The sequence below is a fragment of the Barbus barbus genome, assembly GCF_936440315.1.
Source record: "Barbus barbus genome assembly, chromosome: 44".
NCBI classification, from domain to species: domain Eukaryota; kingdom Metazoa; phylum Chordata; class Actinopteri; order Cypriniformes; family Cyprinidae; genus Barbus; species Barbus barbus.
The window spans coordinates 14218669-14362847 of record NC_136722.1 but is presented as its reverse complement, the minus strand read 5'-3'; the positions used below and the strand labels follow the sequence as shown (position 1 = coordinate 14362847).

Below are 144179 nucleotides of genomic sequence, written 5' to 3'. Positions count from 1 at the left end.
CTCAGTGGGAGTCTACATTCTCAAAAAAGCACTTCACAATCTCTGTAGACGCCCATTCATTTACCAGTGAAAAGCAAAACGAGCTATTTTATATTCATGAAATATTGGAATATAAAAAGAAAGAATAAGAGAAAAAAACACCCCTCAGAAATTTTGCTGACATATCCACACTGTTCGAAACGAAGCTCAATTTTGAAAACAGAAGTGACATTTTTATTTTCTTTCAGCGTAATTTGCATATTTAATTTGAAATTAATTGAGGATGATTTTGCCAGAACAGTTAGAAGCGTATCGTGCTTTTGTGTTATCTGTGTGTAGCTCCTGTATCTTTGTGTGCTGTCGACTTCTACATTACGCCTGAGCAGCGAAGAGCCCAAAGCCATTAATGTTAATGTGTGAGTGCATCTTCCCTTAGTCCCACTGAGATTCTATATATAGAGCTGTAATGATAGCCAGCTTCAGGAGATAAGAACAGAGAATTAATAAGGTACGTTAGAGGATCCTCGCATCGCCTCGAGACAGTGGCAAATCTGCTGTGGAACATCCACAGAGCTGCAGACGTGTTGAGCTTTTGTTAACGGTGCTTTGCAGAAAGCGTTAAGTATGTGTTCCTCTCTGTGCAAAAAAAGTAGGTGAAAGTGAAGTGACATAGGGCAAAGTATGGTGACCCATACTCAGAATTCGTGCTCTGCATTTAACCCATCCAAAGTGCACGCACACAGTAGTGAATATACACCTGGAGCAGTCACACACGCTCTTACAAATAAACGGTCGAAAAAGTGTTTTACTGCCTGATGCTTTTAGAGTCTTTTTAGAAATCCTTTGAGATGCCTTTATGAGCATTTCCTGTAGTTCAGACCATTATTGTCCCTTTTACATGTCCTGTAGCTGTTGGACAAGCTTTTTTTTTTGACATGTCTATCATGCATATTTGGTCTGTTTTAGGCCTCAGAGTTCTCAGACTTTCAGGCTGCGTTCAAATTACTGTAATTTCAGTGTACACTACTGTTCAAAAGTTTGGGGTCGGAAAGATTTTTTAAAAATAAGTTTCTTATGCTCACCAAGGCTGCATTTATTTGATAAGAAATACAGTAAAAACCGTAATATTATTACATTTTAAAATGACTATTTTCTATTTGAATATATTTTAAAATGTTATTTATTCCTGTGATAGTAAAGCAAATTTTTCAGCATCATTGCTCCAGTCTTTAGTGTCACATGATCCTTCAGAAATCATTCTAATATGCTGATTTTGTGCCTAAGAAACATTTCTTTGTATTATCAATGTTGAAAACACTTGTTCTGCTCTCTCTCTCTCTCTCTCTCTCTCTCTCTCTCACTCTCTATATATATTTTTGGAAAATGATCTTTTTTTTTTTTGCATTACTTCTTGACCTATCATGAAGTACCTTCTATGTATGCAGGTGTGTAGCATGAATGCTTTCCCATGCCTACTGAATGACTGACATCTGACCTATGTTCTTTGACCTGTGACATCCTGGTTTTGCATTGTGATCCAAGGACAAACTAAATGCCACAAAACTTTTCAATTGTTTGTTTTTTCAGTTCTATGATTCTTCAGAAAATCATCCATGGTGTTTCAAAGAACCCAAGAGTTTTAATGGATGATACTTAGATACCAATACACTCGTCAAATAATGTAGATCAAGAACTTTGTCTTTAAACTGTCTCTAATGAACCATATAAGCAATCCAAGAACCCATGGGAATCAAAAAATGCTTCTCAGTATTATGGAATAATTAATGAATACTTTGGTCACACTTTATTTTAAGGTCCAATTCTCGCCATTAACATTACGACTTTTGTCATAATTCTCATCTCATTTAGCAGACGGTCTGGTCGTTGGAGTGTGTTTCTGCAGTTGTTTGCATGTAGTGGTGAAATATATTTGCGCTGTTTACAGTCAGCGTTGGATAAAATCTCCACAAAGGCTCAATCCTCAGATACACTGTTGCAGCAGAACTGCAGCCTTATGCTCGGGTAAAACTGGGACGCGGGCCACTAGTTAGACATATGGGGCCAAACTTAATGCCAGCTGCTTTGCTGTACATCGCTCCATACGAGTACAGAACAGCTTTCATGTGTGAAGTACACACAGGGTTATGACACTCCACTGCTGGCCTTGGGCAAGGTCTCAGTCTGGAGAACATGTCAGCAATCTACTAAACTCGCAGTCTGTTTATCAACTCACTTCTTTGAGCAATTAAGCAACTAACATCCAGTTATGGACTCTCATTCTGACGGCACCCATTCACTGCAGGATCCATTGGTTAGCAAGTGATATAATGCAAAATTTGTGCTTGGATGAGTACATTTTCAGCTAATTTTCATTCCTACAACTGTTCCTTAAATTAAATACAAAGTGGTAAGCTGCACCCTGGTGATGTTTCCCTCAAGGGCTTTGTTTTTATTGTCCCTGACTGTTTAAGAAGCACAGAAGACCAGGTCAAGAGGTTAAGAAGTGCAAGAATTTGACCAGATATTTCTTGCTAAAATGTGCTCCAGTAGCAAAAACCAGGAAGATAAGTCTGACTAATGGCACCTCAGACTGTGGTTCAGTGCTTTCTTTTGTCGCAAGGCCCCAAACTAGTTTGCCCTCTCTGCGAGGTCACAATCCCTTTTATATTCTCTTTAGTCACAGATCATGTGACAACATCCCCCTGGGGCTGGAGAGAAAAAGTAGCGCAGATTGTCCCAGCATCTGTTTACTGCTTTTACATCGAATGATTCCACAGAGTATCGTCAAATTCACTTAATGATCAGCTGATCAATACTAGTTGTTTGTTGCATTTACAGCAGGGAGAACTTGAATATCCCAATTCAGATACAATCCAGCGCTTTGTACCCTGATCGATCTACAAATCCTATCGATTTCAAATCCAGAAATGAGCAACGGCTGTTTTGAGGCATCAGGGATAAGTGAACTGCTGTGTTGTTTGGTTACAGAGGGAATGGAATGAGGCGGTTGAGTCTGAGAGTTGCTCTTGACTCTATAGCTGCTCAGGCTGAGAGGTCTCACCTGTTTCCAGCCTGTAGACCATCTGTTTGGAGTTATTTTGAACAATACAGGCCCGTGAGAGCAGAAAGTGAGGGTTGTTGTGAAGCTGATGCTGGCAGCCGCAAACTGACTCGAGCAGCTCTTGACTGGAGTGATTGAAGGCTGCTGGTCTCATTTCTAACGCAGTTTAATGTACAACAGCTTTATTTATACATGTTTGGATCATAAATCTTGTGTTGGTTTTTGTTAGGCTCTTCTTACAACATTGTCAAAAGCTTTTATGCATTGTTGTGTGTATGATACTGTACTTCGTTCAGATCATTCACAAATCTTAATGATTTATTTGTAAATTATATTAGCATTGCATCACTTGCTCACCAATGGATCCTCTGCAGTGAATGGGTGCCGTCAGAATGAGAGTCCAATCAGCTCATGAAAACATCGCAATAATCCACAACGGCAGTTTAAGGTACAACAGCTTTTTTTTCATACATGTTTGGATCATATATCTTGTGTTGGTTTATGTTAGGCTCTTCTAACAACCATGTCAAAGGTCATAATACATTATGCATTATAGTGTGTATGATACTGTACTTTTTTTTTTTTTTTTAGATCATTCTAAATTATTCTAATTAATCTTAAAGGTGCAAAAATTATACACTGCAAATTTAACAAATAAATAGTTAATATTTTCATTTATAATAATACATAATAGTATTAAAAATGATCAGAACATATGTTAGCATAAATGAGAGAAAAAATCAGCCTCACTTAAGAATAACACTTAAGAATAATATACACTACACTTTTATGTTATTTATTTTTTTCAAGAAATTAATACTTTTATACATCAAGGATGCATAAAATTGACAAATAGTGACAACAAAAAGATTGTTTAAGAAAAAACTATTTTTTTAAATAAATGCTGTTCTTTCGAACATTCTATTCATCAAAGAATCCTGAACTGTTTTCTACATTTATAAAAATGTTTCTTGAGCTTCTTCTATGGCATCGCTGTGAAGAACCTTTTAAGCACCTTTATTTTTAAGAGTGTTGGTGAGCACAGGAGACTCCTTTCAGTCCTGTATTTGTTTATTTATTTATTTTTGGTAGATTTTTTCTGCATTTTGGACGTTTTACATTTAAAATAACACAGCAAGAACAACAAAAATAAAAATAAAGCAACTCTGCATACAGTTGCCTGCATTTTATTCATCTAATAGTACAATACAATGTAACGGCCAAAACTCTACTATGTGAAGGCCAAAGACTGGACTCCCCATCAAAACAAAACACATGGTCTGGAGGCGGAGGATTATAGATACACTCCTGCAGCGTGCCTGTAGAATGAACAGTTATAAGTGAGATTTTCCCTTCTTCAGGAAAAAACTGAGCAGTCCGAGAACTACTACTCCTCTACGTGATCAGCAAAACATCTCTGCCCTCAGGAAATCCCCACACCATTTAGTTTTACTAACATCAGGAAACTCTCAACGTCTTCACCTCACAGCATCGCCAGCACAGGACACCTGCAGGAATTTATGAGACCGGCTCTTTACCACAATACAAGCCTCTTGAGGGCACATTAACCACATTCCATTGAGGTTTTCATTTTGCTTTTTCACATTGTTTGAACAATACACACACAACTTTGGGAAGTTTGATATGATAGCTTCTTTGCGTTACAGGATAAAAAAATAAAAACTAATAATTGGGACTTTTTATCTCACGTTTGTTTACTTTATATCTAAAAATTCAGACTTTTTTCAGAATTGAGCCTTCGCAAAGACCCCTTTGTTTCTGTTGCTACGTCCGACAAGCCACAAATCAGTTAAAAAATACATCACGGAGCAAAGAGGAAACTGATGATGCCCCAACAGACAAGACAGAGCAGGTTACTTCTGATATGAAACTAGGTCTCCAGTTTCAAATTTTAGCATTTTTTATGAAATTCAAACAATAAATACCGTTTTGTGGCTCTTTAATGTGTTGTGGCATATCACTGTAGCGCCTCAGTTCAAGCGGCATGTGAACCTATCATCTCTTCCTCTTTATTAGTTATAGCACAAAATAAACATGAATGAACATCAGAAGGTATCTTATTTCAACAACGGAATGATGTCCATTCACACTTTTTTTCAAGTTCACGTTCACCGGCGTTAATCTACTCTCCTGTCTGGTTTATTTGTTGGACAAAATGGCAGATTCGGTGTTATGATTGGTCAGATCGCCTGTCAATCAAACTCTGGCGAAGGGTCAATTGCCACATATAAACAGAATTGCAAGGTATAAACAGAATCACAAACACAGATATAAACTCGCAATTGCAAGAAAAAAAGTCAGGATTGTGAGATAAAAGTTGCAATTACCGTTTTTAAAAATTGTATTATTCCAAAGCAGAAAAAAGCTTTCTTAGTTGGATTTTTTTTTGTAAATCATTTCATTTAGATGGTTATGCACTTGACTTGCATAACACCTTTTTTCCATTTGAACAGTTCATGTTGAAGTGTTCGCTCAAATAAATCACAGATTCAGATTCAGTTTCTGCTGTTCATGACTGTTTTTGACTTGTTATAGAATTAAACTTGTGTTCTAGTATTATTACTTGAGTATTTTTATATATTTATATATATATATATATATATATATATATTTGTGTCACATTAACTGAGAATGGTAAATGTGTTGTTGTTCTAAACAGGAATGACTTTGGAACGATTAACATCCATCAGGCATTTTTTAAATGAAAGATTTGTCAATATTCAGGTCTGAAAGAACAATACCCTTGCAATATTGTGAAAATCCTGCTGATTTTGCAGAGAAATCCATGCTCTTTGTGACATGAGAGCCATCTTGGTAACCTAGATAGCTTGATTAAAGTGTGTGAAACAGCTGATAGGTTTGTGTGCGTCTGCAGTTGTGTTGGTGACGTCTGTTATGACATTCAGACATCATTCAGATCCTGTCTCTGAGGTCCCCTTACTCCTGCTCTCCAGCAGAGCGATGCCCGTTCCACCCTTCACTGCTTCAAAAGATGCTTAATCATTTTAATATGAAAGCTGTTAAGTGCCTCCAACAGTCACTTTGATGAAATGGAGAACATTTAAAGAGGCTTCCACCCAGCCAGCTTTTCATTCATTATTTTCATCATCCTTTCAGGATTTTTCATCTTTTGCTTGTCCCAGATCCCCTACACTGGTTCTCATTTGCTATCTATTATCTCTCCTCCGACCTCTGTTTTTTTATGTTTTATCGGCCCCTGACTGTCTCTTCATCTCTTGTTCAGATGGAATCCAGTTTTGGGTCTTAAGCACTGCAGCGTGTCAGCCCTTACCTAAATCAGCTTGCAATCTCTCAGAGATGTGTGTGCACAGGAGATTCGTTCAAGCTGTCTATCTCTGCATCTGAGCAGTTTAATGGATTATTAAATAGTCAACACCTCATTTGGTTCTAACGGAGCTTGCTAAATACAATGATCATCACAAAAACCATGCCACAACTGCTTTGCCTAATTGTGTATTCTGTTATTAAAGCCAGCATTATGGATTTAATATGCTTAATGTCCTTCAGTAACACATATATTAAATATATGTATATTCTTTCTAATAGATCCAAATGAAAACAAATGAATATTTATTGCTTTAAACTTCTTATTTATTATTATTATTATTATATTTTTCAAAAGTCATTCATATCCAAGCAACTAAAACGAGCTAAACTATAAATGAACTAAAACCAAGCTTTCTTTCTTTATTTCTTTCTTTCTTCCTTCCTTTCTTCCTTCCTTCCTTCTATCCATCCATCCATCCCACCTGACAAATGGTATTAGATGATAATTTTTTCATTTAAATAACAAATAACTACATTTTTAACATTTGTTTTTAACTAATTGATTTTTTTATTCTTTAAATGTTGTTACTAAAATATGTTTTTAATTTAATAGTATTTAAAAATAATAATAATATTAAATATTTTTCAAATACAAATGTAACGTAATAAAAAAAAAAGTAATATTAATATGTAATTTAAAGAAATATTTTAATTTAGCTCAAAGGGAATCATTTATGATTTTATAAGGAATTTGAACAGACTCACTGTTACGGCGATTCACTGAACGAGCCGTATAACAAACTCTGCACTGGATATTAAAATCCAAAATATAGTGAAAACACTATTTAATAGCACAGTAACAAGATCAGCAGTTTAAGACATTAACTTGTGGGCACAAAACACAAGATACTTCTCTTTTCAATATAAATAAGATTTTATTTATATAAACCTAAGACATAAACTAATCTAAGGCAGGAACACAAGCATTCACACATTCACACGTTGCAGAAAGAGAGAAAGTAAGGAAAGGATGAGTTTAAGAGAATGGAAATGTGAAATCCCAAGTTTACAGCTGTTCAATTGCATAGACCTGAACAACCATCAATCACTTATTTAACACATCTGGACATCTTGACCACTTAGATACTGTCCTTGCTTGGGGTGCCGCTCTGTTCCTCCACCCAACTAATAAATCAATATGTTATCTGTTCAGTCAGAGGTCCGAACTTTACAGGCTCTTGAAAAGTATACTTTTGAATATGATTTCTATAACAAGACTATGATGCATTTGACAAAGAATTGATTGGAAGAAAAATTTAAAGCATGATTTTTCAAACTCATACATACCAAACACGCATATGAATCCTTCAGCTATTCAGTAATGATTAAAAAGACATACATAATATTTGATTAAAACATGATAGTCTAATATGTGGGTTACAAACATAACATGGGGTTCTGCATAGAAATGTCTTTTTAGGATGATTTTATGTGCATATGAATAAGAAAGTCTTTGTATAGTTCTATGGAGAACGAAGGCATGCTCTTTAGACAAAGGAGTTTTGGTTTGGTCTGTCTTCTATGTGGGGAGAAGTCAGTCTAAGGAAGCTCATGAATTCAATCGTGGAACATGTGATGGCCATCTCTTTGACCATCAGTCTTGATTATTTGCCCCAAATTTGATGGTCTCCTTCCTGAATTGGAATTATCAATAAGTGTTTTTTTGTCTCAAGGTTGTAAGATGTTTTGTGAAAGAGGCTTGCCTGGTTAGTTTGCTTGCTTCAGACTAGTTGGAGCTAGGAATCTGATTTACGGCGTCCTGTTTCCTTGGGCCTCTTGGTGGTATTCCAGTCTCTCATGTTTCAATGTTCTGATCGCATCTTAAATTTGTCTGATTCAGTCTCTGATATTCTATACAAATTATTTAAATAATAAAAATAATAATGCATGATTTCAAAGAATGTGTTGATGTTTCATTTTAAATAAAAATAATTTTTACTTTTTAATTTTATGAATGTATACATACACAGATTGTAAAATAGATCTGTAAAATTATCCTTTTGGTATTAATTCCACAGAAGTAGAGCTCATCACTTTGATGCACTGCCAGCTATAACTGACCCTTGAACCTGAGCTTGTAGGTTATTCACCTGCAGCATCTCAACTGGAGCAGTAAAAAACAGGCATAACGCATGTTGATATCACATTATGCAACCTGTCTGCAAGTTCACAAGAGCGGGTCAAAGATTAAGGGATATATGACCTCAATGTTGGGTGGCAGGGTTGCATAAAAGAGCATCTTAGCGAGTGAATTCGGCGTGATGTGGAGTTCTTATCGGAGACCTATTTTCTCCCTCCGTCTGCTGTCAGTAGAGTTTAGTCGTGATGTATCACCCATAGGTGTGTGATGCAGTGCTGCTGAGAGTAGAGCACACATATCAGAACATGATGCATCTGCTAGGCTACTTCTAAAGGTCACTTTCTTATTTAATTTATTTATTTATGACTAGATCATCAAATATTCTAGAACAGGTGATATATCTACAAGTGTATGTATCTGTGTGTGTGTGAGTAATTTTAAATATATTTAATTTATCATTTAAAATGTATTTAAATTACACAATACCCCTAACAACATGCTTAATAAGTGACACTTTGAAGTAATGTGTTTATACATCATACATACATGTTATATGCATTCACATACACACACACACGCACACACACACACACACTTGGATTGATTGATTGATTGATTGATTGATTGATTCATTCATTCATTCGTAAACAAGCAAATAAAACATTTGTGGACTGGTTGGATAGATACAAAATAAACATATTTTTATTAATTAACTAAATTAATTTTTATTTATGCAACCACCTCAAAACGGGTTTACTTGTTTGGTTATAACTCTTAAACAAACAAACAAACAATAAATAAATATTTAACATTCATTTTAAGTAAATTTTTTTTATTGTTTTATTATTGTTTTTAATTAGTTTTTTTAAATATTTTATTTATGTATCATTTAAACTAATTTATATAATTATACATAATAATATAATACCCCTATAATATGCGTTATAAGTGGTACTTTGAAGTAATGTCTGCACACTATCACATTACACCTATATTCCAGCTCATTTGAAGCAACATTCAGACATGAGACTCGACCCCCTGCTTCGAGGAACTTCTGCCGCTGTGATTCTGACATGATAATTAAAATCCTCCATTTTTCGCTCTCTCTGTTTTCCCAGACAGAAAATATCTTTAAAAAAACATCTAGCCCAAACTGAGGTGTCGGTTAATGTTTTTTATTTTTACAAACATAGAAACAGCAGCAAGTGATAACGAGTTGCTGTTTACTTATTTATCTCTCTCTGCGCTGTTACCTTGGTATCTCTCAGCCCTTCGGCAGTAGCAGGGCTTCGTCGTTTATTTATACCGCGCCTCATTATTTATTAAAAACTCAGTTAGTGGGGCAGGCTTGAGCGCCGGGGAGCCGACAGGCTGCCGCGTTTCATCCTCCTGTGCCAAGTGGGGCTCCCTCTTGCCCTATGCTTTGCGCCAACGCCAGGGAGGAGCAGAAACAAAGACGAGACCATCGGGGATTGCCACGGAGCTCCAGGCTTCAAAGAGCTCTCCCCAAAAGACATTACATGCACACAGAGCGCCTCGCCAGACCTGCTGCATCTCTGATTCACTGGAAGTATTTTGTTCTCCTTTCAGGATGACTCAAAGACCAAAGAAATATAAAAATAGATAAATTAAATAGTAAAATATTTGCAGGGTGATTGGATAAAAAAAAAAAAAAAAAAAATATATATATATATATATATATATATATATATATATATAATTTATTTTAGTTTTTATTCATATTTACAGTATGTGTTTTTATTTCTGCAAACAGCTGTTCTTAGTTCTTTGGCTATAAATTACTTATTTGTTTAAATAAATAAATAAATAACTTTTTAATATTTAGTCATAACATTAACATTTTTAACATTCAGTATTTTTTATAGAATTTTTTTTTTCATTTACCTGTAATTTTTATAAGAAAATAATATTTAAATTTTTATATAAATGATTTAAATAATTAAAACTGTTCTAGAACAGGTAATATATCTGTATATGTACGTATATTTTAAAATGATTGTGTATAATTATATAAATTACAGAATACCTCTAATAATACGCTTAATAAGTACCACTGTGAAGTAATGTGTTTATACATACATACTGTACATATACATAAATATTTATGTTATATCCTCTCTCTCTCTCTCTCTCTCTCTCTTTCTCACACACACACACACACACACACACACACACACACACACACACACACACACACACAAACACACACACACACACACACACACATTGCATCCTGAAAATGTGTAATTTTGAAGCAGTGACCTTTGCTTCTGTATGCCTGGAGTTTTAAAGTTGATCATGGAAGAGTGAACAGCAGATATTTCTCTATAATGTGAATTGCCTGAGAGTGAGAAACTAAATAAAAAATACTTACATTAAACTTTTACAATGAAGTTTAACATTATTTAACGCATTAGGTGTCACGAGCAATATTTTGCAGCATTTTATAATATTGTTTCATGTTAATTTCAAGTTTTGTGAGTTGGCTGTTCACAAATTAAACCATATTGCAATGGGTTCAATGGGATACATTTTTTTTCTCATTTCTAATTTTACAAAGAAGACTAGTTTCTCAAAATTACAATATACACTACAATTCAAAAGTTTGTGCACATTTTCCATTGTTTTCATGTTCTCTTGCTCACTAAGGCTTTATTTATTTGATCAAAATGAATTAAAAACAGTAATACTGTGAAATATTATTGCATTTTAAAATAACTGTTGTCTGTAATATATTTTCAGCCTCATTACTCCAGTTTTCAGTGTCATATATGATACTTTAGAAATTATTCTAATGACGATTTGTTCAAAAAACATTTATTACTATTATCAGTTTTGAAAACGGTTGTGCTGCTTAATACTTTTTCTGGTAACAGTGATACATTTTTATCAAGATTGTAATGATGAATAAGGTTCAAAAGAATAACACGTGTGGAATTGAAATCTTTTGTAACTTTATACGTGTCTTCACTCTCACTTTTGAGCAGTTTAATGAGTCCTTGCTGAATAAAAGTGGTGGTGTAAATATTACACAGCAAACGCCTGTTCTTAAGTTCTTGCGTAATTTTCCAGTTAAAATGTCTAAAAGTCCAATTCAGTGTTCAAATTAGAAGAAAAGCAACGCAGGAGGAAGTGAGAAGAATGCCAGGCTCATATGAGATTTGTTAGAAATATAATGACTGGATTTGATCCTGTAGATATATATATAAAATCCTGTTTAGATATATATATAAAAAAAGTGATGATCCAGTTAATTTCCTCTAAGCAGGAGCTAATTGGCAGCGAAAGGCTTATTTTGAGACAAGCACATGCGAATAATAAAAGAGGCAGGGATGCTTTGTGTCGGATGAGATGGCAGTAATTTCCATCGAGAGGCATAAAGCAGGTGCCTGTACCCTCATCTACAGCAAGACGTTCTGCCAGTGCTATGTGTTCTTTGATCATACGACGAGAGTGGCTTCATAGGAGGCAGACAGCGTTTAAGGTTGCGAGATCTCCTGTGAAAGACAGGGTTTTGCATACATTAACTTAAAGCCACATTGTAGAGATAGTGAGCGTGAATTTTAACAGTTTTTATAGCGTAGTTCATTTTATCATTCACACACCTGATATTTGAATGCAGCAGTTTAAGACTGTATGCTAAGGTCAGGTTTTATTTGCATATGATCTTCATATCTGATTTCCACTATACTGACCTATAGCTTTGTGGTCACTACTTATGTATTTGAAGTAAGAGTACGTACAGATATGATGACTAACAAAACTAAAGTACAAAACTAAAGCTTAGTTCTGCTGACACAAACAGTAGAATAAATCCTCACGTAACTATGAAATAATAGAGGGAATTAGTCATTTCACTGTATGTACTTTGGACTGAAGCTCTTGGCAGACGGCAGTAAACCTTCCCCACTTCTCGCAGTTTGGATTCTGTGACACACAGCCATGAGAATCTGCCAGGAATTTTTTTAGGATCTCTTATTCCAGACATAAAACAGCGGGGTAGTGCTTTGCAAAAGGTGGCAGGTCACACCTCTTTTGAAGCTTTGATATTTGACATTGATCATCCTCTTTCAGTGGCTTTTGTGGCCGCTGTTGTTACTCAAGAGCCAGGTGTTAGATGAGACTTATTTGATTGCTTTTATTTCTTATATTTTAAATAGCTTCAGACTGTTGCATTGAAGAAGTTTCTGATGGCCAGGGTTGCCAGGTTTTCTTCATTGAAACAGATTTGGAGAAATCTAGCACTGCTTCACTTGCTCACCAATGGATCCTCTGAATGGGTGCCGTCAGAATGAGAGTCAAAACAGCTGATAAAAACATCACAATAAACCACAACATGACTCCAGTCCATCAATTAACGTCTTGTGAAGTAAGACGTTTGTAAAGAAAAACAAATCCAATCGAAGACGCTTTAAACTGTCTCTTCTGACCCAAATACCAGTCCATAATCCATAATAACGCTTCCTCCAGTGAAAAAGTCCATCTCCTGTTGTCCTCTCACATCAGCATCCACCAACGTACTTGTTTGAAACTGTTTTGGATTGTTTTACTTGTAAATGATGTTTGATCTGTGTATATTTCTCTCCTGATTCAGACAACTTTTTCTCTGGAGAAAGCAATATTATGGATAGTGGACAAGTATTTTAGCCAGAAACAACTGTCCTGATGGATTTTTTTTTCACAGGACTAATTAATGGACTGGAGTTGTGTGTTTTTTTCTCGATTTTTGTAATGTTTAACTGTTTGAACTTATTTTGACGGCACCCATTTACTGCAGAGGATCCATTGGTGAGCAAGTGATGTAATGCTTTATGTATGCAGGTAAAGTTGAACATATGTATCCAACTTTAAATAAACAGGCTTTATAAGAGCTGGGTTTCAAAATATTTAATTCATGATGTTTATTTGTTGGAAGGTTTTGTGGTAACAGTCAGTTATGTAACTGTTTTGTTGTCTGGTACAGGAACCAATATCATGTTGTTGGAGTAGGGGTGAGAGACATGACCTCACCGAATTCATGAAAAACCTGAGAATTTCTCCCTTTTGCGACAATTACTTAGCCTACAGGCATGTTGCCTAGTTGCAAGCGGGAAAGAAACAAAAAATTCTTCCCGTCTTCAGTCACAGAGTTCTTTGAAGTTTCCACACAGCAACAGTAAAACCATGTGAGCGATCCTGAGGCAACCCCACCCTCACTTCCACCCTTCTTCAGCCTGTAAGGTCCAACTCACATTTTCCAGTGACTCTCCAAGCACACTCCTGTCGGGGAACTTTCCACATGTAAAAATCAGGATTTTGTAATACTTGAATTTATTCCAGTTTTTCTATTTTTATTTGGATGGATCACATCTCATGCACCATAAATAACTCAATGTGGTCATCCTTTCAGGAACTGCAATAGGCTTAAACGTCACTCTGAGATAATTACACTGCAGATAAGACATTTCTCACCATCTCCCGTGAATTCCTGGAGGATATAGACTCATCTACTGCTGTGATACACCAGCAGCACTGAATACATCTAATAATAACCTAGATCTAGTACTAATAACTAGATGGATTTAACAGAAAATTGGCAAGAAACCTATTTTTGTGCTTCAAGGGCACAACCTTCAAGAGTTTCTCACATCTTATCACCTGGACATCTTTTAGGAGGCTTTTGTAGAGGAAATGATGAGGGCTGGGATGTGTCAGAGGTTGAGGCCGTGGTAAGGCCTGGTTCTCATGGTAAGATGATCCCTGTTGGGTGTACTGAGGGACTTTTGGAGGAAGGTTGGGAAATCTCTGTGCATTTGTGGCATTTTTTATGTAGGATGTAATGTTGAAAAAAAGGGGGATAGTCTTGTGTACAGGAAAGTCTGTTGTATTGACTGTACGACCTCTGTCAGTGCCTTATCCTTTATGCATATTCAAAGGAATCTCTAATTAGAAACTGACTGATTTTATTCGTACATACACTTACATGTACATTTGTGTATGTTTAGATATATATTAAATAGTACAAGTATTAAGTATGGCCTTAATGACAGCATCTAAAACCTATGTAGCCTACTATTATTTATGCACATCTTACAGCTCAGTACTTTAGCTGTACTTTTACTTTACTTTATGTAGTTAATTTGTACTATTATATAGATACAGTATTTAGCTCCTAACACCACCCTACCCTAAACAGCTTTAGTCACAGAACATAAGGATGATACGCTTAAAGGGATAGTGCAACCAAAAGTGAAAACTCTGTCATCTGTCATCATTTACTCACACTCAAGTTGTTCCAAATCTGTATGAATTTATTTCTTCTGCTGAACACAAAACTGTTGGAAAATAGTTTCATAGTATTTTTTTCCCATACTATAGAAGTCAATGGGGACCAACAACTGTTTGCTCACCAACATTCTTCAAAATATCTTCTTTTACCTTACTCAGTAGAAAGAAAATTATGCAAATTTTAGAACAGCTTGGGTGTCATCATTTTTGGATGAACTATCCCTTTAAACAAAGTGCAACATTACTCAAACAATGAGTTAAGATGTAAATGCATGTACTACCTCAGCAGATAAAGCAAAATCCTGTATAATGAAGTTTGGCAGCTTAATGAATACATATATTTAACACACTCTTTTCTTAATAATACAGATGACAGCAGCATCCCAGCCTGTGTTCTTTTAGTCAGGGAGATGATTGTAATCATACTTCACAGGTAATTAGTGTGATAATTAGGGAGCTCCGACAGGTTCTGGTGACAGATGTGGCTGGCTTTTTGGTAACGGAGGTGTGTACCAGTGTCACTCATGTTGGGACGCTTTAAAGGACCCCTACCATTACTGTCAGTGCACCCTATTGAGAAGCACAGCAGAGCCACACCTACACGCTACCTGGATCACATGTGTGCCCTTTTGCTCAGTTGCCATACTTTGCGATCTTTGAAGACACAGAGGTGGAGTGAGCAGGGAAAGTTTGGAATCGGTGTACATCAGCATAATGCAGCTTGATGCTTTTATATAAATGCATTTGGCAGACATCTAAAAGGGTCTAAAAGTGCATTCAAGGTATTCATTTTTATCAGTATGAGTATTAAGATTAAAAGCCATGACATTAATGTTGCTAGAGCAGTGCATTACAAATGATTACAGGAAGTTGTAGCTTAATTGGACACATGTAAGTAGGAAAAAGACTTTGCAACCCATTTTACTTGAATTATGTGATGCATGTTTGATTTGATTTCCAGGAAATGTATGAACTTAAACTGAATGCAATTCAAATCTTGAATTCAATACAAGATATAAAATCATTCTGCTTCACATAGTCAAAGAAAAGTATAAATATGTGTAATTTTAAAATAATTTAAGAACATAAAAATGAATAAGAAAACTGGAAAAGGGGGGGGCAGTGCGACTTTTTATCTCACAATTTGTACTTCATTTGGAGAAAGAAAGTCAGAATTGTGAGAGGCAAACTGTTTTTAATTGCAAGGAAAAAAGTCAATTCCAAGTTTACATCTTGTAGTTTTGACTCTTTTTTTTTCTTTCAGAATTGTGATCTTGCATTTCCAAAATTTTTTTAAAATAAATAATGTCAGCCTCAACCTGTGTTCAAATATTTTAAACAAAAGAGCACAGGATTATATTCAGAGAAAATATTCAACATTACTACCAATAAATGGGAATAACATGCACAACAAGATGCTCAGTTACAGAACATTCCCACTAATCACAATATGCAAAATACGTAACGCTAATCACCAGTTTGAGAAGAAAGATGTTTTTTTCCTTCCTTCTGAAATGACTGACGGCTCCTGTCATGTTCTCTCCTGCCTGAAGAATGTGTCTGCTTCTTGCCATTTATTATATCTCTGAAATTCATTTCATTAATCTCTCTGGCAGCGTGTGTGTGGAGGGTTGAATCCCTGAGCTTGTCATCCTCCCTCCCCCTATACGGAGAAAAGGACTTTAGGGTTGAGGCTTAACACTGACCCCATGCCGGGAGTGTGTTGAGTATTAATTGAATGTGTAGCTTGTTTATCCCTATGGAACATCCCTTAGAGTAGTAAAGCACATGATTAATCCTTTAAAGCTTTCATATTAAAACAAAGATAGCAGTATAGTTGCCTTTTTTCCTGCTACTGTAAGTCTGCATGTTGAATAGTTCTCAACACGTACCCTGGGAGCATTTTTTTCTTGAAGTCTCCCAGCTCTCGTATAATCAAATGCAGTGCAACATTCCTTTGTTCGAAAGCGTCTAATTCTGATTGGAGGTTTGCCGCCGCATCTCTCCATTGGTTGTGCCGAGGCCAATCGCGCACTGCAGCCGACCTCGGTTGCTACATCTCTTTGCACAGATTTTGAAAAGACTCGTTTGTTACTCCTCATGCCATTGTTTCAGGAGCACTGCTCTTCTCTTTCTAGAGATGAAGCTGAAGCTTGTAAATAAGTTTGAATGACTGGGAAGGTTGGACATGGGTGGTCTTGTCATTTGCATAAGCGACACACACAGAGCCGTTTATTCTCGACCGCCGCTCTATCAACCGTCATATGCGCCTGTTGCGCCGCGAAATAGCCTCTGAGCGTGATTTCTTGAATTACTCCAAAGGAATTCTCCTTACACATCATCTTTGAGCATCTTATCAGGACCAGAGCAGTGGTAATTGAGGTGCGACCCAAATAAGAGAATTTAATATGCTCTTGAGTGAGTCTGGAGCTTTGCTGACCTACATATTAAGGGAACATTGGCAAAGCAGCCCCACAATCAATATGCAGACTCCAGCATTGGTCCCTCTCTCTCTCTTTCTGTCTCTCTCTCTTTTTCCCTTCGGCTAGTGGGAAGGCTGAGAAATAAGGCACATGTTCTGTATTTTCAGTAAACCGGCAAGCCAAACATACCACGAAAAATGGCCTTGACCATAAGAGGTTCTGGAAAATGAGATATTTGAGTGCACTTGTTTGCTTACATTTCCAGCGCAGGTGCAGTTGTGTATGTAATGAAATGCTGTGAGGAACAAACGAGAGCCTGTGAAACACTATTGTTTCATTTTTGGATAGATATATGACTTATGACAGACACTGTTCCCTATAAGATTCCAAAAAATATGGGGAAAAAGTTAAAGATTTCTTGAGTCAGTGAATGAATGTATATAAGATGAAAATGAATATTCAAGATCGGGGACAACAAATTTAAAAGATAGTCAACCACAAAAATAAACCATTTTAAAAACCAATATCAACTGATTAGTAATCTGACTACTTGAGGGGACTTTAGTACACATATTATTTTTATTGTACAACAGTAAATCAAAATATACATATTCATTTTTATTCGATTTATATTTTCTACTTATATATTTTAAAGAACACAAAATAATAAAATAAATGTTATTTTTTAAAGAATTGTTATTATTATTTTCATGTCATTTAAGCTCATTTTAAACAATTCTTATTACTGTAAAAATATAGTTTTATTCTCATTGCTGTGATATAAAAAGCAATGATTTTAAAGCATTTATAAACCATGGTAGCTTTTGTTGAATCTAAGGTGCAAAAAGGTTCTAAATGACCCAAAATTGGGTTCAAATGCAGGACAAAAAAGTAAAATAATAATTATAATAATGTCCACACACTGAATAAAAAAAAAGATTCTTTTTTTTTTTTTTTTTTTTTTTTTTTGTAATATGAAAATAACAATACATTAATGAGATTTAGCATTAAAAAATAAGCTAATACCAGAAACCTGTTTGGTAAAATGTGCTCATCCTTGGTAAATAGGATTTCTAAAGGTTTGTCTTTTGGTTTTTAGGAGGAAATGTGACCTGGATATTTCGTGACCGGTTTCATAAGATTCACCCAAATATAAGACAGCCTGTGTTGGTAAGATCTCTTTTAGGCTTTTCTCTGTCTCTCTATCTCTCTGACCTGGTAATCTGCCGAGTCAACTGATGAACTGATTTGTCCCTGCAAGTGAAGATCGGTGAAGCAAAAAGCGTCCTCACTCAGGGGGAGCTCTGGGAGTTGAACTGAATAACTCTTCTCAGCCACTCTCTGCTTTAAAGCAGCACTTAAGTTGTTCAGGGACAGACAGATAACTGCTGTTTATGTGCTTGTTAGTTCATGTGAGGTAATTAGTAACACTCCAGCACCACCCTTATCACAGGTCCACTATAGTGACCAATGTAGGTAACAGTCAGTGGTTTGAATCTGATTGAATGGCTCTTTAATGCTGTCGCTGAGGTTTAAACATTGAGCCTTGATGATAAAGATGTAATTTTTTATTGGTGTCACATCAAATCATAGCATCTGAAACAGATGCAGATTTCAAAAAGCAAAGCTCACTGATATCATAATCAGGAATAGCATCAAGAAACCAAAAAACTGTCAGAAAATGGTTATTGGTAAAAGCAAAACTATAATTTGAATCAAGATTCTAGCAGCGGTAGTAAAAGTCATGATTGGCTTTTTTCTATTCTATTCTATTCTATTCTATTCTATTCTATTCTATTCTATTCTATTCTATTCTATTCTCTATCTATCCAGTGGCCAACCAAGATGCACAGAATAGATGCCACTTAACCACCAGGAAACATTCATAGCCTGGATCTAATTGATCATGACAGACTCACTTCCTCTTGCTGGCAGATCCAGTTCCTCTTCAAAAGAGCCTCTGAACTGGATTGATTTAGAGCTTCCTCCTCCCTGTTAATAACAATAAAAAAGCAGACAGACTCCAGCAAGGCCTTATCACTTACTCCATTACACGTCCTGTGAGCTGAGTGTCCTGTGGAGCCTCTGAAGTTTGGGATGGGTACTGGGTAATCAACCGGTCGTTGGGTCAGTAGGAGCTGGATAGAGAGCACTATCAACAGCTTTACAAGAGTCATTGAATGCTGTGGTTTGAGGAAGAAGCTGAAAATCTCAATATATAATCTCTCTCTCTCTCTCTCTCTCTCTCTCTCTCTATATATATATATATATACACTATATTGCCTAAAGTATTGGGTCACCCCCTTCTAATGAACAGGTTTGACTACTAGTAATTTCCATGAGTACAAATCTTAATGTTTAAGCATATAATGATATTCAAGGGAATTGCGTGCTTCTAATTTTATTGCAACATTTTAGACAGGGCCCTTTTCTATTCTTACATGACAGTGCCTCTGTGTATAAGGCAAGGTTCAAAAATAAATGATTGATTCAGTCAGTGTGGAAGAACTTGACTGGTCTGCATAAAGCAAAGTCCTAATCCCAGTTGAACACATCTGGTGTGACTTTAAATGCAGACCTTGAGCCGAAAACTAATCACCAAACACCAATCATTTGTACATACACTATATGGACAAAAGTATTGGGACGGCCCCTTCTTTAGAACAGAAGAAGGCACTTCCAAACTGTGGCAACAAAGATGGAAGTATAATTCAAGTATTTAAAAACTGTATTTCCATCTCTGTTGCAACAGTTTTGAAAGTGTCTAAAATGACTGTACCCATATACAAGTCATTGGTGTTTGGTGATGTATATTTCTGAAATGATTTCTGAAGAATCATTGGACACTGAATACTGGAGTAATTTATAATAATAATTTTAAACTGCAATAATATTTCACAATTTTGCTGCTTTTACTGTATTTTTAATCAAATAAAGCAGTCTTGGTTAGCAAATAAATGGCTGAATGGATGAATGAATGAATGAATAAATATACCAGTTCAATTCCAATTCTTCTGCTAGTACAGTAAGGAAAAGTTGTAACACATGACTCAGTTTTCTCACTCTGTTCTCGCCACAAGCACTATATATTAAGTATTCAAACATTTACCTAATAATTATGTAAATATTTAGCGAATGTAATGACATTTTTAAATTGCTTTCAATAATCCTCCAGGGATGCCACACAAGTAGTGCTGTTGGGGACACACCACAACTGTCTTAATGGAGCTGTTGAACACCAACAGACTGCATTTTGGCAGCATTTGGCAGCTCTGTGATCCCGTAAACCTGCAACAAACACTCTCTTTAATCTATCTTCCCAGTCACGTTTCGGGTTAGCATTTTAGAGCAACATAAGAGAATGGATGCTTTTGTTCTCGAGTCCCTTTTAACACCTGATAAGATCTGTGGTTTGAAAGCATTTGATGGAGTGCTTGAACCTCTTCTAAGTGCGCACTAGGAACGATGGCGATTCCACTCATTTGCACAACACTTACTTCATTGTCCTTGTTCACTAAGGTTCGTTATGTAGCCTTTTCTAAGACTGTTAAGCAGTTTTTTCTCTTAGATTGTTTGCTGTGAATCATCAACTCTTTTGATAGCGTTCAAGGAAAAGATGTCACCCTGGATGTTCACGTTACTGATAGTGTTTGCATTGTCTTTTCTGTTCAGATGAAGACAACACAGACAGTTAAATAAATTTGCTTTTGTGTCTAAACGAACTGTGTTGCACAATGTGAGAGTTTGTTTACTCTGGAGCCATGCAGGAAATAATTATTAGTGTTTTTCTGAATGTGAGGAAATGACCGAAACGCTTACCTGCCGGTTAGGATCAAAGACAGGAAGTGCAGAATAGTGGCATAAAGGGCTGGAAGACCAAAAGGAAAAATATTGAGTGACAGGAATAGGTTTATATGTTTAGGTATAGAGAAAGACAGAAGATAAAGAACATGAAGAAGAGCTCTCTGAATGACATGTGAAGCAACCAACCACAGTTCATTTTTTCATGAGTTTATATGGGATAGAATGACAAGAAAGAATAAATCATTTAAAGCTAACTAACTAAGAATTATCTCTGGTTTGTGTGCTTTAATGGGCTCTTCCTGCAAACCCGCTTTGTTGCGGCTCTTTGTTTAAGATGCTTAATTTCTCTGGCTAATCTGGAAACCCATAACCAAAGCTCAAGCTATTGCTTTGCTAGTAAGATAGAGACTTAAGTAGTCCAATTCCCTATGACATCTTGCAACCCCCCTGAGAGAGAAGCCATTTAGATATTGGCTGCAAACTTAACGACTGCAATGACTGTTTCTCATATGTTACAATCCAGGTTTATTCTGGATTAAATGCAGTTTAAATCCAAAAGGATTTAGACAGTATAGGTATCTCTCTCTTTTTTTAACTCTGAAGAAAAATGTTGGAAGTCTTCTTTGTGTTGTGCTGGTGAGGGACGATGGGGGCTGGGCAGAAGTGAAGGAGAGAGCTGTTTTTATCAGAGGAGGCAGACAGCCACACTTAATCAGAGAAGATTTAGCTCAGTGGAGTTTGCTAGTGATTTCCAAAATCTGTTTCAAAGGGATGCAACAGATCAGCAGTATGTATCCGACAGCTGCATCGCTGGCATGAACATCGGAATTTGTAATGGACAAAAGGAATTTTAGGGGGCAATTTATATCCAGTCACATGGTGTTGCGTTGCCCTGAAAGTAAAATATTGAAAATAATCTGTGCACTCTTTAGTGTAAAAAAAAAATGTAAATGCAATATAAATATATACAGTTAATATTTTGTTTAGTTACTGTTTTATTAATAATTAATGCAGTTAATTTATGTTATTATTCTAAATTATATTATTGTTAATATTATATTTTAATTATTCAAAATATTTTCTATTTTAATAGTATAAGGTAATATTATAACGGTACAATAGTATAATGTATTAAGAAATAATATATTCATATAATTAATAATTGTACTATTTATGCTACACTATGTGTGTGTGTATTATATATATGTATACTATGTGTGTATGTATATATATATAGATAAATAATTATATTGATGTTTATTATTTAATACATTGTTAATTAAATATGAAATGAATTATTAATAATTGTATTATTTATGGAAAAAACATGAAGATAGTATTTGAATCAAAGTTTAAATTGCTTTGATGGTAGAAAAATTTCAAAATTAATGTACAGGTCTGTGCTATGATTATTTATATGGCTAATATTTAAAATTATTATAAAACTATAAAACTTTTATTATCAAATTATTATAAAACTATAATTAAAAAATAAAACAGAATTATTCATTCAAATTTAATTACTTAAAACATATTTTTACATAATTTATTATAATTAGCCACATTAAATTAAGTAACATATAGTAACATTTTCTTCCAATTGTAAGAATTCTGTGTTGACTTTTCTCTCTGCAGCAATCATGTATGGATAATTGGATACTGTGCCAAGTGACACATGCGAGCTCGCTTTAGCTCCAGGATCAGTGCATTACAGAGAGATTGAAAACAAATCACCATCGCTCAGATCTAAAGACCCCACAGTGTAAGAGACCAAAGGCAAATCTGTGTGTCATGTTCTCAACTTTCTGTAGCAAGTCTTCCCATCTGCCCCGCTGCCTAATGTCCAAATGAACACCACACACTCAGACTCAAAGCTACTGATCAAAGCTGAGGGAAAAGATCAAAAAGGGACACATACCTTATCTGACAGGAGTACATAACAGGAGTCTTAAACAGCTCCGTGCTCCTCAACACCGATCTGAAGTCTGGGCTGAGGTTTTCTGGGCCTCAAATGGCCCCTTTCTGACCTGATTACAGCCCCTTTCCTGGCTCTTTGAACCTTTGAAAAACTGCTCTAAAATATGGCATCTATTTCAGGCGTGCAGTGGGGACAGACGTTTCACCTATGGCCATAGATGATGAAAAAGGAGCTCCTTTTTGCATTTTTAACACAGAGATAGTCTATGTGCTGCTTAGAAATCCTCCTACGTGATTCTATTTTTTGTTTGCATGTCAAAGGGAAGAAGACTAATGTGTTTTCTTTAATGGGCTTTATTTGGAATTTAGAGGACACATCAGATAATGGAATAATTATTCCATGGACTGGAATAATTAATATCATCTTGTTAGATTTGTCGCTCTGTAAACAGTGTTTTAGTTTTTAGTCAATAATCATTTTTTTTATTGAATAATCACTGGCATTGTAAATGAAGTGTTAATCGATATCAAAGGGATAATTGAAAACTGAATGAAAACTCATTATTTTGTCATTATTCATTTTAATTTTTCAAAATAAGAGTAGTCAACTGTCCAGTGTATTAGCTGTTAGCTTTAGGGTTTTTATTGTTCAAACAGCTAAAACTAGCTTTAGGGGAAGTCGTGGCCTAATGGTTAGAGAGTCGGACTCGTAATCGAAAGGTTGCGAGTTCGAGCCCCCGGCCGGCAGGAATTGTAGGTGGGGGGAGGGAATGTCCAGCGCTCTCTCCACCCTCAATACCACGACTGAGGTGCCCTTGAGCAAGGCACCGAACCCCCAATTGCTCCCCGGGCGCTGCAGCATGGCTGCCCACTGCTCCGGGTGTGTGTTCACGGTGTGTGTGTGTGTGTGTGTGTGTGTGTGTGTGGATTTGTTCACTACTCACTGCTGTGTGTGTGCACTTGGATGGGTTAAACGCAGAGCACCAATTTCGAGTATGGGTCACCATACTTGACAATACGTCACGACGACAAAAAAAAAAACTAACAGCTAAAACCCGCTAATTATGTACTGTTGGTTTCAAGCGTCTTCCGCCATGAGAAGTGCATTTTTAAGATGCCATGTGAAGTTTAAAATTTTTTTTTTAATTAAAAGTGAAATAAAAAATGAAATAAAACATTTTCACTAAGTGTGAATTATATGCTATTTATACTTAGAAAATTAGGGCAGATACTGTTTGCACCAATCCATGCGAAAACAAGACATTTTCAATTATAGGTCTATTAAATACCCTTTTTACCCTTTTAAATGTACTCCCACTATTAAATACCCTGTATGAAATTTATTTCAACTTTTTAAATATTTTCTTTATTTTCTATTTAAAATAAACATGTCTCCTGTCACGGTTTGGTTCCTGTTTGCCCATATTTGGTTTTGTTCCGGGTTTTCTCATTAGTTCATTATTAGTCTATCATCGTTAAGTATTCTCACCTGTGTTCATCTCGTTGGCTCATTAGTCTCTGTCTTTATAAGCCGTTAGTTTCTTGAGTTTCATCGTCCAGTCTTAAAGTGACTTATGTTCTGCTGTTGTAGAGCTTCCTTTTTGTTATTAAAAATATCTCTTTGGAATATGTCCTTCGTCCTGTGTTCCCTGGAGCAACATACCGTTACATCTCCAAGCTAATATGCGAGAAGAATGGGATCGGCAAAAGGCAGATTCAAACTTGGGTTGGTTGTGTCAAAAGTTAAATCCACTTTTCTTATTCTCCACACAACTGTCCCAGTTAACAGGCTTGTTTTTTTTTTTGTCTGCGTCAACCACAAAGCAAGGTGGGCAGATTAAAATGTAAATGGCCCCAGTATACTTCAAGTAAAATCAAAGAATGATCTGCTGTGATGTTATTTTGAACCAAATCAAGCCAAAACGAAGTTAGTTTGGAGTTTCCCAAAGTTAAATTTCTGAAAATGTTCACTCCAACTGATGAAAAAAAACCCTTCTTTGATGTGGAAATCTTTTTCGGTTCACATCTTCTGTTGAGTCCATTGAGGTCAGATGCGAGTGAAAACGTGAACACAGTGGAGAGCTGCTTTATAGCACAAATTGAAGTTTGCCATTTCAATTGAAAGCGAAGCTGACACCGATTTTTCATGTTTAGTATTATAAAGCTGCTGCTTTAATCTCTAGTCTAAATCTCTAGTCTAAAATCCCACTCCTCATAGTATGTTCCCATTGGATATGATTTGTCCCGTATTGCAGCATTTGCTTCTTTTCGAGTGGACATGCAAATTGCTCATCCACATTCCCATGATGCATTGTGCTGGCAAACTTCACTCTGGCGCTCAACTGTCCTTACATGACTGTTTACATATATTTCTCTTGGCTCACTGTTGAAGGAAAGTATTACTAATATTTATCTTGAGATCAAGGTATGTGAGACATATGGAGCGAAGTGAGCAAATTCCCCTTGAGGTAATAAACACCACTATTGGTTTGTGGTCGAAGCAAAATCAAGCAAAGTTTCTCCGGCACATGTAACCAGACCAGCTGCTGGAGAAATCATCAGGCTTGATGGCATCTGTATTGGTGTAAACGCAGCAGTGAAGGCATCCGATGCTTTGCATTAGGAAAGCTTTGGAGTGCTTGAGCGCTCTATGGATTCCTTATCCTCATCAATGTTGTGCAAAGAAAGGGAGTCTAATCCTATCAGGCCCTCAAATCCTCCACTGGGGCCTCTTCTCCCAGGAACACTGGGCCCTGCTTTGCCGTATCCTCCGCCCAAGTACGCACCTGGCAGCTGGCCAGTTCTGGTCTGGTTCCAGGTGAGGACGGCGGTTCACGGGAAACAAAGGCCACATTTGTCTTTGATGCTTAAACTACTTGTGACATCAACACGATCCATAATAATAAAGCTTTCCTTTGGGAGCCATTCGCAACAGATAAGAAATAAAACTAACATGACCGTGAACCAGACTGTAAATGTCAACAATACCATATGTTGCACGGTGAGGAAGTTGTGCATGTTAAAGCAACTTCAGAAGCCCATTTCCGTGGAATAAAAAAGGTAATTGCGACATTTTGTCTCCCAATTCTGACTTTATTTCTCAGTATCGAGGGATGTAAACTCAGAATTCAGAGAAAAAAAGTCGGTATTGCAAGATAAAAACACAATTGTGAAGTATAAACTCAGAATGCTGACTTTTTTCTCACAATTGTGACTTTTTATCTCACAATCCTGACTTTTTTCTCGCAATTGCAAATTTTTATCTCACAATTCAGACTTTTCTTCTCAGAATTGCAAGTTTATCTCACAATTGCAAGTTTATATCTCGCAGTGATTAACATCTCACAATTGTGGCGTTTTTCTCAGAACTGTGAGTTTATCTCTCCCAATTCTGAGTTCATATCTTGAAAATCCAAATTGTGAGGGGAAAAAGTTGGAATTGTGAGATATAAACTAAGATTTGTGAGGAAATATTTCAGAATTGGGACATAAAAAGTTGCAATTACCTACCTTTTGTATTACCTTATTTAACCTTTTTATTACCTTTTTTATATTTTTATACCGTGTCGGAAATAGGCTTGCAAACGATTGTCCTTGTTTAAACTCTTGCTGTTCAACTCACAAAACACTAATGATAAAATAACACTGAAGCCAAATAAATGTGGTGAAATAAAATGGAATGCAGCCCTTTTCCAAAGCGAAAACCGATGGGGCTGAATGGACCAGAGTGTTCATTGTGTGTTTTCGAGCTGGATCCTATCACGTACTAACACTGTCCTTAAATTACAGGCTGTGTGTGTTATTTTAAGTAATACTCTGTACTGTCTCAGTCAGACTGACTCTAAATAAGCAGAACTTGGACGGACAGTTTGGATCACAAATCATGTTCTAGGAATATTCATGGTGGCAATGAGTGAGTTATGTGGTTGTGTGCCGAGACTAATGATACAGCCTGCTTTATTTCTGGAATACTGAGTGTGGAGGAGTGTGAGTATGTGTGTGCAGTGCATTCTTGCCCTATACCGATGAATCCTCTGCCATCTTAATATTTAACTTGAGCAATTTCAGATGTCTACTGTATTGTCTGTGAAGAATCCCCTTTGGCTGCTGGTTAGGGGATAATGTTTCTATTGAACACACAGGTGAGATCAAGGATTCCTCAGGTTGAAATGGAAAACCTGGGTCAAGTACGACATGTTGGTGGAAAGTGAAGTTAATTTTAGCCAGCATATTTCATTCTGATTGTGACCCTGGACCGCAAAACCAGTCTTAAAGCATTAGTTCACTTTTAAAAAAAACTTTTGCTGATAATTTACTCACCCCCATGTCATCCAAGATGTCCATGTCTTTCTTTCTTCAGTCGAAAAGAAATTAAGGTTTTTGATGAAAACATTTCTCCATATAATGGACTTCATTGGGACCCAAACGGTTCAAGGTCCAAATGACAGTTTCACAGTTTCAGTGCAGCTTCAAAGGGCTTTAAACGATACCAGACGATGAATAAGGGTGTTATCTAGCGAAACGATTGGTCATTTCAACAATAAATAAAAAAGTTTAAGTTTTATAAGCACAAATGCTCGCCTTGCTCTGTTCTGTGATGCTTGTTCGTGACGTCACGTAATACGCAATGACGTGGAAAAGGTCACGGTTGAGGTAGGCGGAAGTACCGAGTCAGTAGGCTTATTCATTCGTCTGGTATCGTTTAAAGCACTTTGAAGCTGCACTGAAACTGTCATTTGGACCTTGAACTGTTTGGGTCCCAATGAAGTCCATTTTATGGAGAAATGTTTTCATCAAAAACCTTAATTTCTTTTCGACTGAAGAAAGAAAGACATGGACATCTTGGATGACATGGGGGTGAGTAAATTATCAGCAAAAGTTTTTTTAAAAGTGAACTAATCCTTTAAGTCGCTGGGGCATATTTGTAGCAAAAGCCAAAAATACATTGTATGGATCAAAATTATAAATTGTTCTTTTATGCCAAAAATCATTAGGATATTAAATAAAGATGTTCCATGAAGATATTTTGTAAATTTCTTACCATTTATTAGAATGATTTCTGAAGGATCATGTGACACTGAAGACTGGAGTAATGATGCTGAAAATTCAGCACTGCGTCACAGAAATAAATGACATTTTAAAGTATATTAAAATAGGAAACCAATATTAGAAATTGCAATAAGATTTCACTATATTACTGTTTTTTTCTGTATTTTTGATTGAATAAATACAGCCTTGATGAGCAGAAGAGACTCTCTTAAAAAACATAAAAAATCTTACTGATCCCAAACTTTTAAGCGGTAATACACCCCCCCCCACACACACACACACACAAACACACACACACACAAATTATTAAATACATATGTTTATATAATACATAAATTGTATTATATAAACATTTCTCTTTTTTATTATCTTCAAAAACTTCACTGAAAGTGTCATGTGCAGAAGAAAAACAGAAAGAACAGGAATTTTTGGGGGCATTTTTGTCAATTTCAGTGGCCCTGCTTGGTTTCTGTTTCTGCTCGTATCTTTGACTGACTTCTACCTTTCACCCAGAATTTGAGTTATAAGTCAGTCTGAATTCGTTATGATGAAACTGAAAATATTTCTTAAGGTGCTCAAATAAATCACAAAGGAAAAACAATCAGCCACTTACAACACGCTTGCTGACCTAATGCTCAAGTGAGCATTTATTAAGTAAATGCTTCAATATTTACAACAGTTAAACTCTATCCTGCTTGTTCACTGCTTCAGGGCATTCATATAGAAATCATTTCAATATGTTGCAAAATATTCCGTTCTTCATGCCCTTAGACACTGTTGACTACATCTTGTGGAGGTAGTTGAAAATATCCCAATGTGTCCCAGACCTCAAAGAAGACGTGCTTGTTTCCAGGTGTAAACAACAACGTGACATCTTGTGATCGAATCATACTTGGTGTAAACATGGCCTTCCAGATTCTAATCACATCTCTTTCAATTATTCCCATGTCAGTGTGTCCCTTTGCCCGTGGTATTCAAATGAATAATATGTTTGGGATGAGTGTAGCTGCTTGGCACAAACCACCCACACAGGCCTACAAAACCGGATCCATATTTATGATCTCGGTGTCTTTCTTTTTAATAGAGTTGAGGGCAAACATGCCACGAACCCTCCTCACTGGGAGCCATTACATTGCATTTCTATGAATTAGCATTTTTATTAATCCAGAATCACTCACTTGAATGGGAATTATCGCTCGCAGATTAGTGGCGTTTTCTCAGAGGCTTTTTTTATGGCAATCTATCTTTGCGCCACAGAACCCATAAATTCTCACTAAAGGGGGAACACAAACACATGAAGGAGGGGAATGTAGCAAGGGAGTCAGGCGTTTAATCCTCCGTCATTATCTAGCTGCCCTGCGAACAGCCATCTGCCTGAGCGTGTAGCTTCTACGCTGACGGTTACGAGGGGCGAGGAAGCACCCTGACCACATTGCCTAAATTAGCACATCTTGTATATGCAGTGGAAAACTGCCCGTTGTTCTAATTTACCACCCGTCTCTCATATCTCATCATCTTGCGGTCAGGAAAGAGAAAGAGCAGGAGAGAATGAGCGAGAGAGAGGTCAGCGGAAAAATAAAACTCCCCTCTGTACAGCTGTGAGGTGCCAGTAAAAACACAAAGTCAGGGTTGGGAAACGACGATTAAAATGATGAGTCATCTTTGATATCAAACATGTGCTTAAGGGAGACGGAAAATAGCAGGTTCCCGTCTCTCGTGGAATGCAGCCAATGTCGGGTTAATCAATGGGTCTAATTACTGAAATGAAAATACAGGATTGGCCTCCACAACAGAACAGCTGCGTCTGTGGAGAACGATACCTAAAGAAATCTATTGTCATGTGAAGTGGCTTCAGGGAGTTCTAGGAAGGGTGATAGTCTCAGTTCTGATCCAAAAAGAAGGGAATGCACATCTACTTTGTAAAAATAAAGGTTGTTTATTGGATGTTGTGGTTCCATAAAGAACCTTTAACATCCATGGAGCCTTTCCATTCCACAAAAGGTCTTTATAGTGGAATAAAGGTTGTGAAAACTATGGAAGCCCCCCCCAAAAAAAGTAAGTGCAACTTTTTATCTCGCAATTCAGATTTTTTTTTTTTTCTCACAATGAGAAAAAGATTTTAATTGTAAGATTTTGTTTTTCTTGCAATTCTTCTTATATCTCACAATTCTGACTTTATATCTCGTAGTTCTGACCTTTTTTCTCAGAATTCTAGAGAGTTAACGTCTGGCAATTCTGTCCTTGTTTAAAAAAAAAAAAACAGAATTGCGCAAAAGGTAATTGCGTCTTTTTATTTCTCAATTCGGACTTTTTTCTTGTAGTTTTGAATTTATATCTCACAATTTGGAGAGTTGCGAGTTTACATCTTGAGAACTGCAAAAAAATAAATAAACATAAATAAATAATCTGATTGTGAGATAAAAAGTTGTAGTTAAAGGGATAGTTCACCCAAAAATTAAAATTCTGTAATGAATTACTCAGCCTCAAGTCGTTCCAAATACGTAAAAAAAACCTTTGTTCATCTTCGGAACACAGATAAATATATTTTTTATGAAATCCAAGAGCTTTCTGACCGTGCATAGACAGCAACGCAACTGACACGTTCAAGGACCAGAAAGGTAGTAAGGACATTGTTAAAACAATCAATGGTTTAACAAAAAATAAATAAAAATAACAACTTTATTCAACAATTTCTCCTCTTGGTACTTTAGTGAACGCACGTCAAAGACTGACTCGGAAGAGAAGAAATGTTGAATAAAGTTATTTTCGTTTTCATCAGTGGATCAACACATTACGGTTGAACCACTGATGTCACATGAATTATTTTAACGATGTCCTTACTACCTTTCTGGGCCTTGAATGTGCAAGTTGCATTGCTGTGTGTATGCAGCTCTCGAATTTCATCAAAAATATCTTAATTTGTTCTCCAAAGATGAATGAAGTTCTTATGGGTTTGGAATGACATGAGGGTGAGTAATTAATGACAGAATTTTCATTTTTGTGTGAAAGTTTGTTTGACTTTTTTTTAATAACATGACTTCCACAAAAACCCCATTTGGAACCTCCGTTTTTAAGAGTGTAAGGAAACTTGTAAACATTGAGTTTTGTTCCTGTAGTTTATTACAGACGTCAGTCTGATAGACTTAGATGTAAATCAGCAAAACAGGGCCAGAAGAAAGGACTAATCGAGATAATCCGCGCCGCATCTGTTGGGGATAAATTAATAAGATGAAAAGGAAAGATGTTATTTGCTTACGGCTTACTTAAGAGACATTTGTCCGGATTTCTAAGGAGCACAAAGCTTTTTTTTTGCCGAATTCAGCTTACATTGCATGTGTAGACATGAAGGCAATCATTTACACAACATTTACATGCAAATTACTGTGTGAAATACATCAAGAGTGAGGTGGTTGTACTTTTCCATTAAGGAATGAGTGGCTTGTTGTTATAAGTGTAGGATTTACATCTCTTAGGTGTCAGATGTTTTTTTTTTAAAGCGTTACAATTCATCACTGATTGCTACTTTACTGGCAAAATGAATACACATTTATAACAGAAATGAATCTATTTAAATCAGTTTTATTATGAATGCTTCTATGAATACGAACTTCACAAAATTTACTGTCTTATCTTTAAACCAAGAAAAATGTTTTCCAATTGCTAATGTTTGCTAAATTTGTCAGAAATGTTTTAATGAAGTTAAAATATTTGGAAAACAGTGTTTGGCAGCATAAATAGTTTTTACACATTTATATAAAACTACTTTTGTGCAAAATGTATTACAAAGCAAACAAACATGCAAATAGCCAATCAAGTGTGTTTGATGATTTCTTATTGTAAAATGAAATACAAATCACTGTCTGCTGTCTGATCTCACTGCATGTGCATGAGCTGTTAAGGATGGATGCATGTGTCTGTAATCTGTGTATTGTTTCCATGATTAACAGCCTCTGATGGGTTGATTAATCACCGCCGATGGATGGGAAGCTTCCAGAGGCAGTGCTTCTTCAAGCTGACACAGCAATACATCCTCACACCCATTAGTGACCTGGCATAGACACTTAGAATACGCACACACACATGCACGCGCACACACACACACACACACACACACACACACACACACACACACACACACACACACACACACACATGTGCACACACACAACCCACAGGCCTGCTCACAATGTTACTGAGCCATTCATTCAGTCTCTGCCAATCAAAAGGCCCATTTGTCCTCGTTGAGTGTGCTTTGATCAGACTAAAATGATGGTCTGTCCACATATTTCAGAATGGCACTTTAAGAAACTGTATGTGAAATGGTGTTTTTCTAGCATTTAATGTTTTGAAAAGATCCTGTTCCTGTTCATAATGAGATTCCAGTGTTGGGAATGGGAATACGGATGGATTATAATCCCAGTTCACATAATCTGGGTTCAGTGATAAACATGTTTATCATGCACGGGAACAATAGAGAGACATCAGCCTCCTGTTTATGTCGCTGCATCTTGTTTATGTCGCTGATGGGTTTTGTTTGTTGTTTATCTAATGGATTTATCCCAATGTTATGATACTATCATCAAAATCTGCATAATTTCTCTTTTAATTGTTATTTATACCAAATGCTGTCACTGAAATGACTGTAACGATATTAAATGATTTATCACAGCAACTCTATAAATGCTTGATGTGATAACATTTTCTTCCTTAACACTATTTAATTCATGAATTACATATAAATTCATTCAAGATTATACATAAAGATATATTTGAAAGAACACTATTAATTAGATTATTACTGTTATTGTTATTATTAATAATAATAATAGTCATATTAATATATAAATAAACATGTATGCATTATATATATATATATATATATATATATATATATATATATATATATATGTGTGTGTGTGTATTGTATTGTATATATTATTAAGGAGCACATGTCCTTGATACAAATTCTAAAAGTGCTGTATGTTTAACTGTCAACTTGAGCTTTGAATCCGTGGTGGAAGAAAGTAGTTCTGCACAAAAGAGGTTTTTATAAGGCACTCCGCTGTTTCTTGTTTAATTGCACACACATTCCATCGAACTGTTGTATAAATGCAATATCACTCTCGTACTCGAGAGATACCGGCTCTATTTCAGCGGCTGTGATTGCCTCCGGCACTCGGCTTGCGGCCTCGTGCCTCTGGCCTAATCACAGCCATGCTGATATAGAGCCGGTATCGCTCGAGTACGAGAGTGATATTGCTCATATATATATAATATTTTATATGCTGAATAGAAAAGTATGTGTGCAGTATTTATATGCTGTATATGAAAATATAATATAATAACAAATATCATAATACAATAATACAAATCATAATCATAATAATACATAAATATGTATGTATGTGTAAATATAGGAGTGTGTGTATATATATATATATATATATATTGCTTATATTATTGACCATTGTTTAAATATTGAAAACTTATTTTTGTTGTATGTTTTTAGTAATGTTACAAGAAATAAGAAAATGTGACATTTCTGAATCACAACACATTTAAAAACGTAAGAATATTACCAGTATAAAAGAGGAACGTCATCATATGTTTGGCCGGAAGTATTAATTTCCATCCCTGGTTCCTGAGTGGCACACAGAAAGCTTGTGTGTGCAGAGTAATGAGTGCAGGAGGTGTGGCTGAAGGGGACCTGTATAGACACGTGACTCTCGACTCTAGAGACTCTGTCACCTTGATGCTTCACAAATATTGCTCATTAAGGAGGGTTTATGTGCTGAAGAAGCCATTGACCTGCTGCCCCATCCACCTTTCTCTTTCTCTGCTCTCCACTGCTCTATAAATTAGCATTAGAGAGCTGGAGGAGATTGACAGGAAGTTCAGGTGAAATGTATTTTAGTTCCCATCTGCATGGTTATGGAAATGACATATAATAATATAATATAATATAATATAATATAATATAATATAATATAATATAATATAATATAATATAATATAATATAATATAATATAATATAATATATGAACTAGTGAAGACAAAAAGGTGTTTTAAAATGAGACATTTTTGAAACGTGAACTTTTATACTTTCATATAAATTGTAACCTGTAAAATAATAGTGTTGTCTTGTAAACATGCTCCAATAATCTGTCTTGTTTATGCGAAACAATTCATGAGTTGTGAGTTATGTTGTTGTCTTAAAGGATATTGTAAGATTTCATGAGATATAATAGATATGTAGGAGTTATGTTTGTATGCTATAGGATGTATGCATGATTGGTGAGCATTCACTAACATTCAGAGCAGTGCTGAGAGTCTGTATCCAGCTTTAGCAGTTTAGGTAAACAATCCAAATCTGAATAAGCCAACAATTCCAGTGCTTTCATCAGGTTGGATTGCTAGCTATTTGACATTCTCCACCTCAGTGCAAGAGAATTAAAAGAATATTGCAGCTTTTCCAAATAGTGGTATTTACAGTACATTTGGCTTTTATGGCATTCATGAAATGCTTTTACATGCTGTTCACCCACATGACTTCAGTAAATAAATAATTGTGGGAATGAATGTGTATGTGTGTGTGCTTGTGTGTGTGAGAGAGGAGAGATTCAGAGACACTGGGGTCCAATTGGGAATGTGTGTGTGCATGAATGAGAGGTGGTACTGTCTATAAATACAACAAAGTTCCATGTTTTTTTTTTTTTTTTACAATGCATGTTCTTGTTGTGAGACCTATTAGATGTGTTACATAAAGTATTATCTAACATAAAACTAACTTAGCATGAAAAGTGACTAGTTTTAACCACAGGAAGTCTTTCCACTCATTCAAGTAGTGATTTTGGCCTGTTCCACCTCAGAAGTCTTGACCTTCTCAACTGCATTTCACAATTAAAATTACATAATGTCGCTGCATCTTGTTTATGTCGCTGATGGGTTTTGTTTGTTGTTTATCTAATGGATTTATCCCAATGTTATGATACTATCATCAAAATCTGCATAATTTCTCTTTTAATTGTTATTTATACCAAATGCTGTCACTGAAATGACTGTAACGATATTAAATGATTTATCACAGCAACTCTATAAATGCTTGATGTGATAACATTTTCTTCCTTAACACTATTTAATTCATGAATTACATATAAATTCATTCAAGATTATACATAAAGATATATTTGAAAGAACACTATTAATTAGATTATTACTGTTATTGTTATTATTAATAATAATAATAGTCATATTAATATATGATATATGAATATATGTATATGAAAATATAATATAATAACAAATATCATAATACAATAATACAAATCATAATCATAATAATACATAAATATGTATGTATGTGTAAATATAGGAGTGTGTGTATATATATATATATATATATATTGCTTATATTATTGACCATTGTTTAAATATTGAAAACTTATTTTTGTTGTATGTTTTTAGTAATGTTACAAGAAATAAGAAAATGTGACATTTCTGAATCACAACACATTTAAAAACGTAAGAATATTACCAGTATAAAAGAGGAACGTCATCATATGTTTGGCCGGAAGTATTAATTTCCATCCCTGGTTCCTGAGTGGCACACAGAAAGCTTGTGTGTGCAGAGTAATGAGTGCAGGAGGTGTGGCTGAAGGGGACCTGTATAGACACGTGACTCTCGACTCTAGAGACTCTGTCACCTTGATGCTTCACAAATATTGCTCATTAAGGAGGGTTTATGTGCTGAAGAAGCCATTGACCTGCTGCCCCATCCACCTTTCTCTTTCTCTGCTCTCCACTGCTCTATAAATTAGCATTAGAGAGCTGGAGGAGATTGACAGGAAGTTCAGGTGAAATGTATTTTAGTTCCCATCTGCATGGTTATGGAAATGACATATAATAATATAATATAATATAATATAATATAATATAATATAATATAATATAATATAATATAATATAATATAATATAATATAATATAATATAATATAATATAATATATGAACTAGTGAAGACAAAAAGGTGTTTTAAAATGAGACATTTTTGAAACGTGAACTTTTATACTTTCATATAAATTGTAACCTGTAAAATAATAGTGTTGTCTTGTAAACATGCTCCAATAATCTGTCTTGTTTATGCGAAACAATTCATGAGTTGTGAGTTATGTTGTTGTCTTAAAGGATATTGTAAGATTTCATGAGATATAATAGATATGTAGGAGTTATGTTTGTATGCTATAGGATGTATGCATGATTGGTGAGCATTCACTAACATTCAGAGCAGTGCTGAGAGTCTGTATCCAGCTTTAGCAGTTTAGGTAAACAATCCAAATCTGAATAAGCCAACAATTCCAGTGCTTTCATCAGGTTGGATTGCTAGCTATTTGACATTCTCCACCTCAGTGCAAGAGAATTAAAAGAATATTGCAGCTTTTCCAAATAGTGGTATTTACAGTACATTTGGCTTTTATGGCATTCATGAAATGCTTTTACATGCTGTTCACCCACATGACTTCAGTAAATAAATAATTGTGGGAATGAATGTGTATGTGTGTGTGCTTGTGTGTGTGAGAGAGGAGAGATTCAGAGACACTGGGGTCCAATTGGGAATGTGTGTGTGCATGAATGAGAGGTGGTACTGTCTATAAATACAACAAAGTTCCATGTTTTTTTTTTTTTTTTACAATGCATGTTCTTGTTGTGAGACCTATTAGATGTGTTACATAAAGTATTATCTAACATAAAACTAACTTAGCATGAAAAGTGACTAGTTTTAACCACAGGAAGTCTTTCCACTCATTCAAGTAGTGATTTTGGCCTGTTCCACCTCAGAAGTCTTGACCTTCTCAACTGCATTTCACAATTAAAATTACATAATGTTGATATAATATGTTGAGCTGACATTCAGTCCATTGCATTGCACTAAAAAAATATTTTAAATTAATTAATTATTATTAAATTATATAATAATATTAAATTCATTTTAAATTTAAAATTTCATTCTATTGGTGGTATTATAAAGTAATTTGTATTAATAAAATAACTGATTGTGTGTACTTTTATTAATAAAACAATACAAATAATAAATCAGTAATCTTGTTTAAGTGTGTTTTGCAATGGCAACCCAAAACAACATTATATTGTATATGGTCAAAATAACACATTTTTCAAAATATTTCCTGCAGAAGAAAGTAAGTCATACCAACGTTATCTCACGACCAATTCATATGTATTTTAAGAGCTGGCTAATTCATACGAATTCGTACGACCTCACTTGTATGATTTTGTGTGTTTTGTGACTGGTATATGTTTAGGGACGGGATTAGGGGTAGGTCATTCATTAAAATTCATAAAAATTTGCCACCTCATAAAATATGTACAAATTGAGATTGGGTTGGTCCCAAAAGTTTGGGTGAATAAATGATGACAGAATTTTCATTTTCTGTGGACTTTGCTTTGAAGAACATGCCCATTTGCTGAAGTAGAAACAAAAGTCACTTTTTAAGAGTTTGGAGACTTATTTTCTAGGCTATTTGTTGAAAGTGCAGTGTATTCTGCATGTCTGCATTTTAGAAGGGCTAAATGTGCGTGCACATGCCTCTTCTGTGTGTGGGGTCCTGGATTTAGGTGGTGCGTTGCATAAGGGCAGAGAAAGAGAATGAGCGAGAGCGAGAGAGACCTGCTCCAGTGATTAATGGGGGTCTTCTGTGAGACGCAGCCAGGCGCCGAACACAATCATGGCCCCAGACTGACGCTCCAACAGACTTGTCCTTCACATGGGAAAGAGAGGGGCCTCTCCTCCCTCCCGCTCACCACCCAGCCTGGCTACTTCCTCTCCTGCACCTCCCTTCATATTGTTCACCAGGAAGGGAGAGGGAGACAGAAAAAGTAAGTGTCAGCACAACAGCCAGTGTGTGTGTGTGTGTGTGTGTGTTGAGGCTGGCTGTAAAGCAGGCAGTGTGAGGCCTGCTGGTTCTGCTCTCAGTCAGGGTTGTGCCTCCTTTTCTGTGCTGTTCAACAGGGTTTTCAAACACACTTTAACCTGGGTGCACTTTCAATGGGGCCTTTGTGGAAGCGGATGTGTGGACACTAGCCCTCGGCAAACAGGACGACTCGGTTCCTTTCTCAAGCTCTGAGGGCAAAGCTGGTCTGAGTGTGTGTGAGCGTTTTGGCTGTGAGAATGGGATTAGTTGTTTAAGATTCTTCACTTGTGTACTTACATTTTTATGGGATCTTCCCTCTGGATATGTTTCATCTCGCTTTGGAGTTGAAAACTGTTAACCGCCAATGATAGATTTGCCCTGTTGGGGGATCCCTTATTTTGAAATCAGCCCCCCGAATTTAAGCACGTCCTTAACCGTGCGATATGAATGAGAGCAGGACACGGAGAAGGGGGTGGGCATTCAAATGCCTCCCAAGTCAGCCTTTTGTTAACTTTAAACGACTGTGGATCCATTTAGTTAACCCAGCGCAGCCTGGGGGCACATTTCATTATTGGGGCTCTCTCAGGGTCCCTAATTGGGAAACGCTGTTGTTGCGGCGGCACCTGCGGTTGGCCCGCACGTTGTTGTAGCCTTGGTAACAACACAGTTTTGAGGTCCTGCCAAACTTAGCCCTTCCTCTCTCTCTTACACACACACACACACACACACACACACACACATTCATACACATTCCCCAAAGTCCCTGTAAAGAGAGAATATAAGGCACTCTGAATGTGTGACTTCTATGAGCCCTTCCTTTTCAGTGAAACAGAAACATACAGTTTGACCAATGTTGCCTGATTCCCATATGAATGACTCTTATAAACCGAATTGTTTTAGTGAATCAAGCACAACCAGTTTTGTGTGATTCCTAAACAAATGAATCAAATCATCTGAATCAAACACATACAGTGCAATTTGTGTAGATTCATGAATGAATGACTCCAGTTAAGTTATGAACCAGTGAATCAAAACATAGAGTAGTAGTGAATCCTAAACTTCATGATCAGTTTTGTCCAATTCCCTAGCGAATGATTCTTATGAACCATTTTGCTTTAGTAAAACAAGCACATAAAGCACAACTGGTGTTGTCCGATTTCCATATGAATGAGTCTTATGAATCGAATTGTTTTAGTGAATTAAACACATACAGTGCAACCAGTGTTGTCTGATATCCAACCACATGACTCCTTGAACCAGATCATCTGAATCAAACACATACAGTGCAATTAGTGCCGATTCCTGAATGAATGACACTTATGAACCAATTCTAATGAATCAAAACATATAGTTCTAGTGAATCCTAAACATTCAGCATGACCAGTGTTGTCTGATTCCCAAACAATTGACCAGTTCTTGTGAACCGGTTCTAGTAAATCAAAAACATGCAGTTCTAGGGAATAAAAGAACATTTAGCAACTGATGTTGTCCAAATCCCAAACTGTAATGAACCAGTTTTAGTGAATCAAATCCATCAAGTGCATCCTGTGTTGTTCAATTCCCGAATGAATGACTCTTATGAACCAGTTCTAGTGAATCAAAAACATACAGCACAACCAGTGTAGCCTTATACCCAAACGAACTAATGTAATAAACTGGTTCTTTTTAGTAATTCAAACAAACACAGTTCATTGCTATTGTGACACATAACTGTGTAGTTACTGACAAGTTGTTTATATTACATTGTTTAACAAAAGATAAACATCACACTTTTTGTCAGTATATCATAAAAATAATAATTGAAAGCCCTCAGTTATGCCACTTGTTTAAATTGAATTATTATCGAAATTATCTCATTAATTTGGCAATTGAATTGGATTTCTTGCTTAAAAGTACTACAAGAAATTGTTCATGGAACTATGAAGAATACAGAATCAGATTTATTCATTTAAACCATTTCTATTTAAAATGTGTTCACAGTCAGTCGTTTTACATTTAGCACGTTTGATTGATTATCCTTGTCAGTACTTTACAGCTTAATCTGATCTACCGAGTATCTACTAAAATATTTTTCTCGCCTATCGAGATACAAAGATAGTAAGAGGTAATGGTCATCAAAATGTTACATAGTAATATAATCACACAAAAAAATTCCTGCCTTAGTTCATTTTTCTTCTGGTTGTGCTTCATGTCATTAGTGTTAGTCACACCAGTCGTGCTAAATATACCTCTCATTAAACGACAAAGCAAATCCAACTAATATTCCTGTTGAACAGCTTCTGTGTATGGATGGATTGGCAGCAGTGTTTCCCAGCTATTAACATACAAACATACATACAAACAAACAGCTTGTTATTTCAGAGTCTATTTAAAGAGAGAAACATACTTTGCAAGCGTGTCAGTTCAGTAATAAGGAAGTACCCTGCTTTAACGGGAAACTTTGCAGTGTGTTTGGTTTCCTTTTCTCAGAGGCAGAGTGTGTGACGTCTTAAAGGGGTTTCCGTCACTGTCTGTTATCTCCGCCTATTTAGGTGGAAACTGATATTTAGCCTTGGGAAAGTTATTTGTAAAAAACCTTATGTGTGAAGTGAGGAACACAATGACCTGTTTATGAGAAAGAAAAGCTAACTTGAAATCAAAATTACATCCACCTAACAGATTTCATATGGTGTATATGACTGATCAGATCAGCAGATCATAAAAAGTATTTAGTTTAAGAAGTAAAGTCACAAAATGCACAGACATGCACAGACACACTGGTGATATCTGAGTACATGCAAAACAATCTCTCATCAACAGTCTCCCCTTGTTATTTTGGGAGTTTTCATGCGCAAATATGCACGCAGAATGGGTAGTCGTACAGTTATCAGCCTTGTGAAAACTCGCTGTTCAACTCACAGCTGACTTCTTTGCATTGAAGCCACAGTAGCGCTCAAGGAAAGCACGTGTGCTGCATGTAAACACTTCAATAAGGAAGTGCTGCAGTGCTGCTGACATGACCTGATGTACACTCGACGCTGTATTGACTTCTGCTGGCTTATCTGTGTTGCCCTAAAAGATATGGCCATTGCACAGGAGCTTCAGCAAGGTGTTTTGGAAATGCTGTGAAAATAAGCATTACAGTCAAGATACTGTATAATCTGTTTTATGAAAATCATAACGTTCTCACATGAATCTTTGAAATAAATATAAATACTTAGACTAATCTTAAAACTTTGGGCTAAGATTTTCTGATGTTTTTGAAAGATGTCTCTTATGGCATGACTGCATGTATTTGATCAAATATGCAGTAATTAAAAAAATTATTAATTCATTAAAAATATTATTTTTAATATTTAGCGGCCATTACTCCAGTCTTTAGAGTCTTCAGAAATCATTTTAATACGCATACATTAATATATTAATATTCAAAACAGTTGTGCTGCTTAATTTCTTTTCCAGAATTCTTTGATTAATAGAAAATTCAAAATAACCGCATTATTTTGAATAACATAACATATTTGAATAAATAAACTTTTGTAACAATGTAAAATCTTAACTGTCACTTTTGATCAATTAAATGTGTCATTGCTGACTAAAAGTATTAATTTCTTTAGATAAAATCTTATTGACCCCAAACTTTTGAACAGTAGTGTACATTATTGAATATGAATTTACATTTTGCACCAAATATTGCTTGTCCAATGTAAACTAAAATGCATAAATATGTTTTATGTAATAGTAATAATACATTTATATAATTTTTTTTTTTTTACAAATATTAACATATTTACAAATAACACATTGAATGTAGCTTAAGATTTTGAAGTAGAAAGAAATCTGAAATAATATTATTTATTTCAAGCTTACTATAAATCTATGGAGGACCAGGAGTGCCACTTAAAAATAAAATGAAGAATCAATTTAATAATTCAAACATAAAAATGAATATAAATAAATATATTTTTTAATGGATAAATTAAGAGACATATTTAAAGTTGTTTATTTAATTTGTGTTTTTAAATAGTTAAATAAAACAATAAAACAATATTTTTTTATAAATAAATATAAAAATGTCAAACTGCTTATTTAATTCATGTTTAAAATGTAGATTAATAAAACAATAAAAAGTACATTAATAAATTATTTTAATTGCACATTTAAATCATTTTTTAAAAAGCATTTGATAAATGCTTTTCTCTCTCTATATGCCAATTTCTTTTCTTTGTCGTTTTGCCAAATGCTTTTCTTTATCCATTTGTCAATCGAGTTAAAAAATGCTATTCATCTGACAACTTCACAACTTTATTTACAATTTAAAAATATTTTTTTACAGTGTGCATTTGCATATTGCTTGAATCTCGCACATTGCATATGATTATATCAAAATAAACAAGGTTGCTAATATGAAAAATCTGATCAGATTTTAAAAGTTTAATTTTCATTCGAAAAGTGTGAGAGCAAGAATAAAAAATGCATGAAGGTTAATCTCGCAAACACTAATTATCTATAGAAGTCTGTCAGGGTGTTACAAGAACAGAGATCATCTGACCACACACTTGGATATCAGACTATAGGCCTCTGTTCTGTTGTTTCTACTGAGATGTTGAACATTGATGAATGATCAGCGAGGAGATCAGACTCGTCATGAAACTACAAAGATCTTTAACGCTGGTAGGGGGGTTGGTCAGAGTCAGCCACTGTCTGGGATCTACGGTCATTTTAATCCACTTGTCACTCATCATTAACCTTTGCAGCTTTAAATTCATGACCCTCTGTTCACTTTCTACCGTGTTCCTGTGCAGAGACGGGGGCTGCGGTGTGGAAGAGGTTTGTCTGAAGCATTAAGCGACGAGAAATTAACCTGTTTATTTGGTCCCTAATAATTAAAATTAACTTGCTCTCTTGTTATTTGTTTCCCCAGATCCACAGCTTGTTACATCAATTAGCCTGGATCAAATTTACACCAAAAAAGGTGGAAGAAATTTCAAATTCACTTGTAAATGTCACAAAATAATTACAAACAAACAGCAAGTAAAGCATTGAATTAAACAAGACTGAAATGACTGAAACAGTCTTTTCTTATAAAATATACTCCATCTTTGTTATTTACTTTGAAGAATCATTTTTTATGGAATTTTGTTTCTGCCACAGGATAAAAAAAAAGTTAATCGTGACTGTTTATCTCACAATTCAGATTTTTTTCTCAGAATAACGATTTTCTGTAAATCTATCAAAATATTTTTTGTTTTTATTTCTAGTTTATGTACTTACATTCGTAAGTCATTTTGCACTACGTTTAATACTTGTTTATATTATTATTATTACTATTATTATTATTCTTTTTCTTTCTGTTAATACATATGTGCACTATTTGTAAGCAGCCCAGCTGAAATTGCTTTGGCGAAACATATAGTTTTTGTCATGCCAATAAAGCACACTTGAATTGAATTGAATAAACTTGCAATCTCGAGTTTATATCTCGCAATTCTGTTATAACTTTATTGTAAGTCATGCATATAAGCAAGAGTTTACATATGTCATAATTATGAGACATTAACTCAGAATTGCAAGAAAAAAAATAGAACTATCAAATGAAATGGCCCAAAACACACACACTCTCTCTCTCTCTCTCTATAAGCTTCCTTATGTTTATAGTGTACTGTAGAAATAGTTTCTTAATATAACCTGACGTCTTTCAAGGTCTAATCAGCAAATCAGTATTGATATATACTTAGTCTATTACAAACTGTAAATCAATGTGAGCAATATTGAAGAAAATCCCTCCGGGACAGACTCGTGAAGGCATTAGTTTACAGCCTTGCAATGTTGCTAAGTAAACAAAACCAGTTGAGTCTTTTCTCTTTCTCTTTTTTCCCCCCTCCTCAGCTGCCAAAGACATGCACAGAGAGTCTGTGGAGGAGAAAAACACATACACATTGAGGGCAGCGTCAGTATAATGAGTGTTTGTCGGAACTGAAAGGAACTATTGGAAACAGTGAGTGTCTAGTCATGGTGCAGATGCGACCAAAAAAATACCAGCAGCACCAGAGCTGTTATCAACAAACACCTTAGAATTAGGCAGTATTCAATAGTTAAAAGCTTTACGATTATAAAATGATTTTAAAGTCAAAATAAAGCGTATACATTTTTCTTCAAAAAATAAGAACCCAATTATTTAACTCTTTCCATACCCGACTTTTAAAGAAAGTTCTAACGTGAGAGAAAAAAAACAAACAGTTCTTTGTCTTTGCACCCCGTGACAGAGTTCTAGAGGGAAAATAGGCTTCACGTTTCTGAGCTCGTCTTTAGAGAGGGAGAGAGAGCGAGAGAGCAAGAGAGGGGGGGAGAAAACAAGTAAACTCTCCTTTAATGGGCATCTGATGATGTCATATCACTGGTTGGATCCGTCTGTCTCTGAGCGAGGCAGAAGCTCTGTGTAGTAATTGGTTGGCGGTCAGTTGGGGGGAAGGGTGTCTCTGCTCTCCTCCGCCTGCAGATTAACCCGTGTCTAACTCAGCTTTGGATTCTCTGTCTTTTAATCTCCAATTTATATGCTTAATTATTCACAAGGGGCACAAGTTAGTGCTTCTGTACAGCTTATTTTATGTGTTTTGTGTTCTTAACTTTAATGTTTGTGCTACTGTTGTGACCCATCCAATAGTGTGCAACAGTGAGGTTCCAGAAGTAATAACTTCAATCATTTTCTCCATGGGGAGATTGATTTTTAACAATAACTTATAAATCTTTGAAGACAGAGCTGTTGTGAGCTCTGAGTTTGTTAATCAATTGAATATGGTGTTGTCGAAACTGTTGAAATTATTTTTGAAATAATTGTTTAACAGTGGAATGTGCTGTGAAAACTACATTACCCATGATGCTGTCTCCCAACGTTCTCTAAATACTTGACTATATATATATTTTCAATGAACCTAAAATGGATTGTTTATAGATATAGTCAACGATTTTAAATAAATAGTTAATTTTTTAATTCGAATATGTCATTTACTTGAATTGTAGTTTTGTACAATTGTCTTTTTGCCTGATTTTCAAATACTTGCTTCAAATAAAAGTTTGTAATGTTGTCATTCACCTTGTAGCTGGTTGGCTTGGTTTGAACGATTTAATAAACCCTTTAAGTTTTAGGTTTAATAAAACCTTTTAGGTTTCACAGAAAAAATTAATGGAAAAAATACTTGCGTAACATTGTTCTGCTGAAAAAGAGGGCGGGTAATAATGCATCATATTGCCGATCAGGGTTGGAATTTTCTGAAAATTCTGCAAAATGCACCTTAAGAATTCTATGTACAGTGCCCTCCATAAGTATTGGAACAGTAAAGACAAAATTGCTCTGTTGGCTGTGGAGTCAAGACATTTGCAAATATGATTAAAAGATGAATATGAGACAAAACTACAGAATGTCACATTTTATTATTAGCCGTTTCAACACATACATGTTTTACCAAATAAAAAGAACAGCACTTTTAGAGTTTATCCCACTCATTGATGTGAGCATAAGTATGGGGACAGTTGAACATAAGGCAGATATAAAAGATTAAAAGCTATTATTTAGTTGCAGATCCCTTGCACACAATCACAGCAGTGAGTCTGTGACCCATAGACATCACCAGACTCTTGGTCTCATCCTTTGAAATGCTTTTCCCAGCCTTTAATGCAGCCAATTCCAATTGTTGCTTGTTTTGGGGAGTTTCTGCCTTTACTCTCCTCTTCAGCTGGTGAAATTCATGTTCAATCGGATTTAAATCTGGAGATTGACTTGGGCAATCTAAGACTTTCCATTTCTTTGCCCTTATAAATTCCTTGACTGAACTGGCAGGGTGTTGGGGTCACTGTCCTGATGCAATATGAAGCACTTCCCAATGAATCTGGTGGTATTTTCTTGAAATATTGGTAGACAAGATGGTTTTGTACCCTTCCAAATTCATTCTGCTACTGTCATCATACATTAAGTCATCAGTAAAGTTGAGAGGGCCTGTTCCAGAGACAGCCATGAATGCCCATGCCACGACACCACCTGAGGCTGTATGCTTGGGATCATTTGCAATTCCCTTTTTTTTCTCCACATTTTTGCTTTCCCATCACTTAGATAAAGGTTCATCTTTGTCTCATCGGTCCATAAACACAGTTCCAAAACTCTTCTGGCTCACCTTTGTGCTTTTTGCAAACTCTAATGTTGCCTTTCTATTTCTGGTGCTGGTCAGAGGTTTGCATCATGCTGTGTAGCATCTGTAATTCTGTGTCAAAGTCTCCTGAGGACAGTAGATTGTCAGAGCATCACCCCAGCTTTCTGGAAGTTGTTGGTGATTTTACAGACACGTCTTTTAGGATTCATTTTCACAGCTTTTATGATTTGTCTGTCATCAACTACTGTTGTTTTCTCAGCCGATCAGGTCGTTGGTTGCTGGTGTCGCTGGTGGTTTCCAAACTCTTGATTTCTCCATGCCCTTTGTTTTTGCTAGAGCTCTAACTGACTTCCTCATTTCTTTTAGCATCTAAATTGCTTGCTTTTCTCTCAAAGTCAGCTCCCTCATCTTCATCCTGGTTTGTGTGTGTCATCATCGAATGCAAGATTCAAAATGCAGAAGTAATGGATATAACTGATACGACACATTCCCTGCTTTTAATATCTGAATAATTAATGCAACAGGACACAGCTGATCACTTAGAAAGGCCTGTGAGGCAACTGTTCCAATACTTATGCTCACATCAGATAGAGGGATGAAACTCTAAATGTGCTGAACTTCTTAGCTGGTAAAACATCTATGTGTTGAATCACCCAATAATAAAATGTGACAATCTGTAGTTTTGTCTCATATTCATCTTTTAATCATATTTGTAAATGTCTTGACTCCACAGCCAACAGAGCAATTTTGTCTTTACTGTTCCAATACTTTTGGAGGACACTGTATATTTGCTTATTTTTTATTCTGCTGTCAGCACACATCATTCTGTAATACTCAAAGTCGTTGCTGTAAGAATACAGGACGACTGTAAGGCAAATAATTGGGTTCCCAGTGAATAGTGGATCCAGAAGTGTCAGCACTTGTCTCAGCTACAGGTAACCAGCTGCCCAGCTTTGTCTGGCCTCACTCCTTAGGGACAGCTGGGGCCATCAATCTGTTCCCAAAAACCCTGCACTTCACCCTGACTCCTGTAAGCACCCCTCTCTTTCTCAATACGCACTGGAAGGCTTTGTTCGTGGGACCTATCATTGGTTTTCCCTAATTCATTTGCAAACTCTTGTGAGGGTGTTTATTTTTGCTTACTTCCAAAGGCATTTTCTGAGATTTTAAACAAACTAAAATGGATAGTTCACCCAGAAAATGTAAGTAAAATGTAAATCTGACTTTCTTGATTCTGTGAAACACAAAAGGGGAAGTTTTAAGAGTATCCTGGCCACTTTCATCAATAAAAACAAATGAAAACTGGGGTTGTCAAGTTTACAAATAAATAAATACATTTTATTTTATTTTTATATTTAGAATTCCCAGTATGTTATTCAATTTTTTTTAGCATATTAGAAATATTTTATTTTATTTTCGTTTCGTTTCCAGTATATTATTCAAATGTTAAACTTTTTATTTTATTTTCTTATTTCATTTTATTTGTTATTTTTCATTTTGGGGCTGGATATTTTTCATAAATTATGCTTGTGGGGTTTGGAATAACATGAGAATGACTATATATTAACAGAATTGTAATTTCTGGGTGAACTTTCCCTTTAAAACCTGAATGTGAAACTTAAGTGTGCACTTGTATTGTAATGAGGTATATGAGCCCAGCTCAGTAATGTGCGAGTCAGTTCATGTGAGGTGCTGCTAAGAACACGTGCAGCAATGGCTTTTTTTCTCCCTGCAGATGGTAAGCATTGAGGGCCATTATTGTTCTCGATGTGGGGCGTCCTCTGCAGTAAAGTCTCTGGCACACTTTTAAAGACATAGTGGGTAATATATGCAGGCCTGAGCCAGTGGCCCTGGCAAAACCATTCCCCTCCCCCTCCCCCTCCTGAGGCGTCTTTTCTTGGAAGAGCAGACAAACATTTGCGAGTATCAGTGTTCATCCCTTGAACTTTTTTTTCACTTTGGGAATTTGTGATGAGTTCTTTCATGTCCTGAACCATCTTTTATCAATATTATTGCATGTAACAGTAATGCCTTTCTTTGGAAACACACTGTGTTTCTGTTTCTCTCTTTTGCAGGGGTTTCAGCTGAAGACCACAGTGACACAGCAAGAGTCAACCAATCTCTTTAACACTAACAGACATTAGTGGTTTTGCTGGCAGGAGTAGAGAAGTGACAAAGTACCAAAAGGTTGACTATCTAGATACACTTGAACGGTGTCTAAAAGCATGTAGGCGACGGCCAAGTTAATCTCGAAGAGACAATCTACAGGACATTCCAGCTTTGTTGTCTCAACACGTGCACTAATAGGTAAAACAACAATGATGAATCATGCCAAAAATCATAAGTAAGCACCTATTAGCAACATGAACACAGAAGCAAACAGCAACATTAACTATAAATGTGCTCAAGATTTGAGCACAGCTTAGTCTAAGAGTTTGGTTTGTGTATTGCAACAACAGCATGCCATCAGACCTGCCTATTTGTTTTGGGCTGGAGAATGACAATGCTCTTTACGGGACCATAAGGACCAAAGCCCTCTAAAATGAGGTCTGTGATCCTGTGTTCGATTAATACATTCAGTACACAAACACTAGCTGTCTTTTGTTGGCCCCACCCAAATATTTTACACCTGTGTTGATACTGGCAGCACTCCCTTTTTCTCTAGAAATAGAAAGTTTGCTCCTCCTAATCACATCTGTGCTGTACACCATTCTGATAAATACTGCATTAGTGGAATTCTGTGTCATGCAGGCGTGCACAGTTAATGATGACACAGGTGTGGCACTTCACAGATGGTTTAGATAGGAGGGGACTTGATGTTCAGTCATATCTGAAATCACCGTGATTCACCCCGAACTTGCCTTCAGCTCCAGTCTAACTTTTTTCATTAATGTAAAAAATGTAATCAAATGACTTATTCATTATATGTCAGAGTTTGCATGTCAATACAGCACATCTGCAACAACCAGACCAATAAATTAGGCAATAGTTTTACAAGTTTTACTATACTGAATGATGCAAAAGTATAACACACACAGAATTTACCATAGTAAACATAGTAGGCTATTATGCAGCACTGTCAATGTGTTATTATGCACCACTGTCATATACTAAAATAGCAGAAAGATTCTGAAAGGTCTTATGATGTTTTTAGGAAATGTTATTCACAATGAGTAGCCTACTACAGTATTTATAGCAACTATGGTTACAGTAAAAAAAATTCAGAGTAATGAAACATTTACTATTTTCCATAACTCTCGGTTATTGTGTTCCGGTCATGTTACTATAGTGATTTTGTGTGAGGATGCGAGCGCGCCGGGAGGAGTGTCGGTCCGCGCGGAAGGAAGGAAGCGGCGCGTGGGCAGTGTCACCGCCTGCGTCACACGCCAGGAGGGAGTTTTCCACTGACGAAAAGACTGCGCTGCTCAGCCGTCTGCTTCAGACAAGAGGAACAGCTTCAGCTGCTGCTTCAGTACAATAGCCTCACGGACAGAACGGGATCTCTAAACGGATAAACGCGCTTTCGTATCACTTGGATTATTACCGCTTCTTCTTTTCCTCTATTGTGATATACACTAATGCTGATCGGACACGTTATTGGTGAGTAGCGGAGGTCCGCGCTGTTTAACGCTGCACATGTAATGTGTCTAATAGACAAACCTCGGTGCTGGAGTCCAGCCAGATACTTTCAATGTTCTTTTGTCGTCCAGTGTAAACAGATCAAATGTGTTGTGTAACTATTTCAAATAGCGAAGGTAGAGGACATTGTTGTAGTATGCTGCCGTGACATAGAAAAAAAAAAACTAACTAAAGTTTAGATTATTCATTGTATTGGGTTTTCTATGTAAATCGATGTATACGCTCACATTTTGTTTCACTAATAAATTATTAAACGATTTATTATTTTAACCCGCATGCTTAAGTGTAGTGTATTGTTCGGAGTAACGTTAAATAAGCGTTTTCTCTGTGAAACACTTTAAATGATTGCGGTCGCTGGGTTTGATTAAAAGGTCACTCTCTTAAGCAGCTGTTGGCGGTTCTGATCGGATCCATTGGCAGAATTCCAGCATAGTGGACCGTATGTGTGTGTGTGTATCCGATAAGCCGTAATTGCTGGGTTGGATGTGTGTTATGCGTTGAGTGCATTCCTCGTTCACGTTTACAGTGCTGGTGCGTCTTCTGAAGCGCGAGCGACTCCTTAAGGTGCCACGCCGCATCATTTCAATAGTCTGCCTGCAGATCTGCTCTCAGCCTCACATGCACTTCCAATCCTCCGTGACGTCACCGTGGGTGCATGCGAGGATGAATGCAGGTCTGAGGGAAACCTTACTTGATCCGAGCCCAGCTTCAGTTGGTTGAGTTTAATGATTGACAATATAAAGCCATACACTAATACGCGTATCTGTATTCATAAATGTAAAGGATTCATTTACAAACCAAGCATTTGCTATTCTTATGATATAAGAGTTTATATGATGATTGCTGTGATCGACATCAGTCAATCACGAGGAGGGTCATCATAAGAGATGATTCAACAATTACTGACATGTTGTGCGCGGCGTAACTGAAGTGCAAATGTAACCTAATGGTCTCATTTCACACTCGTTTGTTACATATTTACTGGATTCCTTTCTGAGGTAATTCACAGTCCCCGTCTGTAGCCTAAACAGATTGAATGTTTGTGAGTGGAAGTTTTTGCATTCACTTATGAGCTTGTATGCAAACTTTAGTGTATTGTCAAAATACCAGCACTTGTTATTGCGGTAATCTTTGCGTATTTGTGGATGTTTCGAAAGTTTGAGTGTGTTTATGTTGCGCGTGCTTCAATGTGAGCGAGCGCAGATTCGTGTCTCTCGCGCGACCTCACTTGGATTGTTTGTGGTAATAATTAACATTGCTAATCAAATTTTGTTTACATACCTCACCTACATGCTCATGTTTATTGCTAAACCAACCTAAGTAAGTCTTTTATTGTGTTTTGTCTTTCAAAATGTTTGTCACTCGAACCCTGAGTTTTGTTTCCTACAAAACGATGTTTATGATGTCGATGTTGTTTTGAGTTGCGGTACACGTTAAACTGATCAAATAGGACTCATAAAAGATAAAAAAAATACTTATGTACTTGTTTATGTACTTGGTTGATGAGGTGTGAACTGCACGTGTACCATGGTCACTGAAATCAGCCAACTGGTTTGAGTATTTCCTTTGCTCTTTTATTAAGTTTCCATGTGTCTCATTTAAAGCAGTCATGCATTTTAACTGAGATGATGTCAGCATTATTAGTGTACATCACATCATGTCATCTTTTTATTAAGCTCCCACCCACAGACTGGGTGTTCGTATTTGGGATGGTTCAGTGTGTGGCATTTAGCAGTTGTATTGGGGGAGGTGGAGGTCCTGATGTCTCTAAAACAGAGAAGCAGAGGGGTCCCATCTGTTTTGTCACTCTCTAGCATTCCTCCCAGCTTGTGAGGTAACAGTGAGTGCCCCAGACCTGAGCTGCTGACCCCTGAGCTCCCCCACTCTTGACGCACACAAATACTCTTCCTTGGGAGTCTTAAGAGACTGGTAAAAATGGCTAGTATTTGTTTTGCCACCATTAAGTTATTCAGAACAAACTCATGCTGATGACTTCTCGAGGAAGCTACACTTTGCGCACTCTGTTGGACGTTTGCATTTCGGATATTGATGCAAATTGTTCCATGTGTGATGGAACAATTTGCTTTCAGTTTAGGCAGTTTCCTGAGCGATCATGTTTTCCACTCGTTGACTTAAAATGTGAGGAATGATTCACTCAAAATTGCAAAATCATTTTCCGAGGGTGTTTTAGGATATGTATAATTTTTTTTAATGCCAATTAAAGCCCAAATAAAAGGTTTTAAATCTTTTAGATGTCACAGACCCCCAAGTATGATAGTACTGTTAGATGTGTTAAGTAACTTATTTTAATCAGTTTAAGTTTAATTTAATCTTATTTTTATTATTTTGTTTTTTTTTACTTTTATATGGACCCCCTAGTACTCTCTCTTTCCCAGGCTTCAGCTGAAAACCAGCTAAATCAGAATTATTGTCATTCTTAGATACTAAATTTCACTTTGGATATCAGTACAGTATACTGTTGCACTCCGTAGCCATACGTGTGGTGTTTAAAGATCTTTGTGTATTTTTCTAATTTGGAAATGCATAGTATGATGAAGAGAGTCCATACAGCTGTATGAGACAAATCTTCATCTCCACCCAAATAATGTAATCTTTGATGACTCGTGACACTTCATCAGGTGTTTTTATAGATGTTTCTGTCTGAGGTGGTTCCTCTTGGGCAATAGCGGTCTGGACTACACAGACACATCTGGGATAGATAGACTATTACAGAATGTGTCGCCGTTGCCAGGGGAGATTCCTGTGGGCTGGAGACATCACATTATTTATTTGTTTAAAGTTCTCACCAGCTACTCTCCTCCCACATCAATGCGCGCTCCTGTTTGGGATGAATGTGTACTCTGCATGGGTTGAGGTTCAGGAACAGAATGTCTCCAGTGTGGCAGAACTTCTAGAGTGATGATCGGCACAACACACGACTCCCTCCTCCCCCTGACTGCAGTTCTTAAGGGCTGACCAGCAGGGGGAGAGTGGAGTTGTGGAATCTGGATTTGATTCCACTTATCTCGCAAGGGTTTTTACACCATCCTGTTATCATAGTCGCACTTTTTAGATGAGGTATATGCTGCTGATTATCATCTGGATGGAAGCCGTGAGCTGGAGGGGCAAAGTCAACACTCTTGCATAAGATCAGGTCGGGATTCCACTATTTGCTGCTTTTTGGAAACAGCACAGAGAGAACGGGGGAGTTCGAGAAGTTTTAATGAAGCCTGTGTGTTTAACTTGTGCTACATTAAACTGCAATGAGCCTGCCGACAATGGATCCAGTTTCAGAAGTCTGCTGCTTTTGTGGCCATTCTCGCTTTGTGCATGAGATTTATTTCCGCCGTCTTTAGTGACAGCATTGAGAATACCTCATCAGTGCACTGCCTTTATTGGAATGGCAGCCCTGCATAATTTATGCTCCAGTGCAAATGTTTCACCTGCTCAGAGCTTCTGGGATACTTCGCCGGTGACAGCTTCTGCCTGGATGTGAAATCCAGACCTGCTCTGTAGCAGATTTATGTGTTTTGACTGCTCACTTTTTTTATTTGTGAGATTCTCGCTCGTATTTCTAGTCGAGTGTTGGAGTGCAACAGGACAAGCTCCAGATTGACCTCCAGCTGAGCCCCCCGCATCCCCCCTCTCTTGTTTCTGGGATTAGCTCGTCGTCATTGTTTCTGCCCGTTAAGCAAGATTAACAAATCAATGTGTCAGGTAGGCTGCAGTCAAGAGACAATGACCCACTTCTAACACCCAGGTTCTCCCCCCCCCCCCCCCCCCCCCCCTCTGTTTCTGTGCCATCCTCCCCCTCTCCTCACTGTCCAGACTCCTTAATTAAAACTCCTCAGCTTGCTAGGCATGCTTGCTGTCCTCAGAGATTCTTTCTTTGTTAAATGAAAGTAAACTCGAGTGAGAACGAGCACCGGATACCATGTGCAGGTAGTTTCTTGTACAAAGTGTGAGTGGATTGTGTCTAGAAACGTGACGGAGGGAAAAGGCGCAATGCAATTTACTAGTCAAATGAGCAGATAAGGATGAGTCTTCTCCTCTTGTGTGGCCAAAGTCAAGTGTCAAGTTCTCTCGTCACCCTGCCGTTTATATAAGATTTTCCTGTGGGCTTGTCTGTGCAGAATGCTGCTTGTATTCAATCAAGACATAGCATGTAAGGGTTCACGGTCCCCGTGCTGGCTCTGTTCACATGCAAATCAGGACAGATCTGGACACATACTGTTTGCAATAAAAATAGATCATGTCCTTCGCCTGTACTGCTGTTTTCAAGCAAGTCAGCTGTTTGCTGCGTCTTTTGTCCTGAGTATGGCACAAACTATTGTGTAACTTTCCAACTATATTTCCTCTTGTCAGGGTTGCTTTCGACTGGTGTTGCATGAGCAGATAAGTTTGACATGTGGAAGATATTGTCAGGTTCCGATGAAGATAAAGACTCGCCTTCTGCTTTTTGGCAGTGATATTTGGCAGCTGGGGAGACAGCTGAATGTGCAGACAGGACAGACGTGCCCTCGATGTCTGACACATTTGTGACTGCAGCACTAATGTGTGAAACACACATGCACAGGTATAGAGGTTCTGCTTGTAAACAAGGCAACCTGTGGGAAAAGGAAGCCTTCACATTCTTGTCTAAAGATCAGGGATGAACAAATATTAATTTCCTATTATGGGCAATAACAAGAAATCCCCAAAATTAAAATTCTATATTTTTTGTATAAATTAAAAAGTATGATTTAGTAAAAAAAAAAAGGCTATATATAAATTAAGGCATCTTAAATATATATTTTGTAATTCGGTAGGTAGCATTAGTTACACAAATGCTTTATTGACTAACACTGATGAAAGTCAATTAATTAGAGTGGCTCCAAGTTTTTAAATACAGTGGCACCAAAAACAATCAATAATCAAGTGCCAAGTTTGATTTATTAGACAACAGCTGACTACTGAGTCATATTGTGTTAATCACACTCTATATGGCAGGGATGATTCAGTGTCATTTTGGCTATTTGTTTTTTTGTCATAGACCAAAATCATGAGCTGTACAGTCTGCCAGTCACGACTGTCTGTCACTTTTTCTTCAAAGTGGCTTTCTTGCTGGGAACAAGCCTTGTTCTAAAACACTTATTTACTGCTCAATATCACCTAGTCTTCTGGGGGGAAAAAAAACTTTCTTAGTCCAGTTAGCATAGGATGGCTAGCTGTCACATCTTTAAGTAAAATTTTTGTCCGTTTACTCAAGCAGTAGTGAAAACTCTCATCTCTAAATCAAACCGTTTCTTCCTTTCCCATTTTCCTTCCTTCCTTTCATTTTGCCTGTTTCAGCAGCAACGTGTCTAAGCTGTAGAGTGCATCGAAAGGCCGAGCCTGAGGTGAACTAGCTGACTGGGGTTTAGAGAAACAAACGAGTCCACATCCACCAGTATCAAATGATGGTTTCGTGTAAATGCCGCTATGCTGCTCCGGCTCTGACCCTTAAAAGCTTGTGGGCACCAGCTAGACTCTTGTCCTGCCAATGGATTGATTGCTTTTATTGCCCAATAAGCAACCTCTCCTCAGGAGCAGGGACAAATGCAGTCTGGGCTTACATAAACATGTTTACTGTGCCAAGCTGTACACACATTTACTACAGAGTCTCATAAAATGTATTTAGCAGCTGTGTAAAGCGTAATTGCCGCTACCAGTATTGGGATGTGTGTGTTTTTTGAGTGGGGTAACCTAAATTTAATCAACCCCCATCCTAATCAATGTATTTGTCTAAGCGATTGGATTTAGAAGTGGGTGAAGGGTCTGGTAATTGTTGACTTGCACCAGAGGGACGTGATTGATTGCTTCCTGTTTTCCTCGCCGCTCAGAGGCAGTATAAAGCGCGGTCAGCAGCTTGTTTGGAGAGTAATGCTCATAGCCTGCATTTAAAAACCTCACTGAACGTTTAGCTTCTATTAGGACAATAACAGCACTACAGTGACCGATAACATAGGCGCTGCTTGCAATATCGATACCATTTCCATAGCAAAACAAATTAGCTGATGGACAAAGGCAGATTGCATGAAAGTACAACTTTCATTTTTGCCCTTTTAGCACTCTTGTAATGCTTTTCTGTCTTTGCTTGTTACCCACAGATCACCAAACGCTAGCGCCATGAGCGGGGTTCTCAAGAGGAAGTATGAGGAGGTGGAGGAGGACCCATGCTACTCTTCCTCCTCCCCTTCCTCTCTCTCCTCCTCTGCCTACTCAGAGTGGGACTCGGATGGGGAGAGCTGCTACTCCGACACCCTGGATTCGACCCCCAGCAACCCCAGCTCCCCAGCAACATGCATAAACAGTGAGTTTCCCCTCTTGAAGTACTAATTTATTCTCTGATTAAGGTTAAGAAGTGGTTCACCCAAAAAATTTAATTTGCTGAATTTACTCACCCGTAGCCCATTTAAGATGCAGAAGAGTTTATTCATTGTAACAGATTTGGAGAAATTTAGCATCACATCATTTACTCACCAATGCATCCTTTGCAGTGAATGGGTGCCATCAGAATGAGAGTAGAACAGTTGATATAATCATATCAATCCACAAGTAATCAACTCCAGTCAATCAGTTGAAGTCTTGTAGCAAAAAGCTGTGTTTTTGTAAGAAACTGTTTGGACTCATTCTGACGGCACCCATTCACTGCAGAGGATCCATTGGTGAGCATGTGAAGTAATTCTAAATTCTCCAAATCTGTTTTGATGAAGAAACAAACTCATTGACATTATGGATGGCCTGAAGGTGAGTAAATGTTCAGCAAATGTTCATTTTTGGGTGAACATTTCCTTTAAGGTGGAATCGTCAAACTCCCATTTCCATTGTTATTTCTCATGTGTAAGGTCTGTAAGGCTTATTTTCAACCTGATGAGGTTTTATTGAGATACGGGAGGGTGCAAGATTAATTGCATGGATGCAACTAATTACACAGGATGTTTTGATGCATGCCCCATTAACAAGGTCACCTCCTCCAGGCCCTTCATCCAGGTTGTTAGGGTGAGTCAGGGTAGGGAAAGCAAAGAGTTGCGAGTTTCCCAGGATGGCAGGGCAGGGAGCCAGCAAGTGTGCCATGTGACAGAGACAGAATGAACGCAGAGCTTTGTCTGAGCACCGGGCATGAACCCAGCACAGGTGCTGAGGGGCACTGAGCAGGAAGGCAAGGATGAAGAGAAGAGGAAGGGAAACGATACGGCTGTCTGCTTGAGTTTATGAAATAAAGTTAGAGAATGGAGCATTGTCAGGGTAGACGGCATATTTAATTTGATGGGAATGAGAACAAAGCTGTAAGTGACAGACATGTTACATTCAAAAGTTTGTGGTCAGTTAGTGTTTTTAAAGTGTTTTGTCAGGATTCTTTGATATTAGAAAGTAAAAATAGAAAGAACAGCATTTATTTGAAATAGAAGTCTTTAATATTATGAATGCCTGACTTTACCCTTTAGATCACTTTAATGCATCCTGAAAAAAATAATTTGACCCAAACTTTTGAACAGTAGCGCACAGTCTGTTCAGTAGCTTGCGCATGTCTAATATTCACAAACCATGTTTTTTGGATGTATTTTCAGTGTTGCATAATGATTGGCACCAACACACTCAAAATGACAAACCACTGAACATGCTCTTTGTCTGTCCCTCATTGACTTAAAATAAAACATGCCTCAACCCTGACTAACATCCATAGAGTATCAATTTGTGAGCATATTAGATGGATAAAGTCACCAGAATTAGACTGTCTTGTTGCATAACTTGTTTACTCTAATTCATAAGATTACCAATACCAACTTGATAATACATAAAGCTGTATTGCTCTTTAAGCAATACCATGGCATTATATTTCTGAGATGGTCCTGTCTATATATGTGGGCATATGAGAGCATTTGTGGTTTCCATCATACATTTTTTTTTTCCATTAGATGAGCAAAACATATTTGCACAAGCTTCTAGATAGGAAAACGTGCAAGGATGAGTTCCCACCATTTCAAGTCTAATATAAACCAGCTGCAGGAACAGTAAGATCCATCTCCTTCATTCCCTTCAGATAACAATCGGTGGGCTGGTGGCCCTGAGGGAGAATGTGCTTCTCTCTCTCACAGGCTAACAATTCAACATCAAGTATTCCTGCACACAGGACAAGGAATTTATTAGTAAAACAAATATGGTTTTCTTGTTTCAAGAAGAGAATTCCTCCCTTTGAGATGCTTTAACCACTGACATTGATTCATTTGGTGAATGCAGATTTTTGGCTGGCTGTAGGAAGCCCTGGCACAAGGAATGTGCAGACAGATGGTCCGTCTATAAAGTTGATGTTATTAAATAGCAACTGTCTTGAGTGCCCTCACCACTTCCAAAAGCCTCAAACTTCCAGATCATCCAGCCGCTGTCTTGTGATTTTGGATGCTTTACTCTCCCGGCACACTTCAGTGCCAAGGGGGAAATTCCTGGGTGGATTGTTTGTCAGACACAAGCGAAGAGGAATGCAGTTGTCTTAGCATATGACTGGATTAGACCGAAAACTATTAGCTGAACTATTTGCACATCTTTTCTGATGTTGAGTGGTGGAATATTGTGCTTGTTTTGGTATGACTGTATTCAGGGGCGGCGTTAGGGGTGGGCTAAGGGGGCTGGAGCACCGAATGTTTTCAGTAAAGCCCCGAATGTTTTTATTACTATGCCATCAATGAGTTTCCATGCGCAATAAAGTAATTTATATTAGAATTTAAATAAATAAATAAATAAACAAATAAATAAATATCTCTCGACTCTCACGTCTACAGTGTCTGTCAATTTACGCTTTGTCATTCACACCCGACAAAAACCGCCCACTGAGTCTAGTGCTTCTGACTGACATGTAAACTGGCCAACCATCGATGAGCTGTACGATCCAGCCAATCAAATTAGATCTTTTGGAGCCAGGCGGTTTGTTGGCGTGTAGTATTTTACTAGATCAATTTATTTGAAAAATAAAATGGATATTTCAAAATTCTTCAAAAAAAAAGGAAGTAAAACACCCCCAGCCAACACTTGAACGCCAAGATACAACAGCTTCAGGTATCTGTAACTTTTAATCATAGTATTATATTTCTTATTCGGTTTTAAATTGTGTCTGATTTAACGTTACATTTTGAACATCTAACAGTTAACGGTTGCGCAGCACAGTCTTTAGGACACACACACACACACACACAGACAGAGCGGTTATAATGTTGGGTTAGCATGGTCTGTGGCAGACTTTTCGTGTCAGGGCAACAATTCAATAAACAAGATAATAAAAAAAGACATATTTCGCTAAGGAAATGGTTCCAAACAAAGCATGTTGTTGTGCTCTGCAGCAACACAAAGCGGTGTTTACTGAATAAATTTGCGTGAGTAAATGATTCACTGACCCATTCATAAAAACAGTTGCTTACTGACTTGCTTCATCATTTCATATTTCTGTATTCCAAATTTTATATTTGATACATTAGCCTCATAAGATTATTTATGCAATTTGTAAGTGCTGTGTAAGTGCTCCTTCAAAAATATAAGTGTATAGAGCCCTGCGTTTATAATTATAATTGGATGAAAATGAGTCATCCTTAACATTTTTGGTGTTTTGGATTCACTACAGCTGGAGAACAATTAAATACAAAATAGGTTATAGGCTCTACTGGGTGATTTTTTTATTTTATTTTACTGAGTAACATTCATCATTTTCCCATATAGTGTATAGATTTTTAGGCATTCTATTATCTCAAACAGCCTGAAAAATAGTGCATTTAGCTGACGTAAATGGGAAAAAAATCTCCAATCATCGTCTGGCTCCGCCCCTGACTGTATTGCACTGAGCTGTTTTGCTGTGTGTAGGCTACCATCTAGTGGCGATATAGTGCATCCGCAACAATAACGTTAATGTGATCTTGTTTACACAAGAGACTCACCCACTCCAAGTCTTCCCATTAGGCTTGGCACACTTCCTACTCAAATACTCCCCAGTGAGTTACTAGGAACAGAAATTTCTTTTTTTCCACCACTCTCTATTCTCTCTCCCAGACATGTGCTCTTAATTTTCCATTAAGAAATTCCAAGGACGAATTTCCGTGAATGTATTCGCCCGCTGTTTTCCACTTAATGTTTTCTTTTCAAGTCCACCACAAGCCTGAATTTCTTATATTTATACTCTCGTTCTTTCTCTCTTTCCTCAGCCACATCTATCCTGAAGAAGGCCAAGCGCTCACGGCGAGGCAACGTGCAGTTTGACCAGGTTACAGTCTTCTTCTTTCCTCGCTGTCAGGGCTTCACCAGCGTGCCCAGCCGGGGAGGTTGCACCCTTGGAATGGTGCAGAGGCACAGCGCCCAGCACCGCTACTCAATAGCGGAGTTTGCCATAGCACAGCGCCACCTACGGCAAGAGAAAATCAAAAACCGGTTGAGGGAGGAAAAACTGGAAGCTCTTAAGCTGAAGGTATTTTTGAGTTTAATTTTCTGTAAATTTCAGTGTTGTCAGACATGAGAGGTTTTAAAGTCGTAATCATGTAAATATCCTTTTTCTGTGTGCAGCTTACCAAAAATGGTACCCAGGAGTCCGAAGAGGCTGACGGGTTGACTATAGATGACATCCCAGAGGATGAAATCGACCTCAGCGGAGTAAACTTGGATGACGGCTCCTTCCTGCATCCCTACCCCTCCAAGAGAAGATACGCCATCCTTAAAGCAGCTGGCGTGAAGAAAATCGATAAAGATGAGAAGCGTCAACTGCATGAGTTGCGTACGTCGAGAGAAGACTGTGGATGCGACTGCCAGGGCTTCTGCGAGCCGGAGACCTGCAGCTGTAGTTTGGCCGGAATCAAATGTCAGGTGAGCGATTCAGTCCCAACAGACTTCCTTTAGAATATGCCATCCCAAGGTTATGGCAAATATTTACAGATATCATTCCTGAAGCTCAAACTGTACAGAATAACGCCAGAAACATCCAAGTCATGGGTTTATACATAAAATGACCAAATCTGCCCAAAGGAATATTATGTTTTTGTGTGTTATCTTATCTCTATCTATCTATCTATCTATCTATCTATCTATCTATCTATCTATCTATCTATCTATCTATCTATCTATCTATCTATCTATCTATCTATCTATCTATCTATCTATCTATATATATATATATATTATTATTATTATTTATTTTCTTTTTTTCAGTAAGGATGCATTAAAATGATCAAAAGTGACAGTAAAGACATTTCATGCAGCTGAAAATTCACAGAAATAAATTACACTTTAATATAAATTAAGATACAAAACACTTATTATAAACTGTAATATTTCACAATATTAATGTATTAAATTACTGTATTATATTAATGTGATCAAATAAATGCAGCCTTAGTGAGCATAAGATACTACTTACAAAAAAATAAAAATTATTACAGACCCCAAACTTTAAAATGGTAGTGTATATTATCAGATTTTAATGTACAAAAAATTATAAAAAATTATTTGCAACAAACTTACACTTATTTATTAATTTTCTTTACATTTTATTTAATTCATTCTTAAACTACTATTAAAATCAATTCAAGTAGTTAAGTACATGTCTTAAAGTATATTATATTTATAAAGTTAAAATATTTAAAATGCCAGATGTAATTGTATTCTAATACTGAATTCTATCTACACTTTCTTCATACATTAATGTAATGTTTCTTGGCTTCACAGATGGACCATTCATCCTTCCCATGTGGCTGCACTAAAGACGGCTGTGGGAACACGGCAGGCCGCATCGAGTTCAACTCCAGCCGAGTTCAGACCCACTACATCCACACCATCATGAAGCTAGAGCTGGAGAAGCGTTTAGAAGAGCACACGCCAGAGAGCAAAACCCCCTCTGAAGATCTGCCAGACTGCAGTTCCCCAATCCACCCAGCAGAGAGCAGCACCACGCCAGACAGACCCACGTTTCACTTCAACTCAGAGCTAGTAGCTGTGGGAGAGAACAGCTGTAGCAGCGACATGACCGATTCGTCTAATTCTTCAGGCCAGAGCGATGACTCCGAATCCACTGAAAACGTTCGGAGCGAGCAGTCGCCGTTAGACGTGGACGAAAACGGACTTACGAGAATCCTAAGCTTTAGTGACACAGACAGTGAGGACTGTTCTGTCAGGGAGCGCAACAACAACTGTGACAACCAGCAGAAAAAGAGTGAGTCCATGGGCTACGGCATCTTCAGCATGACAGACGACAAGCTTAGCACGTCACAAATGGACAACAGCTGCACGGCCATGTCTGAGCTCCTAGACGAGAACGCTAATCAAGCTAACGCTCTATTCCACAGCAGCTCCGTCCCCCACACGCCCTCGCCCTCCATCGATCACTCAGCCAGCTACATGGACTTGAGCCTCTCATCCGAATCAGACCTGGAGTTCTTCGACGGCTTTCCTTGTCTCGGACCGAGCTCATTGTACAACTCCTTAAAGGAGTACGAACACGTGGACAACTTCTTTCAGTTCCAGTTGCCTACTTACCCCAGCCTTCCGCAGGCCGCCGACCCTGGCACCTGTCTCCTGGAGTCTCTGATTGGCTTGTCGGATTCGGTCCCAGAACCTCCGGCAACCTTCACGGACAATCAAATGCTTGAAGATGCCATGAAGCTTTCTGTGATGGAGTCTGTAAAAGTGTAACGGGGGCTCTTCTGTACAAATGAACTAGGGGATTGTAAATGAATGCTATATGTTTTGTTTTTCTTTACTTTATGAATGGAGACCCTCCATCCCAGGATATCAATATTCGCATTATCTGCCTTTACAATGTTAGCAAAGCATTAAGTTATTATAACAATCTTTATCATTATTGCCATTTCTGTGGCAGCTAACATTTCAGTTCAGAAATAAGCCTGGCCGACTGAATTTTGGATATTTGTACATATGGCCAGGAAGGTGAAGAACTTCTAACCTACACTGGTGGTATTATCAACATTAACCATTATTATTATTATTGCTAAGGTTATTTATTTGAATCCATAAGGGGCAGTCATAAAGCTGATTATATATCTCAGGGACTTTTTCTAGCTTTCAGAAGCAATGCATTTTGACCATCGCTGTTATTTGGCATCTTTTCAGAGAAATTTCCACCAAAACAAACAGCATTTAAACGGCCCCATTTTGGAGGGGCTTCTGTCTCAGTCGTTTTTTGGACTTGAGATGGTGGTCTGTACGTATTTTGCAAAGCTAGAGGAAGACTCCTTGATCCACAAATGGCTCCTTGGGATTTTCAAACGGTACACAAATCCCCCAGAGGCTCCTCAGTTAGCACTTTATCTGTGAAAAAATGAACCAATCAGAGCGCAGATGGGTCGGCCCTGTCGCCTCTGAATCTGTTTTCATGCCATTTTATGGTGTTGGATCATCAGCACAAGGTGGAGAAAAGTGAACGCTTACGCCGCAGATATCGCGTAACGCAACTGTGATGTCTGCTGACCATTATTTCCAATTGCTTTTATTTATTCTTACCGAGTTATTTATTTTATTCTTTCTCCGAATGCCAGCTAAACATTATCTGAGCCACACTGTGCTCTTGAGAAGTGGAAATAATGCAGCTTGTTCATGTCGCTCACCTACATTAACCTGTGTGAAGCACATCTTTATGTTTCAGCTGTGGAGGAAGGGGCACCAACTGCAAAGTATTTAATAATCTATTCTATTACTATGAAGTAACATTTTTTTGGTTAAATTATTTCACATTTAGCATTTCAGCATTAGAACTTAATTTATTCATGGTTCGGGCAATAAAGAGAAAGGTGTGTTTAACAAAAGAAAAGCTGAGTCTGTGCCTGCGAACACGAGGAGCCGCTTGAGATGATGCTGTATAACCGAGTTTCCGATGACTTTGCCTATGATATAGAGAATTAACATTTTGTAACTAATGTAGATTTGAGAGAATTCTAATCTGTTTATTGACAAATTATTTTATTAAGAAATCCACATTGTTCTTCAAATATCGAAACATTTGTAATATATTAATAGAGCTAAATCTATGGTTGAAAAATGTATTCTGGCCAGGCATATATCGGGGGTTTACTTCCGATGTAACTACCTAAACAAATTTACCAAGATTGTACTCTGACTGGTTGGGTGAACACAACTGACAACATGAATTGTGGGTATAAATTTAGTAGTTTCAAAAACATTTTGTTGAAAAAAACAAACAAACCCTGCATATATTATGCAATGTGTATCATATTATGCAAATTTGTGTTGCCCGCATGGTTTCCACTTCACAGTGAAGAGGTTTATGTGTTGCTTTGAGGAAATGAATCGATGTACATATCTGACCATCCAGACTTCAGCTGTCGGCGCAGAGATATTTGACCCGATAGGAGCATTTGCATGCGACAACCGTTCATTTGTCTCAGTACTACATGCGTTTAGAGCAAAAAATGCACAATCAGAAATGGATTTGCTTCATTTTTGCCTTCACTTGCTGTTCTTGAAGCTAATAGCTTCATTCGAGTCCAGCTTCTTATTCCTTTGTAAAGATGTATCACCTCATCGCCATGAAATGGAAATGATTGGTATTTATTAGTCATGATTGATGTATGTTTTGATCTCTGATGCTTTTCAAAGTGTTTCTTACTTCTGCCTTTTTTGTTGTATATATTTTCTGCTTCAACGAAACTAAAGACAAAACAAGCAGTTATTTTATATTATATATTTTCACGCTTAACAGTTTAAAGCTGTTCATTTCATTCAAGTCATCTGACAGTAGTTTGTCCCTTCAAAATAAAAAGTCAAGCTTTTTCTTATATCTGCCATTGTTTGTCTTGTCCTTTTGTGTATGCGAGTGCATGGGTGAGAAGTGTTTGTAAATCAAAAATATGACCATGGAGCCCCAATATACAAATATTTTATATTTAAAAAAAGTTGCCTTCCAGCTAAATACATAATTTGCTTTAAAGCCATAAAATAAAACTTTCTAACGCTCCTGATATTTCTTACCATTAAAAAAATTATGTTTGTCTCACTGTAGGTGGCGCTGCTGTTTACTAAAAGAAAAAGACTAGTTTCTGAAGAAAATATGCGATTCCTTATAAAATATGAAAATTTAAAACACAAACTATACAAATGTAGACTACTGCTTGGTCACTGAAGAATTAAACCATGGTTGTTTTTAATGACATGAACTCAAAACAACTTCACACATGATAAATTGTCTCCATTGCCACTTTCTAAATTCTTTTATTTCAATAAATACATTGAAGAACCAAGACAGAATTAACGTAAATGAATAGTTCACGTGTCCATGAGTACTGAAGATAGACAAACACAGCTGGCCTTTACACTGATCTGAAATCAGCCCTACTGATAGCAAAAGTAGACTCCAACACATTCATTTAACATCAAATGTGAGCTGCTCTTTAAAAGGAATAACTTAAGAGTTTTAGGTGCAAATAAGTCAAACATGGGCATGAAATAAAACTAAAATAATAATAATAAAAAAAAGAGTTATCTGAAACCTGTGTGAGTGGTCTAATGTAACACTGCAAGCTGTTGTGTTGCTCTGCCAAGGCACCTCAAGTACAGGAAAATCTGAAATTGGCAGCAAAACAAATATACTGTCATGGCCAAAAATATCGGCACCCTTGGTAAATATGATCAAAGGCGGCTGTGAAAATTATTCTGCATTGTTAATCCTTTTGATCTTTTATTTAAAAAATTCACAAAAATCTAACCTTTCATTGGATAGGAATTTAAAATGAGGGAAAATATCATTATGAATCAAATGTTTTTCTCAAAGACACAATTATTGGCACCCCTAGAAATTCTTATGAGTAGAATATCTCTGAAGTATATTCCCATTCATATTCATAACTGAGTATGAACATGAAATTATCCAGCCATAGCTCCCTGTTTCACAGAAATATAAATAGGAGGAAAAACAAAGCCCAAATTCACTTAATCATTCATCACAATGAGAAAAACCAAAGAATATATTTCTGATGTGCAGCAAAAGATAATTGAGCTTCATAAATTAATGAAGTGGCTTTAAGAAAAGTGAAAATTCTCATTTCCACCATCAGGGCAATAATTAAGAATTTCCAATCAACATAAAATGTTACGAAACTGCCTGAAAGAGGACGCGTGTCTATATCATCCTAATGCACAGTGAGGAGGAGAGTTTGAGTGGCTAAAGACTCTCCAAGGACCACAGCTGGAGAATTGCAGAAAATAGTTGAGTCTCGGGGTCAGAAAACCTTTAAAACAAAAATTGTCAAACAGCACCTACATCACCACATGTTGTTTGGGAGGGTTTAGCTCATCCAAAAACAAACTCCATATTCAGTTATCAGATACGACTGGAACTTCAAACAGGACTGGCTTCTGTGGTCAGATGAAACTAAAAACTGTGCTTTTTAGCAGCAAACACTCAAGATGGGTTTGGTGAACACAGGGATAAAAAGTACCCCATGTATACAATGAAATATACTGCTGTATTTTTGATGTTGTGGGCCTATATTTCTGCTGGAGGTCCTGGACATCTTGTTTAGACACATGGCATCATGGATTCTATCAAATACCAACAGATAAAAAATCAAGTGGCTGACTCTGTTAGTAATCTTATAATGGGCCTTGTTTGGATCTTTCAACCGTACAATAATCCAAAAACAAACCTCAAAAACAACACAAAAATGGGTCACTGGGCACAAAACCATGCTTCTGCTATGGCCATTCCAGTCCTCTGACCTGAACCCTGTAGAAAATGAGTGAGGTGAACTGAAGAGAAGAAGCACCGTCATGGAGCTGGGAATCTAAAGGGTCTGGAGTGATTCTGGATGAAGGAATGGTCTCTGATCTCTTGTCAGGTGTTCTCTAACCTCTTCAGGCATTATAGGAGAAAATGTAGAGCTGTTAAACTGGCAAATGGAGGTTTCAAAAAGTATTGAATAAAAGGGTGCCGTTAATTGTGGCCAATGTGTATTAGAGAAAAACATTTATTTCATAATGATATTTCCCCCATTTTATATTCTTATTATCCAATGAAAGGTTAGATTTTTTTTTACATTTTTTAAATAAAAGATCAAAAGGTTTAACAATGCAGATTATTATTATTTTTTTACAGCCTTCTTTGATCATATTTACCAAGGGTGCCAATATTTTTGGTCATGACTGTGTGTGTGTGTGTATACACACACAGTCATGACCAAAAATTTATAAAATGTCAAACCCAAATGTTTACAGTCTACAGCAAAAATAAAGGAATTAGCCTTACTGTTCCAATATTTTTGGAGGGCACTGTATATATATATGTATGTGTGTGTGTGTGTGTGTGTATGTATATATGTGTACACACACACACACACACACACATATATACATTTATATATACTTTTTTTATTACGTAAATAATATTTATCTTCAGGGCTTCTGTAATTTTTGCATTTGTCTGTTTCCTTAAGTGCTCATGTTGAAATCAGTTTTTTACTTTTTCTCTATTTCCAGATCCTTCATTAATTTGAGGCTGTCTTGCAGCCACTACATAACCGATTCCATCAGACTGATTTTGAGCAACTCACATTGTAGGCCAAACTAATGGGGAGCTCCTGATTATTGTAAAAAGGTCAGACTTTCACCACGGTACAGCTTATAGTTCACAAACATGGAAAAAAGTCCTTTCAAGAAGGGCTTGCTTTTACTTCTTACACCCTCATTTTTAAAAGTCATTCTAATACTGAAGTTAGCATCTGAAATACCTCTACATCATCTTTTATGAAAAACACTGACAATAAGAGGTCTGGAAAAAGTATGTACTCATATTGTGGTTCAGAATTTGTGATCATAATACAGTACAGATTACAAAATCATTTGAAAGTGGAGATATGGAATTAATACAGCATGGTCTCCATTTTTTCGTTGATTAAGCTGGGGTTTGTTGTTTGCATGCGAAGTATCTAACTACCAAGTTAGTCCCTCCTTAATCATAACTGCACCAAATATGTCTATGTAAATCACATGGCTAAAAACGTCATGACTTTTGCACTGTGTACTGATCAAAAGGAACTGGGCTACAGCTAATGAACTGCCAAACTAGCTTTATAAACCCATCACAGAGTACTGAAAATGCATATTATTAGGTAGAAGTTTAATTATACATGGTGCATAAGAATAGAGCCAGTGCTTGAGGATCAGGCGGTAGCCGAAGAACATGCTCATATACATCAACAGCTCCAAAAACCAAAGCGGAGAATCCATTCTCCTTATGCTATGGCTTTACCAATGCTGTCTCTAAAGCTGCTCAGACATGCATTTGGACACAACAGCAGCAGCATGAGCGGTCGACTGAATCCTGAATCTTCCTCATTTGAATCTGGATTGGAATCGCTGTGTTCACACTACACACAAATCCGATTTGGTTTTTAACCAGTCTTTTAAGAATTACATTTTTGTGATCGAACCAGTGATGAAATCTGATGTGTATCAACATGATGCCAAGAGACTTTCTCATACAACAACTGAGTGTAAAGGGCTGTTCACACAAAGCTTGATAACTATAAAGTTTTAATAAATGTTTTTATTATTTGAAAATAGGGAAGTCACACCAGAGAAACATCGCTGGAATCAGTTTCAGAATATTTTTTTAATGCAGATAAATGACAGTCAATCAAAATCCACCTCATATAACAAACAATGTTTTTGTCCAATGGTGTGGACATTAATATTGTTATAGTTAACTTCATAGTTATCATTCTTGGAGTGAACAAGAGGACAAAAATGAAAAGTTTAGCCTTGGTTCATATCGATCATGACATCTCTTAAGCTTTAGACCAAATGCAACATTTATGAACCCACACTGTGTCCGAAAGCACCGACTTTTTTGGGTTTCGAAGTGATGCCATAGAAGATCCATTCTGGGTTCCCAAAAGAACCTTCTGAAGGACATTTTTAAAAACTAAAGAAACTTTTTTGAAAGAACAATGGAAAGCATCCATGGATGTTAAAGGTTCTTCATGGAATCACAGATGCCAATAAACAACTATTTTTAGAGTGTATACAGTGGGGCAAATAAGTATTTGATACACTGCCGATTTTTCAAGTTTTCCCACTTACAAAGAATGGAAAGATCTGTAATTTTCATCGTAGGTACACCTCAGCTGTGAGAGACAGAATATTTTTTAAAAATCCAGATAATCACATTGTATGCTTTTTAAATAATTAACTTCCATTTTATTGCATGCAATAAGTATTTGATCACCTACCAACCAGCAAGAATTCTGGCTCTCACCGACCTGTTAGTTTGTCTATAAGAAGCCCTCCTATCCTCCACTCATTACCTGTATTAATTGCACCTGTTTGAACTCGTTATCTGTATAAAAGACACCTGTTCACACACTCAATCAATCAGACTCCAACCTCTCCACTATGGGCAAGACCAAAGAGCTGTCTAAGGACACTAGGGACAAAATTGTAGACCTGCATAAGGCTGGGATGGGCTACAGGACATTAGGCAAACAGCTTGGTGAGAAGGCAACAACTGTTGGCGCAATTATTAGAAAATGGAAGAAATTCAAGATGACTGTCAATCTCCCTCAGACTGGGGCTCCATGCAAGATCTCGCCTCGTGGAGTATCAATGATCCTGAGAAAGGATCAGCCTAGAACTACATGGGAGGACCTGGTCAATGACCTGAAGAGAGCTGGGACCACAGTCTCAACGGTTACCATTAGTAACACACTACACCATCATGGATTAAAAACTTGCAGCGCGCAAGGTCCCCCTGCTCAATCCAGCACATGTCCAGCCCCGTCTGAAGTTTGCCAAAGACCATCCCTCAGTAAGAGCATTGAAGATGGGTCGTGGCTGGGTCTTCCAGCATGACAGTGACTCCAAACACACAGCAAGGGCTAAGGAGTGGCTCTGTAAGAAGCATTTCAAGGTCTTGGAGTGGCCTAGCCAGTCTCCAGACCTGAACCCAATAGAAAATCTATGGAGGGAGCTGAAACTCCGTGTTGCCCAGCGACAGCCCCAAAACCTGAAAGATCTGGAGACGACCTGTATAGAGGAGTGGGCCAAAATCCCTGCTTCAGTGTGTGCAAACCTGGTCAAGAACTGCAGGAAACGTCCGACCTCTGTAATTGTAAACAATGGTTTCTGTACCAAATATAAAGTTCTATTTTTCTATTGTATCAAATACTTATTTCATGCAATAAAATGGAAACTAATTATTCAAAAATCATACAATGTGATTTTCTGGATTTTTTTTTTTTAGATTCTGTCTCTCACAGTTGAGGTGTACCTACGATGAAAATTACAGATCTCTCCATTCTTTGTAAGTGGGAAAACTTGAAAAATCGGCAGTGTATCAAATACTTCTAATAACTTGCCCCACTGTATAAGGAAATAGAGAGAAATATTGACATGTCTGGTTTGTCTGATTTTACCATTTAGACAGAGAGAAAAAAAAAACAGATTTCAAACCAGATATGGATATGATTTGGATCGGGTTTGTAAACATCAGATTTCATGTGTTTTCTGCTGTTCACACTTACAAAAAACAAAACTGGTTTGAATATGGATTCACCAAAAAAATTGATCAAATTGATCTGACTTCAAGACCTAATACTGGACCACTGAACAAACATCTGATCCAACAGTATGCATCTAAACACATATCGCCATTTGACAGTCTATCACTGAACGGGCAGAATGATTATTAAGATGAACGAGAAGACAAGGCTTCAATGTCCTTCTCCAAACGCATTTTAGCAGTCCACTCAGTGCTCAGTGACAGCAGATCTCACTGCTGATGGGGCAATCCGGGGCACTGAATTTACATACAGGACCATGTGATCTGTCTGGAGGAGGCTGAATGTTCTCGTACAGCTCATTGAATGCCATCCGAATCACACTGACGCCTCCAAACTAACCAGAAGGGAGTTGTTAACACCATTTTGAAGTTAATTTCTTCACCGATTTGTTCGGAAAGACCATGTGAGATGTTCTACAGTTGTGAATTATGATCATACAGTAGAAAGCGGCAGCCTGGAGGCTTTAATTCGGTACAGCATTGCATAGTACTGATATCCATTTGTGCTTGTGTTACGTCTTTGATATAATAATCTTGGAATCCAAGATTGGATACAGAGAAATGTCCTCTCTGTTCCTTATTTAGCACCATGAGTTGTCTTCCATATGCTTCAACAGCAAATACTATGCAGTATGTATTTGCTGTGAGTTTGTACTGGTGACATTGAGATCGGTGAGCGCAGCAAGCCCCTAAAAGCCACGTGGAGCAATACAGGCGCACGTCGCACACTGTCTTGTCATGGAGGAGGACACCTGACAGGAAGGCACATGGAGGCAGATGTCAGGGCTCACGTTCCTCAAATGCGCATTTCCTGCAGCGAGCGGGCAGGTGGGGTTATTGCTTTGAGGGTGTTTCCGGGGCAGCTCTGGCTCCAGTGTCCGCGGTTGAGCGGGGGCTGGTCGGGGGGCTCGGGACGGGGTGTGAAAACGGGGCAGGAGCGGGTACGAGCGTGGTTCTTGTGGCCTCCCGCATGACAGATGAGCTCGCTGACGGTGCCCAGAGGAGGCAGATGTCGCTGCCAGCGCTCCAGACGATCTTCCTTATATTTAATCGAATACCAAGTGAGGAAAATGAACACAAAGCCCACAAACTTGAGGCTGGCAGCCAGGCCAAAGTACACGAAGCGGAAGGAAGTGACATCGTACTCCCAGCACGAGCCGTGAATGCCACAGTCCTGCTGCCAGAGCATGCAGGTGGTGTCAATCACCGCACCAAAGTAGATTGGTGTGGGAATGTAGGCTGCAGACATGGAAAAAGAGAAGAATTGTGAAAAAGGGACAATTTAATTATTTTAAATTTGTGGCTCTGTAAGCTTTAAATTTTATGCTGCATTTGTTTCCGTCATCTTATCTAACTCAAATGTATAATGCTGTAGTTTACATTTAAGTTCACAAGGTGGTGCTATATGAAAAGTGCTGCTGCAGTGATAAACAAGGCTGATGAATTTCATGACAAAGTACAGTTTTAAAGCTTTGCATTCTTCAAGTAAATAAAGCATTTATGACTTACCCAGAGTTCTTAGTAGCACAAACTGCATTCCTAAAGCAAACGGTCGTTCTTGCTCTTCTACTGACCTGCAAAAGAAAATTACTTTATTGTATTCTTTAATACCATCTACTACTTGACAAATAAATAAATTAAATTATGATACACTACCATTTAAAAGTTTGGTATCAGTTAGATTTGTTTAAAGAAACTACTTATTTTTAGTCAGAAACGATGCATTTAACTGATCAAAGGTGACAAAGACATTTATAATAGAGTTTTATTTCAAATAAATACTGTTTTTAAAAAAAGCTTTCTATGCATCAAATAAGCATGAAAAAAAAGTATCACAGTTTGCACAAAAATATTAAGCTGCTGTTTTCCACATTGAAAATAAGAAATGTTTCTTGAGCAGTAAATCAGCATATTAGAATGATTTCTGAAGGATCATGTGACACTGAAGACTGGAGTAACGGCAGCTGAAAATTCAGCTTTGCTAGCAAAGGAATAAATTAAAATGTAAAATTTCTTACAATAGAAAACATGTATTTTGGATAGAGATGGATAGAGAGTCGGACTTGTAACCCGAAGGTCGTGGGTTCGAGTCTCAGGTCCGGCAGGGATTGTAGGTGAGGGGAGTGAATAACCAACACTCTCTCCACCCTCACTACCATGACTGAGGTGAGACCCTTGAGCAAGACACTGAACCCCCAACTGCTCCCCGGGCACCACAGCATTGGCTGCCCACTGCTCCGGGTCTATGTTCATTACTGTGTGTACACTTGGATGGGTTAAATGCAGAGCACAAAATCCGAGTATGGGTCACCATACTTGGCCACACACCACTTCCCTTTCCCTATCAAATAAATGAGCATGAGCTGAATGAGCATAACATTAATGTCTTATCCCAAACGTGCTAAAAATGCCCTAATGATTTCTGTTTTATGAAGAAAACAGAAAAATGCACCTTTAAAGTCATCATAAAAGATCAGAAACTTTAGTTACTGTTTCCTACCTGAGAGTGACGATAATGGCAGAGGGCTGTGCGCAAGCTGTGATGAGCGTAACGATGAAGAGGAAGATGAGGAAGGGGATGAGCGTGTTGCAGGTGCGATCACACTTCCCTGACACAGCGAATCCGTTCTCGTTCAGGTAGGTCTTCACTATGACCAGTTGCAGCTGGTTGCCTTGGCCGCTGGTGGGTGGAGTGATGACCTGCCTGCTCTGCACGCACGCACAGTCTGTGTAGTTTCTGATCTGCATTAAAAAAATGTGCATGAACATTACCACAGATATTCAAAAATTTAAAAGACATTGTTGGGATGCAATTATGTGATTATGGAAAATATTCATATTAAATTAAATGTAAATAGATGTAGCTGGAATGAAAGACCTATGCTAGATTAAGATTTAATATCAATGTTTAGCATTGGGTATGTCTTGAGCTGAAATGATCTGTGCTGTCCTAAAAATTTGGAGCATCTCCAGAAAGACATGCTGTGTGACTCACCCCGGTGCTGTCATTGCCGACAGTGCTGCATCCCGCCAGGCAGGGGTTGAAATATGTGATGCCATCTGAGCCACAAACAGGAGCGTACTCGTTGATCCGACAGCCACAATTCACATTACAGCCTCCCGTCAGGTTTCTGTGGGTCAGAGTGAGGGTCGGCCTGAAGAAAAACACAGAGGGGAAACAGTTTGAGACTAAAATGCCTCACATCAGTTGCTGTAGGCCATGTTTGGAATACTCTAAAATGCATTAAACATGACCTGACATATAACACTGAAAAAGGTGTTCAGAGAAATCACACTTGTCTGTGTGACAGCCCTAGGCTGATTAGGCGCTGTATTCATGCATTAATTAATGTGAAAACTCATTATCCAATAAGAAAATTAATGAATTGCAAATATATATATATATATATATATATATATATATATATGTGTGTGTGTGTGTGTGTGTGCAATATTTGTATGTGTGCTGTGTATATTGATTATGTATGCATGCATGTATATATTTCAGAAAGTTTTTATTTTTATATAATAAATAAATATATTTATAATATAAATTATATGACTAGAAATAAAGACATCTAAATACATGCAAATATTTTCTAAATATATACTGTATGTGGGTGTATTTCAGTCATTCTTGAGACATGGGACTAAACAGGTCCAGCAATTGTAACTGCTATCAGGTTTCAAAAATAAAAAATATTTTCAGTCGTAAATGTTATGGGGATTAATAATAGAATGTATTTAACAATTATCCCCTTCAATTTAATTTTACCATTATTATGTGAAATCTATGACACTTATTGTCTTAGCTCAGTAGCTTAGTACATATAAGATACATAAATGTAGTTTCATTTTCAGGTTTTATTTTTTCAATTGTGCACCGTTTTGTCCCACTTCTCAAGAACGACTGATTTATATACATAATACATATACACAGAACACACACATATATATTATGCAAACAAAAAACTTTTATTTTGGATGCAATTAATCGCAATTAATCATTTGACAGCACTAATATAAACATTACTGAGGCGTATATATTTGCAAATACACACACAACACACACACACGTATTTTATTTATTTATATATAATGTTAACAAATTATATTAATTTTGTTCATATTTATTGATTTATTTTTAGTCTTTTAATGTTTAGCCAATAAGCCTGTGAGTTTTTCAACAGATCAAGGTGGTTGATGATCATATAAATCTTAATACTGAATAAATGAGAGTGGCTCATTAAAATAATCTAAAAATATATTTTAATATATATTATATTAAATATAATATTAGGAGATTGAACCTGTTGGCTAATGTATTGATCCGTTTCATTTTTGCAGAACATTTTGGTCATTAGTTTATCAATATCTAGAATTGTTACTAGATTCTTTTATATAAGAGGTGTTGTGTATAAAAGCAGCTCCAAAATGAATAAATTAACTATATGATCTCAGACTTTTAGACTGACATCTATGGACTATGTTTAAATAACAACTGATATAAGTAATACAGAACAGAACACTAAGATTTATTGATTGATTGTCATTTGACTACATAAAAAACAAAAATGACTTCCAAAGCCACATTTCCTCTCAAACGATCATCTCCCGCAGAGGATAAAAGAGTAAGAAAAAAACAGGCCGACAGTAAAATAAATGAAGAGATACTGTATAAACAGTTATTTTAATGCCGTGGGAACGGCAGGCAAAGTCAAACAGAGCTCTTTCCCACATGAAAAACACAGCAATCAGCAACGGCTCTGGTTAACTTTACATTATTCTCTCAGATCTGCAGCAGAATGAGCGGATGAATCACGGCATAACACAGCCAGCAAGACGGACGGAAACAGCAGCGATCGGAATCCAGTCTTTAAACACTGAATGAGACAGACCCCTCTCTGCTATAAAACTACACACCATAATAGTCAGTTCTCATTCTTCTAGGACATAAAGGAATAACATGGTGCTTTGGATTGTCATTTGCAGCTCACATCCTAGTCAACATCTCTCAATTTGTGTTCCATAGAAGAAAGAAGGTCATACTCATGTAATGACGAGTAAATAATGACAGTATTTAATCTGTGGACAAACTATTCCTTTACGCTTCAGGTAACGGAAGCAGTTTTCTCATCAAGGTCACCCGAGCTGAAGCAGCTGTGGTTAGTAAATGAATAAATAATAAATAAGAGCTTCTAAATGTGCATGTGTCTCCTTTAACCATGAAAGAATACTGTTATAGAACATACAAGATGAGAGACGCTAACCTTGAGAAATAAAGAAACAGTTCGGATGGATGTGAAATGTAAGCGTTGACTCATTACTTGAGCTTTGAGATGTATTTCTACATCTGTGTCTGACAGGGGTGCTCTATCTGTTGAAAGGGCCTCACACTTTAGTGTCATGTCTTCCACAAACACGCTGTCTCGCTGGTCAAGGCTGTGCAAACTCCTCTACTGCAGACTTCAGCACAAGAAACTTGTTATGTCACTCAATGGTGCCTTGTAAGGTGGACAAAAGGAAATAGACAATGGACCTCACAGAGCAGGAATGTCAAACACATGGCTCATGGGCAAAATACAATCTGTGAAAGAGTCCAAACCAAGAGGAAAAAAAGTATAAAATACACTAAGATTGACTGATGTACAATCTTAATGTACTTAATCTCAGGGCTTAATATGGTAAGTTATCCAGCCAAAAGCAGTGAGTGGTTACTATTTTCACATGAATATGCAAAATATTAATTGTGCATGCTTTCTCAATAGGTACAGAAACATTTAAGAAGGACAAAATTGTGTTGGATTAGTTAGAGCTGCAAGCAAACAACCATAAAATCAATCACATATGTCTTTTCAGACCATACGTATAGACATGTGTAAGGGCATTGAAATGCAGCATGACACCTGCTGTTCAACATATGCTTCTTATGTCGTTTGTAGTATTTTAGTGTTTATACAACCCCAGTATAACTGAAACCTCAAAACATAAATAGGATAACCAAATGTATGCAATATATACATCAAATCTTACACTGAAAGGTTTTAATGCCTGTGTAATTCACTTACCCTGTGGTATAAGGGATATTGATCCCGCCCAGGTTTATGCTCTCACAGCCCACGATGAAGAGCGTGGAGAAGCACAGAAGAGACACCCCGCTGCAGATCATGGCCAGCTTGGCGGACTCACGAGCTCCAAGCTTGAGCTTCTTAATGATGTAGCCACCCAGTACAATGCCCACCCCTGCACTGGGCACGATAATGACGCCTAAAAGAAAAAAAAGAGTCAGATGAGTCATAATACTCATCCAGAAAGCCACTTATCACAATAAACATCAGACTTGAATGAAATGTGTAACCATGACGTCTTTTTATGTCTACATTTATTCATCAATATACTGTGTGTTTGCATGTATGTACATATGTATCAGCGATACCTCTGAGGAGGCAAGGGAGGCAGTGCCTCTTCAAAATATTGGATGAGAAAAAAATTCACAGTACAAAAATAAAACAACGCCAATATTACAAAATCTAACATTAAAAACTGTTTAAATCACTCGCTTTTCTAAAGAAGCATTGTCCAACAGCGACAGCAGCAGGTAAAGTTACAGCGGGAGTCTGCGTCTCTCTTGCCTCCCCTGAGCCCATTGAGATTTAACAGACCCCCTAAAGCGCGCGGTGGGTTTAGTGGGGGGTAATTGAGAATAAATAGGGGAAAGTCACATCAGAGGAGGCAATGCCTCTATCGCGATATGACTGGTTGATCAGCTGATTGATTCACGCGATAAATCCCGCTTCTTGTGTTCATGCACATTCTGTGTTTGTGAATCAGTCTGAATGAATAATATAATGGCGTTAATGGGACCACTAATTTAAAAAAATAAGTAAACAACTCACACACTTAAATATAACCACTTTGTCACGTCAAAATAAGACAAAGTCAATATAAGGATTTATTTTTTTTCTGATAAGTACTGTTTATTTAACCAAGAAAATGTGACTGGGACATGAATTTCATTAAAAAAAAAAAATACTGAGGACTTTTCCTCCTCATTTCGTATGAGATAGATAGACAGACGGACGGACGGACGGACAGACAGATAGGTAGACAGATAGAGTACAAAAATAAAATTCTACAAAATTATAAAAGTAAAATGTGACAATGCAGCTCAAGGAAAGGAATGTCCACATATTTCTATGGGTGGAAGTTAACACAAAGACCTGAAGGAATGTGAATATCCTGAACATAGTTCACAGGACCATCATGAAAAAGAAAAAAAACATCTTTTCACGTCACAGCCTTTTGGCTGTAGATTTTAGAGTCTAAAAACGGAAGCAAAAAGAAGGAAAATATAAAGAACCAAGGACAAATGCTTATGTAGTGATCAAGTGACTAAGAACCACAGATAGACATCAGAGGCTGGCAGAATAACAGTGAGTGGGGACAGAAATGTGCATGAGGCAGAGCAGTGTGGCACACGTGCTGGCATCACAGCTTGGGATTTGAAAGTCAAAGCTGACTGCTGGCAGTCCGAGGTCACTGTGTAAATCCATTGGGTGGGCAAGGCAAGCACATGCCTGCTTTCAGCACGGTCAAGAGTGAGCGCCTCGTAAAAGCTAATTTATAACGCGTAAGAAAAGCTGGGAAGAAACTCAAGATCACTCTCTAATAAATGCATCATAACACAATCTTAACACAGAAATCAAATTCAACATCAGTCCCTTATTGCTTCAGTCAAGGTAACCCCTTTAGGTTTTTTTTTTTGCCAGCTAAACCAAGGAGCTCAATATCCATTAGCATTCTCATTTATCTCAATGACAGTTGTGTGGTTGGGCGCAATATACTATTCCACTGCTAAATCTATCCATTTTATTGGCTGAGACAGCTCTTTTAAGTGTACTTTATTCAGTCCTTGAGTAGAAATGAGAGAACAGTAACTTTACCATATTTAGCAATCATTTTCATGATGAAAATGTTTTGAACATCACATAAAATAATCAAATAAAATTTTAATTGAAATGACATTCACTTCGTTTGCGTTTTGTTTTCACTTACACTTTTAAGCATATATACAGTATATATATATATATATATATATATATATATATATATACACACACATACATAGGTGCCTCATTAGTTTACTGCAATAAATCATGCAATGATAAAAATCTACTATTAAATCTACTATTGTTAAAAGCGCTATACAAATAATATTGACTTGACTTGACTATTATAGCATAATGAAATATTAGCTATATATGTTTCTTAGCTAACAGTTAAACCTACTAGCACAGCATTGTGTTAACTGACAAAAATCTACTATAAAAATTTAAAAAATTGACTATTTATATGCTTCTTGAAAAAAATAAATCATGTATCAGAATATACAGCTCATTTTGAATGGTCGTCAATTGAGAAAGATTATAGATGGTGCAATTGCAAAATCTACTTGCAGGGGTTATCTGGATCATGTTAACCAGACAAACATTGACCTCTTGGGCTAAACTTCCTTAGCCAGCCAACTTCACCAGCTACTAGCACCAAACTAACATAAGCATATAAAGCATATAAACTAGCCAGGAAATCCACGGCAGTCAGCTTCAAGCTGATTACACCTAACTTCATTACACTCCATCAAATGTTCGCACACCCACACGTGGATAAACACATACCCTTCCAACCTGACAGGTGGTAAGAACGCCCGTTCACGAGACAACCACGGCTGTGTGAAGCCAATACATGTGTTCCTCTGGGCTATATTTAGCCAGAAGTGCGTCAGGAACACCTCCCTGTCGTGAAAGGAGAAGGAGAAACAAGCACTATTCACACAAACCCTCAGTTTGTCTAGAAAGAGAGCAGAGAAAGTCTCCTTAAGAGGATATCCTGGGAGATTCGGCCCTGGCTGCACGCACAGCTGGCACAGAGCTGCGTGCGTGTGTTGAGGAGGAGGGCAGCTTGGGACAAGCAAAGGCAAAGTACAATGATTCCTGTAGGCCACAAGCTGGAGCAAAGCAGGGTGTTAATGACCACAGCCCAATGACAGATCTTTCTCGCGTGTGCGCTCACACACACACACACACACACACACACACACACACACACACACACACACACGCATTGGTTTTTGTGGTTTATGGGGACTCTCCATAGGCGTAATGGATTTTATACTGAACAAACTGTGTGTGCTATTGCCCTACACCAACCCTACACCTAAACTTAGCCCTCACAGGAGACTTTGTGCATTTTTAGATTAAAAAAAACAACACCATTTAGTATGTTTTTTAAGCCTTTTGAATTACGAGGACATAGGCAGTGTCCTCATAAACCACCTTCATATTGTAATACCTCTGTCATACCCATGTCATTATACCAATTTGTGTCCTCATAAACCACATAAACATGCACACACACACACACACACACACACACGTGCTCTCTCGCCGTCATTAGTGCTATCTGAAGTCATGTGGACTTGAAGACAGTGAGATGCATGAGAATGAAAAAGCCAAGAAATCCACAAAGAAACACTTTGTTATCAAGCCTCCGTTTGATATTATATGACAAATTTAAAATCGCTATTATTAAAACAGACAGTTCTAACTTGTAATTGTGATTAAATGAGTCACGTTTGACGGCACTATAAAATACAGACATACACCTGTGATGCACATTCTACAATAATGTGCTAAGTAACTACATTAGCAAATGTAAATTACCTACACTTAGACAAATATTATTTGGCCAAAGATTTTCTTTTCTTTTCTGATGGTTAATATTAATTAAATAAATATAGTAATATAAAAATAAATTCTAATAATAATTAAAAAGTTATTATGATTATGGAATATGTAAATATAACAACAACAACAATAATAATAATTAATTAATTAATAATAGTGATGATAATATTATTGCATTTATTTATTTAGTTTTTTTTAAATAATAAACAAAATAATAAAGTGTGATAATACTATTATATTTTAAAAGATAATAAAAATAATTAAAATGGTATTATAATAACACTTAAATAAAGATAAAAAGGTTATTAAATAAAGTATTAAATAAAACTATAATTATTTTAAAGTAAACAAACATTTAGTGATCAAACTCCATCGCACACCTGCAAGTGATAGGTGCGTAGGACAAAGGACCAACCAGGTGGATCGCCTCAACAGACAAGTAATTCCCGCACACTATCGTAACTTGCAAAAAAGTAATATTTATTAATTAACACAACGTTTCGGTCACACGACCTTCATCAGGAGTATACAAATGTTCAAATTCATCTCTTTTAAGATGAACACATGACCACTTAACAAAGCTCCATCTGTAAACAATTAAGCTCATTAGGAGTATAGATGAACATCACATCGTAAACAGTTACAAATTATGATAAAAACTTTTTTATCTTGCAGACGTACGTGTACTATCTCGGAGTAAATGAAATGTCACAGTTTTGCATTGTTCTTTGAAAATGGCGGCGGATAACCTAGATTTATGCTTTCAGTTTGAAAAGAAATCTTATACAGCATTACAGTTTGTCGATCTAAAATGGCGATTGTGCATTAACAGCTGTCTACCATGTCGGTACACAAATGAGCAGTCTGAACTTATTTACACAGTGCATTTTTTTATTTTGATCGCGCATGCGCACCTGCGTACCACTTATGTGCACCCCTGATAATAATAGTAGATTAATTTAATAATACGAATAATTATACATTCATATAATATAATATAAATATAATAAATAGTGCTGTCAAATGATTCATCGCGATTAATCGCATCCAAAATAAAAAGTTTTTGTTTAATATATAAGTGTGTACTGTGTTTATTTATTATGTGTATATATATATATATATATATATATATATATATATATATATATATATATATATATATATATAAAAATACAAACACATGCATGTATATATTTAAGAAAAATATGCTGTTTATATATTAAATATGTTTATATATAATATACAATAAAACATGTAAATATTTTCAAAATATATACTGTATGTGTGTGTATTTATATATACATAAACACACACATACTGTACATATAGTATGTAAACAAAAACTTTTATTAATATTAATATAATCGCGATTAATCATTTGACAGCACTAATAATAAATATAAACTATAGAGTATAAAAACAAACAAACAAACTTCTTAAAACATTTGTGACTATTGGTTTATTTTAGAAACTCACCACAAATAAAAACTAATTTTTAAAGCCGATACTTCTAAAGATCATTGCACACCGAGTCCGAAATATTCGCGTGAGTTTTTCCGTATTCCCCATCCTTTCCTATCAAAATGCATGCTACGGATGCAAAACTGCAGAAAATCAAACCTGATTCGAATTTTTTTATGTATAAACGTGATTGGCACAACGTGAGGTCGTATTTATTTTTTAATGTGCGAAAATTTCAGTCTCAGTGTGCAATGACCTTAACTCTGAATCGGACTGGATGAGCCATTGTAAAATAGTTGATATACTTCTGCGATCAAACATTAATTGCTTAACCATAAACAGTCTACACTTAGGCTAATTAAATATATTTTGATTAACATCGTACACAGTTTTTAATGCCTCTATTGGAACAACTCACTTTCATATAGGTGATCTAGGAACGCTGTTGAAGACATTGTTGAATCTGGAGTCAAGCTGTGATTTACAATTGAATTAATTTGTAGGAAAGCTGGAACATAAATGTAGATCTGATGCTCCCTGGCCTCAGTTTTCTGTTTTATGGTATACCATCTGTCTTCTGTCCATCTCTAGTTTATTGCAGCTGCAGTCTTATAGGCTGAAGAGAATCTTGGCAGCCATAACTGAGGAAACAGCACAAAAACGACAAACTGCTTGCATCTATTGATGTGTAAAACATCCAGGCCTGTGTGAATGCTCTGACTTCAGCAGGCATATCAATCTACTGTTAATACAACACGGGTTTAAATCAGAGAATGTTTTACTCGCTTCTGTTTGAAGGAGAGACCTTAAGCATGAGGGTTATATTCTGACAGCTCTAGACAACAAGTTGCTTTCCTGTTACAATCTAAGAACACATTAGCATAGTTAAGAGTCCGCATAGCAACCATACCATTGATTTGTGTCTCTCCCTGTATCCTGGCAACAAGCTTAGGGGCAACAATAATGACTCTAAACCAGAACCCTGCAAGTTTATATACAGACACTAATGACTGAGACACCACTTAGGAAGCACCATTATTATTATTGTTCATATTTGGAAAAGCCATCATTATTAATGTGCATATTTAAACAAAAACCTTAAAAAAAAAATGGTCAAACAGCACCTACATCACCACATGTTGTTTGAGAGGGTTTCAAGAAAAATTCTCCTAGCTCATCCAAAAACAAACTCCAGCATATTCAGTTATCAGACACGACTGGAACTTCAAATGGGACTGGCTTCTATGGTCAGATGAAACAAAAAATTGAGCTTTTTAGCAGCAAACACTCAAGATTGGTTTGGTGAACACAGGGATAAAAAGTACCCCATGTATACAATGAAATATACTGCTATATTTTTGATGTTGTGGGCCTATATTTCTGCTGGAGGTCCTGGACATCTTGTTTAGACACATGGCATCATGGCATAACATGAACATAAACCAGCCTATGCTGACAAGGAGAATTGGGATTGACAGTGGGATGTGGATGGTTGGAGGACTGGAAAAGGAGGAGAAAAGGAAAAAGGAGGAATTAGGAGGGGGGAAGAAGGAGGGGAGAGGGTAATGGGAAGGGGGATGGAAAAGAAAGAATCCTGATTCCTAAGGCGGGTGTGCCTGTTTTGTGTGTTGGACGTTGGATGGAGGTGTGTTTGCAGATCGGTTCCCTGTCTCCCCCCAGGGTCTGTATGTTGCGATCCTTGTCAATGGAAAATATTCTCATTATTATTGTTATTATTATTATTATTGGGAAGAGGAGGATGGGGAGGGGAGGAGGAGGGAAGGAGAAAATACTTCAAGAAATTAATACCCTCAACACCCACAATACTCAACACTCCCAACCTATACATAAATGTGATTGTTTTTTGTGTGCTTTTGTACTTAGCTTGTTTTATGTTGTGTGTTGTTATAGTCTGTATCTATATTTTGTATGCTCTTTGTATGTATATTAAAAAAAAAAAAAAAAAAAAAAACCTTTAATTGGATAATAAGAATATAAAATGGGGGAAATATCATTATGAAATAAATGTTTTTCTCTAATACACATTGGCCACAATTAACGGCACCCTTTTATTCAATACTTTTTGAAACCTCCATTTGTCAGTTTAACAGCTCTACATTTTCTCCTATAATGCCTGAAGAGGTTAGAGAACACCTGACAAGAGATCAGAGACCATTCCTTCATCCAGAATCACTCCAGGTCCTTCAGATTTCCAGCTCCATGACACTGCTTCTTCTCTTCAGTTCACCTCATTATTAATTATTGTTGTATTATTACAATAAAGCAACATTTGTTGCATCAATTGCGCAACTTCAGTGCTATTTGTTTTTCTTCAAAATGAAACCTATGTTTCCGGTAGTTTTTTTTTTTTAGGAGACATTTAGTTTGCACGGAAAAGATAAGATTTGAATATATTTTCATCTTATTACTTCAGTTAGCCTATTTTTTTTTTCTCCAACATCAAAATGTAACCTATGTTCATTTTGATACAAAGGTATTAACAGATGAATCTGTTTTTATTATTATTATTAATAATATATATTTTTTAATTCACTTATCTTTTGAGGCTGGTTATTTGCCACTTATGGTATCGATTTAGTATCGATACCGAGGTACTACATTCTGGTATCGTACCGAAGCCAAAATTATGGTATCGAGCCATCCCTAGTAAACACAGACTTTTATTTTGTATGTGATTAATTTGCAATTAATCGTTTTGACAGTACTAATATTAATATAAAGGTTGCATAGAGATGGATTATTTTCACATTTTAAATTCAATCAAATACAATATATGACGTAATATAATGTTTAATTGCAATGCTATTACAATGTTACAATTTATGTTTTTCTTTGTATTTTTATATAAATATGGTACAAGATTATCCTATTAAAATCAAAGTAATAAATGAGTTAGGTCAAAAGTAATCAAAAAGCAGTCAAATTATATATTACCTAAAATGCAATGGATTACTGACTACATTTTTTTGTCATATAATTTGGAATCAGTAACAGACTGTAATTTGTCTTATATATATTCATTAATTTATACAGTAAACAAACTGGATGAAAGCGTCGGTGACCCGTGCTGACAGAAGTGGATCACACTCTCTAACTCAGTCCTGGTGGGCTCTGATGAGGGATCTTGGCTGGTCTCCCATTACCTTATGAGAGAGCATCTGTGCTGAGATATTTTGACATATGCACGGCTTAATAATGATGTAGAGTCTGAGATAGAGGGCAATGTTTTTGAGGGTTGATGTAGATAAGCAACAATGAAATTTAATGGTATCTTTAGACCCAGTGATACACACAAAGAAGCATATATAGCTTTATATAGTAGTTATCAAATATGCCTTCACAAAATAAGCGGCACATCTGTGAATAGAAATATCATGCATGTATTCACACCTCATTTTTAACACATGTTCTGTAATGTGATTAACAGAGTGTGAATCATGTGCAATGTGTTATATGACTAGAAAAGAAACCATACATGAAAAAGTGTTAAGGAGAAATAAATAAATATAGAATGATTACTGTTACGATGAAAACATGTACCTGTGTATATGCTGGCGCTGGAGGCAGGGATTCCAAACTGAGACTCGATGAACTTGGGGATAAAAGTGATGAAGGCAGTGACAATGGCGCTCTCGGCCGTGTAGGACAGACTCACGAACAGGAAAGTCATGTTGCTGAGGATCCTTATGGCAGCCTTGGGGAGGTCTGTACAATAAGAGAAAAAAAAACAGCATCAGCAACTGCACAAACCAATAACCGTTAAATGGCCAACATAAAAAGTCAGTAATATATTATCTAAATAAATTAAAAATGAAACATTAAAAACTAAAATAAATCAGTGTGAATGCTACAAATGATATTAGCCATTACAATATAATTAAAATATTCAGTAGGATGAATGGATATTTATTATGTCGTTTGCTAAAAATTTGATTTAAAAGTTAAAAATAAAAACACCTATAATATAGGCCAATAACCAGCATAGTATCAATACACTGTGGATCAATAAAAATGAGAAAAAAATAAAATCAACTTATTTTCATGTCTTCAAGATATGCTTGTGGTCACAGACGCGACCCGCTTTCTTTTCCCCATCACAAGTTCTCAAACCAGTCATAATCCATCCTAACAGATATTAGCTGTTCTAAAGACAGCTAAACCTAAACATGGTGTCTCCACAGCTCTTCTGGATTCATCTAATCTATTTAAATCCCATACATTTTAGCTGAATGCTTCATAAGGGCCAACAAAGCCTCTTTTAATTAGCAGGTTAACGCTGTTGCACTGTTTCCATGGTAAACAAACTATAATCAAACTTTAATTTGCTCCTGAAGGTTGAACTCTCATACCATCTATGGGATCTATGGGACTGACAGAAGAGAAGCCAGCTAGATTAGAAGCTTTACCTATTAATAAACAAAACAGCTTGTCGCTCTCAACATCAAAGTCCCAGAAACTACTCTAGCCTACTGTAAGTCATTTTAGAACAGTTGAAATGTTGAAAGCCTACTTATGCAAACACATGCAGGCCGGGGGGAATGGAAGTAGGTTACAGTGGGTTTATAGAACAAGGCTTGTCTTGATTGTAGTCACTTGTGTGTATTTGATAAAGCAGGACAAAAGACTCTCCAGACAAATAATAATTGGCACTTATCTGGATACGGTTTAGACACAGTGTGATGAGAATAGCAATGACATTTATACCACTTAATTGACACTGTTCTAGTTTTAAGTTATAATATATATTTTATTGTTTATTTTAATATATTTTAAAAAGTAATTTATTCCTTTGATGGAAATTTCACGTCACGTGATCCTTTAGAAATCCTAATATGTTGATTTAGTGCTCAATAAATATTTCTTATTATAAATTTTGCAAACAGTTGTGCTGCTTAACATTTTTGTAAAAACTGTGATACTTATTTTTGGAATTTTTTTAATGCAAGTTAAAAAACAACAACATTAAAATAGAATTTTTTTCATGAATATAAATGTCTTTACTGTCAGTATAGAAATGAATAAGGCTTTGCTTAATAAAGTGTTAGTTTCTTTAAAAAAAAAAAATGTTTTCTTTTAATGTATTGTGCAACTATGATTGCTTTTTAAAATACTTTTTATTCCTCTAGTGTGACTGTTGTTATTGCAACTTTATATCTCACAATGTTGACTATGTTCACAGTGTGAGTTTTATTTTAAACATTCATCTCATTTAATTACTTGCTTTATTTTTTGTTGTAAAGCAGAAACTGGTTTCTGTCATCTCTTAGATAAAGTTTCAGCAGTAATTTATCAACTTCCCAGCAGCAGTGTAACTGCAGTTTGGTAATGAATGGGACCGTATTAGTGATGATGGTGGCAGAATTGTCATTAATGCTCTTCCCAGATGAATAATGAAAAGCAACTTCTGCTAGCTTACGCAGTCTTCATTTATAACTTTTTAAGCTTGATCATCAATCTACAGTTTTTCTATCAGCATTTGAAAATCTCCTGACAGTGGTGGTCAGCAGCACTGCATTATTATATAAGGGAGATACAAACCCTAATAGTCAAAGATCTGGGCTCCGTGAAGGACACTAAACCCCAGAGGACTGTCTTTATAATAACTATTGTAAGATGCTTTGACAAAAGCGTTTGCTTTATATCACACAATCACCCCTTAAAAGGACCAATCTGCAGTGAAGCAGTTTTACAATAGCCAAAGGTTTTCAATATGATGACTGAAACGCTAATCGTTGCTAATCTGATGATTTCTCAGAATGTGTTGAGGACAAAAATAATCATGTCCTCAAGGTAACACTAATATGTACATGCACGGTTCCTGTAGTGTGCATCATCACATGCCCTTCAGATACACACCTTTGATGTCCTTTCCAAAGCCCATGGAGGACGCCACATTCTGGCCTTTGCTGTTGGATTTCTCTTTCAGGACATCGTCGTCATTAGAGGTGCTGTCTGCCCCATGCTTTTTCTTCTTCTTTTTGTGACGAGGGGGCAGTTTTTTGGGGAAAGCGAACATGGGGAAAATGACCAACAGCATGGCGAAAGCACAGAGCAGGAAACCACTCCACCTAAGAACAGAGAGATATGGATTAATGATAATTAGGCTTTTATTTGATCTTTACAGAACAACCAAAATTAATTGGAGATTTCCAGTGTTATTTTTTAAAAAAATGTGCTCAAAAAGTGGCAAAATTGAATTTATGCCATTATTTTAAAGGCCGGAATTAAATTTATGAAATTTTATTTTATCTCCAAATTTATGAAAAATTTATGAAATTTTATCTCCAGCTTTATTTCTAGTAAAATATGCTCAAAAAGTGGTAAAAACTGTATTTATGGTATTTATGCTATTCTATAAAAGGCTGGAATTAAATTAATTAATTGAAATGGAGATTTCCAGCTTTACTGTTAGTAAAATGTGCTCAAAAAGTGGTAAAAATGTATGTTATTCCTTCATAGACTGGAATGAAGCTACACACAATCTGATGCAGAACTGATCTTACCAGTTGCCAACAAAGCGTGGATCACTTTGCTCAATATTGATGATGGTTTTGGGATCCACGTAGAAGCCGATCAGAACGCCTCCAAGCAGGTACCCCGCAGCTGGCCCCAGAGCCCCCATCACATACATAATAGCTGAAAGACACAAACAACCACACGTTACAAACCACTCTCTGTACACCCACATAATAATTATATTTTTTCATTTCACAGGATGTCTGATTAAGGCTGTTAATGTTCTTTCCTCTTTCAGTGCCACTCTTGACTCATTGGGTGACTGAGTCAGCCACACTGAGATGATGAAGAGAAGGGCTAATCATTAATAGTGCGTCAAGCTTCCACTTAGTTAAAGAACATCATGTATTAGTAGCAGTTTTCTAACTGCCTTACAGCTCTGTTTATATACCATATATGACAATATGTGGAGGAAACCGAACATTTGCTAAAAAACAAATAAGAGAAATTTAGTCGATTCTTTTTAGTTAATCAAAAACATGCTGCACGACCAGTGTAGTCTGATTGTGGAAAAATGACTCTTGTGAGCTCTTATGAAAAATAATAAAAACACATACAGCACCACCAGTGCATTCCAACTGAACGTTTTCTTAAAGAATGACTCATATGAGCTAGTGTTTTTTTGTGAATTTAGCGAAACAGCATGCAGTTTTAATTTTAATGACACATTGGAAATGACACATTCTTCTTATTAAATCAAAAACGTGCAACACAGCCAATGTAACCTAACAGACTCCCAACGAAAGACTCTTATGAGCCAGTTTTTTTGTCTTTATATATAACATTTTTTGATAACATTTAAATTTAATAATTCTTATTAACGGTGATATTGACCAGTGTCAATATCACCAAAAGCTAATGCTACTCAACCTGAATGAAGACAAGTAAATAGTCAGTGATTAAATAAGAATAAGAAATTAATAGCAAGCAATGGGACAAAAAACTTCAGCAGAACAAATAAATAAGAAATGCTACACTCTTAAAAATAAAGTTGCTTCATGATGCTATAGAAGAAGCTTTATGTCTAAATGGTTCCATAAAGAACCTTTAACATCTGAAGAACCTTTCTGTTTCACAAAAGATTCTTTGTGGTGAAAGAAGGTTCTTTAGATTATAAAAAGGTAAGAAAGAGATTTGACTGAACGGTTCTTTGTGGAAGCAAAAATGGTTCTCCTATAGCATTGCTGTGAAGGACATTTTAAGCACCTTTATTTTTAAGAGTGTACATACATTGTATAAAGTAATCAAATGTACAAAAACAGAATATTCTTCACTAAATTAAATATACATTTCTTCTTATTAAAGTTACAAAAGTGATTTAGTCAAGAGCAGTGAGAGATTTCCTCTTTTGTAGTTTGATTAATAATGAATTACAGACAGCAGGAATATTAGACTGCTGTCACTTTAAGAGCTACCCAGAACCAATATACTGTTAAACATGTGTTTTCTTTCACAGCTGTTTGCTTTACCTTAAGACTTGCTGTGTTTACGAGGATACTTGCAAAGACGAGCATTTTGACACATTCAAGTGTATATTTAATCGTTCAAGGCCTATGAAGTGCCAAAAATAAGTCAATACTGCTGCACTCTATGAGCAGCTTCTTCACATGCGCACACCTCTCTGACAGCGCTCAGAAACAGTGTCTCAGACAGTGTGCGCATATAGAGAAATGAGTTCTCTTTCCCTTAAAATGGCTCGTTTTTAAACCGCAATGCTTAAAAAAGCACAAAAACGATACGTTTTCATGACCACGTAGCACAGTTACGTCACGTGAGCGTGTAACCGCGATAGAAACGATAGTCCAACTGACTCCTAACAAATGACTTTTGAGTTGTTTTTTGTTAATGTTATATGCATTATGTTTGTCATAGTATTTTATAAAAATAACTAAATGCATGTTTAGTATTGTTACCAAGTATATGGTTAAGACCTCAAGAAACTAAAGTGTATGATATGACTTTTGTCAGAACCAATTAGTGACTTTATTTAATACTGCAACAAGATTAGCCAACAGTTTTGGAGATTTCAGCCTTTATCCATTTAAGTAGATACAAGCTGTACTCGCATGACTGGAAATAGCCTAGAGGTGACACCATAAATGACTGCAGAGTGCACTGATTTGCTTTAAAAAGGACTTTAGCGGCATTTGTTAATCCTCGACATGGACAGGTGCATATGCAAGGCTTGATTAATTCGTGTTGTTGCTTTTGAGGCCGGAGGGATGTGTGTACTGTCTGGAGATCATTATCCCTACAGTCATCTGTTTGCTTCTGTTCACAGAAAGCAGCAGTAGACTCTCTCCACTTCCACATGGCCCACGCAGCTGCCAAACTGTTTCTGATCCAGCCAGAAGCTCAAACAGAATTTAGGCAGGTGCAGTAACATACCTAGGCCTAATCTCTAATCTGTCTCAGTATGGGAGAAGGTTTAGCCAAAGGCCTGCTGGGTTATATAACACAAGTACAAACATGTTGAGGGAGACAGAAAAGTCACTTTTTATTTGATGTAAACAGGACTACACTGGCTTAGGCTCTTGTCTCCTGTCCTTAAGTGAGACCTCTAAAGCTAGAGCCGAGAGAATGAGCCAAATCTAACACACACACACACACACACACAGAGCGACATGACATTTGGGCACAGATATTTCACACTCTGAACCATATTTAGCAATGGGTGATGATCACACCGTGAAATAGGACAGGCCAATTTTTGACTGAATACATATTATGCTGCCTTTAAAGTGGTCATATGATGATTTTTTAAAGATCATTATTTTGTGTATTTGGTGTAACAGAATATGTTGACATGTTTTAATGTTCAAAAAAAAACATTTTTCAAATACTGTACATTATTGTAGGTCCTCTATGCACTGCCTCTCTCAAACGCGTCGAACACCACAAGCACTCGTCGGAAATGTAACGCCCCTTTCCATAATCACGAGCTTCAGCTTTCAAAATAAAAGTAAAGACAGTTAATAATGGCCTTAGTTTTACCATCAGTTCAAGCCCGAAAGAGAAACAGAGTGACAGACACAGTGATGATGCTCGTATGTATTTGCACACAAGCCACGGTTAAGATAGCTGACATGCTGTGATGTGACCCTGTCTCTCTCTCTCTCTCTCTCTCTCTCACACGACGCGCAAAACTCCGCATTTGAAAAGTCAATAGCAAATACTTAAACTAATAACAAAACATACTTACAGTCGCTGATTCAGAAGCGCCAGATTGTCATAGCAAAGTATTAATTACCTCATAGGTTCACGAAGTGGTCGTCCATAAAATGTGTGTGATAACATCTGGGTTGTGCTGTTGTGTTGTATCTTAATGATTCCTAAATGCATCTGCTTTTGCTTTCGCCTAGAAACACACAGCGTCTCCCTGTCCCTGGCTGCATCAACACTACTGTGGTTACTGAAACCACGCCTTGTTTCTTTGCATGAACATTTGGGTGGCATTACGCAAATATTTTCACATCGTGACGTAGACATGTGGGGGCGTGTTTGAAAGAGCTGTTTTAGGGGGGCGTGGACGAGTCTTAACTTTGATAAAGAATATCTCTTTGGTTTTGAGACTTTAGTCTTTGCAACTTCAGGAATCTTATCTATGCACAATCAGCTTGTAACACTCCAAAGAGAAAGGAAAACTTGAAATCGCATCATATGACCCTTTCAAGTCTTCCTGGGAAATTCGTACTTACGAGTTTGGACACCATTACAATGTGGGATGTGATTCTGGTTGGAAAACAATGGATGTATTGGGCAATATCTTCTCTTTTTTGCAATGCGCTGATACCAAAATTCTGGCCAACATACACTGTGCATTTCAACTTGTAAATGATGCTTTAGTTACATATTTAATGTTCTCGTGCTGCTGCAGAGATTTATGGGAGACCTGAGCTTTGTCGTGCATGCCTGTCACTTCAAAAACCAGCTAAATGAGTAATATATTCTTGCATGCTTCACTGCTAATCTTAAACAACAATGCGCAGTATGTTTGGGGGTCAATGAATTTATCGCCAAGGCATTTTTAAAATTATTTGCATTTTCTTATAAGTTTTTCTGTTTAGATGATAAGAGTCAGAAGCAAGACTTATTTTATTTTGGCAGCACTGAGAATCCAACACCTGAGTGCAGATTTCTCCATCTTTATTAGTTTGCGCTTGTTTAACAGCTCTGTTTGATAATTAAAAGGCAATGATTAACAGTCACCATTCAGAAAATATGCATTTATTTAATTTGAAAAAAGTCTTTGAATATCTGAAAAACATTCAATGCCACGAACCTCGCAAACATCAGCATTAAATTGCAAAAATGTATACATGATACAATGTGCATTTTAGAGAATGGCTGGATTTGCTGTTAATTGACTCATTGTGGCACTGGTAATAAGATTGCTTTCAGTCACAAAGCCTTTCATTCTGCCCTTTTGCCTTCAACAAATACACAATAAATCAGTTTAAAATGAAAGCTGCATTGTGAAGTCACTTACAAGCTACAATGTGCCACAACCGAGAACTAGCATGGCAGACAGTCAGAAACATGTCTCCCATAATTCTTTTGTGCATTTCAAAGCGTGAGCAGAGAAAAATAACGCTGCAGGCTTTTCCCATAATGCTATTCATTTATTCACATGGATGGCTTCCTTTGCAAACTCTGGAACACCGGGGTCTCATCTAGTTTTGACTTCTCAAATATTCAATCAGCCTTATCTACAACCTAATTAAATAACAGGTTCGTCTAAAATACCCCTGGAGACTATGGGGGCAGGGACAAATTATTTATAAAAGCACAAAAGCTGCCAACAAATGCTCTTATCAGCCCAAAGCAGAAATGCCCAGCACACAGAACCAAACAGCCGGCCAACATCTAACAAATAGAGAGAGGAAACAGTATTCAGTCTGATACAGAGGAATAAACTTCACTTGTCTGAAGCATTAAAGTCGTCAATTAATTCATCATGGATTCATTAATAATTAAAGCCATTTTATTAGTGCTTCTGTGGTACCAGGCTTCCCATTTTTACAGCGCAGCATAAGCAGATGGAAATTTACTATAAAGGATGTGAAATCAGAGTGGCATGTCATTACATTAATGCTTCAATACTAATCCACTTTAACAATAAGAAGTGCTCACACTGAGCACATAATGAGTATTGGTAAAGACTGGCATGACTCCTCTGAAGTCTCACTTAATGAAGTGAAATCTCAAATTCAATGTAAAGTAATTGAGAAACTAAAAATTATGTTTAATTTTATCTCCTTACTGAACAGAAGGAACAGGAAACAGCTGATGCCCTTGGATGAACAGAAGTTTAATAATATTATATATTACATAAAATATATTGCATAAAAAAAAACAAAAAAAAAACGCATGCCAGTTTATCAGTAAGTGTCGGTCGAGAGCTTTGAGGTGAGCCAGTTTTGAATTTTTTGGCACAGCAAACATCATAGAAAGAGATTATGTTTGTTGTGAATGTGAAAGCCTGTTTTAGCCTCAGTGTAAAAATGCAACAGATAATTGCGATATAAAGCACCATTGTGAGATATAGATGCAATAACATAAAAAAATACTGAGATTAGCTATAAGATATAAAATGACACTGCAAAATAAAATTTGTGAGAAATAGTTCCACTGTGAGATATAGTTGCAATTATGAAAAGGTCACAATAAGATACATCCTAAGATATAAAATTACATGGCAACATATAAAGTCGCATTGTAAAATAGTTGCATTTACAAGAAATAAAGGCAAAATTGTGAGATATGGTCACACTGTCAGATATAAAGTCCCAACTGTATGATATAGATGCAATTATGTGAAACAATTGTGATAAAATATAAGATATTGAGATATGAAATTGCATTGCGAAATAAACCCATTGTAAAATATGACGTCACCTTTACAAAAAAATTAAGGCAAAATTGTAATGTATAGTTCCGCTGGTAGATATTAAGTCACATTTTGAAATAAAACTGGGAATGAGCTTCCAAAAAATGGGTTTAACTGCAATAAATTATTGGCACAATCTTTGGTTCATGATTAAAAATGTGTTTTTTTTTTCGAAAAATATGTACATTTTTCATTAGTTACAGAACAACTGCATTTCTAACCCTATCCATATGTTTAAACTTAATTTAAACTTTTCCTTATCTTTAAAATCTGATCAGTTAATGAATATTATTCATATTAGAACCAAGAAGGCTCTCACTTTCATTATGCTAGTCAGAGCTGTTTATTCTTTAACCAATAATCATTATGACAGGCATTCACAGCTTTTGAGCCCAAAAAGCCAATTCATAATCATTAACATATGTGTAATACAAATTTATCACCTCAGTAGTGAACAATCAAATACCGGAAGTCAGTATATTATTGATCATTACTCATCGTAACATCACTAAAAGTGTTCACCTCAAGCGGTGCACAGGTGAACATGCACATATTTCATTACCGATTGTGTAACGGCTTTGTTCAGCTCAATTTATCATGCTAATAGTGTTACGCTTGAAGAGAGGGTGAAGGAGGGTCATTTAATTGGAGATCCTTCAAGGTTACCTGTTGTCTGGCAGAAACCCAGCATAGAATTTACCTCTGCCCAATGTGCTGTTTCTCCGTCTTCCTGTGAAGGACAGAGGAGGTGCTTGCTGAGGAGAAAAAAAACATGCTGTCTATGCAATACCGTACTGTCGTATTCAACGTCAACAACTGACGTCACAACAGCATGCTCCACGAATTTCAAATGAACCTTTGCGATGAAACTTACACAACAGACCTTCCCAGCAGATACGATGCAGAGTTAAGTCACTCGAAGCAAATGCAATGTTTACAATATGGTCCTTGCAAAAAAAGAAAAAAAAATCTCAAAGGATCCAATCAGGTTACAGTAAACTGAAAAAGCCTCCTGAGCTGCAGGAGTGGGAGTTGAAGGACATTTATGCTGCAGCTGTGAATCAGTAGAACCACGCACACGCCACCACACATCAATGTCACTCAAAGACATAGCCTTCTCATGCGCGGCATTGGGTTTTCCTCAAAAATAATTAGATAGGGAAATATATTACTAATTATGAGATCAAATAAGTATACAAATACTGAAATATAGGCGAAAAGTCATCTGAGAGGAGACAGTGCCTCACTTTTTTAAATCTAATTTTTTTTTTAAATATATAATTAGACAATTTTATATTGATACATTTTATATAATTTATATAGACAATTTTTTAAATATTTTTTAAATCTTTATATTTATAATTATATAAAATTTTAAAGCAATGTCAAAAGGAAAATTTTGACTTGTTAATAAAATTTTACATTATTTTAAATTCATCATCATTAATTTATATAAATATTGTCAAAGTATGTAAACATACTGTACACTCTCTAAAAGTTACATCTTTGTACCTTATTTACCCCCCTAAAAGGTACATATTAGTACCTTACATGTACATATTACTATTTTAAAAGTACCTTTATTTTAATATCTTTTGAAAGAGTACTCAGTGACAGTTTAGCTTTTTTCTGTGAGTGTAGCATATAAATAAACAAAATAAATAAAACATAATATTAATTTAAAAATTTAGTGTAATAGTGTAAGACTAAGGGTATCCCCAAACCTTTTAAACATTAAATAGAACTGTTACTTTTATATTAATAATTTAGATATATTTAATAAATGAGCTATTTATATTAGATTAAATGATTAGATTAACAGCACACCACTGGTCCCGTTGGAGGAGTGCAGTTGTATGTGTTCCCCTCTCCCCTGTGTGATGGATTTAGATATGGTTTGCTTCATAGTGCGAGGAATTTCTCAACCCCTGTCATCAGGCACGGCTCACAAAAGTTGACTGAAAAGCTCCCAACCCCAACTGACTCCTTGAAGATTTGTTATCTCAGCAGAAGATGATGAATTCTGACGCGAGCACCTTTCATGCTAAATGAGCTGCATCCCCAGTGGCAAAAAATAATTAGGGAAGATTAATAAATTGATTTCATTATATACAGAAAAATTAAAGTCAGCAGGCGCACACTGATGTTGTCGTGAAAGAGAGTAAAAAGGTTGTGCAAGATGAAGTCCATAACGCTAGAAATAATTAATGGCCCTTAAGAGCCCTAAAACAATTGAGCATGAAGCATATGATGAAATAAAACATTGCAATGTCCCCCAATGTCAACAATAGTGCCCTGTGGGGGATTCATTGCAGGACGTCTGTGTTTTTCTTGTCCCGTTATGAACATGAAGCTGATTAAATATGGGCTTGAGTTGTATAATCTCACACTGGGATCTAATGAAGCCTCGTATCACTAGAGAACTCTGCTTGAGCAAAACAACAGCATAATATGCAGCAATTCATCACACAACATTCAGTGGGGTGAAGCACAAAATATAACAGAAGAATAATTCAGAGCCTTTCAGCCTTTTTGTTTGTGATGTAACCAATGAAAAGCAGCATTCTGAATGAATATAGGGCACTTAAATGTTGATGAGGAGGCAGGGAACAATTCCCAGCTACTGTAAGTATACAGCATTGAATCTCTGTGGTTGTTTGACCCTATAACCTTGCTAGGAGACAGGGCTAAAAGACAATGAAATGGGGAATGACATTGTCATGGCAACTTGCTGATGCAGCAGTGTCTTCTTACAAGTTATAACCCTATATATCTGTCCCAGAGAGCCCCATCAGAATGGCCTGACACAGCTGTGCTGCCAGTTCACTCTAGTCAGAACACTAGACAAGGCTTTGGTGATATCCCGGCAACATTCATTTACAAAAACCCAGAGAAAATGCCCAAAAAAAGAATTTTTACTGTATTAAAGATCAGACAGCATATGGGGTAATATGTAGTACTACATTACCTGAGTAAAATATGAACTAGGGCCAGGAGGTATAATGGTATAAACTGTGACGTGCAAATGTGCTGTAAAGTTAATATCAAGTGTTTAATATTAACCAATCTACATTATTACATAATTTATTGTATTTATATTCACATATTAAATGATAAAAAAAGTAATTAAAAATGCATGTCTAGTGTCTACACAGGTCTATGGAAATCACTGGACAAGGAAATCATATGGACAAGAACCTTTTGTGCAGAAATCTGTAAGAATGGGAATGGACCACCTACAAAGCCTTGAGGCACTCCTAAAATTATGGTCAGAAACTTCACAAAGCACAGCAACAATTACTCACTTCACTAAGCTGTACTTGAAGCACAAATCCGTGAGGGGAACCACAGTCCTCTCCGAGGGCATTTGTGTCCCTGGGGCAGGTGTGACTTTGAGGCTAATGAGGTGCAGAGAGGACACAGAGGCCTCAAAGGCCACAGAGCAGCAATGATCCATCAGACAAAAAGAGCAATGTAGCTGACACAGAAGAGAAAGAAAGAGAAAAATGAGAGCGAGAGAGAGGGCGAGAGAGAGGGACTCTGTGCTTCATTCAGCAAACTCACCATTCTAACTTGTCAACAGGACTCGAACTGAAATTAACCAACCAACAATATCATAGCCTCTCTGGCAGAGCAGATGTACTTATGTACTGTAATTGACTCTGGGCCTTGGCTCTTGACAAAGACACACATATGCTTCACAGGAAGGCCAACAGTAAGGTTATGAGCTTCAGCTGTCAGAAATGGGTGACCAAACCTACATTCTCTGTCAATTATTTAAATATATGCTCAATTATACACATTTGAAAATCTCCAAAAATATATGAGTATCAATATTCACTCCTAAATTCCAGTCTGTTTTGAACACAAAGCTGTCAAATGACCTCATTAGACACATCATATAATTTAGTAGTTGTATGGACTACTTTTATGGTGATTTCTTATCGGAGCTTCACAGCGTCCATCCCCATTCACTGCATGACTTGAATATAAATTTTATGAATTCAGCTGAACACCTCCTTTTGTGTTCTTTAAACGATGACAGAATTTTAATTTTTGGTCTCTTTCACTCAAGCTGATGTATAATCAAAGTGACAGCACTTAAAATTACTGTCAGCAATGCTGCTCTTTATCATTATCAACATGTCCGTTGAGCACTTCAGAGGGTATTTGAGGAAAATGTACCACAAAAGATGACATTTAAAAAAATGTTTGGACCCCAATGTTCTTCAAATAATCTTTAATGTTACACAGAAGAATGTAAGTCATACAGGTTTGAGGGTGAGTAAATGATGACAACATATTTTTTGCCAAGTAGCCCATCTAAAGTGTTTTTTGCTAAAGCCAGATCTGTTAACTGGGTCATGTGTCACTGCTATAATATGTCAGGTTTCCTCACAAGACCAGATCTTATACCAGAAACTGTCATTTTCAGTAGGCTCTGCCTGAAGACATATTAAGATATATCATAACCTTTTTAAAGCAAGCTGGTAATCTCATACACCTGTACTCATTATGGCCAATATGATCTTGTTTCCATATGGTCAGACCCTCTGGCTATATCCGATGATAAAGTACACTACCGTTCAAAAGTTCATGTGACACTAAAGTAATGATGCTGAAAATTCACCTTTGCCTTCACAGGAATAAATTACATTTTAAAATATATTAAAATAAAAAAGTTACTTAAAAAAAAAAGAAATTCACAATATTAATGTTTTGCTAAATTTTTGATGAATAAACACAGCCAATATTAATACATCTATAATTATCTATTATTAAATAATTAAATAATAGCAAAATATATTAAAATAAGTTACTTTAAATTGAAAAAAAAAAAAAATAATCACAATATTAATATTTTGCTCTATTTCTGATTAATAAATGCAGCCTATATTAATACATCTATTATTAAAAACTGTAATAGTAGTGTTGTAGTGAGCATAACTGTTCTTATGCTCAAACTCAGCTTACAAAATAGGAGCAAATAAGTTAAGATGCTTCAAAAACAGACTTTGTTGTTAATCCAATGGGATCACTTATGAAATCTTGTTTATTATAAAAGGAGATGAAACACATTGGATAAGCTGCCTGATTAGTAAATTTAATCAACATGAGAAGTAATTTTAAGAAGTCAACTTACTAAAACAGTATTAAGATTTACAGCAACTGGTGTTTTCTTATGCATTCCAATTACTTAGCTACAAATTAAACATATATAGGCTATGATATAAAGGACTTTGTAATATTTATAAGTCAAACTAGAACCACAATATGCAAGCACAGAACAGAACACTTTAATATAGCTATTAGAAATAATTGATGCTTTTTTCCTGCTATGCATTATAAACTTGCACCGGGCATTCTCAAAGACTGCACTGGGCTCTTTAATAAGTCCTTCATAAAAAAGTCAAAGAAAAATAAACAGGACAGGGCATCTAGCCATAAAGGTTTCACTCACACCGAGCGACTGAGCACTTTATTTGCTGAACCGGTGGGTCTCTGCAGGGGTTCTGCAGCACACTGCTGACTCCCTTCATGGTTTCTGCTGATTCTGATGCAAACGCGTGGATCTCCGACTGATGCTGATAGCAACATTTACTACAAATCTGAGACACTACCGCTGATGTTCCAAGTTCCAAACTGAAGACTGCGGCAGGAATTGCCTTCATTAAAAATGCTTCCATCGCTGACAGGAATTCCACAACTATAACTTTATCAACTTACATTTTTACTGTGTAAAAAAGCTTTTAGCCAAAATAACACTATCATATCTAGTTCCTTTTTTCTGCACATATTTCTGCTCCATATTTGAGAGTATCTGCATGATTTCAGGCTTCAAAATGTAAAAGCATAAAGTATCATAAAAGTGGTCCATACATTCTCAACAACGAAATGAACGAATGGTATTTCTACCAAAAAGAGCAAAGTTGGTCTCTTCTCTAAGAAAACAAACTTCTTCCGTCTCCCACCTACATCCTGAGGTGGCGCTAAAACTGCTGACCTGCTCCTCATGGACCTGACCTCCTGTTCCACAGACTAATTGCCACCTTAATGGTATTTGCCGGTTTGTTTTACTGGAAGAAGTGCACTTGGAACCAATTTCATGTGAGGTAAAATAGAACTTCAAACCAAGAGAAAAACTGAATGGACTAGCTACCTGATAACCAAATATAAACTGACTTATCAATTAAAACAACTCAATATGGGCATTCAGTGAATACCACTTCTTTCAAGGTTTTACATAAGTTCTTGACAACATTGTCATTGTTGTCAATAAAAATTTATTTGTACCACTCAACCTGACGATGCTATAAACAGGTATGCATTTTCAGTTTTGTTTCCAGTGGAAAACAATTATTATTATTATTTTTAAATAGTTAATGGATAATTTGAGAAATTTAACATTTAATTATTAGTTATTCTCCGAAAAACAACAATCAAAACTTACCAGGTCAGTATAAGAACACACACACACACACACACGATATTGTGCTCGGCTGCAAAATGAAAAAAAAAAAAAGGCTTTATATTTGTTATTACACACATGGGAGCCATTATGTCATTGACAAAGTTTTTTTTTTATTTTTTTAGGTGAACTATTCCTTTAATTTCCCTTAACACAGATTACAGTAGGACTATAAATGGGCCAGGTCTTTATGACAGCGATGTCTGAAAAAAACAGAACAGAATCTTCATCCATCATGACTGATATACTGCTCCAGTTTCAGTTTCAAACTCACACTGGTAAAAGATTTTTTTCCACCACAGTGACAATACCGTTTTTTTTTTTTTTTTTTTTTAAAGAGACATTTAGGCACTTGTGTTTCTAAATTGTAAAATATACTAAAAGTATCATCAAATTAGGTAATAAATAAATATATAAATAAACAACCTGAATTCTTTGGAAATCTGATTTTTTTTTTTTTTTTGTGGAATTATCTGAGCACATACCTAAAAACAGAGTTAAACTTACAGAAAGGACAAAAACATTGCATCAACAGAGCTGATGTTTCATCACATCCTTGACCAGCACCTGAGAGAGGGGACGACTGACGCTCAAGACAGTTCCAGACAAAAACGGCTCAACACACACTCTGGCAATCACCACCTCCATGTGAGCTGCTGATCAAAGGTGCACTCCACTCATTAAAGGGCTTTAGTGCAGGAATGTTATTATGAGGAATCGCCCTAAGGAAAGTTGGTAATCTCTTTGTACCTTTTTCCTTGCCAACCACAGCGTCATTCACCGTGAGGTCAAATGCTCACTCTGGCCTCCTAAATCTGTAATCCTATCCACTCTGAGAGTGGATCTTGCTCTTTCTGCATCACTTTTCCTTTCTCTTGCTTTCACTCTTTCTCTGTCACCCGACCATGAAATAAGAGAAAACATGGAGTACTAAACTAAATGGAACTAAAATTTAAAAAAGTAAAGAGAACAAGAAATAGCTGCTAACCCATTTATAGAATGAAAAAATAATAACAAACAACACAATATTATAGCAGAAAATACAAAATGAAAAATAAACAGGATAAAATTACCACATGCAATAAAATGAAAAATAAACAGTATAAAATTTAATTAGAAATAATAACAGCACAAGATAAAATTACAGCAAAAAAATATAAAAAAATAAAATAAAAAAGATCATAAATCAGCACTGGCTTTTGGATGTTACTATGACGTGTAAACAATGGTTTTGGATAATTAACGACATTTTTGTAATGCATTATTTAAAAAAATAAAAGTAGATTTTTATTATTTTTATATGCCTTTTAAGTATATTAAAAATAATACAAACAAAGCTACAAAACAAGAAAAATAAACATGTTCTGAAGAATAACCCCAGAGAATTATAGCATAAAATATAATGAACAGCATTAAATAGAATAGTATAAAATAAAATAATGAACAACAAACAAACAAATAAATACATACATTTTAAGAGGTAACAATTAGTTTGCCTAAATTTTGAGTCTAGCAACTTCTGATGCCTTCAAATGGCTTCCTCCATCAGTAAGCACAGCATATGTGTGCCATACATTATGTCATCCCTATAATAGTCAAACATGCTGACAAGCATTTCCTCACTGTTTTATTAAACTCAGGGTCACAATCACAGGTAGGTGGAGTGAAGACGTGCACCGGCCATCAGAGTGCATGACTGCGTTTTCCTCCTCGCGCTGGATTACAAACTGGCTTTGCACTGATTGCACAAGCTTTAGAAATGCCTTTGCCATGACCCAGTATTCTGGGTAAGTGACAGATGATCCCTCGGCACATTCTTTCTAAAAGAGCCATCTGGGCCGACTGGCTCGTGCGCACTGTATTTATCTGCATAGTGGTCACAGACAATGAGAGCCCAATGGGGGAAGGGGCAGTGAGATGGGTACCCACTCTTTTGTGTGTGTCTGGTGTCAAAGAATGAACACACATACACCTGCAGATTTTCCATCTCAAAGTCAGTGGCAGGTTGGTGTAGTTGGGGTCAGTGGATATTCGGGTCTTAGCTCAGACATCTGTGAATGCATCTGGGGCTATCATTCAATGTAATATAGATACATTTTACAATACATGGTCATATAAGCAATTTTATTAAATAAATTTAGTAGTAGAGGATGTAAAACTAAAAAACTAACCCTAAACTTGACTTCAAACTCAAACTTTTACTCAAAGTAAAAAGTGTTGTAATTGTATTGTTGTAGGTGTGGGCAATATGACAAAAATATTATATCACAATTAATATTACTGACAAGTAACTTTTTTTTCACGGTAACAATATATATCATGATATTTTTGTCTTCATATCAAAATATTTGATACCATAGAAAACAAAAACTCAGGCTCAATGAAGACAAGTAAACAGTCAGCGATTTTAAAAAAGAAGTCATCAGAGTCTGGACAGTCAGATCCACGAACATTCGTTCATGCATAGGCCCCGTTTACACTGTCAGTTAATGTGACCCAATTCCGATTTTTTGCTCATATGTGACACAGACCGGATCTGTTCCATGACAGTGTAAACAGAAAAAAAACGCATGCATTCGTATATAGCGAGATCGGATTCAGGCCTCATTCATATGTGGAAATAAATCGGATATAAATCTGATATGTACGGTGGCCGAGAGAGCTCAACGCACTGCAAATAGAAAAAAACACCTGCAAATTAAGACGACAACTTCCTCAATTTTACAACGCACGCGCTGCAAATTCTCACAACACAACCAAACAAAGAAACGCACTGCAAATTAAATTTATTTGGTTGTATTGTGAGCATTTGCAGTGTGTCTCTTTATTTGTTTGTGTTGTGAGCATTTGCACCACTTGCTATCAAACTGATGATGTTTTCTTGATTTGCTGGTGCTTTTTCTATTTGCATGTGTTTTCTGAAGTTGCAGCGCATTGAGCTCTCTCGGCCACCGTAGATATGTGCCAATGTGACTCATGTAAACAGGCAGATTGGATTTTCTGAGGCATCACGTTCTGTACGTCATTAAAACTTGACAATTTGGTACTTCTCCGCATTTTAATTACATTATATGGGACCCATGCTGGCAAAATGATTGTAAATGCGAACGGGCTATTTTGAGCTACAGGCAACCCCCCCCAAAAAAAAAAAACTTGCTTGTAGTATTTGAGGTTTTCACAAAAATGTGTTCATTATGCCTTCGTTTAGCGATCCCAATGCTCCAAATAGTAATTAAACATCTAAAAGTATCTTTAATTGTATATTTTCTGAGAGGATAACCTTTTCTCCGCTTGCTTCTCGCGCTGACTGTCATCTGAAGAGCGCTCATAATGCGCTTCAGATGGCGCGCGATCCTGATAAATACACAGAATGACAGTATTTCAGTATTCACGCAAACAATAATCGGTTCTGTCTTAATTGAAAGCTTGGGGAACTGATGGGGAAAAACATCTGATGTGTAACTATGATTCGTGCATTACAGTAGGCCGTCTGTCTCAATGTTATCTATCAATAGTCTAAAAGAAAAGAGGGAATCACTCGTAGCACTTCATTTAACTGCTTTTGTAGTTTTAATAATCTATTTATTTGTAATGAACACACTGAAATTTGATAATTTGTTTTTCGTAGGCTATATGAATGCTTTTGTTTAGATGTAAAATGATAAAGGTAATGCATTATTTGTTTCTTTCTAGGCTATACTGTTTTTTTCCATCTGTTATTATTTATAATAGGAAAGATAAAATAAAAAACAGCTATATTGTGATTATTAATACGGTAGCCTAATTATTAATAAGAAAAGAACTAGAGGAAAACTTTAATCTTTCTCATAATCAACCTTGCTGACTCTATATCGACTTTAAACGGGTGTAGCAATCATTTTTTTTGTCCGATTCCAAAAAATCATACATGATTTTGAAGGTCTTTAAATGGAGAATGTGAAAATAAAAATAAAAATAACTAATTTTTCAAATTTGCTCGACTCGTTTTGTCAGCACAGGTCACATTATTCTCGGGAGGAAGCACGTGTGGAGGCGCTAAATGACAACAACGGATGTGGGATGTTTCAGATGGTATGGCAAGTGTAAACAACATGAATCGGATATGGGTCACAATTGAAAGAACGTGTAAACAGACAGCCAAAAAAAAAATCGGATATAGGCAACAAATTTACGCAGTGTAAACGAGGCCTAAGCAAGACCTAATAAATCAATACTCCAGGCAGTCTACAAAAACACATCCACTGAGCAGCAGATGCTACATTTACATTCAGATACTGCTCTGAACTGGGGCAAGGTTTTCAAAATGAGATTAGCATACGAATTGAGAATTTGGGCTAATTAAGATATATAATTGTGACCAGCGAGTCAAAAGCTTGTGTTGTTACATGAGAAACTGGCACACAGAAAATAAGACTCGGCACACATGGAATAGACAAACGACCTATCATGCTACATTTCTAACATTGTTTCTAAATACCAAACACTCAGATTTAGAATTTCAACCTATGAGTCCCAGCACAGGCATATTTCACGAATAAATAACTTGCTAACCATCTCAGAGAAGGTCTTTTTCCATAGCTTCTGGGCTGGGACTGAGACGTGGCAAACATTCTGCAGTTGAGACAGCCTTATATCCTGAGGGAAGGTCATTAGATAAGACAAAGTCACATCTAAAATCCCACACAGGCCAAACAGTGATTAAGGGATATAAGATGTGGCAAATGCACTGAGAGGCTTAAAATCATCACCTTATCATTTATTTATAGCAAAACAACAGGGTTCTGTTAAAAAAAAGAAAAAAGGACATGGCATGAGGTTTTGCACAACCTCTTTCTCCTCTCATTTATTTTTAATATGGTTCCAACCGCATATCGTTCTGTTTCAACAAGCAGCAACAAGTTGTCTTTTGAGAACAGGGTCAGCGAAGACAATAGGTGTGTTAGACCAGTGTTGTAATGGAGATATTTACGTCCACAGTACACACAAAGCTAGGAGCAAATGTACTTCTTAAAGAGGTCACTCAAAATATGAAAAGTCTTTCTTCAGTGGAATGCAAACAAAAATTGTTCAAAGACTGGTCACTTTTTTCCATGTGGTTGCATTGAATAGGGACTGAAACTTTTAAACTTAAAATACAATGCACTTCCTTTTTTATGAGTCTTCATATAACAGCTTTGTGTGAGAAACAGGCAGAAAATCAAGTCATTTTTCATAGGTTAAGTTAACATTAACTCTTCTTAGTCGAGTTTATTAGAAGCAGTGATGTCCGACTCACAAACTACGTAAACATGACAAAAGCACGTCACGAAAATTAATGTCATGTGACCTTTAACAATCCCAAGACCAAACACTGCAATTCACTCACTTGGAAACAGCTGGTATTAGAATCTACTGCTGCAGAAAATCAATGTTGTATATACTGAAACAGAAGACTTTCTAATAATGCAGTTCATTCCCGGTGACGTGATACATATACAAGGACGATGACCTGTTTAAATGGGGGTTGGACACAGTGATGGAGGGTGGTAAAAAGCTCGATGGCTATCTGCTGAGTAACTCTAATGTGGCCGAGTATGGGTATGGCTTCTGTAAGGCGGTAGCGTGACTTGGGTCCCAATGTTTTGTAAAGCCACACAACAGCAAAGTCCCAGCCCTGGGAACATGATCGCACATAATGGATGGAGCGTGTGGGGGAAAATATTAAACTCAGGAGCAAGAGAGGACAGACGTATTTAGCTCAGTGTGTGTTGTTGGAAACGTTGAGCACACAAAGAGGGAAAACTGCAATGAAAACTGTAATCTATACATAAAAAAGTCTTTTGTAAAGTACATTGAAAAAAATTTACTTGGAAACTATTTTCATTCAGAAATTGCTAGGAAATTTCAGAAATAACTACAAAGAAATGTTTAAGTAGAAAGACTGAAATTGCATTTTCTTTTATTCACAACTTTGTAAAATCATGTTGTACAGTGTAACAAAAATTAATGATGGATGTTATCTTCATTTAAGAAATAAGAAATATTTTAGTATTAAAAAAAAAACAATCCTCCTGTTATGTGAAAGTGCCCGAAGTTGAAGAAAAACCCTTAGTTTTTAGTTTTTTTACTCTTGTCCGAGAATTTTAATTTAGTCTAGGAAAATTCATCAAAAAAATATAAATTACTGATGATAATACAGACAAATATTGAAGTAATATATCCATTTCAATATTTATTGTGTGAAAACGATATATATATATATACACATACAGCCATGGCCAAAAATTTCTGCACCATATGATCAAAGAAGGCTGTGAAAATTATTCTGCATTGTTAATCCTTTTGATCTTTCATTTAAAAAATTCACAAAAATCTAACCTTTCATTGGATAATAAGAATTTAAAATGGGGGTTAATATCATTATGGAATAAATGTTTTTCTCTAATACACATTGGCCACAATTAACGGCACCCTTTTATTCAATACTTTTTGAAACCTCCATTTGTCAGTTTAACAGCTCTACATTTTCACCTATAATGCCTGATGAGGTTAGAGAACATCTGACAAGAGATCAGAGACCATTCCTTCATCCAGAATCACTCCAGATCCTTTAGATTCCCAGCTCCATGACACTGCTTCTTATCTTCAGTTCACCTCACTCATTTTCTACAGGGTTCAGTCAGAGGACTGGAATGGCCAGCAGAAGCTTGGTTTTGTGCGCAGTGACCCCATTTTTGTGTTGTTTTTGAGGTTTGTGTTTGGATTATTGTACGGTTGGAAGATCCAAACATGGCCCATTATAAGATTTCTAACAGAGTCAGTCACTTATTGATTTTTTATCTGTTGGTATTTGATAGAATCCATGATGCCATGTGTCTAAACAAGATGTCCAGGACCTCCAGCACAAATATAGGCCCACAACATCAAAAATACAGCAGTATATTTCATTGTACACATGGGGTACTTTTTATCCCTGTGTTCACCAAACCCATCTTGAGTGTTTTTTAGTGTCATCTGCAATATATAAATATATTGTGGAAACTTAAATTCCTGTAGAGCTGCTTTGCAACGATTTGTATCGAAAAAAGCGCTATACAAATAAACTTGAATTGAATTGAATTGTGATGGATGATTAAGTGAATTTGGGCTTTGTTTTCCCTCCTATTTATATTTCTGTGAAACAGGAAGCCATGATTGGATAATTTCATGTTCATAATCACCCTGGAGTGCTCAAAATTGTTAATATGAATGGGAATATACTTCAGAGATATTTTACTCATAAGAATTTCTAGGGGTGCCAATAATTGTACAATGTGTATTTGAGAAAAAACATTTATTTCATAATGATATTTCCCCCCATTTTCAATTCTTATTGTCCAACGAAAGGTTAGATTTTTGTGAATTTTTTAAGTAGAGATCAAAAGGATTAACAATGCAATAATTTTCACAGCCTTCTTTGATCATATTTACCAAGGGTGCCGATATTTTTGGCACATGTATGTATATATATATTTTTGTTGTTGTTGTTGTTGTTGATGATAAGTTGTACCAGTGTTTTTGACAAATTCACAAGCATTGAAGCACAAGCACATTTATTTTTTGCCCAAATTCACAAGCATTGGAGGTAGGTAATTTTTTTTTTTCTTACAGTGTTTGTTGTAAATGTCAAACCAGCATTTGACGGTATTAAGACACCAAGCATAGCATGATTTGATTGTTGGTAAAATCAGTACATACCCCACACGTACATGCAGCATCTTTTGTAATACAAGTAATAATAGTACTTTTAAAACTATATGCCAAAAAATTAAGCAATTATGCAAGCAAAAGCAATTACCACGCTGAAACTGACTTACAATCAACGTGGTGGTGCAGTTTCAATTTCTTCTGACTCAAACAGGTATGGCTCTATAACAGCACTTGCCATCTCAAGTATCAAAACACACAACATGCTTTAAAGGAGGCTGTGGATACAGTGACGAAGATAGCAAATCACAGCAGTGGGCATTTACTTTGGTTTATGCAAGAGGTAACGCCCCTTAAAGCTGAGTGTTTATGACACAGAGTGAAAATGAGGATGGAAAATTATAATTTTGTTTCAAATATTGGACATATCGGTGTAAAATGGTGGGGATTTTTATTACTTTCGAGAAACAAAAATGTTCAGTGATGACCATTGGACAGCGTTGGTTTACAAATTAAAATAGTGAGAGTATGAAAAGTATGTTTAACAACAATTATTTCCTAAAAACCCACTGGGCCAAGAGTGTTGAAGAAACACGCATTAAAGTCTCTCTCTTTCTCACATACGCGCACACAAAAAGCAGCAGCCGTTACCCCTTCTAAATTTAACAGAAGCAGGCTGACAGAGTAGGTGTGTTTATACAGGGCGTTCTGATATTGTGCACATCAATTTAACACAGCCTCCATCCATCTTGCAGTATTCCTCAAGTACTACCGCAAATAAAACTGCTCATCCACCAGGGAGCGGTCAATGCATTATGATCAACGATCTCTGACAAAACGCGCAACAGCCAAAAATTTAATAATGCAGGCTCTTAGTTATTAAAGTGTCAAAGCTTAAAGTAACAGAGCTGCTACTGAAGTATTATTACTTCATTCTGCATTTGGCAACAAACTACAATAGAGACACACACTCAAGCACAAAGGAACAATTCAATCAAAACTGAACCCCTCGGTTGACTACAGTGTATAAGCCACAAGTACCACGGTAAGAGAATCACTGGCCTGTAAATCAGCCATAGAAACACCTGGGTCCCCATTTCATTAATGAACTGCTACCTAAGAGGAAATTGCATGCTGCCAATTGGGGGCCAAAGTCATGTCCATTGTTCAAATGAAGAACAAGATCATTAAAGGGATAGTTCAACCATAAAATTTCAATTCTGTCTTTATTTGTGCAGCTTCATGTCATTCCAAATCTGTAAGCATTATTTCTTATTTAGAGAGAAAAATATAATATTTTTGATTTTTCAAAAAAAAAAAAAAAAAAAAAAAAAATAATAATAATATATATATATATATATATATATATATATATATATATATATATAAATAAATGAATATTCTGGCAAATATTACTTTGACTTGGAATGTATATAAAGTAGTCATATTAGCACTAAATAAAAAAAAAAAAATAAAAAGGTAAATGCGACTTTTTAATCTCACAATTCTGACTTTTTTCCCCACAATTGCGAGTTCACACATCGCAATTCAGACTTTTCTCTCAGAATTGTAAGATATAAAGTCAGAATTGCGTTATATAAACTCACGATTGCGAGTTATAAAGTTAGAATTGTGAGCTATAAAGTCAGAACTGCGATATAAACTAGCAATTCTGAGAAAAAAGTCGCAACTGCAAGTTGTCTACAATCTCGCAATTTTGACTTCATAACTCGCAATTGTTAGTTTATATCATGCAATTCTAAGAAAAAGTTCAGAATTGTGAGTTTATATCTTGAGATTCTGACTCTCTCAAATATGACTTTATAACTCAATTGAGAGTTTGTATGAGGCAATTCTTAGAATTGCGAGATGTAAACTCACAATTGTGAGAAAAAGTCGCAATTACCTTTATTTAATTTTTTTGATTCAGTGGCGGAAATGAGCTTCCTTATATATCGACTTTGGGCTTTTTTAAGGGATCTTTTTAGGCCATTTTTAAAAGGGGTGATTGTTTTTTTTTTTCTTTTCTAGGCTTGATTGTGTTTATGGGGTGCAGTCTAACGTGTTAAAGCTTCGTTTTTAAAAAAACATTATTTTTCACATAAATTTACCTTTATTCCACACCGCTCTGTCCCTTTCTCTTATAAACGCGTTGATCATTTCCGGCTTTTATGAAGCTCCTCTCTCAGAAATACACAATTGGTTAGGTGCCCCAGTGTGTTGTGATTGGTTAAACCACCTCTATTGCGCGTCTAAACATCCTGCCCCTCAGCTCAGCGGCATGTGCTCCGGTTGTATTGTAAACAATGGCGTGTCTATATTTCTTATCAATATAAGCCCGATTGAGAGATTAGTGAAGAGGATCGCGCAGAACCTGTGCAAGCACGGCTTTTAATAGTTTGTTTGTTGTTATCTCATACTTTTAGATACGCTGTTATTTGTAAATGCTACTGCTTCTGTTAGCTTTTAAGATACGAATTCACTGAGCTGATGATCTGAGCGAGAGCGAGAGAGAGAGAAAGGGAGAGAGATGCAGGATTGAGAACCACTGCTTTATAACATTGATTTTGAAACTTGTGAATCCAATCTAATCATTAGAAGATAGAATCGCGATTCATATATGAATAGATTTTTACGTGCACCCCTAGTTTTCTTCCTCTTCTCTAAAGCAGCGCAGCATGACCTCGCCCCCTTCGTTGCGTGTTCCCGGGGGCGGGGTTTATCTGGGTTCATGACGTAACGGACCCAGGAAGTCCCTATGAGCCAGTTTTGTCGGCAATTTTAAAAGCAGATATTGTTTATGCTTAAACAGCAACATTACACACTAACTAAAAAAAGTGAAGTCGCAATCAGCCACCCTTTTAAATGATCTGCATCAGCCAATTTTTTAATGTTTAAGCTTTAAAGTAAAGAGGTTTGAGATGCTATTCTCAGTCATTCTTCATGCAAGTGTCACTGATAACTGAAAAGGGGTCAGTTTTAGTATGCGAAAGTGCGTCAGAAAGAGGAAACAGTGGACAATGGACTTTGGTTTACATCAGCTCATTAAAATGAATTTGCCTGAGGGATTTTGAGGTATGTAAATATTTTCATAATGCAGACTCCTCTGTTATATCAACTAAATCAGACACCATAGTAGAAAAAAAAAAGCAAATGAAAGGATGCAGAAAAAAGAGAATACGCATGTTTTGGAATGACAAACCCTGTCTGAACCACCTGTGAAGAGCACAGAGGGAATTATAACGGCCCTAAGCGACACTAACGGAATGCGTGCACAGCTCAAACAAGTGCGGAGGACGAAGCAAACATTCCACTCTACTTCCTCTCAATGTATGGGAGATTTCAATTTGTCTTTTCTTGCCCCAAGTGGTTTACACAAATTGTGATGGGGTTTGAAATAATTGGAACAGGGAGACGCCAGAAAGAAAGTAGGCACAATTTTGAATAAATTGTTCATTTTGAGATTCATCTTATTTTTAGCTGCATGTTAGTTGAAGTCTGTGAATCAAGACACAATCAAAAGTCCAATGCATGTACTTTTCTATATTTAGTTATTTCTCTTAATCTAAAATATCATACAGAATGAATTGCACAAGGTAATGCAATCATAGTATTAAAACATTTAAAAACAACTGCATTATTATCATCTTAATCAAATCAAGCCATTTAATGCTTCATTCAAGATAAGGAAAAAACTACAGTACAAGAAGATATCAATATAACATTTTTTTTTTCCTAGCCATGAAGTTTCAAGGGAGAAGAAAAACCTCAGGCTTGTTTTGTGTCTCTTGCTCTCAGTCATATCATGCTCACTGAACTGGCTTTAGGTGTAAGCGGTGATCAATATATTGACTTTAAGGCTGCAGCATATGTACTTTATAATGGGGCTCTTTATTCCAAAGACTACGTGTGCATGTTCACTGAAGCATTATCACCCATCACAAAGACCCCCCATCACAAAGATGCTGTCTGGGAGTGTGTACAGCTGGGGGTTACAGTCAGACGGATTGCCCCACAGAGGGTCCGTCACTGCCCCACTTACTCACCAAACTGTAGATAAATGGGTCTTCCTACAAAATTCGAAATCACTGGTCTGTCCCAATAAATCATACAACTAAAGCAGCTTAGTTTTGTCAAAACCTGTTGCTATGCACACTCCCAGCATGCTTCATATCTTCATAGTTACCATGGTTATGACTTAACATGTTGATAATAGCATGATGCTAATTAAAAGATTATTTAACACTGATGTCACCTTTTTTCAAGTATGGAATGGTTTCTTCAACAAAAGTCTCTTTAAATACAAGTGCACCCAAAAAGGCTTCATACAAATTCATCAGCATGCTCAATCACAGGGGGGAAGGAATGGGATTTGGAAAAGATTAAGGATAAAGGTATATCACAGAGGAAAGAACAAGGGTCATGTGATCATGTATCATACCCCCCTCAACTTGCAATGACCTCTGGTGCTGCTCCAGGATTAACATTTATAATACAATAACATTAATATAATATAATAATAATATTCCTATATTTATAATTTTTTATAAATGTATTTAAATTATACAATATATATATATAATATTAATATTGTGTGTATATTGTAATATAGAAAATGTATTAAATTAATAAAAAAATAAAAACTAGTAAAAACTATGCTTAATATTTATACACTTATGTATTTACTAATTTATAAATGTAAACAAATATGTATTACTTATATTATATATTACTTATAACTATATTTATATTATATTTATGTATATTATATTTATCATTTTTATACATTTAAAATGTACAATATAATATAAAAAATGTGTTAGTGTATATTGTATTCTGTATGTATTAAATTAATTAATAAAAAAACAAGTGTGTATGTTTCATATTTATAAACTTTATAAACTAATGTATTAAGTATTTATTAATTTATATATGATTTATATATTACTAACTATAACTAAAACTATATTTATATATTAATTAAAAACATTGTAAAAAATAAAATTAAAAATATTGTGTGTATATTTCATATTTATACAGTTTTGTGTGTAGATATTTAAAAACAATCTTTATCATAATTACATGCTATATATAATTTTTCATATATTTATTATAAAATGTTTAGGGAAATTTTTATAAATATAGAAAATAATAATTAATATAAAATAAACATTTAAAAATATCCTTTTTTTTTTTGTAAAATGATGACGTGTTAACCATGATATTAGAAATTAAAGGTCATACTTTAATCAGCAAAAGTAAAAACAGAAGCACAAGACTAAGTAGGTAATGACACAAAATTACAAAAGATGTTTCTTACCAAGGTAGAGGGAAGCGTTCTCCTTCTTCACGTTATCATCCAGGTACGTTGGTCCCAGCGTGTAGATAGGAGTGGATCCCATGCCCACCAGGACCTGGGCGCAGACGAACAGGGCAACATAGATGGAGTGATCGTTGCCCTCTTGGTCCCTTGGACAGTACGACGCATCCAGAGCGTCCCTTCTGCTCCCATTCCCATTCGAGCACAGGCCTTTGTTCCCCGTGGACGAATTGACCTCTTGGATTTGATAGGGTGGAGAGATGAAATGTGGAAGGGAGAACAGAGCTGCTCCCACGGCGATGAACACCCCTCCAACCGCCAACCAGCGTGGCCTCTGGCCTCGACCCCCAAAATAACTGATGAAGACCACCACCAGAAGACTTCCAATGTCAAAACAGCTAACCAGAAGTCCTGATTCTGAACTTCTAAGGCTGTATCTCTTCTCTATAGTGGTGATGACACTACTAAGGTAGCCCGAGACCATCAAAGACTGGATGAACGTCAGGTAACACATACAGAACAGAAAACACCTAGAGTCTGACAGAATCACCCTCATGTACTTCCTCACAGGAAAGCGGATGAATCTTGCCAATGAAAAGCCTATTTTTTTGCCACCTGCTCGATTGGATTCAGTTCTCATTGAGCTGCTAAGACCCACCATACTGGACATGGAAGGGGAGAAATCTGTCCTGGTGGGTGAATCCAGTTCACTTGAGTCTCTTTTCTGTTGCAGCTCATTGAACGGCAAGCGCTGGTCGGTATTTACTAAAGTCTGCGTCGTACTGACCAACCTCGGTTCCAACGACTCATTAACGGAAGGACAGTCTCCGTTAAGAACGGGCAGGCTTTTGGATTTATAGCAACCACCCGGATCTCCATATTGTCCCTGGAATTCACAGACTTCCAGAGATTCTGATATATCACTCCTGGTCTCATCATTATATGATGAAGTCATTTTGGCTTTGTGGAGTTAATGCAAGTAGAACTAGGATTATAAATTAAACTGAAAGTGTACAGGAGTTATTCTACAGATTACACTCAAACAGATTAAAGAGGACCAGATTTCCAACCATGAGCCCTCTGTATAGCTGTCCAACAGCTATTTTTCTTATTCCTCATCATACTAAGTCATAATGTGGTCATATCATACACATGCAACATAACAGTTCGCCTCATTTATAAGTATAGCAGCGAAAAGTCCATGTCATTTGAAAACACATCGAATGAGATGATCTCTGGTTATGGTGCTGAAATGATTCTTTGCAGTTCAGTGATTCAGAATCCTAAAGACAATGGAAATAAAGGCAAACTAGTATTAATTTTTGTTTACTAACTGTACAAGTAATACAAACAGCGTACAGATCCTGTCATTTGTTTTGTTTAGTCGAGCTGTTGTCTGGTAGATTAGTGGTCGAGCAAGACAAAGAATAACAGTAAACGTGCGACGGACCACTGATAAAACACTGTGAGGAAAATTAAAAACCGTGTCAACCTGCTCGAATTATTTGTTTATCTAATACAACTAATTCCCCACCTAACGTTTACCAAGTCACGACTTTATACACAAGTGTAAATATAGTACAATATACTGTCAGTCCAACTAATGATCGTTTCTTTGAAATCATTTACAGCACATAGTTTACAGCTCTAATTAAAATAACGAGACATAATAAAAACAATGAACTGAATGAAGAGTAGTGTACTTACACGAGCAGATAGAGACAGAGGTAGTGAGTTGTTGTCCTCGACACGGACAGTGAGTGAATGAGATTGCGGATTTGATGAAGGGGCTGACGGAGCCCTCCAAGTGCATGCTGGGAAATGTAGGACCTTTTTCCCTTAGCCAAGTATGTTTTACCTTTGTATTTAAAACATACTTATCCCTATTTCTTGATCTAAAAAAGCAAAAAAAAAAAACAATTCATAATGTTCAGATAGATGAAAAAAAGTACAGTACAGTGCCCCAATAGCCATCACAATGGAAGTTGCCATTGTATATCAGTCATCAAAATGTGTCAAATTATAAAAATAACTAAACAAAACAAAAAAGTCAACCTAAATACATTTAATAAACGGTATCATTTTAAATTAACTTTAAATCTTTAAAACGCGAGCAACTTGTCCACTTGTTGCAGCTAGCTAAAATTTCATGATAAAAAAAAAAAATTAATAACTGGCTAAATAAAATAAAAGTTTGAGGACGTATTTAAATTAGGAAACTGTGATTTCTTCAGAATTCTTTAACAAATATAAAGTTCAAAAGAACAGAATTTGAAATCTTACTGCCATTTTTGGTCAATTAATGTCTTTATTCAAAAATGTTGACCATGTAGGCTATTATGTGCGTGTGGCCTATAAATGTAGACTTCTTAAATTTCCAGGAGAAGAAAAGGGTGTTAAATGTTTGAAGCTTCCAAATATACAGCCTAAAAATAACCTAAAAAAGTTTCTTCATAATGACAACTAGGCTATCATATAAATAGACTCAAGACAAAGGTGTAATAATAAAGGCAAACCCGATCTTTGCTCTTCCTCAGGGGTCACCCCTCAACCAGGTGTCCAACTGACCTCTGACCCATGTCTTTGGGCAGTGCCACTCTTTTTTTAGTGTTATTCAGCAACCTACTCCATGAAAAAGTCTTAGAATGTTTATTTAGTAGTGTTTGTCCAGCTGATGAAGTTTCCAATGAAATTCTGCGAGAAGCGTGTTGATTATCTTCAAATCAAATAGCTACAGGTACAAAAATAGCACATTGCATCGCTGTTGAACAGTTAGTCCATGAATGCTGGAAGTTTTTGCTTTGAGTCAAGTCTCAGTCTTGTCTCCTTCAGTTAGGACACCCATAATTACTTTCCCACATCCCTCTTAAATTGTAGGCTACTCAAACATCCACCGGGGAAATGAGTACAGTAATACCACCTGGTGGTCATATGCGTTTATTACATGTTTTTATATCACTGCAAATATGCAGCAACCACAGCTGTCAATCAACATTTCATAATTCTTCATTATAGACTTCTATTTCATATAATCAAGAACATTTTAATGTGGATTATGTTTACTTTGTGATTTATTTCAATCATCTGTATTTAAATAATGGTATTATTTTTTTAAATAATATTAAGATGTTAAAATATTATTTTCTGTGAAGTCAACACAGGTTTAAACAAACTAACCTCTTGTGGTAGACTACTATTACTACAGTACAATCATAGAAAAACACTATAGTAATAACATTGTTCGTAATAAACAAAAAATATATCTCGTTCTAATCATAAGCCTAATGCCTAGTATTGAAAACAGTAATGTCTGAAAACATTATTTGCATGTAACACTGAGGTTCATTTTAAACTCCAATCAAGCACCCAAAATTATGGCCAAGTGACTGGACCCTCTGTACAACTATTTAATTAACACTAAATTAAACACTATATTAAAATGAATCAAGTAAGCCACTGCTACTCTAACTTAAATTGTATTGTTGCCAAACCTTTTAAGTAAATAAAAGTAAATAAAACTGGTTTCTGCAGCCTTCCTGGAGTGCATATATTTATAGAGCACACATGAAGAAAAATGAATGGCATTGGTAGTCATGGCAAGACAGCCTGCTCAGGACTTCTTGGCAGAATGTTACTAATGGCTTGACTGTTATTCAAAGCACTCAGCCCAGGACATGGCCTAAAATAAAGAGCATGTGGAGATATAGAAAAACTTTTACGGCTGGAAAGGATAAAACTAAAATCACAAAAAATCCACAAGTATTATACAAATGAAAGAACAAAGAAATAAAGTGTGTTTTCATCATATGTTCATAATTTTGACTCAGTTTGCTTATTTTCAGATCATGGAAGGCAGAATCGCATCTTCTACAGCCAAATGACACTAGATAAGAACATTAACTGTAAAACTCTTTACTTTGCAGTACATTATAAAAAGCTCTACAACTTTCATTTGCAGTGTAACAGTCACATTTTTTAAAAATATACATTTTATTAAATTGTAAAATCCAATCTATTAATGAAAGGTTAGAGGCACAAGGTAGGTGAAACAAATGTTTGGCAGATTTTTATTTCAAAACAGCTTCTTGGCTTTCCAGAAGCCAGAATAGTTTCAACGCCACTGGTTAAAAAATAATGTAATATTTGAAAATTTGGCAGGTCATCTCATATTCAAACAATTTTTACTTCAAAAATGAATTTAGACATCGCAATTCTAAAAGACAGGACGAAAATGGTCAGAAAATTCTGAATAAATACCCATCTCACATTCTTCACAAATGAAACAACCTATTTTAAAGTAATCACTTTTTGTAGGTTAGTGAAAATGTTAGAGTCATCCATGATTAAAGCACTTACGGTGAATGCCCTTCTTACATTTTATGGACTGAATGCAGCTGAACTATACAACATTTGTGATAGAACTATTTTGCCAACAAGTCAAACCATTAAACCCACAATCCAAGTGTATAAAACATGTTCAAGCAGTGTTTTAAAGTGTAAACAGTGAACCGAACCTAACAAGCTGAAATAAACATCGAAGAAAACACCAACGATACTTATTAACGAAAGCAAATTCAACAAATAATGACTTGTGTTGGGTGTCAACGGAGTCGTTTACGTCTAAAGAGACGAGAAACATGAAAAAAGTGCATCAAATATCTGGGGAAACAATCTGCATGTGGTTAATCAACGCTCTCTCACGACCAATTCGTGTGTATTTTACGAGGTGGCTAATTCGTACGACCTCACTGGTCCGATTTTGTATGATTTGTCTAGACCCCTGTAATGGGTAGGTTTAGGGGTGGGGTTAGGTGTAGGTCATGTAGGAGCAACTCGTAAAATAAGTACGATTTTGCAAAAGTCGTATGAATTTGTATGAGTGAGGTCTTACGAATTAGCCACCTCGTAAAATATGCAATGTGACGGTTTCACCATTTTAACCTGTTTCTTAATTAAAAATATATTAAAACCTTACTTTGATGGTGTTTTCCCACTTGAGATTTAAAACCAAACCCAACATTTAAGATGCATCCGGTATTTTACCTCTACATTTTTATATTTATATAGATATAAAATAGTTTTTTTTTTTTTTTTTTTACAAAATACAACACTGATTTCTAATAAATGGAAGCATCTGTAAAAAATAAAATAATTCAATGGATTATACAGGAGAGCAGTCCATGCTCCATGGGGTTAGTGTCTCTGAGTTGGCTGGCTTCACAGTGCATGGCAGCAGTCCTTTCTCAAAGGGGATGATCCCGAGGCGCTACCCTCCGAGTCCTGAACGTCCCCGGGCTTGTGGGTAAAAGGTTTGACACTTCCATTCCACTTCTCCTGTAGGGTGTCACTCAAGGCTGTTTCCCCAGCGGGCTCTGGGGGTCTTGCTGGCTGCGATGAAAGGGGAAGGTAACCCTGGGCCTGAAAAATGTTGTCCTCCTCTTCCTGCAGGTGGAGATCCAGAATTTTAGAGCTGCGCAACAGAAAGTCATGGCGGGTCTCCAGTTCAGTGACGCCGTTGCCGCTAAACGTCATTCCATCATTGTCCAACTCGTTTTCCAGCTGTTGAACCCAGGTGTCTCCCCTGGGAAGCACGCTTGGTTTAGTTGGGCGGCCTTCTGGGAGTTCATTAAGAGACTTTAAATGACTCTTTTGAAGAGTTTTGGGGGTCGGACCTCTCGAGGGACCTTCGGTGACAGGAATCGGGGGCCGTTCCTCTTGGATTGGGAATCCAGCACCGCTGGCCTCCTCCAGGACCCCAGAGCCCAGCTCAGCCAGGGGGTCAAGCTTATCGGTTTGGTTGAGTGTCTTTAAATTTCTCAGCAGTGCAAACATACTATCTACATCCTTCCAAAAGTTCATCCAGTCATCCAGGTCGGGACTGTAGTTGCGTCTGTGTTCGTACAGACTCTCGTTCACGCTGTACAAATCTGCCAGTCCTTGCCAGTCGATGTCCTCTGTGAAATTGGGCAGCTTAACCTTTGTGGACGTCCCAGGCTGGCTGTGTTCTGGGAAACGGGAGAGGGGGAAGTGAGAGAAATCAGTAAGGGTTGATGATTGCCGCGCAGAAAAGCATTTACTTTGGAAAGAGTCTAAAACATGCAGTTATTCCCGGCCTACTTGTGCCGAGGGGTCTTGAATTAGTGCCCCACACACCACTGCAGTGCTTTTTTAAGCTTTAGACCAATAGAAAAGCTCTATTCTGAAGCAGTAAAGCAGTGTGAATGCAGATAAAGGCAACGAATGTCCTCCAAACGGACACCCAAAACCAATACATCATAAATAAATAGTGTGCCGACAGACTGAAAATCTGTGCAATGAGGTTCAAACCAAAATGAAACATCCAACGAGAGACTGAAAAGATGGAAAATCCTGGAACAAAGAAATCAGCAACCCAAAAAAACTAAATATGAGGCTGAAAGGGTGGGCGAGAGGTAGAAAATGAAAAACTGCAAAAACAAAAGCATGTTAAAGGAGGGCGAGAGAATGAAGTGAGCATTTCCAGAGCGGGTCAGGCAGTAACTGATGGCCTAGGAGACACGGGCCGCACTGAACCAGAATTGCCACTCAACTCGGGGTCTATGGAGATGTGATGTGCAGTTTGGAGAACTACTTGAGAGGGGAAGGAGAACAGAAATGGTTTCATATGGTCTCAAAGACTCACAGGAATGAAAGGCTTGGCCTCCTCAACTTTGACCATTTTCGATGCTGCTGTTGCCTGGTAAGCAGGTAAGCCAAAAAACAGAGATGTCAAGATAGGCGTGAACGAGAAAAATGTAAGAAAAAGTCTGAAATAATGATGTTCTGTGGACTGAGAAGTCCCCACTAAATGATGTGTATGAATAGCCTTGGATTTTATGCAAATTATTTGAGTTTAGGAATACATAAAGTGCATAAAAACAACAAGCAATACATTAGGAGTTAAAATTAGAGGAATGATCTTGTAATTCGAAAAATTGGTTTTAAATACTAATATTCATGTAATTTTTAAATATACTTGAATTGTTAGCTCAAACCAGCATGCAACCACACACTTAGCTCAATGAAACATGGCGTATTAGTGGAAACAAGCTGCCCATGCAGTTATTTCAAAAGCCAATGAGGGATTCAAAAAGTGTGGATACCTGTGTTGATCATAGCTTCCTCCATCTTTACTTCCTGATCAGGAAAATAAAAGCATTCAACATGTTAAATATCTATTTTGATTAAAAAAAATAAACAATCACATTTCAGTTCTTCATGCATAACCCCCAGCTCCTGAGGAGAGGTATTGTTAGATTAAAGACACAAACGAAGGAATGATGATGTGAAAGATGTATGAGGAAAATCCTCGGATGGTCCTGAAGAAAAAGATGGTAAGTGTAGTGTTAAGAATGGAATGAATGTTATACGATGACATTGTTAACAGTGTTGCATGACTTAAGGCCCCAAATAACATGAGAATATGCCAACATGCAGACTAATATTTATTAACATGCATCTGTTTTTGCAATATTTCTTTTGTACATTACTAAGTGGCAAATCCTATTTTTATTATCTGTCTTCATTCCTCAATAATCTATTCATGTATGGATGTGTGTGTTCACCCCAAAAATTGGGGTGTCATCATGTTGTTCAAGACTCCTCCTCTCTTCCATTGAAGACAAAGGTAGAAATTTAACAATGTTCATGCTGCTCTTTTCCATATAATGAAAGTAAATTGTAACTTAAGGCTGTAAACATCCAAAAACTACAAGCGGTCCATAAGATGCTATCTTTCAAGTCATCTTTTTGTACAATATTTGTACTGTATAATAATTTCAGAAGAATGACACTGTGCGCTCATTAAAAAAAAAGAGTTTTGTTTTAATGAAAGAAAGACATGAGTACATGCTGAATTTCTTTTTGGGCAAACTATCGCTTTAAGATGATTTTATTACAAAACCAAAACCATTGTTTTGGCCTCCGAAACACAGAGGCTGACCTCATTATTGATTTAGTTGTTGAAAAGCTATGACAAATCTAAATATTCAATAATACAAAAGCCTTTATATAACTGGTTTTTATGATGTCATTATGATGAGTCAGTCTTCCCTCAAAGAAAAATTATTAATGGTTTTCAGAACAGTGACAATTTCAATGGTCCTGGCCACAACAGATTTTAAATTGCCAAATACCCAATGTAACAGAAACCTCCTCCTCCCCAGTAATGAACAGAAAATAATTCTGCTAGAAAATGGTTTTTAAACCACAATTCCACTGCTAAACAATATTAAAAAAACACTCAAAAATGAAAGTGTCAATATATAAGTTTAGAATTTTAGATTTTCAAAATTACACAAAGCACATAAACAGCCACAAACATAAAAGCATCTCGTTCACAGGAGCCAGTCGTCTAGTCTAGCATTCACTAGGAATAGAAAAAAAAATATGCAAAAATATGAGATGATGTGATTGCTAGGCTGCTGGAATATTACAAAATGAAAAATAGTAAATGAAAAATATTAATGGAAAAAAAAAAAAAACAGAAGAGCAGACAGTTTAGAGAGAAACCAAACTCAGTGACCAAACCATCATCCACCATTAGATATTGTGCCAAATGGCATTCAATATGTGGTTCATCCCATTCATGCATCAGGCCGTGTCAAAGTAATCCATTCTAGACCAAGTTTTGTTAAATATTGACTACTTTCCTCTCAATTTGAACAATGATGTATTTGGCTAAAAAAAACAAGCCAGCGTGTATCACCCTCTATTAAACCATGCCATTTCTCATGTGAGCACTAACAGGACACACCTGCTGAAAAAAACCCCCCCTAAACCAGGCTAAGCTGGTCTGTTGGTTGGTTTTATAGGTTTTTTTTTTTAGTCACTTCAGATGGTCAGGCTGGGAGACCATTTGGAGACCAGCCAAACACCAGCTTAGCTAGGCCAGTAAACCAGTTAGGTTGGTTTAATCTGGTTTTTCAGCAGTGATGCAACTGAATCTTTCAGATCTGGATGTTGAAAACATATCGGAAGCAAAAATAAAGGTAGCATGTTTCAGCCCTCATTTCACACAGAATGGGTGCTGCAGAGACAGGACAGGAATGTTACCTGCATCTGAGCCTTTTGGCCTCGGGTTGCACTGCTTGTGGCCCTGACAGCTCCTCATTTCCATCAGCTGTAAATGCAGTTGGCTCAAAACGTCCCTCTCCACTGTATAAACTGCGTTGGTTAACTGCAAAACATAATATGCTTTTGAGTTGGCTATTGTAAGTGCTGTAATTACGGACAATGATTCTTCCTGTAAGAGCATGCTATTATCTTAAAGTATTTATTTCTTTTTTTCAAATTATGGACTTTAAAAAATATATATACTGGAGAGAAACAAGAAAGAAGTCAGGAAGAGGGATCAAAATTGAACCTACATCCCTTTAGGGATGCACTACAGCACTACTGCTATGCCACATCTCAGACTTAGAGCAAATTTTCAAATTAAAATACAGCTGAAAACACATCCTCACCTGGTATGGGTCACTGTTTAGATCAAAGTACTCCAGGAAACCAGTGGCAAATTCACAGAAGAGTGTGTTGTGAGTTTCATTTATAGTTCTTAGACACCAGTATGTGTTGTTGTTAGAGCTTGTGCAGGCACAAAAGCCACCCACTATGGAAAGAGAGAAATGTGTGTCAACGTATTTAGTTAAAAAAAAAAAAAAAAAATCAATGCAAGTAGCAAAATCATTTAACAATTCCTTACAGTTCCAGAAGGGGGCGGTCTGCCAGTGGTCATTATTATGCGTGAAGCAGGTGAGGCCAGGAAGACTGCAGTCATCACCCTTCCTTTGCCTCTTCCTCTGCTTCCTCTCTTTCTTCCTGCGGCGGATCTCGTTGTAGAGTTGAGTCTTGCTGTCCACTTCCTGCATGGCCTCTCTGGTGGCATAAATGAGACATTAGAGCCAGAGCGAAAGGGAACTCCATCCCAGGTGAATTACACAGCCAAACAAACCAGACAGCTCTGCACATATATGGGGTCAGAGGTCATGAGAAAGTGGAAGGATTGGGTACACACCACCTCCCCTAAAAACCACAAGGCTCTTGTCCTCTTTTCAGACCAGGGTGTTTCATAATCTCACAACGTGACTTTTTAAAATTGTAATTGTTTACACACTTCAAAAAGAGTTTTGTAACGTTTATGTTTATGGGTAGAAATGCTTATGAAAGAACTCTTAATTTAATGACCCCATCAGAACCGTGACCCATGGACTGAAAATATACTGATTAACTAATCAACAACATGTAGCCTACATATGCATGCATGCAACAAGTCACATTTAACAGGATGAAATAAGAACTGATGGATTTAATGACTCTTCAACATTTCAACCAGATTGACTGAATTAAACAATTCACAAGTCCATTCATTATTTCACAAATAAAATTCTTTGAGTGGCAGCGTTATCAATGTGAATTGTACCGCACAGTCAACAAAGTGTGTTAGAGAAGCTCTACATGGATTGGGACATAAATCCAACACACTTTATCTCAACAAGATACTACAGACGACAGGCAAACTGACGAGGAACGGACACATGTACACACACGAGAAGCACTCACTTAAAGGGATGGAGATGGTCATTCCTATTCTTCAATCTTTGGGGTTTGTTTCTCTGCTCTCTCTCTTTGCTAAAGTAGCTGGTTGTAATAAGGAGAGAACAGCACTAAATTAAAAATACTGCTGTTTAGATTTAAAATGATTCATTTATTTAATCAGGATTGAGAAATTCAGTGTGTTATTCAGTGTGTTAGCTTAATTTCCTGCAGCCATTATTTCAGCCTTCAGTGTCACATGATCCTTTAGAAATCATTCTAATATGCTGATTTGGTGCTTAAACATTTCGTATCATCAATGTTGAAAATAGTTGTGTTACTTAATATTTTTGGAGAAACTGTGATGAATTTTTTTTGTAATAATGTAAAATCAGTACTGTTGATCAATTCACTGCACCGATGCTTAATAAAAGTATTTTAAAAATCTTACTGACCCCAAACGTTTGAATAGTAGTGGAGTAGTATAGAAGAGTAAAGTAAAAAAAAGAGAGATGAGCAGTGGAACGATGACCAATCATGTTTCCATAGTCTGCTCAGATTTGCCTCAAACTGATCCAGTTCACATGACTCAAGTAATTGCCTAATAAAGATAAATGTCAACTGACCTCTTCTTTCCACAGTCACACTCATCCGGTCTCCTCCTCTTTAAATGGCCTCTAACCTCACGCAGTTTCTTCATTTTATCCTGGAGAAGTTCAATCTATGGGACAAGTGTATAAAATGAGCATCATGTGGTTTAAATAATAAAGATAATACAGGACAGTGGGCCTCACCTCTTGGTCCACAAAGTTCTTGTGGTCTTTCCACGCTCTGGAGGACTGGTAAATCTCTCTTTCACAGCGCACAGTGTCATTCATTAATATGAAACACCTGTGAGTCCAAGGTAAAATGAACAACAAATGAGCAAAACACACTTTAAATAGTCTAAACTACAATGATATTGAACTCAGTTTATGTTTAGAGGTGACCAAAGGCTTGGAGTTCTTACTTATGTGTGACTTTAAGAGAATTGGGGTATCCCACAGCATTAGTGTCATCCGACTGCATCTCCTCCGATCCGTCATCGGACTCCAACCCAAAGTCTGAACCAAAACCTCCCTCGGGCTCATGGTGCCGTTTGCTGATTTGTCGAGGCTCAAGGGGGGTTTTGTCATCAGCCTGCAGGTCCACATCATAGATTTCACCCTCAAACTCCACTGACAGGGATCTGGCCGGCCGTGTGTGAACAAAGCGGGGTCTTAAGCCTGAGAGAAGACATCAGCATCAGCTACACATACTTAAATATTTATATGTCATAGTTAAATATTTACATACATACTGCTAGAGCTCATTAAATTTCTTCTAATATGCCACTTCAGCTCATCACCAATAGATGGCACCAAATAATATGACTCCGAGTTCTCTCACAATCATGGGAGTGCGAAGAACAATTAATTAGGAGTAATTAAATAACATTTTCAGCAGTATAACCGATAGTTTCATAGCATTAGTTTTATAATGTATAATGTGATAAATTATACTTTTTATTGTCACGTGGTACTGCATGTACAGCTTTACCCCCTAAAGTATGATTCATTTGAATGAATCTGTTAATTTGGTCAGTTTGGGTAAATAAAGCAGATATTAAAAAAAATTGAATAATTTGACTCACCTCACAAGTTTTTTTTTATTTTTATTTTTTTAATTAAATGCTGGCCAACAGCAGGCTTTTGACTTAGCTTTATTAATAATTGTGCATGTCTAGTTTTATTAATTGCATTTATTTAGCATAATGTTAAATTCTGTCAGCTTAACTGAGATGTTGAGGAAAAACCTTACTGTTGGGGGAAAAAATTATGAAAATAACATTTAAATAATGCGTGTTGTAATAATGTAATATTAACATGCAGCAACAATACAGTTTCTACAAAATAAATAAATATTTATTAAACAGCATAACTGATAAGAATGCGAAATGTTTCTTTAGCTCCAAATCAGCAAAGTATAATGATTTCTGAAGGATCATGTGACAATGAAAACTGGTAATGGTTGCTTAATTTACAGAAATAAATGCCATTTTAAATGATATTAAAATAGAAAATAGTTATTTTAAATGGCGATATTTATAATATTACTGTTTTAATGTATTATTTACGGTGGCCGAGAGAGCTCAACGTGCTGCAAAAAAAAAAAAAAAAAAAACACCAGCAAATTAAGAAAACAACTTCCTCAATTTTACAACGCACACACTGCAAATTCTCACAACACAACCAAGCAAAGAAACGCACTGCAAATAAAATTTATTTGGTTGTATTGTGAGCATTTGCAGTGTGTTTCTTTATTTGATTGTGTTGTGAGCATTTGCACCACTTGCTGTCAAACTGATGATGTTTTCTTGATTTGCTGGTGCTTTTTCTATTTGCATGTGTTTTCTGAAGTTGCAGCGCGTTGAGCTCTCTCGGCCACCGTAATTATTATAATTTTTTTTTTCCAAATCAAAGCATTTAAAACATTTCACCTCAAATAAAAAAAGCCCAAATTACCCTTGGTAAATAGCTATGTATGTAGTTTTAGGGTAGTTAATTAGTTTAACTAAATTATGAGAAGTTTGTAGCTTTGGAAGACACCATTTCAATGTTCAGTGCTTTAGTAGTGAAGAGTTTGATTCTTCCCTGTGACTCAAAACTTTTGAAACTCTTCACTCTATTGATTTGCTAATTGACCGTTCCAAGGCTGCATCATTAAACCAGTAGGTGGCGACAAGTGAGTGACTTTCAGTCGTAGTCTAAAAGGTCCAGTGTTTATCACCCAGCTTTATATCAAGCCGATGTAAAGCTGCTTTGACACAATTTGCATTGTTAAAAGCGCTATACAAATAATATTGACTTGACTATACAGTCTTGAACAGAGTGCATATACTTACGTGGATTACTGCTCTGAGCGAACGGTCTCTGTGCCCGCCGTGCTGCCTTGGCCACTTTGTAAGGCCGGTCTCCACAGTGGCAGTCTTTCTCACGGCTGTTGTAGCTTCGAGAGCGCAGACTCCTCGTTCTCTTCTTGGATCCTTCCTTCAGAGAGCCCTTACACTTCTGCAAACGCCACTTCCCGCTGACCTCCTCCACACAGTGCCATTTCTGTAACAAAAAGGGAAGGAATACAGCTTGTGGGCAGACATTTTTGTCTAGCTAACCACTTATTGCGCAAGAGCCGCCTCATTTGCGTAACCAAAAAAATAACCTGTTTTTCTGAATGAACATCTGTAGAGTAATCCCCTTAATTCACAACTACACGGCACAAGAGCCACCTCGCAATTGTTTCCCATAAAAAAGCTATTTAGACTTAATCTCCTAATTTTGCAGAGCTGTTTGCTTTGCAAACTGACCACAGCTCAGACATGTGCTCACAACTATGGGAAACCATATCCAAACAATGGTCACAACCCTGTTCTGATTTCCTGTGAAGCTCTGGAGTCCGTCATTGAGTTTATGTATCTGCGGGTGATGCTGTATCTGTTCACAGTGAGGATGTTTGTTTGAAGGGCGGGAAACCAAAAAGGAGTTTGCCAAAGTTTGCTTGAGCACTTTCACTCATTTAGTTCTTCCAGAGAGCCAAATGCACTAAAACACGTTGAGCATTTCTTGTACCTCAAACACACTGCCCTCATTGACCTCACTGCAGGCAGTAGGACTGTGTTAATGCAGTCTTTGAGAGGCTTTTTCAACACATTCCTACTAGTCAAAGAAAAAGAAAGAATATATTGGAAAAACAGATACTGATACTCTATTCAAGCTAAGACTTGAGCTGGAAGTAGTAGACCATAACTACAAGTTTTGTCTGTGCTCAACAATTAAACCATGACAGTCTCCCAAAAGAGTGCATTTCACAGGAAAACGATGTCAGTAGCAAATGCTACCGTACTTACTGAAAACATCCAGTCATCAGGTCAGTAAGATTTTTTTTTACATTTTTAAAAGTCTCTGAGTCTCTGATGAGCCACTGAGTCTCTGATGCTCACCAAGGCTGCATTTATTTGATCAAAAATATAGTACAAAGTATTAAAATGAAATATTATCACAATTGAAAATAATGGTTTGCTTTCTGATTTAATATATATATATATATATATATATATATAAAATTTAATCCTGTGATGAAAAAACTGAATTTTCAGCAGCCAATACTCCAGTCAGTGTCACAATGAGATTCAAAAAATTATTCTATACACAATTTTTTATCCTCTGCTATAGAAAATCAATCATGCGTATGGAGCACATTTAACTTAAAGGGATAGTTCACCTGCAATACTTTGTGCGTAAAGAAAACAAAAATGGAAGAGAAGAAATTGTTGCGTTAAGTCGTTAATTTTGTTTTCTTTGCACACAAAAAAATATTCTCGTAGCGTCATAACATTAAGTTTGAACCACTGATGTCACATGGACTATTTTAACAATGTCCTTACTACCTTTCTGGGCCTTGAACGTGTCAGTTGTGTTGCAGTCTATGCAGGGTCAGAAAGCTTTCGGATTTCTTCAAAAATATCTTAATTTGCATTTTCGAAGATGAACGAAGGTCTTACGGGTTTGGAACAACATGAGGGTGACCATTTTCATTTTTAGGGTGAACTATCCTTTAATGATGCATTTAATCTATAAGACAAGGGGGCTTTCGTTAAGAAATCAAATGGCATTTACTCTGATTTCATGTCAAATTTAACAAAGACTTCAGGTCTATTCATAAATGTTAGGATCTTTCTCCGAAACTACTACTTCAGCTTTGTTTTGGCAGGTGACTGGACTAAAGACGAATGAAGCCCATGTGTTATTCCGACAACTTTTCTGCATTCAATCAAATTTCCAGACAAAGTGTTGCAGGCAAACACTTAACCTGACCATAAAAAAAAGAATCTGGTTTGCATTACTGCAGTCCTTGAATTACTGTCTGCATTTACGCTACCTGAGATTTTACCAATTTGTAATGTTCAGCTCTCTCCGATTCATTGCCACGCCACAGAGGGTCTGGTGGAGCAGGCACACACTGTGCTGATGAAAGAAAACTATGACCAATCTCCAATTATCCTTAATTTGTTGTAAATATCGGTTTCAATTACAGTGGCACCCCTCATAAGACTCCGACTGTGAGCCGCACACTCCAATCTCCGGTTTCGTGTTGGAGAAGGTGCAAATGAATGTGTTCAATCATCATTTAAGGTTGGGACAAAGAGCTTTTTTAGTGCATAAACACCCTGGCTCAAGCCCATAGTAAGGTAACAAGGCCAGGTTGAGACTATTTGAATAAGTTCAGAGCAAACATTGTGCATTTGTGTGCAAATTCATAATATATATAGACAGTATAGGTGACAGAGTGTGTGTTTGAGTTTATACCTGTCCTGGTTGTTCGCAGGGCGTCTGATACTCTGCCTGCTGACACACCTCCTTCACCTTCTTGTATTTGGGTAAGCTGTTAGAGTGTTGTGTGTTCAAGTTGTCTCCTGACTCATCTTTCTTGCGCAGGATTTTGCTGGAAGGACAAATATGCTTTTGTGAGTTGCTAGGCCACGTTTTAAAGTTGTCAGCCTCACTGAAGTTTCGGATGCCTGGGAAGCATAGCCATCCCACCCAAGTCAGCTTCTCATAACTAATATGTGGAGAGCATTATAGCTTTCACAGCACACAAAAACAATGTGACCCAGATCCTCCATGATATATCTGTCCTCTGGAGATATTTGTCCTAGTTAGTTGGAGTTAGTTCAATCAGACTGCATTTAAGACATTTTTTGATGTTTGTTAAAGAAACAGTTCACTCAAAAATGAAAATCTGCTCAATTTACTCAACCTCAGGCCATCCAAGATGTGGTCTGTTTCTTCGTCAGAACAGATTTGGAGAAATTTTAAATTACATCACTTGCTCACCAATGGATCATTCACAGTGAATGGGTGCCGTCAGCATGAGAGTTCAAACAGCACATAAAAATTTCACAATAATTTACAAGTAATCCACATGACTCCAATCCATGAATTAACATCTTGATGTGAGAAGCAGTATAAAGTTTTTTTAAGCTGCATTTTTTTTTTTTAATCCATCGTTAAGGTGTTTTAACTGTAGCTTCTGGCCAAAACACCAACTATAATCCATTATTATTTATTGAAAAAAAAAGTCCATTACTTGTTTTTTCACATCAAAATCCACACACATTTGTTCTTAACTGTTTTAGCATGTAAACAGTGCTTGATCTGTGCATATTCCTCTCCATATTCAGATGAGATGACCCTTTCAGAGAGAAAGTAATATTACATGGAAAAGGGATTCATATTTTAGCCAGAAGCAACAGTTAAAAACGTCCTAATGATGAAATTTATTACAAACATGCAGCTTGTTGATTATTGATGTTTTTTTTATTAGCTGTTTGGACTCTCATTCTGACGGCACCCAATCACTGCAGTGGATCCACTGATGAACAAGTGATGTAATGCTAAATTTCTACAGCATAATCTACATCTTGGATAGCCTGAGAGTACATTTCCACAGATTGTCACAAGAATTATTCCTTTAAACCCAGCCAATCCATAAAACAAATCATAAAAAGTAGAATTAGGATTCTGTCGGTTGAGAGAACCCAGAAATCTAGTGATTCTGGTTGCCTAGCCAAGATATGAACACAGTCCATCAAAAAGCATGAATTAAAGTATTTTATGAAATTCCATAATACATATTTAATTGTTTATGCTCATTTTGCCTATTTTTACATTTAAAAATTAGCTTCGCCATCATCTAACACTCATTTAAAACTTTAATTTTTTTTTTATATAAATAGCTGGAACGCCGGATCATTCCGGCCTAAATTAACCTCCGCCTGTAAGAGAAATGAAGTGTTCTGCATGATTTCACCACAGCTGATTAATGAAGTAGTCGCTAATCTGACTTCTCACAAAATGGGAGCTGTCGTAACCGTGCAAAACAGGTTGAATTTATGGCATTTTGGTATAAACACGCCTCGAGTCCGCGGTCTGGCTTTATACACAACAGTTACTGAGTCACGGAAGCAGCAGCCGGCACTGATCAACGATGTGCATGCTTTATGATTGCGCCATTCCTGAAAAACCTTCTTTCACTTAGCCTTAAGCAGAAGCAAAGCACGGGCTGACTGTGGGAGCGCCAATATGCCATTACACAAACTGACAGCTCCCTGTGAGTGACACGAGGAATGTTAGACCGTGCTTGTGCCCACGGCCACAGGTACAATATATAGAGATCAGCACAAGTTAAATACGGTAACCTCAATACCATACCCACATTCCTCACATCAGTCACAGAAATCAAGGGAAATGCTATGCACACGTATCAAGTTTGAGTCTGATACCACAGGTAATATCATATATTTCCCCTGGGGAAGGATTTTTTCTGTCATGAGTGTCCTAGGTTACTGAAACATATCCGATAATGAGAGTCTGTCATCTGAATAGCTGAACTCCTGAGAACATATTTGATCGAACAATATCTGATCTTACCGTGACGCTATAGTGATTGGTAATTTGGATAAATAAGAAAATTGTGATATTTTCCAACCTTTTTAGATGAACTTGAACCGAGACAAGTCAAGGAAGAAGGATGTTTGTGCAATGGAATCCTAAAATCATAACATGTACTTCTGATCTTATCTTTTGGCGATTTTACAGTGAAATCCTGGAATGGTTTGAATTGCATGTGGTGAGCGTCCCGTACAAAATAAATCAATTCAAATTTATTTCGCACATTCTGCAGTATGATTGAGAAGAGAGGGGATAATGTTTGCCTTACCCCCGCTCCACGAGGAATGTGTCCCTCCAGACTTTGGGTTTCCGGTTGGGTTTGAATCTGCAATACGAAAACACAAATATTTTTGTTCTCTCTCAGTCTTTGTCTCATTTGCATACCATAAGCAGATGTTTAGCTTGGCCTGAATTATGACCTTAATCTGCTCAACATCTCCTGCCATCATGAGTGGCAGCAACCCCAGAGCACTTCCAGCATTCTTTACCTGCCAGAAACCCCTTATAAATGAACTCCAAATGTTCACAAACTGTGAGCAACTTAATTGAATTAAAATCAATAAACAGATACTCCATAACCATTTATTACACTGGGAAAGTGTTCATGAAGGGGATTTAGCTCACCTATTCCCAGTCTTTTCCTGCTCCAGAAGCTTCAGGATAGATTTGCCATCCATATCAGGTGGAGTGTCCAGACCAGCTATGTCCAGGATTGTGGGTGCAAGATCAATGTTTATCACAAGATGGTTGTTGCTGTGGGGTAATACAAAATATTATATTGTTATATTATATTATTATGAATTAACATATGCATGTGTATACATTGTTTTAATGTTTAATAAAAAGTATTTAAAGAAAGTGTATGAAACGTGTATTATACTACATTATAGTGCTAATAATATATATATATATATATATATATATATATATATATAAGTGTATATATTGTGCATACACTAAATGTATCTATTTTAATATATAAATTAACAAATATAAATATATTTTCAAAAGTGAGAATTATATATAAATTTACATATAAATATATCATTTAACAGATATTATCATTTTTAAATGTGTATAATTCAATAATTTTTGTTTGTATATTGTGGATACACATACAGCTAATTTAAATATTTTAATATATAAATAAATATAAATATATAAAATTTAAATATATATGTATTCATAATTTTATATGACTACATTTTCAATAGTGTGAAAATTATATACACATTTAAATATAAATATAGTTTAGTATATATAATTTAAAATGTGTACAATTTAACACTTATTTTTACATTTTTTTTATATATAAAATTTATATATTTTAATGTGTGAAAATTGCAAAATGTGCATTATACTATAATATAATGCTACTATATAAAAAGATAATTTCCAAATACATTTAAATATATTATATAATTTTAAAATAATACATTAATTTAATGTAATTAATACATTAATGTTTAATTTTATATTAATTATTAATTTTATAAATATTTTCATATATTATTTATTTATATTTTTTCCATTATATGAATAAAAATTATAATTTTCAAATATAGAATTTAAAATATATATAATATATAATATTTTTAAAAATAATTAATATATTAATTTAATACATCTTTTTATATATTATTTATTTAATTTTTTCGGGTTTTTTTTTTAATAATTAGCGTATTCATTTTTAATATAGAAATATACAAATATAAATAAAGTGTGGAAAAATGATATTATGCAAAATGTGCATTTCAAATACAAGTTGATTTTACCTTGCCCCTGGTTCCACATTAGGACCTCTGACAAAAAATGGCACTCTGATGTCAAAATCATAGGGCATAGACTTCCCCTTGACCAGGCCAAACTGACCAATGTGGTAACCATGATCAGCTGTGTAAATGATATATGTATTCTCCAGCTCCCCGGTGTCGACCAGGACATTATATATCTGTAACGTAAACACACATTTCCGTTCCGTTTATGTACAAAGTCTGTTAAATATCCAGAATTTGGAGCAAGAAAGTCTAAACTTCTGACCTTTTCCACAGAGTCATCTACAGACATCAGCGTCTGGAGCCTCTTCCTGTGCAGGTAGTTGGTGAACTCCATGTGAATCGGCTTCATCGGACCGGTGTACTGCATGATCCAGTGCTTATCCATGTTTGGTGCGTAGTTATAGCTGGGAGTTCTGCGTGAATAAACACAACATGCTACTGTGAGGAAAACATGCACCTGTCTGCCATTTCACAAGCACTTGTGGTGTTGGAGTTGCCTGTTGTATAACACACTTGACAAGCATCAATAACAGCAGTCGCCCTCCCCCTCCACGGAAACGTACTAATTCTCCTCGCTAGGTGTTTTTCTTGGGCTCGCTCTCCATCTCGCCTCACACCATGCTGAGAGTCTCAGGGTTTCTTGGCAGCGTTTAATCGTTTGAGGGTTGGCACATGCATAAGAAAAATAATAGCTTCCCCAGCTTTCGGGCCCAAAATAAAGTTTGTAATAAGTCCAGCAACGACAGGGCTATAACTCATTTGCATTTGAAGTGGAGAATAAAAAGCTGGGTAAACAGAAGGCCGTGGACTTGTTTGTGGAGCTAAGGCTACGAGATGGCCACCTGTTGACTGCAGTTGGCCTCTCTCCACAGCTGAAAGACATGGCCTTCCTTAGCTTTCCAGACCAGACTCTTGTGTCTAGTGTCATAATGAATGATGGCCACAGGAAAGCTCCTTTCTGTCTGAGTGGACAGCTTCTGCCCTCTCCTCCTGAGTCCGCCTTTGTCCGCTCGCTCAACTCTTCACCCAGCTAGTGAGGCACACTAATATACCTCACAAAAGAAACCCGTCTCTTCGTATAGGTAGAGCAAATTTGGAGGTCAAAGGATGGAATTAGTCCAGATTCGACACCTGTCACAAAGCAGGGTGGGAGAACGTTTGTCTTTGAGATTAAAATACTCATGTAGTTTTTGCTATAGCACAGGAAACATCACGCGTTTCCGAGATCTCTCTCAATACTCTTTCATTCTTATGTGAAAAAAAATGCTGGAACCCCACATACTTTGCCCGTCAAATTTGCAATGCAGACTTTGTGCATTTGAGATTATTGGTGTCAATTACCACATTAAAAAGCTCACAGGCTTACGCAATGCTTTTCTTCCAGACTGGCAAGAAAATCATCTGTGGCTTTATTTAACTTTTACATAATGACTTCAGCAGGGCCACCTAGTATGATTTCCTATTATGCAAATTAATTATAAAGACAGACAAAGTGTAGTCTATTAAAATAAAAAAAAAAGTAAAAATAAAAAAAAAACTGAAAAACTAATTAAATTACTATTTATTAATTTATGTATATTTTAATTATTTCGTTAAATATAAAAAACTAATACAGACAAAATATAGTCTATAAAATAAATAAAAATATAATAAAGTATAAATAATTACATGATTAATTTAGATATTTTACGTAATATTTTACCTAAGTAAAATGACAGGTGTCATTTTTTAAATAAGCATGTTTTACTTGTATATTTTATTTATATTTTACATAAGTAAAATATAAATAAATAAGTAAAATATACCAGTAAAATATTACCTTATTTATATATTATAACTATAGTAAAATATATATGTAAAAGAAATACATAAAATAAACTTGTAAAATATAACTAAAATACAGTATGAATAAAATGAATAAAGTATAAATAAATTAATAAAGAAAGAAAAAAGGAGAAATAAAGAAAAACATAAGTAAAATATAAACAATTAAATAAGTAAAATTTAAAAGTAAAATAAATAAGTAAATAAATCCTGATTTAAAATGTATATATTATAACTTTAGTAAAATATACATGTAAAACAAATACACAAAATAAACTTGTAAAATGTAACTAAAATACATAAGTAAATGAATAAAAATAAAAAGTAAATAAAAGTATAAATAAATTAAAAAGTAATAAAAGAAAGAGAAGGAAAAAAAAGAGAAAAAGAAAAAAAAAAGAAAGAAAAAGTTCTTGAAGCTATTATTTCCCCCTTTTTCTGTATTTACCTGAATTGTGCTTTTGTTTATTTTTACACTGATGATAAATAAACCCCAAAAAGTGTCTGAAACCCTGCTGCATCACTCCAGAGTGCAACCTGCGCTTGCCATCTGTTCATTTGGCACAACTTGCCAGGCAACCCTTTCGGCACCAGAGTGACTTGCCAGCCGATGTGAACCTTGGGGTATCCAAGTGTGATCCATTCAGAGCCCATGCACTTAAAAAGGTATTAATAACACAAAAGGGTCTTCTAAGACAATGCATTCCCCAAGCCTACATACTGAAAGGCATGATTGATATGAGTAGAGGCAGAATGTTGTGTAGGAAGACGGGCTGAAAGAAATGGATAGGCCCAAGGGACAAAAGTGCGATGTCGCCCTGACCAGGATCCTGACATGCCTGGGATGTTAAGGACTTGGAGATGGATGGCCTGTTGCCACAGCGCTGTTTGTGGAATAGGAACCTAGCCATGAAACTGATGATAGTGCAGTGAACCCATCAAGGTCTTGGCTCCGGAGTGAGAACCATAAAAATCTCATCCCCCATCATCTTACTTGGCATGTGCCAGAACTTTACTTGGATGATAAATCACTTTAGTTTCATGGTGGTAGCGTCAAGTGTGAAGTGCATTTCAGTGCACTGTCATCTCTTAAGAGTCTAATTTTAATGGCATATCCAAATATATGAGGCCACAAAAATTCCTAAAGCTACAAGCTTATATTTACCTGCAAGTCAAATTATAATGGTTTAAAATTTATAGGAAAATTATCTGCTTGGAATGCTACTGTTCTACTAAAAAATGTGTCCCTTGGAATATCTTATTATAAATGCATACAGAACAATAAAAATATCTAGATTTCACAATTCGAACGCCAGTGTCTATTCCAGCAGGGCTTGGCTCTCGGGCAGGATAGACTGGGTTCAGTGGAGTTCATCGTTGTCGCTCTAGCAGAGTGTAACTGAATGTTCTGGGAGTCACTCACATGTGCTGGGAAGCGTTTGGGAAGAGCTCGGAGAACTGGGGAGCTGAATCCTCCGGGCCGTGAGGCGCTGCATGACTGATCACCATCATCACCGGCCGATGCGGGTACATGCGCTTGGACATTCGGAAGTAGTTGATGCTGTCGTTGGTAATCAAATCAGTGAAGTAGTCCTGAAACGGAAAGAAAAAAAAATCATGCATACATAAAGTGAATGCTCTCCACATGGATATGCTTTCTTTCACAGATTGAACAAATAAAGCAAGGGCTGTAATGACGATTTTTATTTTTGGTCCAGATCTATTTATTTCTATTTTGGAATTTATTTGAATTATCATTTTAGATTCAATTGTATTTTTATTTTATTATTATTTTTATGTGTTTATAAACATTTTTAAAACAATTTGAAAATTTGAATTATTTATAAACATTTAAATTGCAAATTCATACATTTTGACTTAAATACACTGATTCTTTAATAAGTAGGCTTTTAATTTCTAAATTAAAATTAAATTTGACATTTTGGGGGCGGGCATAAAGTCAGGTCAAGGCAAAATAAATGTCCCTATTTCATGAATGAAAAAAAAAGTTTGACAATGTTGTTATTTCTTGGAAATATTTTAACAAAATTGCATCACAGCTTTAGCTTATTAAATAAATAAATAAAACAAACAAACAAACAAAACTTTGACCAGCCAAATCAACCATGTAAGAAGGGGGAAAAAAAGATTATTATTAGATCCTAAAATTGTGCTAAAATTATTATTAGATCCTAAAAATAGAGATAGTTTAAAATATAAATATTTAAAAAATGTAATTATAGTATTAAAACTAAAATATTAAGTTATAATATTAAAATCTAGATAATTATCTCTCGATGTAAAATATCATGTGGTGCAACTTCCTAAAAACATTCATGAATTTATATTTGAAAAAAAAAAAAAAATTACACACACACACACACACACACACACACACACACATACATACACATACATATACATAATGCTACATTTTATAGTCATTACTTAAAGTTTTCTTGTAAATGGTATAGAATTTCTTTTTTAATGACACCGACATTACCCACACCAATAGAACTAATGACATGACGCTCACAAGACAGTACTAAGCACAACAAAGGCATTGACGGCTTCACTCAATGTTAACAGGGTCTTGGCCTCCATGAGTCTGGTGTTATGACAACACTGAGGTCTCAATCTTACTGCTATGAGGCAGCAGCAGGAATGTGCACAAGGGCTTGGGGGTAAAAATCACGTGATGCTGACACCGTAAGCCCTTTGATGGCACTGCTCCTGGTCTGGGCTGCTTGTGGGAAAGTCTACATACCCCCCTCTACCCTCCCCATCACTAAAACATGCAGCTACCAGCATCTGTGGGAGTGAAAGTCTTGTGGAAGTTATTGTTTAGAGACGTGCTCAGTGGACCTTGTTCCTCTGCACTACAGCAAAACATTTCCATGCCATGTCAGGGTCTATGTTGTACAACTAATTGAAGCAGCATGTTTGCTTTTTATTGGAAAACTATACAGTATCATCTTGAATGTTTCAGTGAAATGGAACCTGAATGTACCTAACATAACTAATGCATTAAAGATCTTGGACTGAATGAAGGCACAAACCGTTTACTTGTTAACTAAACAGGACTAAAAGGCTACAGCTAATCTGAAACGTGTGACATTCTTCACCAATGAGAATCATTTTTGGTGTAAAATTTGGGGCAACATTTCTGGCCAATATGTTCTTTTAAACCTTCATAGCGCTGCCTACCTATTGATTCCTTAAATCTCAAACATAAGTGTTCCTAACTAAGGGTTTCCAGGAACCACTTGAACACCTAGCCACAAAATTTCTGCAACCCTTATGGAGAAACCTTCAGCTTCTTAATTGTGCCTCTCCACTTGTGGGTAACTTAACACCTTCATCCAATTCAAAAAGCAGGTTATTGACATCCGAGCAACAGTCCAAACATTTATTTGCTCATCCCTTAGACTGCCTCCAAGCCAATTTATGCCCAAACCATGAAACCTCAGCACAAATTACACATTCCCCAAAAACATGCGACCTGAGAAACAGCAATAAGAGACTCCAAAAGTATGTTTGGACAGCAGCTCCAAAACATTCTAGAGATGGAAGGTGGCCATGTCAAATTAAACTCTTTAAACTTTGCTTTTATCACTTTACTCACATTGAAGGTCTTGTACAAGGATGGAAAAAGTCCCTATCACTTCACATCTAGCCATACAATGCTCTGTAAACCATGGCTATGTAGCTATCATACAGGGCTGGGTAAAAATGTTGATTTCTCGATTTTAATCGATTGTCATTTTAATTATATAGATTCTTAAATCCCAAGAATTAATTAGTCTAGCCTGTTTTCAGTTAATGAATGGAACATTGTAGCATGCTTTTCCCATTCAATAAAATCGCAATCAAAAAAATTCAATTTGAAATCGGTTTCAAATTCTTTCCATTTTATTATTCAAACAATAAATTTAATGTAGAGTGACAGATCACTGAAGTGCCTAATTTATTCAGCTTTCAGATGATGTATAAATCTCAATTTAAAAAAACTGACCCTTATGACTGGTTTTGTGGTCCAGGGTTCATTTATATATGAATATAAATATGTAAATACATAAACATTTTCGAAATATATGCTGTATGTGTGTGTATTTATATATACATAATAAACATACATTACACACACATTATGTAAACAAAAACTTTTATTTTGGAAGCGATTAATCTCGATTAATTGTTTGCAGCACTACTTTATGTTTGAATAAATCCATTTATAAATAAGTTATGATAACCATTTAAATTTTCACTTTAAGTAGAAATAGAAAGTAGAAATATAATTATTTAACTGTAACTTTATTATTATAAAAAAAACTTTATAATAATTTAAATAAAGCATAATTTAATAATTTGTATACAAATTAGTTAATTTTAGCCTTCAACATTATAGTAATGTAATAATACTGACTCATGTATATTTTACAGCATTAATTTGGCATGTACTGTACATGATATACATCCAAAATAATCAATATTGAATCAAAACCTTGTGAATCAGAATCGAATTGTGAAATTTGTGTCAAAACCCAGCCCTAGCATCATATAGTAATAATTATCTGATCTCATGAATGTGCGTTTTAATGTCACGATTTTCTGTTTCTGATTTGCCGTACTATTTATACGCAAAAATGGACTTTGGTTTGCATGATACATAATTGGTAGGTTTAGGGGTGTGGGGTAGGTGCGCATTACATCTAGGCCTACGCCAAAATGCGCATTTTAATTCACGCTAACAAAGTACGTATCATATGCATGCAAAAACTGTGTATTATATGCACATCAAACACATGCATATCGTATGCACGCCAAAGTCGGTTTCTGTGCATCAATAGTACATAAAATATATTAAAAAACAATTCCATTAATATGCATTTTCATGATACCGGGCTGAATTTAGTGCTAAAATATTGACTTAATTCAAAAATGTGTACAAATTACATAATATTTACTGCAGAAACACTAGACGTAGTATACCAGTCTGAACATAGTCCAAATGTCCAACCTGTCAAATCAGTAGAACAGAACAAAAAGGAACTTTGCCCCAAGGACAATGTCTCTTTTTCTACCAAGTTTTATTCAGTGTAACCACCTGATCAAACACAAGACACCGACGTAACTCCCCATGCCTCCTTTAATCTAACCACATTCCATGTGGAGTAAACCAACCCAAATTTGATATGTAATTAGAGGCCTGAAATTAGTTGCGAACAGACCATACAATTGAACATAAACTGAAAAGTGAGTTTAAAAAAAGCTCTTGGCATGGTGACAGGGCTGTGAATTTACGTGACCAAGCACACATACCTTGGCATAATCCGCGCCATGCTTCTCCTTGTTCCCATTCCGACAGACGGTGTAATTATAAAAACGGGAATTTTTTATCAGCCCCACCCATTCGCGCCACCCAGGTGGGATGTAGCTGCCGTTGTACTCATTGAGGTACTTCCCAAAGAAAGCTGTGGGACAAAATAAAGAAAAACAAAATTGAATCGGTGTTTAGTGAGGTAGACACAAAGACTAAAATTATCATTTACGACAAGCGTCTCAAAACACTGCCTTTGAACAGTACGTGTAAATGTCTGTCTCTGCATTGTATTCATGTCTCCTCTAACCTTTCCCCTCAAAGCTAAGCAAAAACATCTTGCAAAAGAGCCAGGCAAACAGCCAGTCTGCCCAGGAGAGTTAATTGTAGACTAACACATCAGCTGGAAACCACAAGCAGTGGTGAGACCTGAACCCCTGTATTCAGGGTCAGAACGTGATGCCACTCAAGAAACACAGCACAGGGCTGCTGGCACGTTTAGCTCCATGTTTAGCTTCCACAAACCAGACAAATTGAAAATTCCTGTAAAACTTTTATTTGACCTCTTGGAACAACTGTGAAAGCAAAATTCCAGTGAAACTGCAGAACACTGTCAGACAAATACATTTCCAGGGTAAAGTTGAAGACTGTTGTAGCACTAAATATTTTTAAATAATAATATTAATAGGCTCATAAAGAGCTTAAGGTTAAAACATTTGAGATCAAAACATTGATTAAAAAAAAGAGCATATATTACGACACAAAGTGTGTGTATATAGTTTTAATTTTATAGATACATTTTCCCCTGCAAAATTGCAGTGGTATAAAACTTATTTTAATATTAATATAGTGTTAAATTTTAACACTAACACTCAAAAGTCTGAATATTTATTTTATTCAGCAAGGATGCATTAATTTGGATGCATTTGCATTAAGGAATTTTCCTATTGTTCCTATTGTTTTTCCTTTTTAGTCAAATAAATTGCAGCTTTCGTGAGTGTAAAAGGCTTTTTAAAAAAACGTTTAAATTTTAAAAATCTTACCGACCCCACACTTTTGAACGGTAATACATGGCTTTTTGCCTTTATTGTAGAGGGTAGTGAACAACATCTCTGAATCATGACATGATGGAAGCAGGATTCAACTCCGATCAAGCAGGTCAGAATAAGCCATCAGTCTCTCATTTGGTTTCTTACCTGTTCGGTATCCAGTGTTGTTGAGATAAACGGCAAAGGAGCGCGGCTCATGCTGAGCTTGCCAGGAAGGTGAGGAACAGTTCTCGTTGTTGGTGTACGTGTTGTGGTTGTGGACATACTTCCCAGTCAGCATGGAAGAGCGTGATGGACAGCACATGGGCGTAGTTACAAACGCATTTGTAAATGAGGTTCCACCGTCCTCCATGATCTTGCGAGTTTTGTTCATCACCTGCAACGAGCCTGACACAGCAGGCGAGACAAATGCATGTTCAGTTAATCCGTTCAAGAAGTTCAAACCTCAACAAGTCTTCTTGTAAAACATGCTGTCAAATGTAGCCTTCAGAAGTGTTCGATGTGGAGAAGGATCCCTGTACTTTTGTAGCAATGCAATGACTGGCTGTGGTTCCAGTACTAAGGCCCTTAGCCTCTCAGATGTCTGAGGGAAGCCATTAAATATTAAAAGAGGAAATAAGTCAAACCTGTGATGACAGTCTGTGATTGAGACCTATTGGATGTTATGCTCTCAGAGGAAGGAACCTGATCCAGTGACAACAGTTAGGCTTACATTATGGGACAGATACCAAGAGAGACTTGGGTGGCAGATCAAGAAGACTAAGCAAGCAAGCTAATGTTCCTAGGAGTGAAGTCCGAGAAGACTCTAGGCTTTTCTTTCCTAGGCTGAGTTAATAATGAACAACTTAAACTTAAATAGATCTTCTAAAAAACTCGAGTGGCAGTCCTGCTGGACAAAAAACCCCTGCAGAGTTTGAATGCTGGGGTTCCCACAATGTGTTTTAACTAGTTAAACCCTAAATAAACACTACTTAACCAGCTAATCAAAGTCTTCAGGATTACCAGGCAGATGTGTTGAAGCAAAATTCTGCAGGAACATGACCATCCAAGATCAAGATAGGACATTTCAGACCTTCGTCAGCCATTATGTTGGTCCACCAGCATCATCAGCTAAGTTTGGTTATGGTGATCCACCAGCTGCTAGACTAATGCTACCTTAAACCACCATGGACCAGTATGGAAAATCATGCTGGTCTAAGATGGTCTTTCCAGTTTTTGTCTTGCTTTCCAAACAGATATGTAAACGTTCTGAATTCAAAATGCATTTACTTGAGTAGAAAAATGAAGAAAAAGTCATGTTTTCTGAGGAGGGGGGGGGGGGGGGGGCAACAAAAATAAGTGAATTCATGCCTAAAACAAGAATGAAGTATCTGCCAATGGGATAAGAAAAATACACAATCTAAAAGGAAAAGAACATTGCTTTTCTTACTCCAGTGGAGAATAATTTTCTTGTTTTATAAAAAAAAAAAAAAATAAAAAAAAAATAAAAAAATAAAAAAATCAACGATTTTGATAAATTTTTCAGAAGAAAAAAAAATTGTATTTTACATCATTTTGCTTAAATGTATATTGATTTAAGAATGTTAAGCAAGTAAAGTAAGCCAATTGAAATAGTCATCAAATACTACTTGAAACACCACTAAAAACAAAACAAAAACAACGAAAAACTAAAAATCTCACAAATATTGAAGTGAAAAGTGCAAATTCAAACGCGCAAATCAGTGAGGGGAATAAAAAAGGTTTGGTCTAGAGTTCCATTCCCATGTTTCTCCAAGTATCATTACAGTTTTTGAAGATCTCTACAGTAACTTTCCAGACTACTTGCTGATTCATAACTATTGCATGCCGAGCACTGACAAAGCCTCAAGAGAGGTCTCCACCTCATTCGTCTGCGGAACAGATGGGCCATTAATGATGAATTGCATCTGGTATACTCACCCAACTCCACATCTTGGTCATCTGTCATGATGAGTATGATGTTGGGTCTGATGTTCCGTCGGTCACCTTGAACCCGCCCACGCAGGCCCTGACCACGGGTGGTGAAACCAAAGCAGACCAGTGGGGCAGCCAGGACCATCATCCAGGCCAGGCTCACCAGCTGCATCATGGGACTGTGTGAACACGAATCAGAAGGCTGGAATCCTCACAACGTAATCTGTTTAGAAAAGAGCAGAGAGATTTTAATGCTTCGGAGTTTCTAAAAAGGTCAAAACAAATGTTACTATGGTTAACAGAAATTGGAGAGACTAAAAAAGAAAATTTTTTCCTCCCTTCGCAAGACAAACTCCAGATCCTTGTCTATGACTTTTAATAATTCATTTGCATTTGTTTTTAAGCCCAGTGTCATCTATTTTCACATCAATCCACAAGAACAGCAACAGACCATATAAAATCTCAAACCTTGCACTGAAAATAAACATAAAACACCCTTTTAAAAGGAATCTACACATGCTTTAAAGTTCCAGCATATTTCCAGGATGTCCGCAAACTAAAATAAACATACAAAAAGATATTTTAGCTTAAAGGTTTTGCGTAAAATTGCAACTTAATGAACATATAAACACTCCATAACCCTACCTGTAAAGTTCTTAGCTCAGTAGTGTCACGTGTCGTCATACATTACTTCAGTCCTTCACTCATATTTACAGACACTTTCTTGAAGTCAGAAGGGCCTGAGTGTCTCTCTCCGTGTGTGCAGACAAGCCAGCTCTTTCTCTCTAATCAGTCACACTCCTTCAGTAACACTGAAGCCTTGCTATTGGCTATTAAGAGCTGCACCGTCCCACACCCAGCCAATCCCGTTTTATGGCCAGTT

At 36.4% G+C, this 144179-nt stretch overlaps 4 protein-coding genes across 5 annotated transcripts; 1 reads left to right on the top strand and 3 right to left on the bottom strand.

Annotated features, from left to right (window-relative positions):
- Positions 1-49460: 49460 nt before the first annotated feature.
- LOC306863080 (cysteine/serine-rich nuclear protein 1-like) lies at positions 49461-64465 on the top strand. Its single transcript, XM_079406252.1, has 5 exons — positions 49461-49620; positions 55788-55990; positions 59865-60124; positions 60220-60516; positions 61375-64465. Exons 2-5 carry the CDS (start codon positions 55807-55809, stop codon positions 62335-62337), a joined length of 1704 nt encoding a protein of 567 aa, XP_079262378.1. The 5' UTR covers positions 49461-49620; positions 55788-55806; the 3' UTR covers positions 62338-64465.
- Positions 64466-69914: 5449 nt separating this feature from the next.
- Positions 69915-115085, bottom strand: LOC306863046 (solute carrier organic anion transporter family member 5A1-like). The gene is made up of 10 exons (XM_079406205.1): positions 115027-115085; positions 113320-114602; positions 87963-88095; positions 87316-87527; positions 85000-85164; positions 76303-76501; positions 73230-73389; positions 72735-72976; positions 71744-71808; positions 69915-71473 (listed from the first exon to the last, which is right to left on the bottom strand). The coding sequence occupies exons 2-10, from the start codon at positions 114272-114274 to the stop codon at positions 71031-71033; spliced, it is 2574 nt and encodes an 857-aa protein (XP_079262331.1). The 5' UTR covers positions 114275-114602; positions 115027-115085; the 3' UTR covers positions 69915-71030.
- Positions 115086-118418: 3333 nt separating this feature from the next.
- On the bottom strand, positions 118419-124526 carry LOC306863217 (uncharacterized protein). Of its 2 annotated transcripts, none has more exons than XM_079406455.1 (6): positions 124494-124526; positions 123038-123210; positions 122802-122944; positions 122392-122515; positions 120441-120474; positions 118419-119324 (listed from the first exon to the last, which is right to left on the bottom strand). In XM_079406455.1, the coding sequence occupies exons 4-6, from the start codon at positions 122395-122397 to the stop codon at positions 118537-118539; spliced, it is 828 nt and encodes a 275-aa protein (XP_079262581.1). In that variant the 5' UTR covers positions 122398-122515; positions 122802-122944; positions 123038-123210; positions 124494-124526; the 3' UTR covers positions 118419-118536. The 2 variants fall into 2 exon arrangements, with proteins under 2 accessions (XP_079262581.1, XP_079262580.1); XM_079406454.1 differs by lacking the exon at positions 124494-124526 and adding an exon at positions 123895-123966.
- Positions 124527-131657: 7131 nt separating this feature from the next.
- Positions 131658-143417, bottom strand: LOC306863218 (extracellular sulfatase Sulf-1-like; the record flags this gene model as incomplete). Its single annotated transcript, XM_079406456.1, has 8 exons — positions 143303-143417; positions 141512-141751; positions 140318-140469; positions 136419-136588; positions 133434-133584; positions 133169-133344; positions 132018-132146; positions 131658-131718 (listed from the first exon to the last, which is right to left on the bottom strand). The coding sequence occupies exons 1-8, from the start codon at positions 143328-143330 to the stop codon at positions 131658-131660; spliced, it is 1107 nt and encodes a 368-aa protein (XP_079262582.1). The 5' UTR covers positions 143331-143417.
- Positions 143418-144179: the final 762 nt, after the last annotated feature.

Excerpts from the sequence above, each read along its gene's own strand:
- LOC306863217 (XM_079406455.1), bottom strand. Across the intron at positions 119,325-120,440 it reads GGAAGCTATGATCAACACAG|AACACAGCCAGCCTGGGACG; the intron begins GTATCCACACTT and ends CCCGTTTCCCAG.
- LOC306863080 (XM_079406252.1), top strand. The coding sequence starts at position 55,807 with ATGAGCGGGGTTCTCAAGAGGAAGTATGAGGAGGTGGAGGAGGACCCA. Across the intron at positions 55,991-59,864 it reads CCCAGCAACATGCATAAACA|CCACATCTATCCTGAAGAAG; the intron begins GTGAGTTTCCCC and ends CTCTTTCCTCAG. Across the intron at positions 60,125-60,219 it reads TGGAAGCTCTTAAGCTGAAG|CTTACCAAAAATGGTACCCA; the intron begins GTATTTTTGAGT and ends TTCTGTGTGCAG.
- LOC306863046 (XM_079406205.1), bottom strand. The coding sequence starts at position 114,274 with ATGACTTCATCATATAATGATGAGACCAGGAGTGATATATCAGAATCT. Across the intron at positions 72,977-73,229 it reads TCGGCAATGACAGCACCGGG|ATCAGAAACTACACAGACTG; the intron begins GTGAGTCACACA and ends TTTTTAATGCAG. Across the intron at positions 71,474-71,743 it reads TGTGCTACTAAGAACTCTGG|CCTACATTCCCACACCAATC; the intron begins GTAAGTCATAAA and ends CCATGTCTGCAG.